The sequence below is a fragment of the Eleginops maclovinus genome, chromosome 12 (assembly GCF_036324505.1).
Source record: "Eleginops maclovinus isolate JMC-PN-2008 ecotype Puerto Natales chromosome 12, JC_Emac_rtc_rv5, whole genome shotgun sequence".
In the NCBI taxonomy this organism is placed as follows: domain Eukaryota; kingdom Metazoa; phylum Chordata; class Actinopteri; order Perciformes; family Eleginopidae; genus Eleginops; species Eleginops maclovinus.
This window is the reverse complement of record NC_086360.1, coordinates 19,455,065-19,561,770: the sequence shown is the minus strand read 5'-3', so window position 1 is coordinate 19,561,770 and position 106,706 is coordinate 19,455,065. Positions and strand designations below refer to the sequence as shown.

Below are 106,706 nucleotides of genomic sequence, written 5' to 3'. Positions count from 1 at the left end.
TTAGTAGGCTATTTGCAGTTTTCTTTATCTTTACACCTTTACTAATTTTGAGTGATATTTAATGCCATGTTTTCTTTTCATTGCACTTTTCAATGGTTCCAGTAACTCGTTATTACAGAAATTGATTGATTAACTAACAACTGCTACATAATATGCATTATTAATGACAGTATTTATTGAATTTATCATTTTTGTCCCTCTAATATTTGGTCTCCACCCGAATGCTTTCAGGATTGATTTTCCACTGCTTGATAACTGCATGAGCTGCCACATAGATGTTATAATGCAGCCAGTCATGAGGCTTCTATATTGTCATGAGGCTTCCATATTGCTCAGGTTTTACAATCTCATTCATCTTCTGCCGAGGTTTCAATTTGCATATATCATTTTTTGACACGGCAAGTAGAGATTTTTCCACTCACCAAAACACTGTTGAAATAATCCATCACTTGATTTATTTTCCAGTCTAATATACATTGCAGGGGAGCACAGCAAAAAATGAAAGGAGAAAAGCTCCCCTGGCTTTTGGTCATTGGTGCAGAAATGCCCTTTTCAAATTGCGAATCATAACTTTTTCCGGGACACACACGTCATGGGCTGAAGAAATGCCCTATCATAGTTGCTGCAAGTAATGGAGCCATTTTTAGCTCCTTTAACAGCAAACATGCACACCACTGATACACTGCAAACCCACTGTGACTGCACCAAAGTCAGTTTCTTGATAAGTCAATTAGCAGCAAAATAACTGCCTTGGCGATAAATAATTTGTTAAAGCCAAATAATACTAATTTATAATAAAAGCTAATGTATTATTTTAGGTTTTTATCTTATGCCCTAGTAAACTGAATATCTTTATGATTCAGAAACTTGGTTGGACAAAATAAATGATGATCTCCTTAGGCTTGAGGACATTCTGATGTGCATTTTTAACAATTTCTGACATGTTAGACCATATGAATAAATATTGTGAATGCAACAACCAATCACACTTCCTAAAGGTTACGCTGTTTTTTGTTTACCATCATACACAGACACATTTCTAAACACATTTGAAACCGACTTTATTTTACTAGATTGAGTGCACGCAATCTTCTTGAATTGTGATTGTTAATTGTGTGTTGTGTTAACCCAAGTTTTGTCAGTGTCTTGAAGCTCACAGCATCTGCTGAACAACACCTGCCTGGTTAATTGGACTGTGCCATTCCCCTAAAAATTGAGGGTGTTTGAGGAAGCCACTTCGCCTAAACCAGCCGTCTTTTCTCACAGCGTTTTCTTCCTCCTACAGTCAACTATGGACTGGCCAGCATTGTTATAAATTCCTGCAGTGTGGAGAGGAAAGGCAGTGGCTCTTGGGCAGAAGAGCGCTCAGCATGGCGCCTATTTCGTTGAAGTTTTGTGTTTATTAGTTTATGCTTGGACTCTAGTGTATATCTGTTTAAATTAAAAATAATTAACTTTTTTCACTTAATTGATTTTATATATATATTTTGGGCAAATAAAATCCCTATTTTTTCAACCTTTACCTGTTTTCCTAGTTTTTGTTTACCCTGGTCATTCACAAATGGTTATTAGAGAACCTTTGCAGAGAAGTCAATAATTAGGACAACTGTCAAAAACTTTTTTGCAATCATCCACAGCAACTGAAGAAATATCAGTTCAGACACTGAAGCTAATTATGAAAAAGATACAAACCCTTTCATTTGTCCTTTGTTTGAATACGTTTGGCCATTGGTCATTAGGAAATTCCTGAGAGACAAGCAAGACACAAATATTTTGTTTATTTTCTAATGGGTTTATGATTAAGAATAAGTGAATATATTCAAGTTCCTTGAAAGCTCTGCGACATTGGAAAAGTGTTGTTTTGTTGTCGTAATAGTCAAGAGACTTAGACAGAAAGAGGCTTGACAGATGAAAAAGATATGATAATAACTATCCTGGCTTTTTTCTCCACCTGTTTCAGATATTCAGATAAATAAAACTTGGGAAGATTATGCTGGCATGACCTTTTTAAACTGTTTTTAAGTCGTAAACACAGGAGAGAAAACATTATGATATGTCTTATAAAATGTGCTTTCATTTTCCCAACATTAGGTGCCAAATCTTCTAAGCACTGACTATAAAACTCAGATGCACACTTCACTTTGGAATTGCTCAACATCAATTCAAAATATTTTTTACATAATAGTTGCTGATATGGGTTTAATAATCACAGGTGCACAATATGAGTAATGAACCTTAGGGACATCAGTCAATGTCAAAGACTGAAAGCCTGTTTTTGGCTGTTGTTGGACCTTCTTGGAGGTCAAAGAGAGCCTATTGTTGCTGTTATGAAGAGAAGAGCATTCCAGTGCATTAGCAGAGGGCTGTCTCCTCTCATCAGGAAGAGGCAGTGGCCACAGCAGGCGCGCCATTGACTGGAGGAAGAAATTACAAAGAAATGAAAACAAAGTGGCCTGCATTTACAGAATTAACTGTCAATCTAGATCTCAAACAGACTTAAAAAAAAAAGCGAAACAGCAGTTACCAAGACATGAAATAGTCTATGACAGGGAGCTTTTTTGAGCCTCCCTGTTACACAAAACCTGCAACTGTAATTACTGGAGGAAACAATCCTACTGTGCCTGTAGTGGTCATTCTATGATGAGGAGAGTTAGACAGTAACAAGGGCACAATAAGCCCTAACAAAGAAGAGTGCAGTGCTGCAGGCTGCTGGGAGACGCATACTGTATGTACCTGCCATGCTGTACATCATGTTTCCCCTATGCAACATATGATCAGAGAGAAAACTGGCAGACCACAGAACAATTCAACTATTAGATTAGTTTGGGACCACACAGATCCAGTGGTGCCATTAATCTGGCCTGCACCCACCTTAAGATGTTTCCATGCCAACCTGCCTCCTTTTAATTGTTGCTGCTTTGGGGTTTTATTGTAGGAAAAGGTTTTTGTAAAAGGATTATACAAATTATTATTATTTGGGGTGGAATATGATATTTGACAGGCGAAGTGGAGCACACATTTTTTTTTTTATATTTGAGTTTATTACTTTTTGTGAGCATAGCTGGATTACAAAGAAACCTTAAAAGAAAAACACAAATTTAGACAGATCTGGGGAATAAAAGTAAATGTTTTTCTTTTAAAAGTGCAAAAGTGTATGAACATCATAAAAAGGAATAAACACAACGGTGCTTCAAATCGGACATTAGTACAACATAAAAACAACACAGTGTCACACCTCCTTTATCTTCATTAAAGAACGCTCCGTCTCTCCAGATGTTGTGTTTTCTCAACCAGGCTAACTTCCATACTTCACTTGAATCTAGACTGTGCTTGGCATTTCGAAAAGCTGACATCTTAATGAGCTGCCTTTCTATGAACAATATCTTCTTTAATTACTTTGTAAGTTGAACCAGTCAAACGTAAGGCAGAAGTTGTGAAGAGTGCATGTCAGAAAAAACATTTAGGCAATTTATAAGGGAATGGCAGCAGTGTGAAATGGAGTGTGCCCACTGTATTAAAGACACTGCCCTCCCTTTGATTCATATGTTGAATGAGAGGTTGTAAAGTGACCGCGGTGCAGCCCTGGCAGGTGCTATTTTGCTGTGGCGGCTCGCTGATTGTGAGGCGGGCAATCAATTTTCCTCTGCACCAAAAATCCTGTAAGACAACAACTTGCAGCATTGCTGTTTGATGCTGCCTGCTAACCGCCTTAGTGCGCAAGCCACTGGGTGCTACATAATTCTCCTGAGATGATAAGCAGTGGGGGGTCAATTACACTGCCACAGGATTCAGACCGATCTGTCTCAGTATATTTTGTTGTGATTATGATTCATTTTGTGAGAAATTGCAATGGCGTACCACCAAGGGATTGTGAAGAAATGCGGTTTATATTCTGTTTTTAAAATGGGATCTGCACTATTGAAACTGCATAGGAAAATACTGATGTTTATTGTTTGACCATAATGGCAATTCTCAAGACAGTTAAAGTGATGTATTTTTTCTTCATTTGGTCAAGGTCTTGGAAAAACAGAAAGCTTCCCCGCCTCACTGGGGAGTTAGAGAAAACAAACCAATGTCACTGAAATATTTAGGAATCCCCACAGTATGTGCTGCTCTACAGGAGTGTCAGTTTGTATTAATATAAAGAAGAAAACATAAAATAAGATCACCCAATTTCCAACAGGTCGTTCCACATGTGTTTCCGTCACTGCTCATTTAAAGATTGTGAATGCATGGCCGACAACTTTTAACATGTTGTAGAAACAGACAGAAGGTTGATCCTCGCTTTCTTTTTCTCACATGGCCCACACGTGGTAGGAAAATGGCATTTCCCAGTGGAACGTGTTATACAAGACGGCAAGCAGAGACTTGATAGCACCAGATAGCTCAGCTGGCCTGCTCTCCTCTCAAAGGAGAGTTGTGGTCTGCATCATTTTGCCTACTCTGCCAACATAATATGGAGCTGATGGAAAATGTCTTTACTCTGAGGTTAAATGATTCATTTACATTACGCACATCAAAGACTGATCAGTATGCATTTTTGGCACATTTCACAGAAACGCAGCCAGGATCAGTACCCTAGTAACCACCTTCCTCCCTTACACTTGCAATTAATGGGACGAATGGTGGACCAAATGTTAGTTGGGAAAAGCTCAATTGTTGCCAAGAACCTGAGTGAGTGGTTGATCATATCTGCCATGTGTCACTGTATCTGGACTAATATTGAACAAGGCCACTGTGGATCAATAGCAACTTGCTGTCTTCGCGCCGTGCAGCCTCTAAATTCAGTTTTCACCTCTTGCTATAGGGACAAGCGCTATTCTGGGGTGTGACATCCACCGTCTTATTCGCTGTGACAACGTTAGCGTAATTTCTGAATCATATTTCGACACAGAGGAACACGAAAAGAGAGGCGGTAAGAATAATTTGTCAGTGTTGCACACAGATGTGACAAGAGCTGAGTGGAATACTTATGTGGCTTTAGAAAGCAAGAAAGACATGCAGACCATTTGTATGAATTAAATTAGGAAGGTCAGCAGGTGTAATGCACACTGGATTGATTCTACCTATTGTTCTGCTAATACAATTGTGTTTTAATAATCCCCTCGTCTCCAGGCTCTTTTCCTCTATTCTCTCTTTCCTTTCTCTCCCCATCAGTTTTATCACTATACAACATGTAACTTTTTCTCCAGAACTAGTAAACTGAAGGTGTTTGACAAGCTAACATTATGTCTGTTTTAATGGTACTCTTATAAATGTTTAAAATAGTTTGAGAGCAGCTATCGCAAAACATTCTCGGACTTTATTTTAAGAGCACTTTATTACTGCAGTTGAAAAAGATGTTGGTAAGAGCGAAGGGACTCAACCAAAACAGTCAAGCTGTCTGTTAACAGTAGCAATATATAAATATTTAAAGCTATATAAAATAAACGAAATAAAGAAACACTTTATAATACACTATAACTTAAATAAAAACTTTGAATAATATATACATTAGAAAAGTGTGTTGCAGTTTTCTTTGTTTTATTTAAATACAAAGAGTTAGGATGTTTGTGCAGGGGTTAATAAAAGAGCAAAACAGAGTGAAATATGGTTAGAATAAAATACCCAAATAAGAAATGAAGAAGCTGGGAGTCAAGCTTAGTTTATTGTTATGCACAATTTAGAAATACATACATACATAACAGATAAAAACACAATAAACTGGGCAGGAAGGAGCAGATAACCCACTGGGCTTATTACTCTTTCTCTGCAGAGATAAGGGAAACAAATATCTGTGGGTTTTTCCCTCTGAAACCCTTTTTGGTGTGACTGTATATGAAGCCTGACTAGAGTATCTGTATTACTTTCGTGGCATTACCAACTGCTCCTTAAGTCCCATTTACACAGAGGAGCATCAAGGTGAGTGTCTGTGTCAGATATGATCTGCTCAACTGATGGGGGTTGTTAGTCATCCAGGAGCACCAGAGGCATCGTGGCATTTGTTCTTGGCTCGGGTTATTTAATGCCTCAGGGGATTTATAGGACTGTGTTGCAGTGATGGAGTCAAGGATCACTTCAGTTTATAATTCTGCTGCTTGTATGAGGGTTGTGAGGACGGATCAAAAGTACTATTAAAGAAACATTATATTTATTTTTGATATTTTTTTGATTTTTTGGATTAATAATTATTTCCTTCATTTTTTCTTTCTTTCTTTTGTTCTTTCTTCAATCAGAAATCTTTTATTTGTCCCACAGCGGGAAGATTTATTGCAAAGGGAAAGTGCATATGAAAAGCAAATATAAAATAAGTAGGCTAACATATTAAATAAGCACGCATATCAAAATCAAATGAGTGTACAACCATGGTAAAAAGGAGTAACAGCATAATAAAAGTAAGTGAAAACAATAATAAATAGTAAAACATGTCAGCACAACAGTGTTAATACAGTCATTATTTGTGTGTGTGTGTGTGTGTGTGTGTGTGTGTGTGTGTGTGTGTGTGTGTGTGTGTGTGTGTGTGTGTGTGTGTGTGTGTGTGTGTGTGTGTGTGTGTGTGTGTGTGTTTGTTATCATTGATACCTAACAGAATACATGCATGCAGAAATGCATGCCTCAAACATGACAAAACAAATAATAAATTATTCATATATTCACTTGTCATATATCACAACTAAATATTTAAAAATAATTGCCAACATCTCTCATTCCCATAAGGTACAAATTGACACACAGCAGCACAGCAGTAGCAACACCCACCACTATATACTGGTAATAATTGGTGCATCAATTACGTTGCTGTCTGCGTCATTCAATCCACACACATGCTTGTGTACGGATCCTTATTGCTGCATGATATAAGGATAAAAACTAATTTATGACTTGCAATATAAAATGTTGGCACAGAGAAACATTCCCATGGTGTTAATGCTGGTGGCTGTAAATCTTATCATTCTCGTCTCTTTAAACTTTAGGTCAGCTATAAACAGGAAGTATTCAATGATAGACCTTGACCTAGTTATACAGCAACAACATTTGACATTTACATTTTAATAAGGCATCCTGTGTTAATATTTACAACATTCACTATACCATGTGTATCACAATTATCCACATGTAGTGCACATCTGTTTTTCATTTAGAAAATATGAAAGAAGTAGTGATTTGCTGCATAACTTTTTGTAACATTGTCACCACTCCTTTGGCCTCATATGCCAATATTTATCAAAACTGTTTCAGTAAGACATATGTTTTTTATTAGGAACTATCAGCACTGAGCTTATATAAGTGAAACACGCTACCAACTACAACTAGGTGCAAAGAGGAGCATGTCTTTGCGAGTATTATTTATATGTTCAGCATAGGAGCCTTTATTTTTTTGCGTATTTATTTCATCCTTTTCCAGTTTGTCCTATATGTTTCCACAGTTCACAATATAACTAACATGATGATCCCATTAAAAACTTGCTGGCACTCGGTGGTTGCAGAGCTCTCATTAGTTTGTTTCTATAATAGAAAATAATAGGCGTATATTCCCCTTTATTTTGGATCTGCTTTTTAAATAGGTTTTTCCTTGGCTCATGCTACATACTCCTTCCAAGGTTCATGAAAAACACTCCAGTAGTTTGTCTGTAATCTCGCTGACAAACAAACAAACCCAAACCAAACCACAATCAAATAAGGTATTACGTTTTATTTGTCCCTTTTTTCCGAAAGTTATTAAAACATCCTGAGCCTATGACTAACATTTGTAGCCTGGGTCCACAATATACAGTAAAGTTCCGTAACTGCATATTAAAAACAACTTAAAAGGTGATTTTCTCTTTTTCTTTCTTTCTTTATTTCTCTCTTTTGTGTACCTCCTTCAAAACATGACTGAACAAACTATGAAGTTAAAGAGAGATGCCATTTATTTCTTTGTCTTGGCTGGCTGGCGTTGAAATCTATTTCACAGCCTCACTGCACAGCACAGGATATTAGGTCTTTTAAAGTGAGAGTTTTTTGCCAACACAAATAAATCACCCAAACAGCGACTAAAAATACAGAGGAGATACTACTCCCCAAACACTATTAACATGGATATGTGGATCTACAGCAGGAGAACAATTCATTCTTAATAGGGCATGGTACTGTATTGATTTACATTGGTAATGACGCATAAAGCTATTAACAATTTTCCCACAAGAGCCACTCACAAATGCTTTATGTAATAAGAGTCTCTCTGTGAATCCAAATATGGACATATTTTTGAATCAAGGGACATTATGTATTGTATAAATGGACACAGGATGGGAGTCTAAACAGTTGATAGATTATACCAAATAAAGTAAGTGATCAAAGAGCTATCAAATACTTCAGGTGACAGTGACATGATATTAAGACAAATGTTTGGAACATTTTGTCTCTTCTTGTTCGACCTTATCATGAAAAATTGATTAAAATGTATCTGCTTTCTGTTCGTTTATGTTCATATGTTCTGTGACAAAAACATTTGTTTCAGAAAGATGTTCCCATGAGAGGTATTCTTTCTTATGATCTTGCACAACCTTCTCTAGCAAAACTTGATTGTGCGAACATCAACTTGTCACCTATCAATCGGAGATAAATTGGTGGGCATACTGTCAGAAACATTCATTTCATGTAACAATAGTGCTCAATTGTCTGGACATTTAAGACTTAACCTAAGAAATGTTTTCCTCCCTCCATGTCAAACGAAAGGTAGCTGAACGAAAAATCTAAATGTGAGTGACAGCAGTTGAGATTGCACAAGGGGTGAGGTGCAACAGCCATTCAATGCCTCAATATATTGAATAGTTGCTCATTCGAGGAAAAACATCAAGTCCTGCTGCTGCTTTCTTCTGAAAAATGATTTGCATAGATTAATCTTCTTGAGACCCGTGCCTCTGTGTCAATCCAACACCCACAGAGCCGTTGTCGCTGGTGGCAAGGCATTTCAACGTTCCTCCTCTCAGACAAACAGCTATTACTGTTTTCTCATTTACAGCCTCCACTGGAAGTAGGACTGTGTGGGGACAGTGTGAAGAAGCAGTTAACAATCTGTTTCAGAAGAAAGAGAGGTGCAAAGAACCGGTTTTAAATAGTTCTAGGTGTTATCTGCGGAGGAATAAAGACGTGTTTTCTAATCGTGAGATTGTATAGTTGGTTTGAGAGTCAAAATATTATGTAAAGGTGCTTACTGCAGAGGCAGAGAACCTGTGTGGTTAGTTTTGGGTATTGACTGCATTAGATTACACATTGACATGTTTACTGATCTTTAAAAGGGGTAGAAAAGTCAGTTCATGGCTAGGATACATACACACATCAATAAACATCAATGAGCATCCATCAATACTCATCTTGAAAGTCTTGCATTAGAAAATGATTTTGGGATTTTTGTTAAACATTAATGTATGCATTGTGTTTTGGGTAACATGATGTATGTCCTCAGTATCATTGAAATGCTTTTTGTCTACTTCAGCAAACATACTAATCATAAGAGCTTTGCACCCACAGAGCCTTGCAGGGTGTAAAAACGTTAGAAAATCTGCCTACATTTCTCTGGACAGGTTGTCTCTGTTTATCCCCGACTACCTCCATATTGTACTTTATAGACTTGATTTAAAAATGTCCCTCATGTGGAAAAAATGACCCAATATTATATATGTCACAGGTATGATGCTGAATAGGCTATATACATTATATTGCAATCACTATGGGAATGCAAACCTTTTATTACTGTGACATTACAGCTAATAAAAGGGGATGAATAAAGGTATTCTGATTTTTCTTTGGTGATAAATGAAACTAGCATCAACATGGGAAGGCTTAGCATGTCTTTTTACAACAGACCTAATGAGACAGATCATGAATACACATTTCAAACAACACAATACCCCCACTGGCCCCTCTAAGGGCGCGTGCCTGAGCGCGCGTGTGCAGTTCATGCGTGCGGACGTGCGTGCGAGCCACCGAGAATTCATTATGTAACATGTTCCCAATCACATCTCCTGCCTGAGTCTGAGGCATAAGGTCGCTTTAAGAGATATCTCAGTTTTTACAGGACGCCTTCTACCTTCTGCTCGACCAAAAACTCTTGTTGTGTCTCACCTGATGCGAAGCAGCGCGGCCAGTCCGAGAAGAAACACCTCCTCGGTAAGACATTTGACGGCTAATTAAAACACGTTATTCCGTGCTACAGCACAGCATGACAACTCTTTGTGTTGAAAGGTAACATAAGAGTAAGAAATTACGTTTTTCCGTAGGGTCGTTTTTCTTTTATGACATGCTACGACAAAGCTTTAAATGATTAATATTCAAACATATGTATTTATGGGTTCTTTACGTTCTGCATAACGAGTTTTACAACCTTATCGCTGACTCGGGTATTTATAATTACATGTTTCTGTTGTTGGTGGGATTTATAGTTTTGTTCCTGGTTAATGTGGAGTGCTCACTTCATAAAAAGTGTTAGTAGAGCTGTTTAGTTGAGATTCAGGTAGAAATGAGTGACGGGTATCCCCCACGACAGGAGAGTAGGCAGCACACGGTGGTCCTCTGGAGCTCAGAGAGGGGGTCTCCTCCACCTGTCCGGTGCTGCAGACATACAGACAGCTGCAGACAGAGAGACAGACAGGGGATCCAGGACAGCTGCAGACACCGATGGTAGGGTGCATACAGTAACCATTCCCACACTTTTCATCCCTTCATGCGTTTTTCCTCCGCCGGTACACCGGTACATGATGCGTATGATCATTCCTGCACGACCTGTGTCATGTCAAAGTGCTTTAGTGAGGTGACTGAAATGTGAAGGACGGATAATAAAATAATATTTATGAACATCCACATTAGGGCTGAGGGAAATTGCCACATGTTGTATTTCATAACTCGATACAGCACGACATAACGTGTTTGCCGGTATTTTAATAAATAAATATTCTATATTATACAACCACATGGAAAACCTTTTTTTTCTTCTTTGTTTTAAATACTCCTGCTTGAGCAAAAATATTTGACAAATGAAAATTATTCATTAGTTGTATGATCAACTTAAATTAGCTAAATTATTTTTTTTGTGTTTCAATTGAAATTATATAAACATATCTCCAACTTATGTTTCATGCATGCAAACAAATACAGAGTAATACAAATAACACTATAGTTTGTTTGAATTTTAATCTGTTTCAGAGAATTCTGAGTTAATAAGTAATTCTCAATCAATTTAGACTATTTAATTGTGTATCATAATATTCATATATGAATATATATACGTTAATTGCAATAGGATTCCATGGATATACGAAGAATCATCATTTTGAATTATTGCCCAGCTGTTATGACTTTTTTTTAGATAAATTCCCATGAGCTCTTATTTATTTTTCTGGTTTTGCTTTCAAATAGTATGTTTTTTTATGCAGACTATATCTTCATGAGTTACCTGCAGATGATCTGTATAATTTATTGAAAGTGTCATGACAAATTTCAAAAATGTCCTTAGTAAATTTACTTCTAACATGCCTCGGACTGTAATTTTCCAGCAGACACAACACGTAGCAGTACATCACTTTAAGTGTCCAAGATCTGCCATAAATAATCAGCATCAAGGCTGCAGCATGATAACCCGCCACGTATCCAGAAATTCAGCCAAGTTTAATCGGGTTGACATCAAGGGCTGGGATTAATTATCCAGACGCCTAGACAGAGAAGAGTTTGAACCACTGAAGAAATTCAAGTGGTTTTACCGCACTTAGCTCCAGGTACAAGTGTTTACCTTTTTGTTCTGATTATCCTGGCTTTGTTTGAGATCCCCACACATGAAACAGCATTTTAAAATACAACATTTCAGCTCATCATAGAGACAGCCACAAGCAAAAGTCGTCCTATCTGTCCACGTCTTCATCAGGGAGTCCTCTATCAAGCGTGGTCTTTTAAATCCTGTAGATTTAATTCTCTGAGAACAAATGTGAAGCAAAACTATTAACTGAGGAATGAGCCTTGGGCCAAACCGTTTGGTTAATCAGTACTATTTTCACTGCTGTACACACACATCCAGATACATAAATATGTGCAGGTCCTCACGCACTACTTAAATGTTCTTGGTCTGGATGTAACAAAAATGTTTTTCTGTTTTGCTCTCTTTCAGGTACATTAATTCATCAAGATTGTGAGAACCAAATGTGCTTTAGTGTCTGGGAAGCTATTTTGAATGTTCAGCGACAATGAGAGGTGTATGTTCCTTTATGGACAAAAACTGAATAAATTCCCAGTGTCAAAAGAGGAGAAAACAGCGAGAGATACTCAGGGTCTCTAAAGCAGCAGTCATCATTACGTATTGTGATGGAAATTGAAATTAACATGTCATTATAGCGCATCATTTCTTCTTACGTCTTTGAGGAGATGAACATTTACCTCATGAGATCTGCATAACAACATAAATGATTTCTCTCGTAAGTCTCTGTTTTTTGTTAGGCTTTAATGAATGCACTGCCAGTGTGTGCGAAGGTGAAAATGGAACACTTAACACATCAAAAACACTTGTTGAATTACATGCAGAGGCACTGTGATTTAAAACCCCGTCTTGTATCTGTTTCTGGCACATGGTATAATTTAAAAGAAGGAACGGTCTCTGATGAAATGAGCTTTTCCAGCAGGGGTCAATCTCTTTTCACGCTGCAGTTTTTACAGCAGCTTCATTTCAATTTGAGTTATAAACCAACCTCTTAATATCTCAAGAGTTTATAACTTTATAAAAAAAATTCTCTCATGATTTGACATTTCTTTAAGGTTATTCATTTCATTTTCTTTCTGTTTTTCAGGCAGCAAATGAAGGCTGGTGAATACACTGGGGAGAATTAAGGATGGGGGCAAAGCTGTAAAAGAATGCAAATGATATTCATGAAGTAATTACAGCAGGTGTGACACAATATATTAGTTCGATTAGTCCACAACCTTGAGCCCAGGAAAACCACCATGGAGCTGCAGCACAACACCAACCACAACCAAGCCTTGTGGAAAGAGATACCGTGGGATTTCACAGAGGACTGCTCCCTCTCAGTGAGTGGCACCACCTTCCTCATCATCGCTTACAGCACAGTGATGGCGGTGGGTCTCATTGGGAACTCTTGCCTGGTGTTTGTAATCACACGGCACAAGGAGATGAGAAACGTCACCAACGTCTTCATCGCCAACCTGTCCTGTTCTGACATCCTCATGTGCATTGTATGCCTGCCGGTCACCATTATCTACACACTGATGGACCACTGGATCTTAGGGGACATCCTCTGTAAGCTCACGCCCTTCATCCAGTGTATATCCGTCACCGTGTCCGTCTTCTCCCTCGTCCTCATCGCCATGGAGCGCTACCAGCTCATTGTCCACCCGACCGGATGGAAGCCCATGGTGGGCCAGTCTTACCTGGCGGTGGCTGTCACCTGGGCCGTGGCTTGCCTAATCTCTGTGCCTTTCCTCTCGTACAGCGTCCTCATGGCGCCTTTCCAGAACCTGAGCATGCCTTTCCCAGTCAGCGACCAACTTGTCTGCATGGAGCGGTGGCCATCCGTTCAAGAGCGGCGAGCTTACACCACCTCCCTGCTCATCTTCCAGTACTTCCTCCCTCTCACCCTGGTCATGCTCTGCTACATGCACGTCTACCTGCGCCTCAGGAGAAGGAAGGACATGGTGGAGCGTGGCAGGAACACCACCCAAAAAAAAAACAAAGGGGCCACGAGGATCAACGCCATGCTTATCGCCATAGTGGTGGCGTTCGCCCTCTCCTGGCTCCCGCTCAATATCTTCAACACAGTGTTCGACTGGAACCACGAGGCCATCCCTTCCTGTGGCCATGATGTCATTTTCTCTTTCTGCCACCTCACGGCCATGGCCTCCACCTGCGTCAACCCCATCATCTACGGTTTCCTCAATAGCAATTTTCAGAAACAGCTCAAGTCCACCCTGCTGCGCTGTCGCTGCTGGGGGGTGACCGAGAGGTACGAGAGCGTGCCCCTCTCCACTGTCAGCACAGAGGTCACCAAGGGGTCAATTCTGAGCAATGGATCTATCAGCATCAATACTTAAACCCTAGCCTTTTCAGTGAAGGACAAAGAAACTTCTGGGGGCCTCTTCAGCCCTCATTGTCTCATCCTTTGGAGCTTTTCTTGCTTTGTTGTGTCCAGAATTGAGGTTGACATTAACAAGGTTATAAATCTCACAACAGCAGCCCAGAGATTCAACCGAAGACAGTTAACCTGTATGGCCCGATGCCATCGATTCACATGTAAGAGGAAGTAGATAACAAATTGATGGTGCAAAGGTTGGACAAGTATTGTAGGGCATCTGAAGGCACTTCACATGAGCACTTTTTCAGTCTGTATAGTCCGTTCCCCATGTGCTGTGGGCTCATACAAAGGAATAGACAGCTTAAATCTGGTATTCATCTGTCATGTTTTCTCTCTAAAGCACTGGGATCTATTCAGATTGTCACGTTTTTAATAAACATCAGCTGTTTAGGGGTTGCCTTTACCACTTTCTCTGCTTACAATGTGGGCGATGGAACCACTCGAGAGATGTAAAAGGACAAAAGGGGTTTAGAAACTGCAAATGTTCTTCTCAGTGTTGCTGTTTTATATTACTATTATTGACGACATGTTAAGAGATTGTAAAATGTGATGTGTTAATGATTATCGACAGAGTAGTTTATTAGAGTACACAACTGAAGGAGGGAACATTAGTGCATTAAATGTGCCTCCAAGCGTTCATTGAGACGATTTACTCCCATCATCTTAATGCATTTCTTATTACCTAAAATCACCACAAACGATGTAATGGTCTTTCACAGAGAAACCTTTCCAAGAGATGTATACACTCCACACTGTCCGCCAAGGTCGGCAGTGTATTGTGCGTGTGGGAGGTTTTTACTCATAAAATGTGCAACAACCGTATATCAAGTGCCATAAAATAAAATAAAAAAGGCAGTAGAGGGCGATGTCAGAGCACGGTTCGTCTGCTGTATATAACTAAGTACTCGTATGGCCTGTAAAAGATGCAACACAGTTATAGTTGATGGTGTGGTGGGGAATAAAGAGCACTGTGTAGCATAGCAGATATCTCAAACCTGTTGTACGTCACTTTTCTTTGTGGTATTGAATTAAAACTTTTATTATGGCTTATCTTTAATGATCTATGTTGTAATCTTTTATTTAGATGGGTCACATTTTTGCCGGTTCGATTTTCTTGTACTGCTTTTTAGTTTGTTTGCCAAACTTCACGTCCGCCTCGCTCTCTGAGTGTGTGTTGAACACAGAGTAGATTTTAAGCTGCCATCTTGGCTGTCAGTTCATCCACATCCATCGCAGCTTCACCAGATAATTGATTTGTCCTAACGATGTGTTCCGGAAAACTAGGGAGGTTGATATTTCTCGGTTGAATTTTCCAACTTCCGATTTCCAAGTGTCATTGCTTGTGACAAATTGATGTTTCTTTGGCAAGTGTTCAGCAAATTAAACTCTCAGCAGTGCAGTGTCTTTTTTTCTGTTTTTGTTACATATTCCCATAAATCTTGAGCAGAAAAGGAGAAAGCTGTGCAGGATTGTTTGCCGTAACAATCTTCCCAGTTAGATTGTGACATATTTTGACAACAATTTACATGCAAAACAGGTTTTACTTCACAATATTATCTCTAATTTGAATAAAATGCAGGCAAATAAAAAAATACTGCCTTTTATTTGATGATGTGCCACACAATGTGTTCTTCCATTGTTACGTGACGGCTTATCGCTGAAGTCGGTGTAGATGGATATGCTCCAAAATCGACTTCAAGTGGAAATCCATTGTACTTTTTCTAGTAGGAGGTGTCACATTTTCAAGTTACAAGTTGTGTGTGAAAAAAAAGCATAAAATGTTACACTTTACTAAAACCAGACTGCATCGTTTCCACTTCAGGAAACAGTGTGTGGAGAGTGGGATTAAAATGTTGATGTGCTCACAAACAAAACATGTCTTTGCAGTGGTATGTTGTGATCAGTAAAACAATCTTACATACAGTTTTATTTATAAAAAAAGAAGCCATTGTCTCTTTTTAAAGGTTCAAATTCAGTGTGCTTCCTCTCTGTGCATTATTCAGGAGGGTGTCTGAGATCACAACACATTTTAGATGTGCTTGTAATGTTGAATAAATCAGTGTTGTGCTGGGTGCCTTGTGGGAAAAACTGTATGACACATCAATGGGAATTGTGCTAAATATTCATGCTTTGGGAATGCATGTTAACAGTTATACTCTCATCCGTCTCAAAGAAGTATATCAACTAAGAGGGTTAGGTTTTGCAGCTTTATAGCTGAGGTGATGCCAGAAGGTTAAGTGTTGCATGTTTTTACAAAAAGTCAAATCTGCTTTTGAACTAACAGCGAGTCACTCAACCTACCAAACTGTTTTCCATGGGCAATTTAGCCCATAAGAGAGCTCTCAGAGGTCCTTTTGAAAATAATTGACAGGGTTTTTTTTGCCTGAGCTGACCTTTAAAGACTGACATTCCCCTCTCATCTCCTGAATTCCCCTCCCCTCACCTGTCTTTCCTTTGTGAAAACCACTGAACGAAGCAGCAGGTGTTCTTTTCGTGTGGAAGAAAGGACCCAAGATACCGTTGGTGCTGACGTACTCCATCGACACTTGACAATAAGTGGAACTTAAATTGTGTGATTTTGCATTGTTACCAAAGTAACAACGAAGGGGCTAATATGAGCACATTACTGCGCTATGAAAGGAAGCTCAGCTGAAGCAAACATTTAATGAGTCCACAGGGCCACACTCTCCTTGTCAGTGGAGCCGTTCCAGAAACATTAGCAACATCTTGGCTCTCCACATTTTTCATTAAGAAAGATTCGCATAAGCAGTCTCTGCCGATCACAGGAACAACATGAACTACATCGCTGGCGAGAGATTTCCTCAAGCTGTTGTTTTCTGCATTTAAATTCACTGTTTTTTTTTGTGCCTTCCTAAGAAGAGGACATCATTCGCTCTGTTTTGCCTTTTTAATTAATTATAGTAAAAGCTTTTTGTGTTGCCTTATTAAAATATAAGTGTTTTTTTATGTGTAAATCCTTCTCCACATCAGAAGATCGACATGTTAAAAGACAGCCATCACAGGATGTACAGTGAATCTCCAGAGACCCCAGTAAGCCTTATGATTTGAGATATAAGTTATATAAGCTATCACGTGCTACAAACCATTTTTCATTTATATGCACTGATGTCAGACAAAGTCATTGGCCTCATGTACCTTTCATCCCCCTGGGTATAAGGAACTAATGTTTTTGTTCTGGCAGATGAAAAGGTCAGAGGGAGTTGGACTGTTGCCTCTGGAATCCTAATGTTGGTGTTATACATGCTAACATATCTAGGGCGCATTGAAAGTGACAGGTAGCTCATCGAGGGGTCAAACACATAGATCAACTTGATAGTTCCTTCTTCCCGTACTATCAAATTGCCCTAATGTTTCACCTTGGATCCGAAGTTTCCTCAGTCATAAATTATGCGAGGAAGGGTTTAAGTCATCATTTCCTGTGTTTTACCTTTTTGGAAATCACAACGTCATGCAGGTTTTGTCAGCCCGCTCATGAGTCAGACCCGGGGTTTCACACATCTAATCCTCAAAATAAAATTCTAGTCAAAACAGTCATGCCTCCCCTTGTGAATAAATGTAGAAATAGCCATCATGCAGTGCAGATATTTACTGAAATTATTCTGTGTCTTCTGTAATATTAATAACACACACACACACACACACACACACACACACACACACACACACACACACACACACACACACACACACACACACACACACACACACACACACACACACACACACACACACACACACACACAGGGAGTGTTGTCTTGCGTAACACAAGCACACTTGACAGCCAGGAATAGAAACCCCCTAATTGGCCGGCCAGTTTGTCCTGGGGATTGGTTTTGCGCTTGCATGCATGTGCAGATCTCACATGAAGAAAATTAGATCAGAAGAGAGGCTTATAGATAAATGGATGGACGGATGGTCGGATGGTCGGATGGATGGACAGATGGACGGATGGATGGATGGATGGATGAACAGATGGACGGATGGATGGATGGATGGACAGATGGACGGATGGACTATTGATCCCTAAATGGAAAATAATTGTGTTACAGCTTTGGAAGGTTAGAAAAGACAAGTGAAGTTGTATGAATATAGATGGATAGATGGATAGATAGATAAATCATTAGCTTATTTTAAGTATTTCATCTTCATAATCTTGCCCTGACAATTTACGATGTGGCCTATGCGTCTGACCCCCATTTCTCTTTCATCAGAAAATAAGAGGTTGACCAGCTCGCTTTAGTTGCCTGGTTACAGCTTCCTCGGGGGTTTCAATGAGTTTCCTTCAAGCTGACACGGGGCACCAAGCTATTAAAGGCACTTTATTAAAGACGGTTAGAGGGACTACGGCAGCCTGAAGCAGTCCTAGTGATCAGGCTCGGTCAGGTGGTTATTTCGCCTGAAAGGAAATATGTCAACGAAAGTGGGACATCACATTTATTTGTTGCTTGGGATGGCACAAACTGTACCTTTCCTTTTGATTTAATTGGGTTTCAAGGTTGAAGAACACTAAGGTGTAGAATTGTTGTACAAACACTGTTATTACAGTAATTACACCTGTGTTTTGTCCAAATGCCTGCAGTGAAAAGGGCCTGTAAAGTTTTTCATACGGCAGACAGTTAGATGTGCCAGTGAAAGCACAGGTATAATTAATACCCTTAATGATGTCTGCATTCAATTAAGGTGCTCCAGCTACAGCCATTTTCCTCTGCATGATGATTCACCTGTATTTCTTACAAGAAAGGCATTATTAGAGAAATAATGCTTATTTGACAGTAAATATGTAACTAGAGCAAGGAGATGGCTATCTAAGCATAAACACAGGAAACAGTGGGAAACAGCAATCTGAAGGTTAAAAAACTCAGTATCAGCAGTTCCGATGCTCACTAATTAACTCACACAGAACTGTACAGCATGTCTCATTTGTTAAAGCAAAAGAAAAAAGGTTTGTATGAAAGCGACAGCTTGTGTTTTTACAGGGAGCTTCTACCGGATTATGTTTTGGCTGGGAGCATAGAGGCAACCAATGCAGGCTCCAATCACTGGTCTCAGCCAAGACCTTATCGTATATAACCCCAAAGGAAAATGTGCCTTTTCATATTTTGTATGGATTAAACAATGATATATAACATATTAGGTAAAGAGCAAGTAGTTGGGTTTAATATTAAGACAAAGCCATTTTGATTGTCTTTAGCTTCATATTTATCATGCAGGAAAGGGAGTGATATCAAAATAGAAGAGACTGATTGATAGAAGATTGATTTCATTCTAGCGTCTGTACACCAAATAAAGCTACAGCTAGTAGCCAGTTAGCTTATTAAACCATAAGACTGGAAACTGAGCAGAAAAAGAGCCTGGCTGTGTCTATGTTTTTGAAGCCAAGGAGGAACAATTAAAAGCCAGCTATCAGCTACAGCCGGTAATGTTAAAAACCACAGACAAGCACAGAAATTTGTGAGCAGCCATGGATCTAACCGCAATTCAGCAGTCACATTAAGATAATTACACAGCACTGTATGTTTTATTGGTATTGCTCTTTTTGAGCTTGTTTTATTTTGATATTGTTTTGGCTCTTCAAAGTTAAAGTTGTATTTAAATTTCCTTTTATCGTGTGTTTCTTTGGGCTTAATGGTTTCAATGGGTTTTTTTTAAGCACTTTGAATTTCTTTAGTGGTTGAATTGTGATAAACCTGCCTTATTTTGACACTTCTGTTATCAATAACCAAAGTTAGGGCTGCTTGGATGTTTCCACATGTACCCTAAGTTGTTATCTGTATTGGTATTGATTTGGGGTAAATATGTCATGTGCTGCTCTGCTTTACCTTTCATGTGTAATTCCCTTATCAAATCACTTTCAATAGAGGAAAATACTCCTATGCTGTCGGGTGTATGTTCAACAAAAGTAGCAGAAATCTACAGAAGGGGGGTTTTTTGTGTTGTGTGTGTTTGCTGAGTAACAGCAGAGTGACAGAAGGATTGGACTTGAAAAACACACTTTCCATTTGAGATAAGAGTGTGAGCTCCCCATACTCTCGCCAGCAGGATATTACAGGCTGTTGTATCACTGTCAAATCTCTGTGATGAATGAACTTCGATTCCTTATTCAGTTTGTTTAAATTCAATACGCCATAGGCAAACACGCACACCTGGGTTACCTGGTAAAATCATTTTCCTGTAGCTCATCCAACCGGGAATAAGCCCTTTTATAATCCAAGAGATTGTGGAGTGTGCATGAAGCAAGCCGAGCAAGCGAAATTGGCTTCAGACACATGTCATTCATGGTGAACAAACACAATAAAGGGCAGTCAATTATTAAGTATTAACAGGATCTGATCCAGTTTTATGGAAAATACCGCACATAAAATATCAGCGTCAGTTGGAGAGATAGATGGTTAGGATTTATGGTACATTACTCTATGAATCAGACATTCAAACACAACAGTGATGAAGTATAAAGTTCAGGGAGGCAGTTTTATGTTGTTTCCTAGTGCCATCTGGTGGCTGAGAGGGAATAATAAACCTTGATGTGTTTTTCTGGGTCAAACTCACCTGGTTTAATTACATGCTAAAAGATAAAGACATTGCTGTAGTTCTGATATCTTCCCCTGGCCCTGACCCATGAAGTTTAGCTTTGGAATAGCTTGAAAGAGTGTTTGCACAGCAGACTTTTTGACATGTCATGGCCTCTGATATTCAGTAATATGAGAAGTACTTTCATTGCAGGAAAAGCCCAGGTGTAGTCAAATAAATGTAACCGACCCCTCGTTACAAAATGTGTTTCGCCTGTAATGTTCCAGCTGGAAGTCCAATGTCTGCTGTGATAAAGGTTTATTTTTAAATCATTGTCATGTCTCCAAACTCTCTAAGGAAACTGCACATTTGTTGGTTCGCGTTGCATATGTCTAGTAGGAGTGAAAAAGTATGACTGTAGTGAATGTACCAGCACATTGAGGTAAAAATAATCCTTCCAAGTTAAAGTAATGTATAAGAAATGGTAAGTATTATGTTAAGTTACAGTTCTATCAGCAAAGTGTACTTTGAAGTATCAACTCAATTCTGTGGAAAAATTGCCCCTGTGAATGCAATGTATTTTAATACACAATGACAATAATGTCACAGGAAAGTGATTATAATACTGCATTAAATAAGATTTTGTCAAATCACTGAGATTTACTTTTAAAACAGTATCCTGTATGTAGCCTAACATTAAATATGTGCCAAATCATGATAACAAAGGCTGGAATAAAAACAACGTCATATAGATTTGTATAGTCAGTAACACAGAAACACTGTTACAACACTTGTCACTGTTTATTTGAAATGTATACTGAACTTATAAAAATGTAATAGAAATGAAATCAGAGATCAGAGTTTCCTATTGACTTGCCTTCATGTTTTGAGAAAACCAGAGCACTTGGAGTAAACCAACACAGACACGAGAACGTGCAAATAAAAGAAAGGCACTGATTAGGGAAGACGGCAGCGCCTTTTTCCTGTGAGGCCAGTGTGCTGCCCATGAAGCTGAGAGAGAAAAATAGAGAAATATGAAGGAGAAGTAAAGAAAGGACGGCAGGGATAGAAAGACAGAGGGGCTTTGAAGAGAAAGGAATTAGACAAAGAGCCAGAAGAAGGGATACAAGAAATGAAAATAAATAATGATGTACATAATAACACAAAAGGTAAAAGAAGTGTGGAAGGGGGAGAGGAGAAGGAGTAAAATAGTAGAACAATAAAAGATACAGATGATAAGAGGAAGGATGCAAAATAGACCCAAAACATTTTTTTTTTAAAGGAGGGAGGATGGAGAAAAAACATATAGAGGGCGAGGAGGATAAATGAAGGATAGAACAAATGGATATTAGAAGAAGAGGAATGAAGGAGAGCCGTAAAACAGAATTGATAGGACGATACGAGGTGAGGGAGGGTGAAGGATAAGATAAAAAGCCTTGCCTCTCGCATCCATTTTAAAAAGGTGGAGTGCAGGTTCAACAATACAGTGAGGGACAAAGAGAGGAGAGGTAAGAGAGAGTAAAAGATGGGAGGAACTCCAAAGGCTGGAAAGAGAAGAGAGTTCAACGGCAGGTAAAGTGATAAAGAAGACATGAGGAAGATGATGAGAAAAGGAAATCAGGAAAAGAAAAGGTTGAGAAGGAAGGAGAACATTAGAGATAAGAGCTAAATGATGAAAGAGGAGGAACCGGTTGGATGGAAGAGGAGGGAGACAAAAGAGTGAAAGGGTAGAGTGACAAAGTTAGGAAGAAACACAAGATGAAGAACAATAGGGGAAAACACCCCCTCACATACGGCGAAGAGGTGCAGAAAAGATGATGAAGGAGACAAAGGTATGATCGGGAAGGTAGGAAGAGTAATCGAACAAATGAGGAAACACTAACGAGGTCGGAAAAAAAGGAGATATAGGCTGGATAAGGATGGTTTGAGGGATTGAGGAAGGAAATTGAAAGAGATAAAATATGGATGGAAGAAGAAAGAAGAAAATTGTCTTCCATTCATGAAGGTAAGGGACGGTGGGAGTAAAAGAAAGGAGAAGAAGGGTGGACAAGGAAGAAAAAGGAAAAGAAATACTGTTGATGTGAGAGGGAGGAAGAGGAAAGACCAGAGAAGAAGGGCGGGAGAGAGCCATACCTCCCACCCATGAAGGAGAGGTAAAGCGAAGATATTGAAAAACACAAACGAATGATTGAGGATGGAGAAATGAGAGGAAGAATCATGAAGTCAAAGGGAAAAAGAGAAAGATGGAGATAAGGGATGCAGGAGAGGTAGAGGAAAAGGATGGGGGACAGGGAGAAAAAATGAGGGCAGATGAAAAGGAATAAATGGAAGTGTGGACGGGGGAGGGAGGGAAGAGAGAGATAAGATGAAGAGCCGTCCCACTCCATCCATTTAAAAAGGTAGAGTACAAGACAGGTAGTGAATGGGGAGGGTGTCGAGATAAATGCGGAGAAACTGAAGAACTCTTCTGACGTTAATAAAAGTGGATGTAACCTTCAAACGCTGAACTAATGGTTCTACAGTACAGAAATTAAATGACTCTTCCTGAATTATATTTACATGAACATGATGTATTTAATGCAGCAGTTAAAGACTTATTTATCTGCATGACTGTATTTTTTTAAATATTTTAAATTCCTTCTTGAAGTTTGAAATTGCAAGGTCATAAATCCAAATCATTTTCCGTAATATGAATCTGTAATTCATGTTGTTTCATATAAAAGCACAGAGATATTTTGAGGAAGAGCAGTAAAATAAAGGGAACGAGTGTGTAGCTTGTATTTGTGATTTGCATAAATCATGTTGAACAATAACCACAACAAGGGTGTCATGCTGATATGATATTTTATTGTGGAATCAAAAGTCATTATTTGTTGTATGTTCTGTGTCCATTGTCCCTGTCAGTGACACTGCCCTGAAAGAGAATGAGAAATTAAACCTTGTGTGAATACATTTAAACTGTATCAGAACCAGCAGGTGATTAAGAACTGGACACAGAATACAAAATGAGCAAAACTTACAAGAAATCCTTTGGTTCTGTACATTTTGGCAAAGGGTGATACCTCTGCACAAACCAAAACACTGCAGTGTGTGTCCACCTGTGGGAACGCCTCCACCAGCTGCTGGAGGAAGATCATCGAAACAAATATGTGCAAAAAGAGATTAGATTAGATGCTATATTCATTTGGAATTTAAAAAAAAGAAGAAACCTGAATGTGTACCAAAAATAAACACAAAGCTTTCAATAAACAACATACACAAGTGTTTCATATCTGAAAAGAAGTGGCAGGAAGTAAATACTTTCAAAACCATTTAAAACATATACATTTTGTCAATAAAGTCACACATTATTTATCTACACATGAATATTCCAACTTTCCACCTCAGTTCAAATAAAGCAAATAAAACCAAATAACTTTCATATTTCATTGTGTGTAATGTAGCTGATGCTTCCATCCAAAGTGACCTACATACACTTCAATATGTAGACATGATGATGGGAGCAATTTGGGGTTAAGTATCTGGCCCAAAGACACTTGGACATGTTACTGCTACTAAGGATTGACCGACTGACCATTTGATTGATACACACCCCCGATACAGCATATAAACTCTAAATGTAATGGGCATGTGACAAAAATGGAGTAACCAATGCTGAGGAAAAACGTGAGCAGCCATGATGAGAATAATAAATGCTCACATTGTCCTGCGTGTCTGAGAGGCTGTCCAGGTCCCTCTTCCCTCCGGGGCTCAGGCCATACGACCAGTGCTGACAGCCGCCCAGAGGCAACGCTGCAGCCACGAGCAGCAGACACAGTACCAATGTCTTTGGAGCCATTCTGAGGGGAAAAATATACATTATAGTTTATATTTAAAATTAAATACGGTTTTCAGCCCTACTGAACCCCCCTCAGATGTACAATTATTAGCAGAATCTCTTACCTTCGGTTCTTTGATTTGCCTCGTCTGCTGTCCTTTGTGAATCCTGCTGCAGGCTATTGTCCAAGGTTTATATAAGCCTATGGCACAACAGGGGGTCAAAAGTGGGATTATACAAACACTTCCTTACCTCCTGTATTTATTACGAGATGCCACTTGGTGTTTGTTTTTTTCCACTCAACAAAAAGAGCCCAACATGGGGTATGGTAGTTCTGGCTCTTTCATGATGCACTTTGAACGTACAAAACACTCAAAACTGACACAGTAAAGGATTAAAAAAACAGGACAAAATGTTTCTTCTTCTTCATTGCAGTTTATTTATAACAGTCATTCATGGAAATATATTTCCATGGTCAAGTGCAATAATCTTAAACAGGGAGACCTACACCGCTCCCCGTCTAAAACGCAAACCAACCTTCGCCTCATGTTGCATTCAGTGAGATGTAATAAAAATAAATAATCATAGCTCTTTCTTGGATTTTTCGAGCTGAAAATACACAATTTTATGATTGCCTTCATCGTTCATTCTCACAGGCTGGGTACCTACAATGAGACTGAGTGAATAGTATTGCATCAGAGCAGCTTTGAGCTACAGATAGAGAAACTTCACCAGTCATGGACGAGTAGAGCTCTTCAGACATGCAAACAAAAAGAACTGAGGTTGACAACAACTCACAAAACCTGCTAAACATACTTTAACTATTTCAGAAGTGTTGGAAACACTGGATTTGATTTACATAACATAACCAGCACCAAACATTTTTGGTGTAAAGGTATACAAGTTAACATATACTTGTGCAAATAAGTTTGAAGCATGATTAAGTGATATACATCGATACATGGAGCACGTTTGCAGGTGAACCCACTTTGACAACATGTGAAAATGGCTTTCTCTTTTAAAGCACACCATTTTTTTCCCCTAATGGGGACTGAATGAATGTCATACATGCACATTACAATAAGCAGTGCCACAGTTGAGTGCATGCAATTGTGGATCACTTGCTCACCAGATTAAAAAAAGAGGTAGATTCACAAACAAGGGAAAGCTTTTTTTAAGAACACAATATTTAAAAGTAAGAAAGGCTAAACCTCACAGCTGTAACATCATGTATTGCATAACCAAGCTGGGTTTTAAACTAGCCTGTCACATAGTTTCACGGTGCATTAACAGCACTTTTAGCCTTTTGGACTGTGCTATCGTTATGGCTTTGGCTTGCATTGCTTCCTTTATTTATGTTGAATCTAGCAAAATTAGGTTAAGAGGATTATATAACGCCAGTTATTGGTAAGTGCTACTTTTATTTTTCTGCTACAGCAGCAAAGTGAAGCTCAGCGCTCTGAACTTCACTGCTCACAAATGATCTGACTTTAACTCCCGTTAACACGTAACACAAGTAAGATGAAGTGAATATAAATTATGTAGAACATTAAATGAGTATAGTTCATTGGATTGTATCCAGACACATCTACATACACGAGGAACATTATTTTGTTTGGGTGATATATGAAGCTGAACATTTAAAAACATCCTACCATACACACATACAGACAACCCTGAATAGTTCTAGTGCAAGATATTTAAAGCTAACTCAATAAAGGTGGAATGCCAGGGATGTGCATACAACTACCTGCTTTGCAGACAGGTAAAGAGAGATTGGACGTAGAGTAATATACTGGAGGAAAGAGTAATAAGGAAGTCAGCTGCGACCCCACACTGACACCGGTGTGTGCAGAACTATCTGACACTCTGTGACATGTGCAGAGGGGTCAGCATCTCCTCGAAAATGGCACCTTTCACATTGGAACCTCTCAGGTTGGCTTCTTGGAGATCGCAGCCGGACAAGTCACAGTTCTGCAAAAAAAGGAGAAGTGATTTAACTGTAAAGCGGGCGGGTTAAATGCATTCATAACATTTCTTTTAGAGCATAACATACATAGTTGTGCATAGTACATATGTAATCTTATCCATCAATAAATGAAATTGTAACTTTTTTTGGCTTATTATGTTAGAACCTGTGTTGCCAGCTGTGGATGTCTGTTTGCTAAAGTGTTTTGTTTTTGTGAAGTTTATGTCTTTTAATTTCACTGATCAGAAGTAGCTCTTCTAACTTTGCTAAATTCTCAACAATAACAACGAGATTTATTTTTATCCAAATGAGTCCAGTGAAAACCCCAATAGATTCCCTTGGCCGTCATAGAAAGGTAAGACAACAACAGATATTCACCTTTAAATTGTTATTTTTTCTTTAAAATGTGTAAGCTTCTAAAGGCTGACCCTCACCATTCATGGTCAAAAGGTAATGCTATATAACAGAGAAACCTCCTGACTTTATATATAAATGAATAATAACATCAGAACTACATGTTGAAAAAGCTAGTCCTCTACTTTGAGCACAAGGCAAAGTCCACTCAAAAACGTGCTTATGTTACAGTCTGGCTAAATCTAATTCAATCTCAGTTTTATCTATTTGTGAAACCAGGGTCAAACATAAACAACCAAATGCAGGAACACTATTATATTGCAATAACGATAAAGAAGATTGAATTGATTGAATTCATCATACTCCGTTTTCTCTATTTGGCCCTGGAAAGTCACTTGCCAGCTGAGTCAACATGTTTCAGAGATAATCCCGTCTGATGGCCCTGACTCACCTCCAGATCGGTCCCTGCTAAAGTGGCTCCCCGCAGGTTGCAGTTCTTCAGCTTTGCATTTTTCAGAGTGGCCACACGCAGGTTGATGCCGGTCATTTGGCTTCCTTCCATGTCAACTCCTTTAAGGTTAGCACCTGGTTACAAAAACATTGGGTTAAAACACGACTATAAAAACTGCCTCTACGTAACCAAGAGCTGTGATGGATTACCTTCCAGGTTGGCCTTCAGTCCCGATGGATCTTCAAAGTTGCATCCTTTGAGAGACGCTCCCTCTGCGTTGGAACAGAGCATCTTCACCCCTTGTAAGTTGGCACCCTTCAAAAGACAAAGATCAGAAGCATTCATAATGTTCCATTAAAGCTCACATTGAGAAATAATCTACAAGAAATGTATGTAAATTTACTGGAGCTGCAACCATCAGTCGACTAATTTACTGAAAATTATTGAAAGCTATTTAAATAATTGGTTAAGTCCTTTTGTCATCTTTTCAAATACGAAGATTTTCTGCTTTCTTCTGTTTGATATCATAATAAACTGAGTGTCTTTAGGTTTTGGACTAATAGATCAAGAGTTTTAAAGACATCATTTAGGAAATAATCCGTAGATAAATCAGTTTGTGGCTATGTGCAACCCTTTAAGTTAACAGACTGAGTATTGTTCTTTTAATGGGCTGAATGTGAGTAGGTGTGTGCCATTGCCATAAGAACAGAAGGGCCCTTCCTTCACACGATTGAGGGGGCAGCAGGTGTAAAATGGACACAATTAAAACAGTCCATTGTTCACCAGCCAACATATAAAAATATCACAAGAATGAAACGCAACCTTCAAAGTAACATTCACTTCCCCACAGTGAGATTTGTGAGAGGTTTATACTGCATGTGGATCATTTATTGTATTAAAAACAAAGAAAGAAGTTCAGGCTTACATCCAGGTTGGCTCCAGACAGATCGGCCCGCTCCAGATTTGAGCAGCACAGGTTGGCATGTGTCAGATTGCAGCGGCTCAGATTGGCCATCTTGAAGTTGATGTAGCGTAAATCAAGCCGGGACAGATCCGCTCCACTGAAGTTAAGACCCTTTAAAACAGGTAAAGGTGTCAAATAATATCATCTGGATATGGTTAACTCATGGGGCTTATTAGGGTTTGACGACATGATCGTATATTAAACGTAACGATAACATTTTAACCATCAAGATTGTGCAATAATGTTTCAATCAGATATAGAAGAACTCTGGTTATGGTTACCATATGGTTTTCAAAGTGTTTCATCTTCTTTTTGGAAGAACTATGAACAAAAACTGCAGAGTCGTTTTGCTTTAGTTTTCTCTAAAATACAAATGTGTTTGTTTCTTATATTGTGCCGAATGAATTATTAGTAGTAGTAGTTAGTATTTTTTGCACATATTAACCTTTAAACCTGTAGTCATTATAATTATGTTTCTTAGGAATCCTAAAGCTTCTATTTTCCAAATATTAAAATTGTACAGTTTTTTTGGGGTTTTTCTGAAAAAGAAAAGGGGAAATTAATCCAATGTGATGAAGTATGGTTTGGTTATTCATAGACCATTAATTAATTGGATTAACAGAACAAATCCAGATTAAACTACCACAAGATGTTGGCATAGCTCTTTTTAATTTAGCTATACCTGACAGCGGAGCTCTGACTTGGTGGGTGTTGCCAGAAGAAAACGAACAAACTCCTTGCGGTAAATGGGAGAGTGGTCCTCAGCTGGCTTTGTGTTCTGGTTTGAAAGTAGGCGAGAAGTCACGATTTGTTCAAGGTAGAAGTATCACATCAAAAGAATTCCCGCTTCATATTACCTTGATTGCTGCTTCCAGCTGTTCAGCAAGCTGCTCAATTCCAAAGAACCGAGCCTCCTCGAGGACACCTGGAATATAAGTATTATGGGAAGGTGTTATTTTAAGCTCATCCTCAGAGGGTTTCAGATAACAGACTTATTTAGTGTTTATCTGAAAAGCTTGCCTCGTATATTTATGCCTTCATTGATAATGAGCTGGCCATGCCTCAAGTAATTGAGAATTGGCTCAAAGTATTCAGGGCTGCGGTCAATTAGGTAAGCTCCATGCTCATCCTGCTTGTTCCCCCACACATCTGGAGCAAACACAGGGGTTAAGAAAACATATTCAAAGAGAATGCTACTATAAAACTAAATTAAATGTTTAAAAGCTTGTCAGCTCACCTTTCTCTCGAAACATGTGAGCTAGCATACTCTCTGGCTCCTTGCTGACCAAGGTGCTCCTGAACACAAAGCAGAGGCACATTTAGGAAATGAGGACAATGAATGCAAATGTAGCTGGAACAGGTTTAGATAACTACTGAAAACATCTCTAATAACTCAGATACCTGGTGGTGGTGAAGGGACGACCACCAATATTAAGGGTCAGCCAATCAGTGTGTGCTCCATGCTGATCAGATGTAACCTTGGCTTCATTTTGAGGGTCTGTGACACAAAAAAGGAGAAGAAGAAGAAATGTCTGACACCATATTCACTCTTAAACAGACAGTAGATCAGTATTCAGCCATCGAGGGATTAGTGATAAATGAATTGGGCAAAGTGTCATAAAAAGTGTATAAAAAGGAGGGAAACAAACACAAAGAGGCACAAAATGTCTACAAAGAGACACTTAAAACTACAAAGACATTCAGACTGACTATAAAGAGACACTACTTTACTGCAAATGAGCCCAAAAAAACTACAATAGATAATTAAAATGACTACAACATAGAGATTAGTTCAAATAGTATCTCTTTAGTCGATAGGACATGTTTTAATATTTTTTTCATGCAAAATTACATATTTTAGAGAAACTTTCTACATTTGATAAGCACCATACTCAAAGTGATGCCTGACTAAATCATTGAATCTATCAACAAAATTGTTTTGGCACCGTTATTTAAAACTAAATCTCGGTGTAAGAACAGCTCTACTACAGAGATACCAAATGACCACAAAGACACACAAAACAGCTAAGGAGTCCAGCTCCTATGTAGGGGAATTGGTGGGGGACTTTTACATGACTTGCCCAGGGGCCCATTATCTAATAATCTGCCCATGCCTGCAGCAGACATTTCACAACACTCACCAATAAATGGATCTCCTTCTGACACATATAACACGTCGTCATCTCTGTTTGAAACACAGAAAAGGCACAGATTGAGTTTGCATGCTCATAATGCGCTCAGTTACATGTGTTTTATCATTATGGTGTTGGCTTACCTTATAAGGGCAATGTCATCTATGAGACCACCCTTTCCATTGTATAAAGAGGCAGCTTTGATTCCTAATTTATTGCTTGCTACGGATAGTAAATCCGACAAGGTCCCGTATACTGCTACAACCTGAAACAACAGCAGTGTTTGGGATTAGAGTCTGAAATGGGTCACTCATACTTAATGCAAGATTTATCAGTCATATTTAGGTTTAGATCACATGTATTTAAGTGTTGCATAATTACTTAACGTTAACATTGACTCTATATGGACATGTGAATACATAGGTACAGATACAATACAACTATATTTAACGTACACTAAATATAATTAAACACGTATGTTCAGTGGGAAAAAGCCAGTCATTCTGCGGCCCATATCCTACACTAAACAGCCCCAGAGTTGTTTTTACAAACCTTGCCATTTTTAGATGTCCCGTTAACAAATAAGGTAACTCTTCTCATGCTTTAGGCGCTTTGGTATTTAGAGCTTTGTTATAATTTAAATGATAATGTGGCGTTTGCCAGCTAACACTCGGTTGGTTCAAGCTTACTGGCTAGCTAGCTGCATCAGACAACAACACGAGACGAGAGATGCCTTCATGAGCTACCGGAAAACATCGTTACGTACATTACTACCAACTTCAGGTAGGCAGTATCTCAAACTCATTCCTTACACCAGTGGTGGGAAGTAAGTAAACTTTATACTTCCCTTCCACTACATTTTGGTAGCACATTTTGAATTTTTTACTCCACTATATTTATTTGACATTTATTTACTGGTTATTTTATGAATCAATAAAAAATCACTTGAAAAACAAAAGATTATTCGCTATACATTAAACGATCCAACAGAGTGACTAAAACCATTATTGGTAAAACATTATTGGTTGGTAACAGAAAAGTAATTGGATGCATGGAAGAAGTTTTTGTTAAAACATATTTCACGATTCTTTAATTTGAAGATTTAGCTTAAAAAACATTTAGAAATATTTAAATATTGTTATAGTGTTTTCTGCAATGAGTACCTTTACCCCTAATAATTTAGGTACATTTTCCTAATATTTCTAAAATACTTTTAACAAAGCACCATTCTCGATGCTGTACTTTTACTTGAAATTGAGTATTTTTGCAGTGTGGTTATTAGCACTTCTATCAAGTAATGAATCTGACATTTTTTCAATCACTGCCTTAGACATGATGTTGAAGTTGCAATACATTGTGTCATTACTGTTTTTGAGTGAAAAATAACATATTAATAACGAAAATGAAAAAATATAATTTAAGAAAATAGCTGGCTGTTAGGTTATAATTGCTTTACATAATAATAATATTAACAAATAATTACATTGAAATATGTATTTATGAATTTATATATAGAGTATGGTTGTATTTGGTGAGCCACAACACAAAGCAATGAGTTGCAGCTTGTCTTCCACACCTGGAACACAAAAGGACGTGTCATATTGTATTGTATTTTGCTACGGTGACAAAAAATGTTCCCAATTTGGGATAAAGTATTTCTGATTCTGGTTCTGAATCAGAGAGCACCTGAAGTGGTCTTTCTTAATGCAGCCCTGTGATTGGTCGGAGTCTTTACACGTAGGCGCGCTTGTTTTATATATCTGGTGTGGTGCTGCGAACGAGTTGCCATCCTGCAGTTTTGTATAGTAATGAAAATTTCGTTGGAGTAGTTTCGACCTGTCTTTTAATTTTAATGCAACGTATTTGTTTTGAATACGGTTAAACAGTAATTTACTTTTTAGGCTTGTGTGCTTTGAAGTTAAGCCTGTTGGTGGTGGTAATGTACCACAAAGTTGTCGACCAACGAACATAGAAGAAGAAAACACGGAAGTGTCAAACAGCAACATGTAGATGCATGCTCGTATCTCCAAAACAAGTCTTTGGCTTTTGGTTTGGAAGTTTATGTAATTATTTTGTTATGCCGTCTGCGCAAAATAACACAATGGCGTCTGACAGACCACAATGTTCGTGTTGCTCCAACCCAGTCACCTCTCCCAGTGTTTACCAGACCCTGAGTGAAATGGATTTTGAACGAGGTTTGCATTAACCTGTCATAAACAATAGTCTAATAGCGTTATGAAGATATATAACATGTATTAAATAAACAGTTTTCACCTTGTACCAGTTTTTTGGAAACAGCGCTGTGTGTTGTGTGTCATCCTTCTATGCAGGTATCTGGTCTGCTGCAATGGATGGGGACTTGGAGAGGGTCAAGTCTTTAATCCAGAAGGGCACAGACCCTAATTTGAGAGACTCTGCTGGATACACAGCTCTGGTGAGTTTTCAGGTAATATGTTTTATGTAGCATCAATTGTTTTAATGCATCTAAAATTTAATCTTGCATCATTTGTTGTGTGTTTTATCTCAGCACTATGCAAGTCGCAGTGGCCATCGCACTGTCTGCAAGTGTCTTCTTGAGAATGGTGCTTGTGCATCTCCCCAGACACCAGGCGGTGCCACGCCACTCCATCGATCAGCCTACTGCGGTCATCTGGATGTGGTCAGACTCCTGCTGCAGCACAGATCAGATCCAATGCTCTGTGATGACGACGGGTCTTCTCCTCTACATAAGGTAAACAACTGCCAACAACAAAATGAACTGTCACCAAATAAACATCTGCTCAAAGACTGTATATCAACACAAGAAGCTCCACGACTCTACCACAATAACATATTTTTCAGGCTTGTCAACAACATCTTCTCTGACCCCAACCACATCCTCAACAGCAAATATAACTTCTTACCATCAAATCAGAGATAAAGCTTACCACAATGTATTGGGGTTAGACTGAAACTCTGTGCTTTGCACCAGTCAACCTTTAAACTAAATTAATCCCAAATTGAATGCATGTTAAAGTGGCTTGAAAATATTGTCTTTAGGGGCTATAATGTTTTGTTAAATGTCTGTTACCTTGTTTCTAGTCTTAACTATTTGTCCTTGTTAACGTTTAAAATGGAGCTACCGTAATGCAAGAGAACATGTATGCTTGATTTCACAATGAGGTATTATCATATTGTATAACTTAATAAAAGCATTTCAGAGAGACAGTTTAATGATCTTTTAACCTGGTGCTTATATTTGTTAAACGCTTGAGCAGGCTGCAGAACGAGGTCATGAAGAGGTGTGTCGGCTGCTGCTAGAGAACTGTGCAGCGCTCTGCAGCAAGGTGAACAACAGACTCCAGCTTCCCTTCCAGCTGGCACCCCAGGGGGACCTGCAGGAGCTCCTAAAAGCACATCGGTGACGACAGACACAATGCATCGCTTACATGCAATTGACTTAAGCTCAAAACATACTAGGTTAGGTCAGGATCACACTCATCTTCACCTGGAAACACCTTCTTTGTTTTCTAAGGCTGCAACAATTCATGATAAGTTGTCAATCTTTTCTAAAAGCCAACTATTTTCATCATCAAATAATAAGTTTGGGTAAAAAAAGATAATATTCTCTGATTCAGCATTTTAAATATGATTGTTTTCTGGTTTTATTGACGTATTTTAGAGTTGTGGACAAGACAAGACATTTAAGGGCATTATCTTATCTGAACGACCACCATTTTTTCCTCACCATTTCGGTCATCATTTTTCTTTTATTGAAGATACTATTTTGACCTTTTTACATTAATTAGTAAGAAGGAAAGATGGACAAGAAAAGGAAAGAGAACTGGGACAACATGCAGCAAATTAAAAATGATTCATCAATGAATAATAATCTTTAGTTTCAGCCCTTTTTTTCCTCCCTTGAACATCAGCAAAGAGCCACTGAAAAAAACTGTGAGGATACAACCTTATATTGCTAGCTTCATACGATAAACATCCTGTTTTGGATTTCTAGTTTACATTTTTGCAGTAACTTCGCCTCCTCAGCCATATAAACATGTACAAAAAAACACCACCACTGTCCTGCATCTGTTACTGCTCGACTCCTATCAGGCCGTCGTCAAATTGATAATAATTCTGTATAAGACAGCAACGTTTGCTCTTACTGTAACTTTAATGATTGTTTTCTTTGAACATGTGGCAAGTTTATGTTGTATTAAAACTGGAGGCCAACATCTGGGTTATGTTGTTTAACTTTGTCGGACATTTATTATGTGTGGCAACAGGGGGAGCTATTGCCTTTAAAACCGCATGTGTTATTTTCCAGCCCACCATGTGAATTAGCTGGCAGCTCACTCATAGTGACCTCATTCGATCCTCACAGCACACTGTTGGAAAACTAAACTAGGGGACTGTAAGATAGAGAGAAGAAGTTAGTAGATAGTAAGACTTCATACACGGACAGCCCTGTTCTGTCAGGGTATGTTTGTGACACAGTATTCTGGTATCTATTCTCTATTAATGAAGTTTCCAGGTGAACACAACAGCAGACTTTCTTTTTGAACTGCCAATAAAGCCAGGTTCTTCACACATCAGTGATATCATTAGTTTTTAGTCATAAGTTAGTCATACAAGGATCATTGTACAACACAACACTCTGCCACTTAATGCACTTATAGTCATATTTAGCTAAAGAAGAAAAAACACAAAAGGCATGAAACACATTTTTGTGGCATCTTTTCTAATTTGTTATGGACTGTAGAAGAGTCATGCTCTGTCTACATATTTTTTTCTCCTGACTTGTTGCTATAGCAAAATGTCAGCTGCTTTTACGGTACTAGTTTAAAGTCTCAAATTATTTTAGTAAACATTTTAAACCATTGCTACTTGTGTAAATGTTTTTGCACTTTTAATCGCTGAGAGCAGATGCTGATGGTTGATAGTTTGGTGAACCTCCTTACCTGGAAAGCTGCTAATGTGTTATTCCTTACATTATCTATATCTTTGTATGACTTTGTATAAGGTAAAGCAACCCTAAATAATAACTTTACCATCACAGTGTTCATCTGTAATAAAAAAATGTTTAACTCGCTGCGATGGAATATATTTTTTCTAACTTTTTTAAGGGATTAGCAGTTATTGTCTTTTGTATTTCCATTCTCACTGAGACGACTGAGTCCTTTCTTTAGTTATCAAAGGCAGCACACATCACTGGGACCTTTTTTTTAAAACCAGTATTTATATGCAAAGGGAACAAAGGATGGAAGCCTGGGGGTGAATAAAGGAAGTTGATATTTCCATATCTACTGAAACAGATGGAAATACTTTCAACTATTGTCTCGTATACTTACTTATTCAAAGCATGTTCAATAAGTAACACATGCACATACAAGAGGGAGAACCCCTTGGTCTTTTACAGATGTTTGTACCGCGTGCTGCACTTCTTCTGCACTCCTGCAGTCTGCACAAACACGACCCCGCGACAGAAAACCTCTCTCTGCAGTCTGAGGAACTTTCATTGGGTCCGCTGGTGGGTGGTGTTTCCAAACTACCTTCAAACCACATCCAGTGCCGTGACTGGAGGGGTGCCAGGCCACATCTGGAGCTCATTGCAGCTGACGCCACACAGCACAAGGAGATGGGGTGTCGAGGGGGGTTAGACAGGTTGGGATGGGGGTATTTTAGCTCGCAGAACTAAGCCAAAAAAGCTGTGTACGCTCAGTGACGGGTTCCTCCTTCCTCACAGCTGAGGAGCTTTATAGAAGATCACCCGTTTTCAGTGCCACATGTCAGTAATAGCAGGGGTTTACTCAGCCTATTTTTCTCTACTTACCGAGAATATACCCCTGCTTGTTTTCTCAATGGAAGAGGGAACAAAGCACATTATGCTATTTGAATCAAACCAGTAATTTTGACTGGCACACACACTATCACACCCGCCCCCAGCACCTCCTGATTGTTCCCTTGCCAGGTTCTATGTAACATAATCAAAGTTGATGTCTAAGATTTGCTAGCAGTGAGCGAGGTAATGAAAACCCTCTGTGTCACTCAGTTAAAGCCCAGGAATATTAAAGGAAAGGGCCTCATTCTTTTTTGATAATTTTTCACGAGCTGGTTTGAATTTGAGAGCTGCTTTACCCCCTTATAATGAAATAATCAGAGACTGGCCTGTGGTGGGTGAAAATAAGCAGCCTTTTTGGGGGGGAAACACTTCTTTCAAGGTTTCTTTTTCAATCAACAACGCTACGTACCTCATCTTTTTCAGTACACATATTACTACAAGTGATAAACATGTATATTGTGTGACTTTTAAACTTAGCTTTTAAACACTTTCCTGTAATAGGAGGACTCCACAAGATGAGGAATTTGTATTACAGCTCTAGTGAGATTTATTTGGAAAGCAATGAAACTTCCTGGCCCTGGAACCCACTTCCACCATAATGAGCCCAAGCTAAACCAGGACTGGATGTTATTTTCCTCAGAAATAGAAGGCGGTCTGTGTGCCATGCTTGTGTGGAGGATTTGAAGTCAGTGCTTTGGACTTTATTTAAACAGCGCTTTAACCTGAGAGCGAATAATGAGAACATTTTGTCCTCTGTGAAATTTTCTTCAGTTAATGGTGTTTAAGGCGCACCATTAATAGTCTGTGTGGCAGTCCAACACTACAAATATATAATTAAACATTCTTTTCCATTTGGATGTCAATTATTATTTGGTGATCTGTGGATGTTTGTTTTTACAGATAAAAGGGTCATCTGGTCCTTATCTCTCCTGTGTCCACCTTTACTAAAGTAAAAGCCTGTCTCTTGCCTCCCAGCTGCCCTGGCAGAGCCCAAGCTGTCTGAAATATCCCAGAGTAATCAGGTAAATGGCTGGCAGATGGGCACACATTAAGAAGTGGAGTACCAGACTCTGGCACGGAGCGCTGCCCTGCTTCGTCTAATCTGAACCGGGAAAATCGGGAGGTGTTGGGTGAGGGGGCGTGTGTAATCAAATCTACAGGAGCTGCTCCTCAGAGATGCTGCTTAATCCAATTTAGGCCCACTCCCACTTCAAAGCAGCATGTTTTCTGCTGGTTGAAGTGATGTTGCAGATCTTACGCTCCCGTTTTCCGGGTCAGTGGGTGATGGGAGCCATGAGTCCAGAGGCCGCACGCAGCTCTGCTCTTCCAGACGATCAGCACTGTGACTGAGGGAAGCGTCCTATCAGGTGATCCAGCCAGGGGTGGGAGAGGTAAAAAAATCTCAGTTACAAGTAAAAGACCTGTTCAAAACGCATTAAAATCAACTTAAAGTACCAAAAGGAGAAGTTACCATAATGCAGAAGGCCCTATTTAAGAATTTAAAATGACTGTGTTAGAAATATTGATGCAGTAATGTGTTCATTGGGTAAAGGTGGGGTTAATATGAACCACTTTATATACTTACATAATTGATTTTTATTATAATCTAAATATGCAAAGTAGCTAGAAAATAAAGCTGTATAATAAAAGAAGTGGAGTAAAAAGAGCAATAATTGCCTCTTAAATGTTGGAGAGTGAAAATGGCTTTGTAAGTGTTTGAATTTACTCGGGTACAAATACACGTAACTCAACTCAAAAGTAAATGTACCTAGTTACATTCCACCACTGGATCTGGCCTAACACAAATTGGGACCATATGATCTAGTTTTTCTTACACATAATGAAACTCATTAGCATTTATTTTCCTCTGAAAACGTTCTTTTCAACCACATTATAGATCATCCAGTCATTTTTATATTCAATAGAAAAGCTATGTGAGCAGAATTTGGGTTCCCGCAGCCACGCTTGGACTTAAACTCATCCAACACATCTGGACAATTTCACAACGTCTCCACCGGCATCCATATTCATGGGAAGTTTCCCCAGGAAATTGTGCTTGGTGATCATGCTGGGATTTCTCTGTTATTGTGGGTATATTTGAGGAGGAAAAGTTCATTTTCCCAGATGGTTTTTTTTTCTGACTTTGCAGTGGATGGTTTTGTTTTATTGATTATGGAGATGTAATCTTCTCAAAAGCCGGCCCAGACAAACAGCCCATAAGCTGTACCATATGAGTCAGAGGACAATTAATGACGCTTTTGGGATCATATATCTAGGTCGCATCATACCAGACTGATGTAAGAAATCAGATTATTATGCATCACCTGCCAAATTTGCAGAGGACCTCTTTATAGTGTAGGGCCTTAGCTCATTATTTTGTTTAAGCTTGACGATAATATGCACAGGTTTACTCATCTTCCATCCTATGGAGTTGCTGTTGATATATACGTATCAGACAACAATTGTTAGGAAGGTTGGTTTTACATTTGATGATTTAAAGATGTGAAGCCTTTGAAGGACCTGAGATAACAAACCACAGAGAACTATCACCCAGGCTCTCAGCCCTATGTTACTTCATTGGTACTTTTAGCATTTTATATTCATTATTTAAATGCAGAACTCATACTGTATAGTACAAATTTCTACTTAAAAATAGTTTTTCAAATAATAATACATCTTAAGACAAAGACAATGGTGAACCAGATAACAGGTTTAGCTAAAAACATCTTTAATATACGCCACTTATATTCATCAAGAAAACTTCATGCAAAGTAAAGATCCTTGATTTTTATTGGTCCTATTTCTGAACAGAAGGGCAGAACTAAATAGCTGATTTGATAGGGATTATTCACTCTTAAAACAATGCAGTTTACACCACATTCGTCAGCAGCTCTCCCACAACACCAAACAACCAAATATTCACAACTGCGGTGACAATACTCCCATTCAGTGTGAATGACCAGGGAACGCAACACTGTGCTGCACGTGTAATTGAACAAGATGGTTACGCTGATGAACTAAGACTCATAGAGGCACGCCGTCCCTCTGTCAGCAGGTGCCCGGCACACACTGGCCCATTCATATGCGCATTCCTGTCTCTCCACTCGCAGCCCAGCAGGTTCCTCCCGGCCACTCAGGACAGGGGCTGACGCACACAAAGGGTCTTCAATCTGCCTCAGACAACAGGCAGCATAAAGGCCCGGAAAGCCACAACAGCGCTGTGTCAAAGAGCAGGCTGGGGGTGGTGAGCAGAGTTTGGGGGGCCCTGTGTAGAACAGGGGCTCCGCTGATGGATGGATGAGGGCTGGGCTCAAACAACGTATAGTGGAAGGCCTGTCTGAGGTTTTTCAGCATAAAGGAGGATATTTGTACTTGCCCAGTAACAATGGAATGCAAACACGAGAAGCGAGGACAATAAAACGCCACTTTGGGGCGATGAAGAAGCTGCTAGGGAAATCATCATGCAAAGCATCCCTGCAGGCAGATATTGTTCACTCTGAGGATTGCATGACTCTCTGTTTGTTCCCATGCTGTTGCTTGGCTTAGCCTCCTTCAGTTTGCTTTTGCATAAAGTATTCCTGGCTTTAACAGTGTCCGGCATATTTCCTTACACTGAAAGGAAGTGAGGAGTGATCAGAAATGCCCCACCTCATCTTAATACAGACCAGTGTTTGGGCTAGACGCATCCAAGCAAAAGTTTAACTGACTTTAAAGCATGTGTTCCTGGTCCTGATCTCTAATAATGTCGATGATTTCATACTTTGAGCACATGTTTAGCATTTTCTTACAAATAAAAACGTACTGCAATGTGTAATTATTCATAAAAATCATAAACTCCATTGTATAGCCTTTCCTGTCAGTGGGTCGCTTATATGTTTCTGGAGCTACCCTGGCATGAACACATCACAGCGACGAGTTAATGATTAATGATTGGAGCTTTTTCAAATTAGCGCCACATAATACAAGTTCTGCTTTCATTCGCGTATTTCTACCAGTAAACCAGTATGACAATATGGACAGAATGTCTCCCCCTTTGCTGCTATAAACAAACAAAGACTATGTTTCATTGGTCTAAATTGTTGGGGGGTTTTTTCCCTCTCTCTCATCTGTTTTGCACAAATTTGACCACCCAAAGCTTTTACTGTGCAGACTCTAGTGAAGTGTTTCAGATATATCAGGCCCGTCTTATCATCAGAAGAAAACAATAAGCGAACAAAAGAATAAACAATCCCCATATGTTATGACTTCTGCCAAGGCTTTCTGGTCCTCTGTGGAACTTTTCTAAATCATTAACAGCTTGTTGCACATCCCAGGGGAACTGTTTATCAGTGACACAAAGAGAAGTGTCTATAAAATATCTGGTTTCTGTTGCATCAAAGCTCGTCTCAACCGTGTTTTGATGCTCTGAACTCGTAAGATGTGGCTGATGGCAGCATATGCACATTTTACTCTCACTATTAGTTACCCTAATAAACATGCTTGTTTTTTTCTCTGGTATGTGTGCAGTTGTCAGATCCACACTCCATCTGCTACAGTCAGCAACTCACTTTGAAGCTGCAACTAAGTTTGAGCTCAGAGTACATTTTACAAAAAAAAGGCTATAGTTTTCTTGCCGAATAGTTTGATGACCACATTTAAAGGCCAACCACTTGTATCTCTGTAAGTGAAAAGAATCATCAACTGGCTGCAGAGGGTTAGCTCAGCTGAGAGGGGCCCTATGATGCTCTTTTTCATATTTGTATTTTCTGCCTCGACTGTGACATGTATACTGCCTGTGCTGCAGAACCTCTTTTCACCCTCTGTCTGAAACCAAAACCCAGTCTGCTCTGATTGGTAAGCTGGCTGGCTCTGTTGGGATTGGACAACCGCCTAGAAATGTCCCGCCTAACCACATACACATACAATGTGATGGAACGCTAGCCAATAGAAGCACACGTATTATGTAGTGACATCATCATGTCATGGAAGTAAACAAAGGAGTCCAATGGAAGTGTTTCAGGAAGAGGGGAAGTGTGTGAGAGAGAAACTCCGTCCGGTATGGACTTTGGGATTTTAGACTTTGCAGACCATCTACCTGAATAAAAATCTAACACACTAGAGGAACATAAAGTTTGGCAACAGAAAATTGACTTGCTTAGCTTCATCAAAATCTGCTCACCAGCACCTCTGAAGATGCTGATTAAAAGAGCAGTGTATGATTTTGTGGCCACTAAAATTGAGGTTGCAGTTCACAACCAGCGGAATACCCCTACTTTTCCTAGTGTATTGGAGACAAAATGGCCTTCAGTTGACATAAAAAGTAAGTGGTGCCCTCGGGGGCCGCTTATGCAGAAGTGCCAAAAACTGCAGTTGATGGAATGGCCATATATTCCACATGTAAAAAATGTCAGACTTTACAGCACAAATGTATATGTTTAAAACCTGATAAAAATAATGGTTTTGATCTATAGCTGATTGTGGTTTCATGGCAATGTAATCTAGTCATGTCAGTCAAATGAGCCATCCTGTAACACAATTTGAAGATACTCCTTGAGTCCGGGAGTTTTGCGCATTAAGAAAGTGTTTGCTTTCTTAATAAAGTACAAGTAGCATAAGAGCATGAACACTTTCAGAGCAGAAATATCTTTATCTTAGGCAAAGTTATTTTGTTAATGTGCGACTTAGTACTGGTATTAAAAATACTTAATGTAGCTCTCAAAAGGTGAATCTAAAGTCACGTCATTTTGAAAAGGTCTGTAACATCTCGCACATTGCATGGAAGATGAAAGGCTAACACATGTTGAAACACAAATCTGTTTCTTTGTCATCCCCTTCTTTTAATCTAACTACCTCATATGTTTCTGCAGCTTCAGTCGTCAATCATTTGTCAAGTGTGACATGAAATCAAAGACCATATGATCTCCTCGGATATGAACTATGTGTTTGATCAGGCCGTACAAACGTGTTTGTGCTGAGCTGGCAGATACATTTAAAATTCTGATGCTGTTTGAAATGCTGCCAAAACATATGATCTTCAGGCCAGTACAATAAAGCTATTTTATAGTTGCTTTAAACAGGAAGTTGATGAAAGTGCTTACTTTATGTCAGTTAATTAATATTAATTTGTGTTGTCTGGATCCCTGCAAATAGCACATCTTTCTCCTTAGATACATTCTCATATTATAGCCTGCACACTTTCAGTCAGCAAAAATCTTTTTACACTTTTTGTCTTTACACGTCTCAGCTTGTGCTGTTTTGGTGTAATGGCAACTTTTGTTGTGTGTTGTTTCACTAAGAGCTCAACTTCTTTCCAAACTTAGATTCTTGAATTCCTTGAAAAATGTCAATTTGAGGAAGGTCTTAAACACTTCTTTTAAAGAAGGGATATTTAGGTATTTTGATATTTTCCCTGTGAGCCTTTGGATTTGGACCACGTTCTTTTTAAATAGCAATAAATATGTTTTGTTCTTTTGTATGGGATTTTTCTCAATGATCCAAACGTGTCTTTTTAAAGTAAAAGTGGTGTTTCATAAGCATGAGCTCTTCTGTGACCCTTAAAGTGGGTCTTTCTGTTCCAATGATCTTCTAGTGACCTTATTTAAATGTAGTTTGTCATTTGTATTCTCGTATGTACAATTGTGTATAAGTAACTATGTTGAAATCAGGACTTACTGTGTAGTTTGAAATGAATGTATGTAGTTAATGTCCACTATGGTGGTTGAACCAGGAGCACTATCATTATTTATAGTCTCCATTATTAGCCTGTATATGGTGATCCCTCAATGCAAAATGCACGGTGTGGGGTGTTTGTGGAGCTCTGGTGCTTTGAATGGCAGGGGGAGCCAGGTTTCTACTGGGCAAAACCTGCGTCAAGCCTGAAAATAAAAGCATGTATAATGTCGGAATTGACTTTCAGAATAAAAGCCACTTTTTGGTCGTAAAGGGTGGTGGAAAATAAGCATGTGTGTGGAACAAAACAACCAAAATCTTACCACACAAAGCATTGAATATCGAGTGAATAACTGGTGCAGAAATAATAATAATATTGCAATACAGTGCACAATATGTCCTGGTGAATTGCTATTCTAAGGACGCGGAGAGGCTGAATTAAGAAACAATAACCATGGAAATATACAAATATTTTATACAATGTAATATGCTGCTATAGAATATTGTACACTAAAATGGAACATGTATCCTCCATGTGATAATTGCGTTGAGCTTTCTAAATAAAGTTGAAATAAACATATTAAAAAACTTGTGAAACAGCCCATAGAACAATTTTGAATAACAAATAGATTCTTAACTCAAGTATTATTTATTATGATGATTTGATGATTGGGTTTTAATGTACTTTTTTGTGAGTTTTTCATGGGTGTATGCTTTTATGCTTTTTTGGTGAGCCCCTGACTTGGGACAATTATTATGCAATTCATTAATTAAAACCTTTAGGTAAAAGGTGAATAAAAACGTTTGTGGCAACAGTTTGTCTAAAACAACTAACCAGGTAAAGACATTGCATTCCTTTTGATGTAATGCCCCTTTTTCCTGTTTTAACAACTGCTCCTTTAATCTTAACAAATGTATACGTTTTAAACTGTAGACGCCTCACAATTAACTTTATTAGTGTTGTGAATAGGAGCCAAAGATAACCTGAGCATTTCTCAAACGAAGAAGTGCAAATTAGTCAGTCAACAGCAATCTATTTATCCAAAAAGTCCAGTCATCCATCCAAGTGCTGCTTCTTGTTGTCATTTATTTTGTAGTTAGAGACGGGAAGTTGCCCGTGTTACTGCCTCTGTGCTGACAGCGGTCCGGAGGATACGCATATTCTCAGATTTAAGGGGGGAGGTTTGGAGCACCCAGGACTCTCGTTGTTCAACATCATTTCTCCGCCAGGAATCGTGAAAATACTTTTTAGAGATTCATTTAAGTACCAGTTTTTTGTAGAAAGTAACTACAGCTGACTTTTTGTCTTCGTTTTTTTTGTTACAGTGATTTAAACAACTTTACGGGGGTGAGGCGACCTCATTTCATCGCGTAAGAAACATTTTGGGATAAAGGGACTATACCGAACCGCACGGGCTTCACTCAGCGTATTTGTCTCAGTTTAAAGGTGTGCGTTAGAAGAAAAAAGTTAATCGAGGAAACGCAGACACATTTTCGTAACATTGTTTCGGAATTTTTTTCCGCTCTGTTGATTATTTGCGTTTTCAGAGTTTGGGACGCACATATTCTCTGTTTTCCTTCGCACAAAAATATGCGCGAATGTTTTAACAACACATCGATATCTTGGAGGTAGAGAGTCTCGGTAACGCTCCACGCATTAAAGTCTGGATATACTGTTTTTTGGGAAGTTTTTCTGCATCAAATCTCAGCTCCGGAGTCTTCCTTGTCTGCCCAACACTGGCTGTTTCACAGCCCCCCGCCAGTAAGGTGAGTTGGTGTCTTATTATCCCTCCAAGCTTTGATTTTACTTCACTACTCTGGATGTTAACAGCTACATGTTTGCTGCTGTTCCACTTTGTGCTCATTGTATTTTCTTGAGGAACTGCTTGTCTAAAAAGTGCGGGTCTCACATTGACAAGCAGTGACTTTATAGGCCTAAAACCACGTTTTATATATACAAATATAGTTGAGTGCGGGAAAATAGAAACTCTGTCTGTGTTTGTATGTTTTTTGGCTTTTTTGAGAGATGTTTAAGACCCAGTTTCATGCACACCTCATTCACATCCACGCTTAAAATATACAGGGGACAAACAGTAAAGCCCAAACGTTGCCTGCAGTCTTGCTAGTTTTCTATCTAAAGACCCAGTAGGCGCCTTTAATCAGACGGGATAGTTTACACGAATAACCCACTCTAAGGGTAAAACCTAGAAAGCCATTTTTCAAAATGCTCAAACAACAGTTTGGCTTCATTCAGAACTTTTCTTTCTTTTTATTTCTGCACACTTACTTGTGGTCCTTGCCACATTATTCATACTTATTCAAGCCTTTAGCCCTGTCCTATTCATCTTAAAGGCTTGTCAACATGACCAAACATAACAAGAAAAGTTCAATTAACGTCTTGCTCTTTCTCTCCTTTCAAATCATTGGACAGCTTACTTATTGCAAAATGCAGTTAAGTAACTAACATCTTTAAACTCTCAGAGGACGGCTATCATTACTACATCTGTCATGAAGTGTGGGTCTGTAGCGGCCGGCCTGATGTTATGTAAAGCTCTAAATGTTATGATATGAAGGGAGAAGGAGAAGATGGATGGTTTAGAAAAGCAGCATGTGCACAGGGAGTTCACCATGAGGAAAAAAGGTTTTCTCCTGAACCATATAATGGGAAGTGAGGAATCGTCCTGCCCTTTAATTTACTAGGCTGCTCGCCTGAGTTATTTGGACTCCAACTTTAGGATTGTGTTAATTACAACAAAATCCATGAAGAAATGTTTCCTTACGGCTTCTGTAGAGCGTACATTTACTATTACTACTACTAGAAAGTAACCATTACTGAGTCATCCCTTTGGGTAGACGTTTTAAGATGTTTTCAAGATGGTGGAGGCACATTTAATTCTGTGCTTTCAGTTTTTGGGAGCTTTTATGCAGATTGTATTCCAGATAAAGCGTGTGCATGTCCGTAACAGCTCCAGTGTTAGAGTTGTGTTTCCAGATTTACCTCTCTTGGGAAAACATACACATTCATGCATACTGAGAGACTTTGGCTGCAACCAAATGGCAGCGTGTCGGATGGCCTGATGTTGATAGTCTTTGCATTTGAGTATAATCTCATGACACCTGATCTCCCCCAATGGCACACTGGTGGAAAACCACTGATTCAGATTGTGAGGCTGTAGAGAAAACCCCCAGAAGTGTCTTGTTTTTGTGAAAACAGTAGCCTGGGGGAGATGGTCTGATGCTCTTGCGTCCACTGAGCTGCAGACTGGTTGTTTGGCTGGGAGTGCAGGGGGCTCCAGAATCTGGGAGCTGAGGAATTTTATGCATGGATGGCGGTGAACAGTAATTATGGTGCGGGCCATGTTATGGGTTAGGCCTGTAACCTTTGTCTTTGTATAATGAGAGAAGCTAAATGTGTCTTGCATGTTCTAATCTGATTAGTTGAACCGCCTTTTATTTGCCAGCTTTTCACTGAAGTGTTACCATCTCTGAAGAGCTCACAAAAACAAGTGTGATTTTTCTCAAACATGTGATTTTGTACACCATTCGTTATGCAGTGAATAGTCCTAATCCTTCAATAGGCAGGATTTTTTTCTGAGCAGTCACTGTTCATTAGCTACACATCATTCTCAGTTGTATGCACTTTTTGAATCCTTTTGTTTTATACATTTAAAAGCAAAACATTTTTCAGCATACTGAAATATCTTAGGCACAACACTCAAAATCTATTTTTCATTCTATCCCAAAACTACACTAAACAAAAATGAAAAGGCTTAAAAAATTGGAAAACAAAATGACTGTGCATCTTTAAAAAGAGCAGTCAAACACTGAATCCATGCATATATTCTAGCGCTATATGAATGTTATGTATTAATGATTAGGCTTGGTGTATTTCGGTTTATGTCTACAGTCCCTTATGGGTTTTCTGTTTTTGTCTGAAAACAAGTGTGGTTTTACTGAAGACTGTTTAATCCATCAAAACCAGTTGATTTGTTTACTGGTTTGATTACCAGGCAAAAGTAATTATTGCCAGACAGATTATTTAAGGCCAATATTAATATTTGCGAACAGCACTCTTTCACATGTTTGATTTGAACAGGATTTTACAGTTGAAACTATGTGACAATTACACAGTTTCCTAATGGCCTTAAAGCTAATTTGGGATTCCTGTGCTGCACTTATCGTCCGACCAATCCGCTATGTCTGCAATTAGCTCAAATCGGGCCTGGGTAATACATCAGTCAAGCTCTTTTTTTTATCTGAATAAAGACTACACTAAAACATAGAAATTCAGCACATTCATTTTGCTGATATTAATATCTATAGTTAGTCAAAATCAGTCTGTTTACTCAACTACTGCCAAGTTCAAGATGAGCGTGCCCCGTGTGTGGATAGTAAAGACACACTGTTGTTTAACTCTTGGTCCCATGGGAAAAGAAGATGACAAAGTGTGGTGTCATGGTTTGAAGAAGCTATTTCCTCCACTCTCAATTATTGACGGTGTTCGTGGTGACGAGGGCCAAGGGGAGCGCGGTGCGGTTCCTTCTGTCTGCCGTCAGAAGCACTTGTTTTTTTTTTGGAGCTTTCCCAAAACACTGACTCACTGCTTACAGAGCCGCAATGACCAAGCTTCTTTATCCCCCTCGGACCCCCCTGACCCAGCTCAGCTGCTGGAACACTAGACCATTCTTGGAAAGTGAAATTGAATTGGTTTTGAGGAGAACACAATGTCTGTTTCAGTGATGAACACTCACACAAGCGATTACCTCTTAAAGGAAACCACAGCTGCATCTGAACATGAGTTTGTGTGAAATCCTCCACCGAGTTGGGATTTCTCTCACCCAGATGTTGCTATGATATTTCAGTTATGACTCCATTGACTTGGAGCTGGGCAATAGAAAGACATTATACAACAGGGTACCAATGTTGAAGGGTTGACAATTGATGCCCTCACAATATATGGACACAGTGGGATAGTTGATAAATAATATGAATATAATGATAATGCGGGTTAAAGGCAAATCATATAACGATTACACCAGTCTGGTAAACCCAGAAAAAAGACTTTTGATGGTACTGTATCAGAAATCTAAGACAATATCTAGTCTCGCATCACGATATCAATATAATATCGATGTGGTTCCCAGCCCTATGTTGGTTTGTACGTTCTTCATTGATGAGCATGAGTTTTGGCTTGACTTGGGTAAAAAACTGCATTAGTTTTACCTTACAAGTCATGGTAGCAAATGGTTGAATGGGAGGCGGGGGTCACTTGGAGCTTGGGGACCTAAACCAACTGTTAGGTGATAGATCTCTCAGCGTGGAAATGATGGCCCAGCACGGTTTCTCTCTACAAGGGTGTCACATAACAGGCTGTAGTTTTTTCGGTCTTTAAACAAATTCCTCAAGGGGGGGGTTATGGGGGTCCGGGCCAAGTGTTAATCTCTTTGGCCAGATGCTATAGAGGTGATGATGCAAGCAGATGTGTGGCGCACATCAGCCCTGTTTTAGAGTGTACTGTACGTCTTCTCAAGCCCAACAATGGTCTAGTAGCAGAAACAAAAACGTTTTACGTCGTGGTGGTAGGACAGTCTTTATGAGATCATACTATAGTGACTTTGTAGTCTTAAAAAAAGAGTTCTTAAAGTTGGGTGTGTTCTAAATTATACTTACATTTTGGGAATAGTAACATCATAATGTTAGAAAGTGTCTTCTCCTGGCTCTTTCCAGACTGTTCTAACGTCACCCACCTAGTCATGATTTCCCCATTACTAATGATTCTTTATTAAGAATCTCATTTAAATACTTTGTCCAAGCACCAATAATCAACCCCACAATATCTTAGGAATATATTTATAAAATTCCTCCTTATTGCCTAGCCTTAATACCAACATTATCTGTTTTTTCTTTGGCATAATCACTCAAAAACTTTAATATGTGAAATAATAAAATATATCCTGGTGGCCCACTTAAAAACGTTGTTAGGACCTAAATCATTTAAGAAAAAAGCATGGAATAAGTTGCCATGAGCACTTAACTTTTTGGTACTTTTACTTTGCCTTGAAAAGTTATACCAGTCCTGTGAAAACAACATGCTGAAATCCTCTGAACTGAGCTAGATGCATCCAGTTTTGTTTGTTGGAGCTATCAGAGCGAGGCTGGTGCTCTGCAGCTTCTTATCAGTGTTCTTGTACATGCAAGCCTTAATGCCCACCTCAAACCTTGGAAAGAAACAGAATATCCCCTTCTTCTTGATAACGGAGGAATTTCCATGTCAACAACAATATAGATGTCCATTCATTTGTAAAAATATACATTATTTATTATAAGAGTCACAGATTTTCCATTCGTGCATAGCAAAGTTTATTTTCTTCAAGCAAATATAAGCAAATTTGTCTGAAAAGGTGTGGCCCAAACCTATTTTCAGCAATTGTTTGCTTTTAACCCATGAGGCTGCTTTCTCTCGTGGTCACGCATTAATTTTGTTTTTATTACTTTTTTTTTAGCGTAGCACTGTGAATGACCCGCTGCTGATGCCCCAACGGTCTGAATGGAGTTCCAGTTGCAGAAAAGCCAACAGTTGTAGCTCCCTCAGCAGGATGCTGATGAGACCGAGTATACTTCTGAGTCTGGTTTTACTCTCCCAAGTTTTACGGACCCAGTGCCGGCCTGCCAACACTGATGAAGGTAAGATGTCTTATTTGTACATTGCCTTTTTCTGCTTCTGCTTGTAGTATTACTTAGAAAACATGCAACTGTTTTAACTTTAAGTCTGACTTATCTCGACTCCCGCCTTGAGAAACAGTCCGCTGATAATCTAAGCTTTGTTCTTTGTACAGGAATGTAACCCTAACACACTCCAGGCTTTGCTGAAATCTGTCCTTTGTAGCGTCAGTGTTTCCTTCACCACCCCCAGTCGGATATTTGAGTGCCTTTTAACTGCGTCAGATTTTTGTACAACCATGTTTCAAACTATGAGGAACACCCTTTTCTATTTTTCCTGCATTACTAAACCAGAGCATCAAATAAATGGGTTTATCTTTAAGACTGAACTCTTGGTCTAATGATTTTATTTTTTCATGATCTGGACAGTACAACTTTAAGATGTCCTATAAAGAATTTAGCCCGGTCTCTCTGTTACACAAGTTCTGAAAAGGGGAAAGAGTCACTGAAATCGAATCCTTAAAAATGTGACTCTTGGATTCAGTCCAGCAGTGTAATAGCTGCCTGGACTTGTGGGTAGATGGGTTTGTGTGTTTACTCGTTGCAGTCGGAAGTGGGGAGCTGCAAAAGAATATGATAAAACCCCGCATTATAATTAGAGTAATTAAGCAAGAGGGTCTCTCTTGGGCTGTAAGGCCTAAAATAAACTTGGCGCGGCTGTGTTTAAGCCAACAGTGGGACAGGGAGGAGTAAATGACTCCCATCTGTAGCCTGAGGGCAGCCCCGCTACCTTCCCTGCTCCTCTCCTCCTTTGTAATGAAAAGGTATTTGTTGTCACTGAGAGAGCAGTTAACTGCCAGGGAAACCATAAATTATCCAGTTTTTGAAAAAAGGAAAGAAGATGCTACTTTGAGCCCTCCCTTATCCTGAAGGATAGGGTTTCTGAGGGGAATGTTTGTCTTCTAAGGTGAGCCATAAATCGTCTTCAGGGTGGGGGAAGTCTGATGCATTTACACTCCACCCAGTTCTTAATCACCAAATGGCCAGGTACTATCTATGCGCCTCTGTGCTTTTTCACTCCTGCTCCCCCACCGACCACCCCCCCCCCCCGCTGTGTGACGGATGGCTTCAGCTGTCGACAAACAATCACAGCAGAAGCATTTGGTTGCATTCCTTTTGTCTTGGTTTGGGGAAACAAAACAGTTGTATGGAGATGGTCATGTATTATGCGTGCTTCTTTGTTTGTATTGGGGTCTTTTTTGTTTTTTACTGTTCACATAAGAAAAGAATATTCCCTGAACAAATTCATTTCATTACATTTCTTCAGCGGCCACATGGACAGCCATTCAAATGATTACAACATTTTAAAAGCTATTCTCAGTGAGATCATTCAGAGTGCTTTTGTCTTCAGTATATCTTTGGTTTAAAGTAAAATGTGAGACTTTCTTTTTGGCGTCCCAGAGGATTTCTTCATTGCTGTCAGTGTAGATGAGCTACTGGCCCTTTAGTGGCTCGGCTCTTAAAATCTGAAGCTGCCACAGTCCTGAGAAAGACTTTTCAGACAGAGATGGGGGGGCCCAAAGGAGTTTAAACTCTGCTGAATCTCAGAGAGAAGATGAAAACAAGTGGACTGACTTTAAAGTTGACACCAGATTAATTCACTTTTCCCCTGAAGGCATTAATTTCCACTCAAGGATAACACACTGCTCGTTATCTGTCAGGGAGAATTATATCGTAATAGTGGCATAAATCAAATTCAATGCCCTATCGTTTCTGTGAAATGTGTAACATTTGTGAACTCAAAATTCAAAAAAGGTGTAAATGTGATAAATGGGGGAAAGCAAGAACATGTGGAGACCATGTTTCACAAAAAACTGTTTAATGGATAACGGTTGAGCAGTGAACATGAACGTTGAAGCTTGTAAAGAATGAGCAGATTCTGTAAATAAATAGAAATGTTAAGAGGAACTTCTTGAAAAAGCTTAGACAATGCCATTGTTTATCAGTTTTCCTAATAATTACACTAGAAACCATCTGGTTAGGAAAGAAGTTCATTTGTTGCAAGAGTGTAATGATTATTTTGGTCTAAATTGTTTTCTCCAAACCATTTTTATTGGTGTTTTTTTTAAATGTCTGTGCCTGTGTGGTTTCTTAGATAAACCTGCAGCAGAGCAGACCACACTAATGGTAGTTATAAAACTGGATCTACATGAAGTTTAATTATTTTAAAAGATCCTCCCTTTCCTGTGTTTGTCCATTAGGGCCACAATGTGAGGCTTAATGTAGCAGAACTCTTTTGAATGACACTGGAACAACTTTGCACTGCACAGTAATCCTTGTAGCTCCCAAGTGTTAATCCATGCTGATTGTCAGCGGCTCATTTAGGAGTGAAAAGGTCCTCCACTGGAGTGCTTTCAGGAGGGACTCGCTCAGTGCTTTTTTTTGGGAGCTTGCTAATAAGCATTGTCCTATTCTTTTACTTCCTGCCAGTCCTGCCTTTTGTCTCTTATCAATCCCCGCTGCACGTCACCCACCCCTTCACTTTGCTGTGGTCAAGTCAGCAGAGGGAACTTGCTGTGGCCATTTTCCTCTGTGTGCCACAGCAGAGCCTCAACCAGACTTTACTGCATTCAACCATCACTGCAGAGAGCAGGAAATCCCAGAAGTCATTCACGCGGCATATTGCTTCCTATCTCGTAGCCAGAGAAGGTTCCATAGACTGGCGCCAACTCTTTAGTTGGTCTTGAATTGACAGACTAGTGAGCCTTTTCCCCCCTTTAGTTTAAAAAAAAAACCCAAACCCTCTTCTTCACTAAATTCCTTTCATGATTTATGTCATTAGGCTGATTTTAAATGATGTCAATCAATTTCCCCCCACCCCCAAATGGTTGTAAGAACACTTTCCAGTTGGGTTGCTTTCAGAAAATATGGTGCTTAATCCATTTTAATCCAATCATAGCGGCAGGAGGATTAAGTGAGATGAAACATCCTTAAAGTCAAAGGAAATGCTGGAAACTTGGCACCTACCTCTGCGCGAGGAGTTGAAAATGAATTTACTGTGAGTGTGTTGCTATTTGTTAGTAGGGTTGTCAGAAAGCAATATATATTTTGTGATTTATTGTATTGATTTTCAAAGACGCCTTTGATTTTAAGTTCAAATGCTACGATAAGTGATGAACAATGGTTAGTTTGTGTTTTGGTTTAAACTTAATTGAGATGTTCATTATACTGTGGAAGTTTTCCTCAAAAAAAATGGCTAAATATTACTTTCTTTACATCGTACAGGGAATCGTATTCCATGTTATATGATGCCTATTAAGTCCGCCTCTTGGAAATACTCACCCCCATCTGTTAGTATAATATTTATACACTGAGTTAATCATAAACATAGTAGCTGTGTCTTTTCTTTTTAACGGTAGTAGGGTTAATTTGACAACATGTGTTATGTCTTACTTCAGTTTTAAAAGTATGTTGTCACAGAAGCACAAATGCTCCTGACCGTGGCCTACAATGAAGCAACAGGCACATTTCACAGCTTTTATGGGCGTTTTATGATGTCTGCGGCCAGATTAACAGCTGGGATGTTGACACAGTCTTATCAGTGGCATCTCCATGTAGAGCAGGCTGGGACAGAAACATTCCCCCCCCTTCCATCACACACACACACAGACACACACACACACACACACACACACACACACACACACACACACACGCATACAATCCCGTAAAGAAGGGTTGTGTTTAAAGCTGTGTCCTGGTTAGACAGAGCATCACTAAATGCCTCTTCTGCTTTCCCCCCTTTGGTTTTGTTTTTGAGGAGAAAGTTGATCCTACCCCCTGGCCCCTTTTCCTGCTGGGATTAAGGGCCTGTCAGACATATGTGATCCAGGAAATACCTTTACTAGGCCCAAGTGGGGTCACCATAGCAACTGGCACTAGAACCTGCCGCTGCAGGCCCTCACTCGCTTGCTTGCTCGCTCGCTCCCGTGCACATGCTCACTGCTCACTCTCCCCGCTCCCTCTTCCCCTGTATTGTTCGGAGGCCTTTGTTGTGATGGTAGGAGGGATTAGGCAGGTTTACTGATGTTGTTCTTAGGTTATGCTACATAGATGCACTTCCTGTTGTACGGAAGTGCGTGTACAAACACTGTGTACTTTGAGAACCATTCAGAATGATCACGTTATGCTTTGACATTGGGTTATCTAGTTCCAATTTTTCTTGCTCTAATGCCGGGGGGTCTATGTAGGTAATGGGAAAAGAGGACAAGTAAAAGGATTTCACATTATAGTTCTGCCACAGGGGATTACTTTGTGGTGATAAAACAACAAGTAGAGCTAAAACGATTAGTTGACAAGCAAATAATCGACCACTATTTTGATAACCGATATCATTTAAGGCGCTAAACTTTATACATTATTTGGATCAAGCTTTTTTTCTATGGAGGTTTTGCTTTTTTTCTTCCGTTTTCCTCATTACTTTTGCAAAAGGCAAACAAATGTTGGTATTTGCATCATAAAACAATCAAGAGAACACAATTTGAAGGTAAATGCCTCCAAATTTTAAACTATGCAGGAATATTGCCTGTGAAAAAATGTGTTTCATACCCAATTTTGTTTTAGCGCATTAAGGGCATTTTTAGAACAACTAGGGAATTTGTAAATTCTGTGACTTTATTTAATCTTTTTAGTTTCGAATACTTTCCTTAAAATGATAGTTTGTTGCAGCCTTACATTTGTTTTTTTGCCATGGATGTATGAACCTAGAGCAAGAATGTGAAGCAAGTTGTCCAGTGACAATCTTTACCTTTTGCATCTAGACAAACAACACTATTGTGATGGACAACGCGTCAGCCTAATTGGATTACCCCCCTCGCGGACTATGTAGTCATTTAGCACAGGGGGGCTCAGGTGTCTCGCTCCGTGACGCGTCCCCTCTCTTCAATCCTCATAATTGAATTTCACCTTCCTTTCCCAAGTAGCTCCTTGTCTGCCTGACGATAGGGCCGTAACTAATTTTGGATATGATTTAATTTAAGGGAGAGGTAAGAGGCGTGGTTTGCTGGGAGGAAATCATGGAAGGACTTTTCTGCTGTCCCCGTTTTGTGATTGAAGTACTTTTTGAAGCATCTACAGTACAGCCCCATTTTGTGCACCCTCTAGTTACTAGATATTGCTGGTTATACTATTTTGAAATTAAAACTGCTTTATGTACTCATGGAGCCCTGATTGTGTTTCTAATGACATGACATTACTGAGATTTTAATAACTAACTAAGCCACATCCTGCTTTTCCCCCTTCAGTCTCTGTGGAAACGCAAACGAAGCTGTTCACGCTCTACCTCGGGGATCGTCTGGATATGAGTTGCTCTGCCAAAGACTCCCTGCATGCAGTCAACTGGACCAAGGACCATGTGGCTGTGTTGGACGGAGAACACACACGCATCCGCAACGGCCAGCTGGAAATCGAGACTGTGGAGCTGACGGACTCTGGTCTGTATGCCTGCATCACCTTCGGCAACCACAGCGTCTACTTCAACGTCACAGGTAAATCTCAGATACTGAATTGCAGCAGATTTGGTCTATTTTAATCACTGAAAGCTAAGTACATCTCCACAGTGTAAGAGTACGGAATTAAAAATGAAAGGAGGCAGTGAAATACTTGGTGATGTACATCTTTATAGATTCATCCCTCAGAAAATACTGGCGATAAAACTGTATGAATAAAATAAAAACAGTGACATTTTTTCAATGTGTGTATATATATGTATCCTTGCTTAAACGGAAAAAAACCGACTGAAATGTTGTATTTGTTGTTTTACGGCGGTATTGTATTACTGTCTGTATAAATGGAATTGTACATTTTATGTTTCACTAGTTGATACCCTGGCCTCACCTGAGGATGACGATGAAGATGAAGAGTCTTCCTCTGAGGAAGCCAAACTGTTGGGCAGTCAAAAGCTTCTGCGTAAGTGTGCTCATCTCTTCAGCTTACTAATGCCTCTGCAACAAAGGCTGGCCCTGACTCACAGGGTTGTGAGTAATTGTCATGAATGGTCAGTGATTTGAAAGCTTTATGATTCAATTATGGGTCTGCCATGTGTGTGTGGGTCACACTCGAGTGAATGATTTTTCAGTGAATCACAGGGTTTTCACCACCTCGGTGACAGCTTTTACATGAGGGATGTCCCTGCGGTGACTAACCGTGGTTAACCTTAGATGACTTCCAATTTGTTCTTAGAGTAATTAAGACACTTGGGCTTCATCATCTGGCCCCTGCTGCCCACTCTGCCCACAGAGAGTCCAGCAGCTGCCAAGCATGGCTAGCATGCCAACCTTTACTTTTACACTCTGACTCCCAGAGCTTTATCTCCCCCTTAAACATACACAAAATCACTTTACTCAGCCAAGCCACACACTTTCAAGAAAGTTTTTCTTTGTTCATGTTTATTTTTAATTAGGGAAAGGAATCTTGCTCACTGTGACTATAATTTAAGAACATGCATTATGTAATACATGCTTCCAGTTGCTCTCGCTAAACCAAGTCTGGTTTGTGGTGGGAGTAGGCCAAAAAAGATGGTCCAGACATTCCTCATTGCTTTTTATCCTCTTTTCAGGGTTAGCCCAGCTACTGATGCACCGGTCTACCTTGAGGTTGCCCTCAGTTTGGTTAAGCTTACTAGGATATATTGCAGTTTGGAGCGAGTAAAACTTACCGAAACATGTGCAACATTCACTTCACTGTTTCACTTTCTCTGAAATGCAAAGAGGCGTTATTGGCATGACCATGGAGTATTGACAAAAGCACATTGTATGGTGTAAGGTGGTACAGTTTTTAAAATTCAAAACGTTAAGTTCACGAATATCTCTCTCTATCAATTAATCTAAGACAGACAGACAGACAGACAGACAGACAGGCAACCCTGGGACCAATTTGCCTTTGGAGATCCGTCAATAAAGCTATTACCGCCCGATGAAACGGAGCTTGAGGTTTAGGGTACTTACAATGAGTTTTCAAATTTAGTTTAGTATTTCTTTAAATGCACACTTAACACATGCTTGTATTTATAACTTGGGTATTTTTCTATTTTTAGCAATGGCTCCACAATGGGCTCATCCAGAGAAAATGGAGAAAAAGCTTCACGCTGTCCCAGCAAGTAAGACGGTGAAGTTTCGGTGCCAGGCCAGCGGTAACCCAAATCCCACCCTGAAATGGTACAAGAATGGCAAGGAGTTCAAGAGAGACCATCGCATTGGAGGCTTCAAGGTAAACGAGTACACAGATATTTTTAGAAGCATTTTCTTAACAGCTTATTCTTAGCAACACTACATCCTCCTTAGCATTTCTTATTGAATCACTCCAAGCTTGTTCACTACCAGTGGAGATGTGTCAGTGATCTCACCCCCACATTAGATCACTACCGCCCCTCCCCTGGAATAAGAAGCACTTCCTGCAAGTGAAAAGCAGAGGCAAGTGTCACATTTGACCTGAGAAACAATGCAAGATGAAACCTAATGCCACAAAAAGGGATGTCAAGGCAGAGGTATAATACCTCCAGGTGGGCAATCCTAGCCATTCGTGTGGTGGAACATAACATTGGCTGTCCTCATTGTGGGAATCGGGACGTTTCTGTAATTTCACCGATGCAGCAGTAAATCTACTAATATGAGGGCTGGGTTTTGTTCTGGTCCCTGTGTCCAAACCTTGACTTTAAAACTAATCCCTGAACCATACCCTTTTTTGACACCAATTCTATGAATCCATACCACTTACTGTAAATATCGCGTATACTATCATAACTCAACTAACTGCCATTTCCTGGCAAGCTGTATTCAAACGCGTCACCATCTGCTGATACAGTAAAGTTATAATAGTTGATAAGACAGTTTACTGTTGTCTCTGGATTTACTTAGCAGAGGTGTGGCAGGTGATGGATCCGGATCTGTTTTACACCCCCATTTACTGGCTATGGCATGCTGAGGCTCCAGAGACTTTAAATAATATATCTGTTTTTAAAGGATTTTGGAGGCTTGAATGCCATGTATCATTTCCTGTTTGGCACAAGGAGGTTAGTCAGTGATATAATTCACAATTTTATCAAATAACATTTCACAGTTTTATTATTCGCTCTGTGCAGAATAGTTCATGCAGTTGAAACACATCTAAAGAGATGCATCCACATTACATTACCCTACTTTTATTTTATCCTAAGCAACTAACAATGGGTGCAATCAATTATAAAGACACAAATCAAGAACTGCAGAAATAATTATCATCTTAAAATATGGCAAACTAATATTATGATATGTACTTATATTAACAAGTCTATCAAGCAAAAATTTAATAAAACTGATTATTTATTGAAACATATCACATAATTCAAAACTGAGGACTTTTTTTGTTCAATGATTTTTATTTTGAGCTTTATTTAAAAACCCCAGGAGGGGCCCCGGCCGTGGCGCAACTGGCTGGGGCACCTGCACCGTACGCCGGCGACCCGGGTTCGATTCCCGACCCGTGGTCTTTTCCGGATTCCACCCCGACTCTCTCTCCCACCCCCCTGTCACTCTCCACTGTCCCATCCGATTAAAGGCAAAAAGCGCCCAAAAAATAACGTTAAAAACAAAATAAAAATAAATAAAAAACCCCAGGAGGAACTTTTTGATAAAAAAAAGGGTATTTGGTAAAACCTTAGTCATGATGTCATAGGATGCTGTAAAAATTGTGTTTAATGTACCTTTTTTATATCGGCTTCTCTACGATTAGCTGCGTTCAGTTGCCCACAGGTGTGGGATGTATGTGCATGTTTTGTACAAAAACACCCCCCTCCTTCCCTGCATCTGCTCTTCCCATCAAGGTGTACACTAGTCCAGCCCTGTCTGGTGCTTCCAGCCCATCTCCCTCCCCAGCTGGGACACATTTAGGAGTTTCCTCCCAGCTGCCTGCTCCCCTTGTCCCCACCCAGCCAGGCAGCACACTTAACCATCTGGCTGCTGTTTTTTTTAGCCAAGGTGCAAAGGTCTGCATCAGCGGCCGGGGACGTCTCTCATCCCTCCCACACTCTTGCTTTTATGGCCCGGGCTTCTATTGTTCATATCGTCTGCGTAGAGACGTGCAAGAGGGAGGGAATAATGTCGACCACATGTATATGTAGCCAAGCACAACACATCTGGCAGCAGGCAGCTGGACTCCCTCATCACGTTTTTATCTAAATGAGGGAAACTGTATGGCTCGGTCTTGTGTATATGCATGTTTGATGTTGCCATTGCCTCAGAGGTTCGTTGGCTAATCACACACTGCCGGTCTTGGCAGATTTATGGAAGAAAAACTATAACATGTCTTGGAAAAAAGAGCCAGACATCAGGCGCTAATAAGACAAGTTGGGGCAGATGTATATAAAACATGTACCCATTTTCCTCTGCTCTTTGTAAGGTAGGACAAAGATCTGCTGTTTGTAACATAGGCCGGTGTCACAGGAAGAGGGAGTAGTGTGTTATCTTGTTATCATCACATCACACATCATTGACCTTGTTAGCCGCTGCTTTGAACCAAACTAAATTTGATTTACGACAATTCATATTGGGTGAAAGCAGATGCTGGGAACACGAGTTCTTTTAAGTTTTTAATGTAAAACGCAGAATTGCAGTATAGTTTCATCTCTTTGGGCTTGCTGCTGACCTCATTTACGTTATTTCAATTTAAGTTGACCTTAAGTACTGATTGTACAATACTCTGTGTAAATAGCTGGGATATCCCCTGTTCTGTTTAATACCATAAACTGTATGTTTGGATACTGAGTCACTTTGAGCAGCAGTCCTATCTGTACTGTTTTGGTTGTCAAAGTGCTGTTTATACACCAGTCACTATAACCTCTGCTTTTTCCAAACGTTTAGGTCCGAGATCATGTGTGGACCATCATCATGGAGTCTGTAGTTCCCTCTGACAAGGGAAACTACACCTGTGTGGTGGAAAACCAGTACGGCAGCATCAATCACACCTACCAGCTTGACGTAGTCGGTAAGTGTGAACTGTAATCAGGTTGTCTGTATTTTAAAACCCTGATCAATAAATCTTTAACATGGCTTAGTCACCTGTTGAATATTAATGAGAGTCCAGAGTGGGGGAGTAAATCCTTCAGTAGCTTCCGATTTGATTACATTTTGATTGATTTGGTTTATTGGGGTCACGCTTTGATTGAAATCCCCTGTCCACTGTGTAAAGATGTTGTCCAAAAATATGGTATAGGAGCAGAGGAAAGTGTGTTAAGGATGTTTTTTAATTGTTATATGATTGCATATTAATATTTCTTCATGCTAAACTAAACATATTTTGCTTAAAAGTCTTTAGAATTTCTAAATTCTCACTTACTTTGAGAATAAGAAATTCAAGTCACACTAAAAATAAAACTGCTGCCTGATACATACAGGAACATGGTGGGCTTAGGCTTGTTTATAAGGAATAATAAAAGGAGTTAGCCTATTTCACAAATAGACGACAGAACACTTTCACCATACGTTTTTTAAGATGTATTATTTAAAAAGAAAAAGGCTTAGTGTCGCCCCAATTCCAACATGAATCCAGTTTTCCCCAAACCCTTTCTTTAAGTAATGTTGGATAATACCTCCAATATCTCAAGAATACCTTATTAACCGACCAGTTGTGATCCTCATCCCCAAAGAGGGTTGGGTTTGACTGTATCCCTCTCAGCCCTTTAATAAATAAAGCCTGTGCACCAGTGATGGATCTGTGTAGAGTAAAGAAGTGATTACTCCCCTAAGACCAGCCCTGTGACTCACACTCACACCACTGGTTCTATAAATCTCGGCCTCACTTCCTCCGTCACCGCTGTCCCTGGGCTCGACCTCAGTCCATGTTTAGACCCTTATGAGCAGAGATCGCGCGTCAGTGAGAGGAGGGTTTTTTCATAAGTGCTTGCTAAGTACCCATGAATGTCTTGATGAGAAAAGCCTGCACAGTTGACATCCTGCCAGATTCTTGGCTAGTGAGTTTACTTTGGAGAGTTATCAGTCATCAAAATGGAGCCGCAGGAACTTTAAGTTTTTCAGTAACAGCTCCAGATCAGATACTCAACTTCCATGTATTGTGGCCAACTCCTAATAATTACCCCGGCAGCGAATAGCGGAGTTAATAGCTGCTTTTATTCTCCATGTATGAAATGATTGTCTGTAATTTACATAGTATCAGTTTAAATTATACAGACCACGTTGTTTGCCGTCTGCCCCGGCCCTTTCCCGTAACAAACCATTGCTTTTATTCGGCCTGTGTTTGATGATCAGTCAGCTGTGTGTACTTTTTCAGTGATTGCCCGTGTTTGTCTTTAATATTGCTCGGTTGCTCGCCAAGCTTCTTCTGGACTAACGTTCGTGTATGTTTGTGTTGCAGAGCGCTCTCCCCACAGGCCCATCCTGCAGGCCGGCCTGCCCGCTAACCGCACCGCCGTGGTGGGCAGCGACGTTGAGTTTGAGTGCAAAGTGTTCAGCGACCCTCAGCCTCACATCCAGTGGCTGAAGCACATCGAGCTCAACGGGAGCAGAGTCGGTTCTGATGGATTACCGTATGTCCGTGTGCTCAAGGTAGGAACTTCCCCTTATCACTCTTGCAGCAACAAGCCACTATAAACTACTCTTTCGAATGCTTCTTTATATATTGACCTTTATTGCTATGCCACTTTTTCTTAGCTACTACTTCCTGTAAAAGAGGTTCAATGTGAATCATATGGAATATACAGGACTCCTGCAGATCATTATACAAGTCTTAAAAGGCATTCAATGTGTTTAAAAAATAGCCCTTAATTATGGGAAAATAAGTCTAAAGAGCAACCTTTCAAAGCTCTTAAAAACAGTGTGAAAGGCAGTGGAGCTAAATCTTTTTTTTCCCTGATATACACATTTAAAATCTATAAATTATAGGTAACATCCATTTTTTTTTTCTTGTATAATTCACTACATGCTCAAGAATTGGCTTCACGCAGATCAGGATAGCAAAAACCAGCAATACTAATGTTTCATTTATTATTTTAGTGTTGTTTACTGTGATGCCCTACATTTGGGTGTTCAAATTCTATGACATATTTGAAAGAAAATGATTGCTTTTCTATCTTTGAAAGCTGGTATTACATCTTATTGAGAGTGGCTTAAATCAGTAGGAACTGAATTATGAACTGTATCTTGCTATTGAATCTCTGCACATAACTCACACGACTTTTCCTGATTTCTTTACAGTCATTTGATTTTCTGTGATGCACATGACATGTTTTTATTTCCAGCATTCTGGGGTCAATAGCTCGGACGCTCAGGTGCTGACCCTCTACAATGTGACTGAGGAGGAGAGCGGAGAGTATATTTGTAAAGTGTCCAATTATATAGGAGAGGCCAATCAGTCGGCCTGGCTGACTGTCACCAGATATGAGCCCACAGGTAACCACCGCGCAGCCGCAGCACAGGGACGACACAGTGGACCACCTGGATAAACTAGGGCCGTATAACTCGAGACAACCTCAGCTGTTTCTCTCCTCCCTCCCTCCCTCCGTCTCTCCCTCCCTCTCTCCTGCCCCAGTGCTCCTGACTGTAAATGACGCTATGGAAAATTCCCAGCAGAACAGTTGAAAGTGTTTAGTCTTGGGTTTATGTTGGAACGGTTTCCATTCCTGCCCCATGCCTGTGCCGTGCCCTCCTAATAAGGGCCTCTCTTGCCATCTTCTTCTATTACTCTCGCTCCCTTGCCCTTCAAAGTCCACTGTGCACAGCTCACAGGCTCTCTCTCGCTCTCTCTCTCTCTCTATCCTTTTTGTTTTTTTCCAGCTGTCCTCCTTCTGCTTACCTATGTTCCCCAGACCTCCTGTTTTATCTGATGCTTACATAGTTTGTAGAGTTGTGAGTGTGCCCTGTTCTGCTGCGGAGTTTTCCATGTTGCCCATCTCTTGCATGTAGAGATGAGACTGAGGTATTTGATGTGGTGATGGGGTGGCCCAGTTCAGGAGTCAACCTAACCCTCTCCTCCACTAACAGAAACGGGAGTCCTCTGCAGGGGCTCCCTGTGGTACTTTGTGGGCAGATGGTGTTGGATCGAGGAGGAGAACACTCCTCCATCCCCTTTCTCTTTCAGAATCCTTTACTCATGGTTACCTTTCCCCTCTTGGGCCTCTTGTTGGGTCTGCTTCCTTTGTTATTTTCTAGACCGCTGGCCTTAACACCACGGACAAGGAAATGGAAATCCTCCAACTGAGAAATGTGTCTTTTGATGACGCTGGGGAGTACACCTGCTTGGCGGGCAATTCTATCGGGTTCTCTCATCACTCTGCATGGTTGACCGTTTTTGAAGGTATCAGTGGTTCTGTCTCTCTCCTATATTATTCCGTTACTTCCCTTTTCCAACTCCAGCCTGGCTTTCCACCTTTACATTGGCCAGAAAAGAGCCTCTGACTCTATTTCTGTAGAAAAATGTAAGAGGAAGCCAGGGCGAGTTACAAATACTAAAACCTTCTCTGTCCTCAGCATGGCCCCTGCTCCATCTAAACTCTCTAGATGGGAGAGTATGGGCCATGCTTTACTGTTTCTTTAATCAAATCAGCAAATGCCAAACAACCCCAAAAGCTGTCTTCTACCTGGTCTACCATGAAAAAAGGCCAGTGGTATCTTAAAGTATAATTAATGGTCTCAGCCAGGTAGAATTTCACTTTTATGGAGCGGTTGTTTGGCAGCTCTGATCAGATTTCACTTTGAACTGTCTCTACCGTTCTGCTCTTTAACTGGTGATTGCGCTCAATTTGTTGTAAAGGTGATTTTCTTTGACAAGTGCTACAAATGACATGTATTGCTTATGTCATTTCCTGCTGTGAGCACAGCGGCTGGCTTTGATAATTGGCCCGCAGTAGTGGATGTGTGTCTCATTCCTGAGGGTTGGAATGGGCATTTGTCCAATTATCAAGCTGCTTGTCAGTCAGCCTCTTCACACAAGTGCAGCTCACTTGCTGGTGTTGGTTGGGGGTGTAACGGTGTACTTCAGTCGGTACGGCACCCTTGGTTTGGGATTCTTTGTTCAACATGCACAAATTAGTCGTATTTGATCATCTTTAAATAAAGATAAAGTTTAATACTTTTAAGTGGTAATTCTTTCTGCAATTGGGGGGTTATTATTAATCCAAACGTTTCATTATTATTTTTCATACACAGCCCTGCATTTTTGCCAAGTTCTGGGCATTTTAAACTAAACACGTAAAGCTATCCAATAAATACAATATGATAATAAGGCATATTGTATTTATGTATTTGTTTGTTCAGTAAATGATATATATGTTTCTAAAAAGTATTAAGCAATATGCCAGACTGTAGTGGGCAGTCGTTAACTTTAAAATACATTGATTTTAAATTAAACACGAATAAAGAAAATGCATTATATTTAGTCATTATTCATCTCAACAGGATTTAACACCGTCAGTAGAACAAAATCAGACTCGATACATTTTGATATCTAGCTTTTGATCGGAAAACAACCATCCTAAGCCAAGGTGACCACCAAACTATTTCACTTTTTTACTGAAATCTGAAATCCTTTACACCCCTAAAAATTGGTATGATAAACGTTGGTGTTTTCACTGAACGGGAGGAAAAAAACAAGATCTGATTTGGACAGTTTCTTTATAAGTAGAAGCATTTATTTGTTGCATTTGCACACTTAAATGTTGTTTTCTTTAAAAAAAAATGAAAATGAAAAACACAGTTTTTTATTACCAGCACCAACACACAACCTGTTATAATGGCATTACAAGTCAAGTCAGTATTGTACATTTTAATTTAGCTAGTTTAGTTAGATAAACACTTAAATGCTGTATTAAGCGTATGCTTTTTTGATATTCTGCTTTTAGACCTACAGGTAGACAGGTCTTGAGAAGTAGGCTATGTTTATGAAGTAGAAATAATGTTTTAAATCATTGTGTTTGAAGTCTTGATACCCTGTATAAAAGTCAGATCCTTTGCGCACTGTTTTTGTGACCATCTAAATAAAATGCTTTGTTAATTTTGGTCATCTGGGTTTGTCCCAAGTGTTTCCAATTGATCTCAATGATCTTTAAAGTGAAATGTGAAGCCTCATGCTTCAACGAAATGATCATTTTTGCTCCAATGACTCATTTTTGTCTTAAGAGTCTGTGTCAAAGGCTCTGATTTTTAGACAGTGTATGCGCTGTGTGTTTTTTTGTGTGTGTGTTTGTTTGGGTGTGCAGTTTGATTTATTTGCGTTGCAGTGTGCTTGAAGCATGGGTATGTTTGGTGTGATTGGTTTTATAAAGTTAGACACTTTCTGTAGGGTTGGGCAATATGTAGGAAATCAAATATTACCATGTTTCTGATAAATTACACCAATCGATATTGTAGGGTTGACTTTTATTGCTTTAAAAAAATAAATACACAATTTAAATTGTTCATGTATAATCAATGTTAATGTGGATTTAATGGCCAATGATAAAACAGAAACACCATTTTGGAAAATTCGGAAAACTATACTAATTTACTTTAATGCAGCCATTAAACCATGAAAAAGGCACTTATCAGAAATCTTAAACGTTATCTAATCTCATATAATATTATTGATATATTACCCAGCCCTACTTCTGTGGTAGTTTGATTTTATGGATGGAAGCTGACCCCCTCCCTGCTCCTGTCACCCTGCGCTCCCCCCTTCTAGCTGTCCCGCACTATCCTCCAGCAAGTCACACCTACCTGGAGGTGGTCATCTACTGCGTGGGCTTCTTCTTTATCGCTGTCATGATTGCCATCGCGATCATCGTCAAGATCCGCACCTCCTCAAAGAAGAGCGACTTCAACAGTCAGCTGGCCGTCCACAAGCTGGCCAAAAGCATCCCGCTGCGCAGACAGGTAACAGAAAGTAGATAGGGGGTTTGGAATATTTACAACTTTTCTTCTTCTCTTTCTCACTACATGCCAGTTAATCCATTTTTTGGGAGATTAAAAGCATTAAAATGTATTTAAGCTCTTCTGCACATTTACAGAGTTTCTGTTTATACTAACAAAAAACTGAAAGCATGCATTTAAAGAGCTTTCAGGTTCATTGTAGCTCTTCGAGTTCTCAGGTAAGTCATCGTGGAGTATTTCTCTCCGTTGGTGTAGTACACTTGAGTGGTTTGTGTTGTTGTTGTAATATGGTCCTACATACAAATTATAGGAATTACTCTCTAGAAAGGACAGGATGATGTAGGATCCCTCACTGGACTTACTTTCTAAATCTCAGTTATGGTTTGAGAAGCCTTGTTTTGCAGTGCATTTCAGGATTAAGCTTGTAAGAAAGAATAAACATTACGTTGCTATTATGATTTATATTATTGTGCTTTATTTATGCAGGGGGACATTATGATTCATTACCCCCTTATTAAAGTTGTTTCCAGTACAGGTCAAATGTCATTTTAAGAGTATTAAACATATTTCAAGGGTAATAATGATAATATAAATATCATTGAAAAATATAATGTTTAGATTGTCCCATGCCTACTATGCATGTTATTTTTCTTTACTGCTGCTTTATTTTTGCCCTAGTGTGAACTATATAAGATCTTGCCACTGGTGTCTGTTTCACTACGAGAGGAGTAATTTTAGTCTTTTTTCATCAGGTGTCTGTAGACTCGAGCTCCTCCATCCACTCTGGAGTGATGCTGGTTCGTCCCTCCCGCCTCTCCTCCAGCGGATCCCCAATGCTGCCCGGGGTGTCAGAGTACGAACTGCCACAGGATCCTCGCTGGGAGCTTCTGCGGGATAGGTATGTCCTACAAAAAAAAATAATCCTGTGAAACTAGTAAATAGACTTTCAGAAAGCACAGTAACACACACTAAAGATTCATAGTTATACTCCGTTGACTATCCCTGTCTCTTTTCCCCCTTCTCAGACTTGTTCTTGGGAAGCCTCTGGGGGAAGGCTGCTTCGGTCAGGTGGTGATGGGAGAGGCGCTCGGTCTGGACAAAGAAAAGCCAAACCGTCAGACCAAGGTTGCGGTCAAAATGTTGAAATGTAAGTTTGGTGTTGTTCAAATCAGTAGGCTTGGATATACAGTTACTAAAACGAATAAGATCAGCCGCAATAAGATGTTTAGAAAGGAAAGATCTTTGGTTTATAGTAATAGAACTTGGCAGAAGCCTAAAGCCCAAGCTCCAGGGAAAAGAAAACACCCAAACTGTGATGAAGAGATACTGGGAGACATCTGCACTGGATTGAAGCCACTGTGCAAATGAGCAGAGGAGAGTAAACATTTATGAGAGCCCTTGACATCCCATATAAAACAGTGTTCATTAAACTGCACAGAGGAGTGACGATGTAGGGAAAGTAGCATTTATTGTCTCCTACTCTTAAGTGCCTTTCCTCAGGGAGCATTCTCCAAGACAGTTAGCCAAACTCTGCAAGAAATGCAATGTGGTTGTATTTCATTTGCACTGATTATGATGAGGCTTTTTGGAGCCTTTTCACCAACAGCACGCAGACTAATATGATTAACTTCTCTTCCCCTCCAGCTGACGCCACAGAGAAAGACCTGTCAGACCTGATTTCAGAGATGGAGATGATGAAGATCATTGGGAAGCACAAGAATATCATTAATCTGCTGGGAGCCTGCACACAGGATGGTAGGACCAGACAGTCAGGGGTCTGCATCTGACCTACCCTACACACACTCGCACAGCTCTTTCCCGTAGACAATCATGACCCTTACTCTGAGAGAGGAGTAGACCAGCATGAGTAAACTCTCCTGACACCAGCTTCCGAGCTCGCAGTTTGACTCGACTGATGCTGCTGCCATTTCCCTCCAATCATACCTGACGAAAAACCAAAGGAAACTTACTTTTAATGACCCCGCAGTGCACACCGCTCTGGTGCTTTCAAACTGAAACACCAAGCTCTTTACCAAGCAACTCTTTTTAACCTCATCTCTTTTTTCAAAACTGCCAAAAAAACACAGACTATGTTGATTTACTATAACTATAAATTCAGATTTAAGTATTTGTTGTGCAACATTTCTTTCTGTAAATACTCTTAGACCCACCAAAAGCATTATTTTGGTTCCCTTATGATATTTTTTGTTGTGCTGCAATAATCTCTACTTTCACAATAAACACAAATATTTGACTTAATGTTTTATGCATCCGCTCTGTGAGTCGGATCCACTAGAAAATGTCGTATGGCAAACCAACACAAATATAAATTGGCCTCTATTAATAATAATTACATTTCCTCAATTGTTTGTAGGTCCTCTCTACGTGATAGTAGAGTATGCATCCAAGGGCAACTTGAGGGAGTACTTGCGAGCTCGGCGCCCGCCTGGCATGGAGTACTGCTACAACCCGGACCAGGTTCCTGTGGAGAACATGTCTATCAAAGACCTGGTGTCCTGTGCTTACCAAGTGGCCCGAGGAATGGAGTATTTGTCCTCTAAAAAGGTAACTACATAGAACAGCCTACTATTCTGAACTGTTTTATATTAGATTTAAAGATTTAGGTAGAAAAATGTGCATGACTCTCAATAACAAACATTCTTGACATATAATCAAGCTCTGTATTTGAGTGATGTATTCCCAGGACATTGCATCAGTTTTAGTAACATCTATTGTTGTTTGTACAGTGTATCCACAGAGATCTTGCAGCTCGTAATGTTTTGGTAACAGAGGATAGCGTGATGAAAATAGCTGACTTCGGCCTGGCAAGAGATATCCACCACATTGATTACTATAAGAAGACGACCAATGTGAGTATTCCTATGATGAGCTTGAACACATGAAAAAATAAAAAAATCTGTAGACAGCCATAACATGCATATCATTCCACAGGGTCGTTTACCTGTCAAGTGGATGGCTCCTGAGGCTCTGTTTGACCGAATATACACACACCAGAGTGATGTGTGAGTATCACTGATCTATATCGAATCAAGTCATCATAAAATGTGAGGAAAACATTTAGCCGAGCAGAAAGTGTAAACACTCCTGTCTGTTTCTGTTCTGCAGCTGGTCGTTTGGGGTGCTGCTTTGGGAGATCTTCACCCTGGGGGGCTCTCCATATCCCGGGGTCCCAGTGGAGGAGCTGTTCAAGCTGCTGAAGGAAGGCCACCGTATGGACAAGCCCACAACATGCACTCATGAAATGTAAGGAAACACTGCAACCCAAAAATCCAATTGTTCCTCAAACTCTTTTTTCCAGATCAAAAAACACTTTATTTTCTGCCATGACCAGGTCTCGTCTGTGTATTCACCAGACTCACTCTGAACCAGATGTTATCTTTATCAATAGTATAGTTATTTCTCATAGTTGTGCTTTGATTGACAGAAAGTTAACCAATCAACGCCACGAGTTCGAGTCAAGCATATTGCTTTTTTGTCACTTGAAAAACAAAAATGCGAGTGTTTAAAGCCCGGTCACTGCTCTGTCTCATGCTCAGTTGGCATCAACATGTTCATTAGCTGTTTATAGAAACATTCCAGGAGCTTAGCAATGTTATAATGATCCTGCCATTGTTTGTGTGACAACCAATAAAATAAACACTCGCAGGTTGAGTGAGCACCAAATGGAGCATATTGTTTTTAAAACTGTCCTGCTACAGTTCTGTGTCAGATTTATTAACACTACTTGCAAGAATTAAACATTGTTCAACATACAATTTGTATTTATATTTAAAATGTTAAAATGGATATCTTCAACAATTCAAATGAATAAATAGCATTTTAGTTAAGAGGAAAAACATGTATTTTTGGATTTGGCTGTGAACGGTACCCTTAAGGGTATTATAATCTTGACTACTCAATATTGAATCTCTTTATGTCTGCAGGTATATGATGATGAGGGACTGCTGGAATGCTGTGCCCTCTCACAGACCCACATTTAAACAGCTGGTGGAGGACCTGGATCGCTGCTTGGCAATGACAGCCAACCAGGTCAGTTCTCATCTCCTCATCATACATGGATGAAGAAGAAATGTTTTGAAAGTGAAATATTGAATATTCCTCTCTTTGTTGTCTACAGGAGTATCTGGAGCTGTCAGTGCCTCTGGACCAATATTCCCCCAGCTACCCGGACACCCGCAGCTCCACTTGCTCCTCGGGCGAGGACTCCGTCTTCTCCCACGATGCCGGTGCTGAGGAGCCCTGTCTGCCAAAGTTCCCTCCCCACCCGAACGGGGCAGCCATTAAGAAACGCTGATACCTCAACCTCCATTCAGACAAACATTAACATTTCCTCCGCTCCCTGCCTCATGGGGTTGGACTCTTCCCCACATTTCCCAGAGAGGAAGCTAAAAAAAAACTCACTGCTCTGTGAGAAAGGAGCTCGGAGAGAGACACCTCGTAGAACTTGTTGGATCACACGGACTGAGTGAAGTGCAGCCGTTTCCCGGTTCTTGGTGGTGACGATGTTTATGGGGCACTTCGTATTAACGGGACCAGCAGTTTGTCACAGTGCCAGAAAAAAAAAGATAAGACTCACACTCTTCTCTCCACTTTGGGCATTCGACGGGTCAGGAGAATTGAAAGGACTGATTGTCAGGGTTTGTTCGTTTTGTTGTTTTTTTTCTCCCCTCCATGTTTCATCAGTAGTAAAGGACAATATTTTGCTTTTCAGACAAAATCCAGAGAATATACTACCAAGGGACATGCAGCACCGTGGTCCTCTGCATCATTCATTATCTTGTAAATACAGTTACAAAATTATAAATATGAGTATATATTTACATTTTACTTTTATTACCATAATTGATTTATTTCTTTTGTACAAGGTTTGATCCATTTTTTTATATAGTCTGTAGGGGAAGTTGTTACAGGAGAATATCTTTAAATTGCTGAGGATTAAATGGGCAGTTTTGCAGCTTCGATTCCCCTAAATTAACTGCATAATCATCAATGGAGAAAATATATATTGGGTTTTCTATTTTTTAACTGCAAGTGCTTTTCATAACACAAACCTGCAATACAGTGTAACTCAGTGTTTGGGGTTTCTCTCCATCAGAAGAGATAGATTTATAATATCTGTTGTGTGTGTGTGTGTGTGTGTGTGTGTGTGTGTGTGTGTATGTGTGTGTATGCTGGATGTGTGTGGAAAATTGTATCTTGTCTCATTCAAAATTGTTCATTTTACTTCGAGGATGGTCTCAACTGTAAATATTCCTGGTTGTACACCATGCTTGTTAAAATCCAGAGAAATTAGCTTCAGTCAACATCATGCACTTCCACTGTGCATGCCTTCCATGTGATGAACTTGTTTTCTACTGTAAATGCTTTACCAGGAGTTACATTTGCTGCCATATAACTTCTGACGAAGGGTTGCAGAACACGTATGTCATCGTAAAAGGATTACATTAAATAAAAATGCTATCGAAAAACAAACAGCCAAAGCTTTCAGAGTTTGAACTCTACTTCATAAAGAGGTCTATAAATATTGAGATATTCGTGTTTGCGATGTAAATCATGTTTACAGAGATGGAACGATGGTCACTTCAAACCCCCACCCATTTAACACGGGTTGCTGGGGGCTGATTAGATATGATAATGTGCTGCTGACATCAGAAGAAATGTTGGCGAGCGCAGGGAGCCACAGCCGGCAGTAAACATGTAATTTATGGCCGTGGGAATGGCTTGGCAAGTGCTGGTGCTACACTTCCATCGATCAGCCACACCAACCTTGATGCCCGTGTCTGCCTCTGGCTTCCTGCCATTGGTTGATGCATCACCTGGATTGCAGTCTCCACGCAACAGGCTGAAATCAGCCAGACAGCGCGACTGGCTTTCAACCTTTTTAAAAAGCCAGCTCTTACAGCTTGGGTCAATGCAGTTAGCCTTCTGTATTACAGCAGTGGTGGGGGCCCGTTTTATTTAATGGAGTTCTTGTTACTTTCAACAGTTATGTGAATACAAGCTGCAGGGATTTTTAAGTTGATACCGATATACTGTACGCTCAATAATACATCTCAAGGCTTTCAAGGATTCAAACAGACCTTATTGTTTTTGGGAGAAATATCATCTCCTCCTGGAAACGGATGTTGAAGGGGGGTTATAAACAGTATCATCTGTGCCGTGGTTGAGGTGATGATGGAGAGCTCTATTTAAGAATAGAAAGCACAGGAGACGCCCAGGTTTATAACCTGCTAATGGTGCAGAGCGGAGGAGCACAGATGCTACTTGGTGTTATCACTTCTGACAGATGGTACAGGAAGAGTTTAGTAAAGCAAAATTCAACCAGCTATCATCCAGTATAGTGCTCTGCAGATAGCTGTAGCTTTGACTCAACTCAATGTGTCTTTATTTTTGCTGCGTAGAGGACACAGAGGAGGGTGTTCTTTGTCAACAGTTGCACTATGTAATTATATGGTGTTTAATCACAGAGATGGAAGAAGCTACTGCTACGTCCTGTTATTGTTCTCCTAAAGAAATGAATATCTGATGACTGATTGGGGACTAGTAATTGATTTGGGATTACAGGAATTTTAGCCATCCAAGTCTTGGTATGTTAAGCCCCAGCAACACTGAGCAGCAATGTTGCTCAGCCTAATGTAATGTGTCTAATTGTAACAGCTTATTTTTAGGACAATGTGCCCTTAACTGAAGGAGGCAACCCTTCTTTCCAACATTGGTTGAAAACACTGAGGAACAAAGGCTTTCCCCTGAAATGAGGGGGGTTGTGGGGAGAAAGAAGGAAAATGCAACACATCCTTTCCGTTCACCCCAGGCCCAGGTCTTGTTCCCTTGTTTCTAGGAAATACTGATAGGCTACAGACTATGGAGTAAACTGAAGAAGAATTAGCAGTTAGCTTCAACAAAAAAAGCTCCTATGGCCGAGACATTTGATTATCCTAAATATAAGCATGTTAGCATTTAGCTCAACTACAAAGAGCAGCTAGCATGTAACATTACTGCTACGGTTACATTTAAAAAGCCAACCAGAGTAAGCTGTATTTCTAACAAGATACAACCAAAAAACAGTCCAATTATGACTACATCTTTCCCAATGAATGTACTGTAGCTAGCACCACTAGCTCCAAAAGTCTCTAGCAGGAAAGATAACAATTTTCACAGCCCTCACAGCGTGTCCATACAGGCCTCCTCAAAGCTACTCCCCCAAATGAATCATGAAACATTGATTTTTGGCTGGCCAAACTTATTAGTCACAGACTGGGGATAGTTTCCTTTTTTGGGCATAATTTGTTTTATTGATTGCTCTTGGGACGCTAATGTAACAAAACATCAATTTTTTAAATACATCACCCAGCTTAGTTTTAAGTTATACTTGTATTTATCAAAGTTGGTCATTTAAAAATCTCAGTTAATTATAGTTACAAAAAATGGTTGCCCCCTCTCCTTGGCCATGAACGCATTATGCCATCTTCATGATATAAATTATTTCAAATCATCATCATTTGCAAACTAGAAGTCAGTAATATGAGCAAGATGACACACCACGTTTCCTCGGGGGCCTGTTAGACGACTTTCTGTGTGTTCTTGTTTACCAGAGATCGTTTGATTTATTCCAGTTTGGGATTATCATCACCAGGTCTGGAGAGAAGCCTGAGCCTGACCATTAATCTCCACCCTGTGCATTTCCTGTCAGCGGTGACAGATGACCTTCCCTTCAACTCTCTGCCACCCTGTATAGGAGACAGGTCGTCAATCAGAGTATCTTTCTCGGCCGCAGTTAGAAAAGAGGGTCCTCGATTGGGATGACGCCAGTGGTGATGATGATGTTACTGTGTGTGTGTGTGTGTGTGTGTTCTGCTTATTTCAGCCTAAAGGAAACGAGAAGCGGTGACATCAGCAAGTTGTTGTGCACCTCTGTCTCCTCACAAATGAACGGATTATTTATGGGTGAGATGTCAGTGCCCATGAAGGGATGGAGAGGAGGGCTACAGCAGTGCAATACAGGAACTCATGAATATCATTCTGGCCAGTGTCCATGTGCAAGGTGAAGGAGACATGTCCTTGCATTCCTCCTTATGACGAGCACATAAAAACGAGACCTCAGACATTAAGTGTGTGTGTGTGTGGGTAACCGCAGCAGACAGGATTAGCTCTGGTGCACCATAGATTGCTGATTTCAAAAGAGAGGAGGAATTTTAATTTTCTGTTTGCTGCTCACTGTGACAGATTCCCCTCCCTCGTTAACAGCAGTTAAGATGACGAGCAGCTATTTTGTGTCTCAATGTGGCCAGTGTGGATTTGGTTGTTGTTCACTCTTCAGGAAATGTTTTTTAGCAAAAGAAAATGTGTAATAGTTTTAATATTTATAAACATTTTGTCCAGTGGTGGAATGTTACAAAGTAAATTAACTCAAGCAATGTGCTTACGTACAATGATGAGGGACTTCGCGTTTTTTCTGCCACTTTATACTTCAACTCCACAACAACTCATATTGTACTGTTAACTTTGCATCTATTTCACAGGATTAGTTAGATCACAAATTAAGATGTTGCATTAAAAAACAGTAATGTTTATAAAGCATAATATTAGAGTTAGAGTAAACTATTTGGCATCTATAAACTTCTTTTAACTTTAAATGTTTGTGTACTGGATATTTTAATGTTTAGTACTTACAGGACTTTTTCTTTAGCAAACCATTTTTTACAGAGCGGTATTAGTAATTTAACTTAAGTAGAAGATTGAAATACTCCTTCCACCCCTGGTTTTGCCTCTGGATGTCAAAGTGTCTGTGCTGAACCTTCTGTTGCCCTCGTGAAGAAATTGACAGACGAAGGCAGTGGGTGTCATCTCCTCGTCCCTGCTCTTTGATTGTTGATGTTTCTGTCCCCGCAGAGGCTCCGGGCCCCTGTTTGTGAGATGTCTGTCTGTGTGACAGGTCCCCAGCGCCCCGGCTGCTCTGTGGGACAGACATAACAGAAGGGGTGAGCCTGGGGCAAGGCCTGTCACTCACTGTGTGTCTTACCATTCGCTGCCCTTTTTCTTCTTTTCTCCACAACACAAAAACCATAGGCAAATATGTTTGTGGGGAGATATTTCTAAATCTATAAATATATTGTTGAACTAGCTATACACTGCAATCTGCGATATACAGTGTAATTATTAAGAAATTACTTTGTAAAATACATTAAATAATGATGTACTTATTACCCTTATTACAAGCTTTGTTTAACTTTAACTTGTTGCACATTTGTACTCACTTAAAAACTGAATCATGTGTGAGGAATTCTAGCAGAGGTAATGGACGTTACTTTTTTAATTTGAGTACACAACAATCAGGCAAAGTATTGTGATGAGACATTGTTTGTTTGTTTTGTCTAGTCACAGTGTTTTGGTTTGTTATACAAATACATAAAGCAACTTTAACATACCACATTCCAAACATTTGATGAAAATCTACAACAATAGAACAGTTAAAATATTAAATTACAGTTAGAGAGTATGTAGAATAAAGCAGTCTCTTGTACCTACTAATATTCTTAAAGTTAGTGTTATTATTCCAAAGTTCCCCATTAAAATACTACCCTATTCCCTGTATGTTTCCCTTGTAACTACAGATATAGAGTTTCTAAGTACATTTATTCACATTGTAATTTATGAAGGTCAATTACAAACAATAGTCTGCAAACATGAAAATATGACATTTTGAGGCTAATGTTTCTTGTTGTAAAATCTATCTCTGACATGATTTGTGGAAGGAGTGTTTATGGCGTCTGGAGGCACAGGTGTGGTCAGGTAAATGAGATGGGTGAGGGTGTTTGTTTGGAGTAGAACAAGCGGGAGGGGCGGGGGGGGGGGGGGAGTGGACAAGGGAGCAGTGGTAGTGTTGTCTGCCCTGACAAGGTGTGTGTTGGCGTCCATACAAAAACTGACGCCTACAGGCATGGCCCCGCCTCTTTCCCACCAGATCGACTTTCTTCAGCGCAGGAATGAGACACAGACACCTCCTCCAGGCTGAGACATATAATCTGGGCCTGTCAGGGCCTTTATCAAACAGGATCAACTGGTGCGCTGGGCCTTTCTCTACAGTCCCCACAGGCAGCAGGATACCTGCACACGCATTCCTTCGACACATCCCTGTCCCGGGAGACGTATCACCTGTCTTTTATGGCAGCTTGGCTTGAAGATGAGCATGGGGGGAGGACATGGGGTACAGTTGCTCCTGTGCATTGTCCTGATTGAAGATAGCAGCCTTTGGTTTTGGTCATTTTCTTGAACCCCTAAGTCTCAAAAGGATAATCTCCCTTAGATTTAATGATTGTGTGTCTGTTTTGTCACTGCAGCATGTTTTCATTGCAAAGATAATGACCTTTTGATTGATGGAGATCACATCAGGAGGCTTTTTTTTCGCCCCTTGAGGATCCTGCAGCTCTCTTGAGGGAGCCCTACTTGGCTCAGTTGTTTCAGCCCGCCACTATGTGACTAGATAAGAGGGTATGAATCAAAGCAGCAGCGTCGTTGAGCAAAGAACTCTAATCATATCACGCGCCCCTGAGCCATATGTCTTTGTACTCTCTTTAATTGAATTGAGCCGGGGATGAGATTGGCTGACATACCTTCCAGTGACTGAGCCGCACTTACAGAGCAAGGCAAGGAATAAGAGCAATTTGGGGGAGGTTGTTTTCTTGGCACAGTTTTGTATAAAATCCTAAAGGTACCCCAAAGGTAGCATTTCATATCACAGGTTTCACTGCTGTTAATAGACTTGCCCCAGGCACTAACCTTTATCACCTTATATGAAATTATTATGAATTTTATTAGCGTGTTTGCAGCCCGGCAATTGATTATTAAAGACAGATTCATCAAACATGACAGATTTGTGATCAGCAAGGCAAGTAGTGACAAACACTTACCTTATTGAATTTCAGAGTCACGTGTGAATGCATTTTTTGCTCCTGACTCATTGAGGAGGACGTCAACTTGTCCTTAGACTTGGCCAACTTAATTACTAGCATCTATCAGCTAGTACCCTAATGAAGACACATGAAGATTAAGTTAAAGATTTATTGCCTGAGAATCACTTGTTTATTTCTGCCCTTCTCCACCTCTGTTAATCACTTGGTGTAAAGAACTGTTCAGGGGGTGCAGCCATGTATCTACAGTATAGAAACACCTAAACGTGTGTGTACATGTCTGACTGAAGTCTCAACACCTTTGTGGCTCCGGTATGATCCACATTGCCTGAAGCAGCTGGGATTTTCCCTGAAAAGAAGTGAGGTGAAACGCTTTTCTTCCCATTTTGTTATTCCTACTTCCTGTGCAGCCAGGAGGCTAAACGGTGAAAGCCAAACAGAATGGAAAAAGACAGACACTGAGGTCTTTTCAGGCTTCTTGGCCCATAGTCAGAGTGGGATGTGGGTCTGAAACTGAAGTGAACGATCTCAGTGTTAAACATGGTTCTGACGCAGAGTTAGAGTTATCCAAACAGGGTTGAAGCACTGATTTGAGAAAGCATGTGTGCCAGAAAAGAGAGGATATGATGAGATGGTGAGAATCTGGCACAGGAGACAGAAACACTTTTCATGACACATTTTTGCCAAACTCAGCACTGCCAAGTGTAACTGCTAACACTGAACCCTCAGAGTGGGTGGTAGCTTGGCTGAACTTCGTTATTACTGGAATAGTTGATAATTGTGAAGCAAGGCGGATCAAGAGAGCTACAGAGTTTATGAGTTAGAGATTTATTGTCTAAACTTAAAAAATGTCAGATACTGAAAAAGTCCACCCCAGTTTCTCAAGGTCTAAGGTTATGTACTAAAATGCTCTATTTGTTTGTCCAAAACCCAAAGGAATTCACCTAAATATGATATAAAACAGAGAAAAAGCAAGAAATATCCACATTTTCTTGAATATTGCATGAAAAATGCTTTAAAAAAAAAAAATAATAATAAATGTAGAAAATATAATGTGCTCACAGTAAAATGTGAGTGCTGAAAGGTACTTTCGTGAGTGAGACTAATCTAAATAAGCTTCAGAAATAAACACTGAAGAAAAGAGGCAACATTGTTTAATGTGCTAACTGATTTATTTCCACAGCAAATTTTCCAAAACAGTGTTTTAGACTGAAACCTGTAATTAAGTTAAGTCTACTTGTATAGAGAGAATTCTGCGGATTAATTTTAGCGGCATTTGAGATTCCTCTGCTGCTTACAGGGCATGTTTGGGTTTCCAGCTGCTGTTTCATGCTCCATGCTCTATGCCATGCAATTATGCTAGTTCCCACCGGAGGTTTGGATTGGGTGGAGCTCAGCAAGGAGTAAGCTCAGGCATTAACTGCTCTTCACAGAGCGTTACTTGCATGAATCCACCAATACAGTAAGAACAAAAAAAAAGCTTAGACACACGCAAACACACTGCACCAAAGCACAAAAGAAAATAAAGCATAACAAAAAGCTGGTGTACAGGAAATGGCATTCCATAACTGGATAAGGCACAAAGAGACGCCACCCATAATTTAGTAACATGTGAAATCACTCTTTGTTAAATTGTAACACAGCCTACAGAGAGGTTCCTCAGACAAGAGGAATAGACAGATTTATGTACCAATAACTAGATAACCTTTCACTGATACACATCAAACAGTCCCAGTGCAATACAGACATCCAACAGATTTGAAATGAATCCCCTGAAGATATTGTGAGCCTTTTCCCTTTCATCAACATAATGCTTTTATTTCATTTCATAGCTTACTGTTGGCGTACATCAGAGATCATGAGACTGACTGAAAGAAATGAACAATGTAAAAGGACACACAATAATTGAAGTTTCATACTGTATGAATAGTAATACTCTGCTCTGAAACTACTGCTTTGGATCAGATGTTTAATGTGGTGTCCCTGCTGCTGTTGGGAACAGTGTGGCGAGACATGGACAGACAGTGTGTTGCAGGGTTTCTTTGCTCGGGACAACAGAGTCGTTGTGAAGGAAGGCTGGTAATGCCTGGCACTGAGGCTGCAGACCTGCCATTCAGACACTCTGCACAGCCTGCTGTCCTGAAACCACTTTATTGTGTAGGCGGTAGCACCCTCTGGTGGCATGAGCCTGAGCTATAAGGCGGACATGTTTTTACCTAACGGCATGTCTTGTACGTGTTCTTTATTTGCTGTTTGGGCTTGAAATCATTCAAAGCAAGTATAACAATTGAATTCTTATATATAGTGTCTCTGATGGCATTACAACAAATAACAAAAAAACAAAACACTTTTTAAACCTAAAATGATATTAAAGAGCGACAACAATTTAACACAAAAGTGTTTTAGTACATGTCCTGAAGAGTCAGAGAGTGTATGTCTTCTGATAAACTCTATGGTAATTTTATAATGAATATGATACGGAAAATATTCACAACATGTGTTGTAATTGATCTAAGTCTTGAAATATGTTTGGACATACTTAAGAAAAACACATAGTTTATTAATCCCCTAGGGGAAATTCAGTTTTTTAGGCAAGTATCTACGGTGGTGTATTGCTATCACACTAAAAAAAAAAAATAAGGCTCAGTATCAAGTAATTACGTGAAAGTTTCTTGTTATAACAAGATCTTTTTCACGTTTAAACAAGATAAGTATCATGTTATTACATGAAATTATCACGTTATTTCATGATAATTATATTTTCACGTTATAACGTGAAAAGTATCTAACAGTGCTCATTCTAAATTATCAACTGTCTGAGTAAGGAAATTGCAAACATTATGTTCATTAAATGTATTCCATAATAATGAACTGATCTTACACTGCACACATGTACGTATCTTCCTGGACCTGGACTACTGTTTTTTCCTAAAATGAAATAAAACATATATAAAAAATGTTGTGCCCAAAGACTGAACCTTAATACAGCATAAAAAGAAAATTCAATTTCAGCCAAATTGTTTGACTGAATTTGAAAAATGTCCTCAGATGCCAACTTTTTTTTCAAAAACAAGATAGTGATTACCAAATGTCACTTGCAGGCCTGTTACAAACTGGTGGCATACATTTGAAACATGGGTCAGGCACAGAAGGTCAAGATACTTTTGTGTTGCCAATGGAGTTTTATCCATACTACAGACAAAGAATCAGGAGATCTCAGGTCCTGCAGCTTTGATTTAGACCGTTCCATTTTAATATGTCTCTCTCAAGTGCCACAACCTAATGGAAGTGCAGCACCCAATCACTGGAGCACCTGTTTATGGCTGCTGTTCATCTTCTCTATCGTCCGAGAAGCAGTATCTTTAAAATAAAAAATAAATGACCAGATTTAGCCATTTTTCCTGGTACAGCTCTCGTGTATATTGTCTTGTCAAGAGAGAGGTATATTTTGGCTCTATAGATAATGTGTCTCAGTCCGTACCTGCATGCTTTGAGAAGGTGTGAGTACTGGTTGCTTTTCAAGGCTGCCAAAATACAGACTCCCTCCCACTCACACACACACAGCCACTTGGAAACACATGGATGCTTGCACACACATTTCCCTGCATCCTTGCTGCCTGCTTGTCTGCAGCAGCATGACACGACTTCACACATGATACGAGCTTTCACACACTGAACATGGCAGTAAAATCTTCCATTAGCAAGGACCCAACCTCCTCACCGCTCCCCGCTTCCCTGCTGCTGTTGTTCTGAGGTTTTCTGCGCGTGCGATAGTAAATAATTCATTGTCAGCTACACTCGCCTACAGGTCTTTGTGCAGAGAAAGCAGCACTGCTCGTCATTCCTGCAGTGTGCACTCTGGCAGCTGCTCCTGAGAGAGAGATTGCACAGATCCAAGGAAGCTGCAGAGCACCCACACCCAGCGAGGATACACAGGACTACACTTACTCCCCCTCCTCCCTCCCTCCCTTTCTCCACTCTGCGCTCAGCATTATCAAACTGCTGGGGTTGTAGGTAGGCTCACCATCTTCCCTTAACAAGCCACTTGCCGGTGAGGAGAAACTTTAAGAAGCTCATCCACTTTCCTCCTGCCCAAGGATGCCTGAGCTCAGACAGACATGGATGAGGCTGATCTGCTTCTCGCTGCTGTGCCTGTGTCTCAGCCTGCTGAGGGAATCGGACGCCAGGAGAGCCCCCAAGATACCTCGCTGTCCTTCGACCTGCTCCTGCACCAAAGACAGTGCCTTCTGCGTGGACACCAAGGCTATCCCCAAGAGTTTCCCCCCTGGAATCATCTCTCTGTGAGTCCAACATCCATAAAACCATTTACCAAAAGCATTGTTTTCATAAATGTGAGCAATATGCAGTCTGGTACTTCCTCACTGATGTCACCCTCCATTATGTAATGAAATCTTACATGTCTTTAAATTACCTTAAAGTGAATACCAGTATGTTGCCAACTAATTTTCTCTTGATGCAAAATGTCTTTTCAGAGATGTATTGCAGATAGCATCACATAAAGCGATAAAAATGTATCTTTCCTGTACCATATGCTGAACTTTGTTTGGAGCACAGCAGTAAAATCCTGTCGAGCTCCAGGGAGGAGGACTAACAATAGATCCCATATCTGACTGCAGGAGACCTGCTTCTCCTCTGAGATCTGATCTTGGAGAGAGATAAATGGAGCACATGCAATGAAAGGGAAAGACTAACACATGATGACGGAAGGTTATGTTATGCTGAGAAGATTACAAGGTGGCCCCTTTTATGTGACATTGACCCCAAATGCTTGTGGATTGAACATTAAGTCAAGGGGAATCCAGAGCACAGGCTGCTGGAGGTGGCCTCATTTTGCAATACAGTAAAAGTGAAGAATGAACTTATGTGTCCTAGTTTTGGAAAGATTTAGTCCTACTTGATATTTACACGGCAAGGATGGCCTGATGAGAGAAGTAAGGAAATACACAGTCATGTTGTGAATACGACATCTTTCATCATAAAATCAAATGAAGTCTCTAAACTTTGGCACTACCTCTGTAAAATATATTCTCATATCTAAAAGACACATCTGATGATAACTGATGTTGTTTGTTTGAACAGGACGATGGTGAACGCCGCCTTTACTACGATCCCAGAGGGAGCTTTCTCGCACCTTCACCTGCTGCAGTTCCTGTAAGTGTCCTGAACAACAACAGAGGACTTTCACAACTTTAAAACATCCTAAAACTATGTTTTACACAGTTGATATGGTGTACGCACGCAGAGAGCTTTTGTTTTGCAGTGACAATGAAAGTGACTTCAGCTACTAGAAATGAATGGTTATTGAAAACACTGGTGACATAGCGGTAATAAGAGTAAAGTGGCTCTGTATCAGCGTCGTTGGCAATCACTGACTCCCTTCAGCTCGGCCAGACAAAGGGCCGTTTATCCTCTCAGATGCAATCATGAGTGTGTGGTTACGTCTGTGTGTGTATGAATTCCAAATACGTATTTGCATTACATTGTGTTTATATTGAAAGATTTATTTGATAAGAGACTAAATCTTTTGGATTTAAGAATAACATTTTTTCGCTTCTTTAAAAAATATCTCCAAATTAGACCAGCGAAAATGAATAAATGTGATTTTAAAAGATATTTAATGGCAGTCTAGCCCTTCATTTGTAATGTACTACATGATCTTTTTGACTTGATCACTATTACTTCCTTTTTCCAGGCTCTTGAACTCAAACACATTCACCATGATTTCTGATGATGCCTTTGCTGGTCTGTCTCACCTGCAGTACCTGTAAGTGTCTCACGTCGTTGTGTGTATGTTATAATTATTTTTTAACTTAATAGGATTAGCCTGTGATATTTGAAAATATTGATAAAATGTTCTTCATACTAAGGAAAATGTACTGACAAAAAAAAAACTGTTTTAAAATCATGCCAATAAAAAAAGTCAAGTTTTCTCTCTTACAAATATAACATGAATTTCATAAAACCCACCCTCGATCAGTTCAATACTGTAAGGGGGTTGGGTTGCCTAGGCCTTAATTATTGACCTTTTTATGACTAATAGGTAATGGTTGCTTATGGTAGCTCATTTTAGCATACTTTAAAAACTTCAACATTATCTGTATTGCATTTGCCACAGTGCTGGAACTGATAAGCAAAGCAGACATAAGGTTGCTTTTAGGAAAGGTTTTGCCTTTTTAATTAATTGCAGTCATTCCATGTTGGTTTATTTCAATACAAAGTTAAGAAATCGTACCTCAATGCTGCACTGCATTTCAGGGTTGGTCTCTGCAGTATGGCAAAAATAATGCCAAAATTAAGACTTCAAATAAATCCTCCTACGACAGCGAGCACTCCGCCGCTAAAGTGTAATAAAGCTGAATATGCCATTCTGTAAATTGATAGGCTTTATAAAGTAGTTAGCTGATGGCTCTCTGTGGTAGCCAAGCTTCAGGATGCTTGCTGTGTGGCTTTGGCTGCAGCCCAGACACAAGGCCTCTCTGCATCACGGCCACTACTGCCGATACCCGCTGTGAATGCTAATAAAGCCACACTTTAATATCCAGCCACCTCCAAAGAGTTTGCATATGCTGTATGTCCTTGACTATCAATAGACATATCTTATACAGGAAGGGATCAAATGATGCTGACACGCAGACTTTTTTTTTCTTGCTGCACAGTGTCTTATTTTTATCACATTATTCAAAACCATGAAATTAGCTTTCACCATTGAGTTATTGATTTTCTGTTTTACTATTTTTCCTTTGCATAAAAATCACTGATTGCATTGGCCAATAGAAGCCATCAAAACCCACAAGAAATATGAATATGTATTGCCCCATTTTAATTTGTTTAAAAGCTGTTGCCTTTGATTTTAAATACACCAGATGTGGAGTGCTATATGTTAAAATAATTGCTTCCTTCTGTCACTCCTATTGTGCCCTGTACCGACAACACAAACTCCTTTCTAACAAGCATGAAAAACAATAACAGTGACTGAACTTCAGAGGTTGTCATCACTTTGAAACAAGTGGTTTGTCTCTTTTCAGGTTCATTGAGAACAACGACATCCAGGCTCTCTCAAAGTACACCCTCAGAGGACTTAAATCCCTGACTCATCTGTAAGTATTTTCCTTGAGCTAACAAGGTGGGAAAACCCTTTACTTGTCCCTTTGCACATGATGATGCTAAAACATGTTTCAAAACCAAAACATTTTGGCTAACCATGGATTTACAACTTTAGGATCCAGTACGTGATGCCTCGAGGCCCAACATCCTTTTTATGTACAGTACAGTATAGACTTACATTAGTAAACATACATTTTTATTTTAGCTTATATGTTTTTGGAGTAAAAAAACATACGAAGGCAGACTACAATAGTCTAACATTTGAATGACATTCATCTGTTAATGTGAATCAGCCCATGCGGCAGGGGGGCTGAGTTAAAGAAAATGCTATTGTGCTTGCTCTGTGGGCCCAGAGATCCAGAAAATCCACGAGAGATCTGGGTACTTTTTTGGCTACATGCACCTCTGGGCAACTTTCATAGGAACAAACAGGGTTCTGCCACCATCGCTGTATGCAGTTCTCTTCATACAGCAATGGCACACACATAAACAGACTTGTGCCTGTTCCTTATGTCTAGTAGAGATCATTACATAATATGTAACCATAGGACATGATAACCATGTCTTCTCTTTTCAGATCTCTCTCAAACAACAACCTGCAGCAGCTGCCAAGAGATCTCTTCAAACATCTAGACATCCTCACAGATTTGTAAGTGTCCCTACACTGCAATTAAAACTGTCTCAACCCGAGAACTTTAACCCTACAATCTGTCTCCATGAAACATTGTTGGTGTTTTGTAGTTTGCTGAAGTTCCCTGAGGGTTTAGTGGACTTCAACTCATCTGCAAAACTGTCTCGAGGGTGGTTTGTCTCTGAGTCAAACCACACTGGTGCTCAAAACACTTTTTGTCTCAGTTGTTTTGATTCTCTTAGGTTTATGACATTTGTGTTTGAGCATTTTTAGATTAAAGTCACATATTTTCTCTGCTCTATCTGTTTCTCAGAGACCTGCGAGGGAACTCTTTCCGCTGCGACTGTAAAATCAAATGGCTGGTAGACTGGATGGAGAAGACCAACACTTCTGTCCCTGCTATCTACTGCGCCAGCCCCTTTGAGTTTCAGGGACGCAGAATCCACGACCTCACACCACGAGACTTCAACTGCATCAGCGCAGGTTTCGCCCTTCTCTCTTTAAGACATTTTTGGTGATCTCACGCAGAACTTCTTATTTCATAACCTGCTCTATGTTTTCCCCGTAGATTTTGCTGTCTATGAAACCTTCCCTTTCCACTCAGTGTCGGTGGAGTCCTATGAGTTCAATGACGATCAGTTTGTGGTCTTTGCTCAGCCTGATTCAGGGTTTTGCACCTTGTTTGTATGGGATCATGTGGAGATGGTGTTCAGGATGTTTCATAACATTACCTGTAAGTTGCCAGATATGAAAGCATAGCTATTGTACTGTTTTATGTTTCATTTTGATTTTGATTGACTATTCTGCTTCTGTGTATCCCTCTTGCAGCTCGCTCTGCTGTGTACTGCAAACCAGTGGTGATTAGCAACAATCTTTACATGGTTGTTGCTCAACTTTTTGGTGGATCTCATATCTACAAGTAAGGCCTGCAATATAATTTGATAAACAGCAAGTGCTTTGAAATAGCTTGACATTCTGGAGAAAGGCTTATTTAGCTTAGTTAGATGAGAATATTGATACCACTTTGACATATCAATCTTTTAATTTCACTTCTAGTGTAATTTAACGATGAAACTATAGGAATTAAAATATTTGCCTAATTACAGGTGGGAAGAGGACCCGCACCGCTTTGTAAAGATCCAAGACATTGACACCACTCGTGTGAGGAAGCCTAACTTCGTAGACACCTTCCAGCTGGATGATGAGTGGTACTTTGTGGTAGCAGACAGCTCCAAGGCAGGCTCCACCAGCATTTATCGCTGGAACAGCAACGGTTTCTACACCCACCAGTCCCTCCATCCCTGGCATCGGGACACCCATGTGGAGTTTCTTGATGTCGGGGGAAAGCCTCACCTCATTCTCTCCAGCGCCTCTCAGCCGCCGGTGGTTTACCAGTGGAACCGCGGCCAGAAGCAGTTTGCTTTCTTCTCCCAAATCACAGAGCTAGCAGATGTGCAGATGGTTAAGCACTTCTGGGTGAGAAAAGTTCTTTACCTTTGCCTCACACGTTTCATTGGTGACTCCAAGATCCTCCGATGGGAAGGGCAGCGCTTCACTGAGATCCAGACTCTTCCCTCTCGAGGCTCAATGGCAGTGTATCCGTTCACAGTGGGCCTCCGCCAGTACCTCATTCTTGGAAGTGATTTCTCCTTCTCCAGAGTTTACCTGTGGGATGACCTCACTCAGCGCTTTCAGCCTTTCCAGGAGCTGAACATGAGAGCCCCACGAGCGTTCAACTTGGTATCTGTCGACAACAAGGACATCCTGCTGGCTGCCAGCTTCAAAGGCAACACCCTGGCCTACCAGCACCTGGTGGTGGATCTCAGTGCCAAGTAGACTGAGAGCGACAGGAGGTGTTTCTGAGCATTTATCAACACGTGCCAAATAAATGAAAGACTGTAAAATGTTAAAGCCATGTTACTAAAGGTCTGCTGTTTTACCTGATGATGAGGCAACTAAATGAATTATTCAACTATTTTTATGCACTATACCTTAACATGTGAATGAAATAATGTGATAATTGAAAGCATCAGTAACATGCCTACACAAGTGTCATGTCCCTGCCATATTACTGCTTTGGTTCTGCCAACCATATATCCAGGCAAATTATTTTCCAAAAGTATGATATTGTATACTGCACTTTACTAATGTGAACATGATGTGCATGTGCATCCAATTAATTATTCACTGAATGAAACGGTATATTGTTGCCATGAAAGATTTGTGAGTTACACAGCGTAGTTTATCTGTGGCATTTTGCATGGCACGGTACAAATGATATAACTATGTAAAACAAGCAATACTAACCATTTTAATACCTAAAAATCATAAATTATGTATGCGTTTGTAAATGAGATACCTTACTTTTTTAAATGTGAAGTTCAATTCTGCAATAATAACAAGGGATCAGAGCTGGCCTGAAGCATGAGCAAATTTATCAAGGGACCCAGAAATGTACTGAAAAAGTGAGCCTACTTTAGCCCTTTAGTATTTAAGTTTTAGAAATATATTATACTTTTTTTGTAATTGTTATAAATTCCCAAAATGGTTGCCAATCTTTGAGGGGACATGGCAAATTAAAGGATATTTAGGTGCGCTATAGCATAGTTTAGCATTATAATTCATAACTCATTTGAGAGGCAACATACACAATTTGTGGAGCTATAACAAGATCAGCCATGAAGATCAGAGCATTTTAAGTTATAAAACCCTTTATATCAGTTCCTATGCTTTTGTAATGTACTTTCACAAACTGTAATTGTTGCTGTGTAAATGTGTTTGCAAATGAAAGGGTGGGTGGGAATGAGGGTATGATTAAATTCAGTTTATGGCCTCTACAAATTTCTGTCTTGTCTTTTCTGGTTAGAATTGCTTTTTGCTAACCATGATAACTCCAAAACACGCTAAAGAATTGGCACATATCAGACTGTTTTGCTCTAAAATCTTGAAGATTTGAGTTGTAGAATCTAGCCAATAACAGAAGCAATAAAATAACACCACATGTAAGGCAGTTTGTACTCACTGACATCGTTTGAAAAAAATGTTGGAAACTCAAAAAAAAAACACACACGCATTTACAAGTAGAACAGCTGTGGAGGGATGAGCATAAAGGCACAAAAATAAACCTTCCTGAGCACAGTTATAGATGCGCTTGCTGTGCTGTTCTGGGTGTCCGCGTGGGTGGAGTTAAACCATTTGCTCTTCAGGCACAGACACATCACCGCCTTTTTGCGCAGTGCCGATTTCTAAAACGAACACTACCATGTGTTGCTGTTGATATGTGAAACCTTAGCTAATGTTAGCCACATCTTAATGCATCATGGTGAAGTAAGGGGTTTGCTTTGATAACTGGCAGCGACTTGTGAGCCACTGCTTTACATGTTCACTTCACAAACAATATACAGCGTACATGTTACTTGACGTTACGTGGTTATATTGGTTTCTGTTAGAAGTGAGGGCAGTTGGTGGGTGTTGCTAGCAAACCTAACGTCACTAACTTTAGCGAGCTAACGTTAGCTTAGCGAGCTGTCTGTTTTCACTCTCACGAGTGAGTTTAGACTCTGATGTTGCACATGTCTAACGCCACGGAAATGATCTTGCCACCCGAATGGGACGACGAAGAGAGGATGAATTTTATGTTCTCGGACTTCAATGAGAACCGAGATGTCAACACGACAGACTGGGACAGTAAGATGGACTTCTGGACGGCTCTGATTGTTAAAGCCTGCCGGGACCGAGGCACCGTTTATGTCAGCCTGAAGGACCTGAACAAAACATTCAGGAGGAAAGAGAGATCCCCGCTGGGCTTGGCGACTGTCATCCAGTCTATGGCCAGGTAAGTGGGTCAGTCACAGCTGTCTGTTACTGTCTGTCTCTCTAGATCAATGTGGGTAAAACCTCTGTGTTTTGCCCTTTTCCAGATGTGGGAAGATCCAGAGGGAGTCTGAGTTTGCTGCCAACATGGACTGTGGCTGGTTGTCCTGGGGTGTAGGCCTGCTGCTGGTGAAGCCTCTGAAATGGACCTTCTCCACCCTGCTGGGAAGTAGCCAGGTGTCTCTAGACGAGTCCTTTGTAGTGATTGAACTAGTGAAGGTTTGTTAAACTTCCAGATTTATAAACACAAAAGTAGAATTGTATCCTAATCCGTGCAGCACTATGATTGATATGCATGTCTATGTTATGGTAGTAGTACTAGGCTGTGTGTTACACTTAAGCAGAATGTTTTATATTATTCTTCCTTGGTTATTGGTGCACATTAACAATTGAAACTAAACAAAGCATGCATCTGGATTCAAACTTAAACTTGTATGGGCCCTTTAACCACAGGTCAACTTAATGCCACTCTGAATGCTTTATCTTTCCCTATCAAGGGTATTACAGCCAGACTATAAAAGTTATTATGGCAGCTGCTATGTCTAAAGATAGTGGATATTTGTCTATTCTTATGGCCTTTAGACTGCAAAAAATGGTGAAAATAGTCAAGAAAAGGGTCAAAAAGCTGTTGGCTGATAAAGGGGACCTTCCCCTAAAATCTACCCTTTTGAAGAAAGTGTTTACAAAATGATTGACAACATCAAGCATACAAAATGAGAAGTAAAAAACACTAAAAAGTAAAGAAGCATTTGAAGACACCATGGGAGACTGAGGGGGAATTATAACTTATTTGGTTTGAAAAACAGAAGATGATTAACCAGTGAAGCGTGATATGAATCCATTTGGAAATTAATTTTGAGGAAACTGAACAAAATGATGATGGAAGAAAAAGAAGCAAGAACATATATTTATAAATGAACACACATATCTGATGAACATCTTCAGTACAGTGGAGAGGCTTTATAAAGAACGTTTCCAATCGTACTCTTGGTTTTCCAGGAGAAAGCAGCAGAATTACTCAAGGTGTACCGAAGCAGTGAGTTTGCAAGCTGCTCCATCATTTCATTTCAAGAGCTCTGTACTCTCTCCTCTGATGTCTGTGCGGATGAGAGCACCCTGTGCATGGCTCTCCTGCAGCTGCAGAGGGACAAGCAAGTGATGGTTTCATTGCACGAAGGAGAGAAGGTAAACAAACTGCTCAAGAGAGACATTTAGCTGGTTATCTTCAAAGAGAAAGCCTGTTAAGAGATCCTGTGTTTGTTGCTTTCATGTTTTAAGTGTCAACTGTCTTCATGTGCCTTCTTTACAGATTGTCAAGTTTTGTCAGACTGGGCAAGATTACATTTCTTCTGTCAGCGATGTGGATATGGGCATCTACAAGCTGCAGCGCAGTCAGAAGCTTCTGGAAGAGCGGGTGGAGAAACTGGGCCTTGAAGCTGACAAGTACATCAAATCAAATAAGAACCTAAATTAGGAATAGATTAAAATTAGATTGATTCATTAATGACAAAAAAATGATACTATTATTTTACACAATTACATTCAGGGTTTGTCGTTTAGGGAAAACGCACTCTAGTTATTCCACTATTATGTGTGCAACTTCATGCTTTAGCCATCTTTTTTTCCAGCTATTGAGCTCCACAGAAGGACTGCATTGCCTTTAAAATGGTGAATACTTCTAAAGCTTTGCCTGATCTGTGTGCAGGTGCAAAGAGGAAGCAAGGGTACTGCTGAGAGAAGGAAAGAAATCCCAGGTACTTATAACATTTGAGTGAAAAAATAATAATCTGTTAAAAAATGTGTAATGACCTGGGTTCAGTGGTAATATTAGCTGTCTATCCCACAGGCACTGAGGTGTATAAGAGGCCGGAAAAGGGTAGAAAAGAGAGCCGAGAGCTTGTTTGCCAAACTGGAGTCCATCAGAGGAATCCTGGACAGAATAGCCCAGTCAGAGACTGATAAGATGGTAAGAGGGAGCATTCACGTCAACCCTTTCTGTGTAGTTATCTGTAAGTTTGTTATTGGTGCGTCTGCACCTTTAACATTTAACACTGAGCAGGCGCAGTCTGTACACCATTTAAAAGGTGTCAGCAAATTCACCCTGCTCAATTCATGTGGCGAATGCTGCTTGTACACTTGCCTGGTCAACATGAAAACTGCATGCCATTACAAGTGAATCTTTGAATATCATATAATATAGGCCATCTTCACACAAATCAGAGCCACTAGCGAGTGATTGCTGGCAGGCCTTATTCTATTTTTAATAATAATGATAAAACAATGAAAAAGCATGCAGACTGATCCATGCTTTGTTAAATTGGTGATGCATCCTCCTGCTCATTGTAGAGATATATTCCGTCTTCGCTGCTCCTCATAACTTCTGGCCAGATTGTCCCCCGGCTATAGGAAATGGAGTGCAGCTAGCTTTGTGTTTAAACTATGCTGAACATGTTTGTAGGTTATTCAAGCGTATCAGGCCGGAGTGTCGGCCCTGAGACTCTCTCTGAAGGATGTGACTGTGGAGCGGGCTGAGAGCCTTGTGGATCAAATCCAGGAGGTACAGTAGCTGTTTATTTAAAGACAATTCATGATTTGTATTTTATACTTCATCAACTATAAATGCATCTTTTCTATGATTCAACCAGTTATGTGACACTCAAGATGAGGTGAACCAAACGTTATCCAGTGGAGTGACCAGCGCAGGTATGCCATATTGTTTGTGCCTTATCTTTAATACATTGTTTATATGATTGTCAAGGAGATCTAAGTTTGTTTGCCTTTTTTTTTGTAGATGTAGACATAGATGAGCTGGAGGAGGAACTAAAATCTTTGATGGATGAGTCAAAGCCGGATAGTGTCTCAAGGTTCCCTGAGGTTCCAACAAACGAACAGGGACCCTCCGGAGGGCAGAGCCTCCCGGGTTCAGACCTGCTCAGTTCTCTGCCTGCGGTGCCTTACAGCCCCCTGGATATTACAGATGAGCAGCTGGAGGAAGAATTAAATAAGTTAAACCTAACTGATTCAGGTATGCACTTTCAGATTTCTTAGTTTCTCTTTTTTTTGACCTTCATATGAATGTTTTGAATTAACGTATGATCACCTCTCTGTCCAGGCTTTCAACAGGAGAAGAAGACATCGCCAGCCAGGAGATTAGAGCCTGCACAGTGACGGCACAGACAAAATATGGCGAGTTTAAATCTCTGCGTCAACATATCAAACTCTATCTCTGAAGACGTTTCTGTGTGCCAGGGTTCATAGAATGAAATAAATTCATGAAAAACTACATAAGCAATTGCTAAATCTTAACTGTAAGAACTGTTAAATCAATATATCAGGATGAAAACAAGGCACTTTCCTTCAGTTAGTGAACATAGAAATGCCTTTTCTTTGGAGGCATGCCAAAAAGGAATACCTTTTAAATCTGCCATCAGGATCTGAAGAATCTCAAGTCAAACATTATCATTTTAACAGTTTAACATATTATTTTTGGTATGCCGCCACTAGGAATGCTTTTAACTTTGTGGTATTTTTGACTGAGTGTGAATAAGTATATTTGTTGTGTGTTTATTGATGTGTTTAATTGTCCCTCATTGGCATTCTTGTAAAGTCTATTAAGTGGCCTTTGAATTGTACATGTTTAACTGAAAGGAAAGAGAATATTATGCCAAATGATTGAAGTAATAAGTATGTTTAGTCTCACTGCCACATACTTGTGAGGACTGAGAGGCCTACCTTAAGTGAGTTTAACCAAATACGTTTCTCAAAAATAAAATGTATTTTAATCACTTCTTTGTTTGTGGTATTTATTTGTTACTAAGCCAAAAGTCGTTTTTTTTTTTTTACAACTAATCTAATGGGATTACATGGCATACAACCTACCTAGTATTAGAGTGTTTTCAATTTAAGGTCAGTGGTTTAAACTTACTTTTGATAGCTAGTCACTATCCAAAGTTGAAATAAAATGATGTTTGGTAGATAAATAAAATATAAACCGTGCACGGTTTGTACAGGCCTTTAGCCACCAGGGGTCACTGTTGTACCTACAGATATTTTTGACTCAACAAGATAACTATAAACTGCATGCTGTCAAATAGAGTCAAAGTAGCTTTACTGATTTCAAGCACAACTTCTATATAGCTTAAACTTAAAGTAAGATATAAGCATTTAGCTTTTAAAGTCTGGTTCCACATGTGATCCATCAAATAGGCTAGAATAAACAGCTCTGGTATTATTATTCTATTTCACTATTTCATATTTGCAAAGCTGCTCTTATTGTTGATACATTTAGTTTATATTTAGTTATACTTAGTTTATACTTAGTTATTTTAGTTTATATTTAGTAACATTTGATGTATATTTAGTGTATATTTAGTATTTTAGTTATATTGAGTGTATATTTCTCCTTCCTTCTTTGTATTGAACTGTTGCACCTCAATTTCCCTCGGGATAAATAAAGCTTCTTGAATCCTGAATCTTGAATGGTACCACATTGTGACAATTTTTATACAAAATATCTTTGAATTAAGTCTGAATTAGACCAAAATGAATACACAAAATACATTATTGTAGTCGTGGCAGTGCAGAGGATTACATTGGTACTTTGTTGTTGTTAAATAAAATATAGGATTGTTTAGAGGCAGAGGACATGTCATCTGATACAGATAACTGAATTTATGAAGTGGTTGGAATATTGAAGGTAAACATTTAGAATTGAATTGATGCATTACAAATCCATACCAGATATATTATTATAAGATGTGTTTTAATCAAATGTCTACCTTTTAAATCAGATGATAGTGTATTTAGCAATCATTATATGTTTTAGGTTTTTAAAGGCAGTATTTCAGTATTTTCATCAATCCTTTTATGCCCACGTTGCAATGCATTTGTGTGACAAATGTGACCCTTAATTTGAAGAGCTTGTCAAGGAGACCAAACATGTCCTTAACTTCTAGTCTTTTTAATTGAGAAAAAGAAATCAAAAGCTTCAATAATGTAGCAACCTGAAGGGTATTAGTGTTAATATGGTATCTTGTGTTTTCCATTATCTCCTTCCCTCTCAGCACAGCTTTTCTGTGATTCAAGGATGACTCCTAGTGGCCGAGTCAAAGAACACAAACACACACACACACACACACACACACACACACACACACACACACACACACACACACACACACACACACACACACACACACGTAGATTATGACATTGGTTGTCAATGTCAGTAAGATCAGAATCTTCAAGTCAAAGTGACATTAAGTTGTTGCTGTGACACAATATGTAATATTATTGATATTAAATGGTTGTTGTAATAGACGATTCATCACTTTTCCCCTCCGTGATTATCGGCTCTGGAATAAACTTTAGTGAAACACTTCACATTGGGCCGGTCCGGTGGTGGCAAAATCCGTGGGGACCTTGCTTGAGAACCAGAAGGTCACCTTTTCAAATCCCCAAAAGACCAAGTGCTACCAAGGTGTCCCTGAGCAAGGCACCGTTCACTACACTGCTCCACTGTTAATTAAGGGTTCTTTCTTCTTGATTTCAATATGACATGTGCTAATATAACAATCATATGCAATGAAGTGTTTCTTAAGGTTCAACACATTACCAAGTCAATAAACTCCTATCCTTAAAAGTGTCAACATCTGTAAAAAAAAAGGAGCCAAGTGACCATTTAAAAAAAAAGCATTGCTTTATTGTATTGATTCATATGTTTACTTCAAGGACAGGTGATATTAATGTGAAAAGCTGCTTATTAATTGATTATAATTACCATCATGTTGGTGGTGCAGGATCTACTGTCAATATCTGAGGGTGCTTTTCTGTTCTCTATTAAACAATAAATTAAAAAAAGAATTCATTACAAATGTACAGCCTTTATAAAGTACAGGTAATCATATCACAAAATCCTATTACAGCAGTGTTTTCAAAAATGCCCTTGTATCACAAATTACACCAGTGGATATTGTTTAAGCCAAACCTGAATTCTCTCAGCAGCCTTCAATGTCTCTCTCTTAGACGCACACTCACTCTTCTCTCACACACACACACACACACACACACACACACACACACACACACACACACACACACACACACACACACACACACACACACACACACACACACACACACACACACACACACACACACACACACACACACACACACACACACACACACACACACACACGCCTGTCACCACTTTGTACTGCATGTACACATGTGCATCAGTGCTGTTTTTGCAGGCCAACAAAAAAGGCGAAATTTCAGTTCTTTCATCAGCAAATCTCCATTGCACATTTTTTCAGCTCGGTACCTACAGCAACGCTAATATACTGATATCACAAGAAGATGAAAGACATTCGGAGTATAAGTTTAATCATTTCAGTTCTATCCTATGCAGCTGCAGACATCTTGGTATATAGTGTGTTGATATGTCCAGACTGTTACGGAGGAGACAGAGATATGTGAAGTAAGTTTGAGCCATGACTTCACTGCACAGCTTGTGTATGGTTGAGCAGGCACTGATGCAGATATTTGGCTGAGAATTTGTTGCACCGCATAAGACAGAATGAAGCGAAAGTCTAAGGAAATCAAGATTTGTATAGTTCAATATCTCATTGTATTGTAAATAAGAAACATTTGGCATGCTTTATAGTAGTCACTTTCTAATGTATAATAAGAAAGAAACGTCTTTATGGAATACCATGAAAAAAATGAAGTCGTTTTTTCATATTGCAGTGTAAAAAGCAGGCTACACAGTGGGTCAGGCTCCGTCCTGCTGCTGCAGTGTTATACAGTAGGTGTGTGTTGATGTGCATGTTAGCTTTGCAGTGTTAAACTGTCCTGTCAGTTCCCGAGCGCTTCCGCACGACCTTCTCGTCTTTGACCTGGTCCACTGCCAGAGTCTCCAGCTCTGCCTGCGGGGGGGCCAGGGGAGAGGTTCCATGGGAGATGCGGTGTGCCACCCCAACATGAGCCCTGTACTGCCGGTCCCGGGCGGGGCTGTGATGAGGGCTGGCCGCAGCACCCAGGGGAGTGATGGGGGAGCGCTCGGAGGAAATCGGAGGGATAACGGCAGGTCGTTCCCGCACCTGTGGTTCGGGAGAGTCTCTCCCAGCCTGCAGGAAGGGTGTGGGGTCGGGCATGGCATCTACTGTCTCCCGCATGACCATCCGCCTACCGTCTGAGCTGAGCCGATACACCTCTGTCAGCTCTGGGTGAAGAGGCTGTGAGAGGCTCTTCTTCATGCGGCGCCGTGGGGTTTCAGGCTGCCTGTCTTTGGCCGGTGGAGGCGTGGGCTTGTACGATGTAACTGGACTAACATTGGGGCTGGCCTCAGATGAACTGCCGGCTAACAGCTTCTTCTTGGTGGCGTGAAGCTGCGAGGTGAGGTAAGCTATAGTGCTCGCTCTCTGTTCCAGCTCCCCGGACAAAACAGCCAACTTGTGGCTCTTCATCTTGAGCTCCTCCAGGTACTTCTTCTCCCTCTCCTTTATGGTGTTTTCCAGACGGAGATCATAGCGTTTTTCTGCTCAAGGTCCCTGAGCAGCTCTGTGTTCTCCTCCTCCTTCTTCTTCAGCTGGGCCTCCAGCTCCTCACACCTTCTTTGCAGCTCCTTGCAGCGGACCTCACTGCTGTCTGGACACACATAACCCAAAAACTGTTAAAACAGGTGTTTGCATGTGGTAAACAGAGGGATTAAGTACATATAAATTAGTGCACACAAGAAAAGAATAGAGACACAGACACTCATATCCACTTGGCTGGAGCAATCAGTACATTAAGCTCAGACACTGACTATGCACAGTCTGCCAGATGACAGAGACAGTGTGCTCCTATGGAGTCTCATCGGCAGCGGGCAGAAAGCTCCAGTCTCACGTTACAGATCTGGTAGACAGAAAGGGCGCTGCTCTCCTCTGACCTTCATCACTGGGCCCATCCTGCCCTGCCACACCCAGTTAGAGCCCATATAGCTATGTTTGTACATGCGCAAACAACTTGGGATACAAAGATAATATAAATGTGTGTATATCTCAATGTCTTGTTTACATTAACAGTCCCTAAATTCAGTTTTCTATAACTACTGAGGGCAGTAGTTATAGGTTTCCCTTATTGTTTTAAATGGGTGGGGCTGGTACATTTTCACCCCAGCTGAGCCTTGCTGCACTAAGCAGGTTGCAGGCTGTGCATCAGCGCTGTGACAGATAATCTCATTTCCTGCACTCCAATCTCTGAGATGTCCCACGCTAACATGATAGTGCCTCTAGCTGGAGGCCCTGACAATATTGCTCAGATCTAGGCCAGCCATGTTTAGAAGCCTCCGACACATAGAGATCCTGCTGAGGCGCAGCATGCTTCATGCTCAGTTACTCTCACCAAGGGGGGGGGGGGTCATCAGCAGCATGTAAATAAATTAAAGTGTATGCGGCCTGCCAGGGGCCTCCCAGACTGTACTGTGCTGTACTTTAAGTCGGTATATAAAGACAGTGGAGCTGGGGCTGAATCAGACAAGTGTTGTGACTCCATGACATGACCATGGTAACGTAGGGGGGGAGGGGCAGTGAGCAATGAGCAGCAGGGTGTCTGACATTGCAATGCTTCCTGGGTTTGACTTTGTTACCAGGATACAGAGAGAGCCCTCTGCTCTCAGGCCTGTCAACTGACACAGACCCTATTTCAGCGAAAAACCCAGATATATATCCTTGACTGCTGTAGAGTCTTGTCTATGGCTGTGGTACACTTTCACAGTTTGAATCAGTTGTTTAAAAATTAAATGTTACTCTAAAATACACTAGAGTTAATATCATTATCAACCCAGGAGAAAAGACCTGTCACAAGAACGCGGTTTCCTTTCTTAGTAAATCTAATTCACACAGGGCAAGACTAAATGAACAGTTTTGGAGACTATTAGGTATCTGGACATTAACTAACGTGTGTGTTTGTTTGTGTACTTTACAGTAAGATGCTTACCTGAGGGATCAGAGCTTCTCACAGTGAGCTCGTATGTCAGATCTGTGAAAAAAGGAAAGGGATAACATGTCTGTGTCACATGAGGTTGCAAAAAAGCAGCTATCAAACAGCATGCTGCTCACAAAGAATGTTTAGCATGTAAGGGAAAGCAATGCCAGTGTTTTCCATATGGTGATGTAAGTATTCATTTAACAAGATTAGTGAGACTACCTCTGCAGCTTTAGGAACAGGTAAGCCAAAGATACTTTATCAGGGATAAAAAGTACAGTGTCCTGATGTGACCATCTTTAAATCCTCGTTTTGTGAAAGAATACATCTATTACTGATGTGATGCTCGATACAGGTTTTGCTTCTCTTCAGTGCAGTGTACTCCCTCAGGCTTGAGTGCATTTCCCCTAAGTCATCATATTATCTCTAAAAGCTTTAATAGTGGCACCACAGCGTCTTGTTGACTTTCGGTCTCACATATCCATTCAGGTTATATCTCTGTCCCAGGTATGGATTCAAGGAAGCTTTTTTAGGTGTTTCATCCTCTTTCTTTAAAGGAATGGTATGGAGGAATTGCCAAAAAAACATTGATCATTCATTAGTAATGTAATCATTACAAATGCATGTGTGAAGGTACAACTGTCCCTATTCAAGACAGAAAAGGATAAGTGAATTGAATCTGTAGCCGTGCTAAACTGTTATATTATTTGCCATAACCACTGGTTTGGCAACATGAGGAGAAGAGAGGTGGCTACTTGTGCTCACCTGTGCATTGCTGTTGCAATCTGCGGATCTCTGCGTGTAGCCCCTTCAACGTGCTGGCATGGTCCTGCTGCAGGAAGAGCAGGTTTTTCTGGGTACTGTGCAGCTGATTTTCCAGTGTTACATTTGATGATGCCATGGCTGATTATGTTCGGACACAGGTTAGAGAAAACACGGAGAGAGAGGAAAGAGAAGAAAATAATGAAATGTCAATCCATCTAGCAAATAGGCTTTTAATTCACACCATTTCAATTATAACTATATGGGATTTGGGATGTGCTCCAATTTAGTTTTGTTTGGGAACTGGCCAAGACAATCTGCTTTGGATGACAGTACGAACAAATCACTTTAGGATAATAACATCAAACCCATTCGCAATTGAGGACATTTGGCACTTCGACTAACCAACAAATTGTCATTTCAACCCTGTTCACTGATCAAACAGAGCAACAAAGACATGATGAGGAAAGTGAGGAGGCATATTTATTAAAATGCTGCGCGGTGTGTAGGCAATCATCATTAATGGCTAGGTCAAGGCTACGGTGAGTCTGTAGCAGAGAAACCATAAATAAGCACCCAGGTTTTTGCTTGCTGTATTTATCAACCAATTACTGACATGAAGCTATTGATTGAGAGCCTGAGAGCAAGCAGCCGTTACAGTAATCTAATCTATGCTGTAAATTGTAATTTTATTAGGAAAAACGATGGAAACATTGTTTCATCGGCACAGATGATAAGATAATAAAGTTAAATTCTTACACTGGCTCCTCTTCACTTAGTGCGTAAATACAACACATGTGCACAAATAATATATTTTTCAGTTTTAAAATACTCGCTTTCAGTGTCCATTCAAATCGTGGTAAAGAAAATCACAGCTGAACACAATGGCAGCGACACAATTACACTGGGTGTGGCATGAAGGCTATCAGTCTCAAGCAGGCCTCTCAATTCTCTGTTGTGCCCCACCTACCACCTCCCACCCTTCACTAAATGTCCTTGTCTCTGGAGCCAAGTGAGAGGAAGAGAAACAATCACTCAATCCCAACATCTCCACCCACTGCCAGACAACTGTACTTGGCTGAGAGCTGAGAGCACATTGATCCCCTTCTGAGTGCGGAGAAAGCCTCTCCCTGCATATATAAGTGTGCTTCAATAAAACATCCCAGAGCTTCTCACTCTTACATCATCAGCTCACTAACATGAATTATAAATCCCATAACACAACACTGGACCAATTTTCCAGTTTTAACAATCTTCTGTGGGATTCCTTCCTCCCACATGACTTACAGATAAAAAGAAAAGCATGTGATTATCAAAACACATGCTTCGTTATCACAAATCCAGTCAGTGATGTTCCAGAAAGGCTGAAGACATGATTTATTATTGATGAGTAATGTGGAGTCCTTCCGATAAACCCTGCTCTGCAAGCACATCAATCGTCCAAGCTCTATCCTAGAATAGCTTGGATAGCTTTCAATTTGCAAAGGCATGACCTCACCTCAAAACATGGCTCATCCCATAGCGTGGCAGAGGAGAGTAGGGCTTCAGTGAATTAGACAAAGACAATAAAGTATATATCTCTTTGTTCAGGGGGTTCATGCAAGTAACTGCCTGCTTTAAAGACAGAGATTAATGTCAAACCAGCAGGAGATGTCTGTCTTTCTTCCAAATACACAAACCAGCATTTCCCCATACAGAGAACATAAATAATCAATGAACTGCAGCAGCATAAAACATTAGCTAGTAGCTGCCAACGTTAGCCTAAACAAGAGCTTAGAAGTCTGTTTTTTAGCATACAAATGTCCATACTTATATTTACATTTTAGACAAACACTAAGTGCCATTACTTAATGAAATCATCAACCTGGTGTAAAGCGTTAACATAGACTTGCTGACTATGCTGCTATGAATCAACACTATCACGTTACCTTGTACGTTTTGTCTTAAGATGTTCTTGTATATTACTTTTTTTCATTCTGTTCTTATTTTAGTTTTTGTCTGTGTGTTTATATATCTATATATATATTACTACTGTTGACTATTTAGTACTGTTACAACATCTTTCCTCTAATTAATGTCTTCTCTTTTATAGTTACTAGTAGTTTAGAGCAAATATTGTATAATGAACCTACTCCTAGCACACGCATATCTACAAGGAAACATTTAATCATCGGCCACGTTTGCACTGTTGCGTGTAAATAGAAAACGTATAAACAACTCAACAGGATAACCCTTAAAAACAATGCAAACACGACACTAGCTACGTGTTACACGGCACAGATGCTCCCCACAGCCCTTTTAATTTCAGCACCTGCATTGCGGACAGCACCACAAACCCACATTTCACAGCAAACTGCTGCTTGTCCTGGCAATAACGTCACCTACCAGAGGATCATTGATTCACACAAACGTTATCGTGAAACTTTAATCAGAGATATCCTTCAGGAAATGCCCTTCTTTGTCAATATCAACCGCAGTAGTCTCAAACCCGGGGCTAGCCAGCGGCGCCTCTGAACGGTTTCACAACGCGTCACTTTTCCTTGTTGTTTTATGACCTGACGGACTGTAGGATGCCATCACTGCATCTCCTTCGGTCATCACAAAGGCAGCTAATGTTATCTAGTGCAGCTATTTAGGGAGGAGCTGTCCAGTTTTAAGAACAGAAAACAAGCTAGTCCCACTATGAGCTCCACCGAAAGGGAAAACACGTCAAACCAAATTCCCTTTGCAATCTGTCAAACAAATAATAGCCGGCTACACACAGCAGGAAATACACCCATTTAACAATATATAAATAGTTTTTGGAGTATTGGGGAGGGGTCCTGGTAAATTCGGCATACGTTGAATCCACCTAACGAGAGTTGATTTGAATAAAAGCCAGGGGTTTTGCATCATTGGGTAGATTTAAGCAGCTTCCACAACGATTTAAGATGTTTCAGAATCAACAGACATACCATAACGGGGTTGAAATGTCACTGAATGAAACCTGCTTGGATGCTGATTTGAAATATTTCCGCTTAGATACGCAAATAAAATATAATAATATAATACACACATTTTAATGAAACATTTCCCCACACAGAGGAAGCTTTAATTATGCTAGCCTAGCTGAACAGCTAACGAGGCTACAACAGCACATTATCTCATTGATAGCTTACCTTGTGGCTAAATAAACGCAGTCGTCGAATATGTTGTAAAAGGTTGTAGATTGTCGTTGAAAGAAAGACTAGCCCCACCGGCTAAAAGCTTCCTGCCTTGCGGGGCATGTCGGGGATGCTGACAGGGCTTTGCCTCTCGGTCGGCTGAGAGGGGAGGGTGGCTGTGTCACTGTCATCTCCCTGAGCTACGAGACACAATAAAGCGATGCATCATGGGAAACCAGAGAAAATCATAACGTTGGCCTAAAAGAAATCCAACAGTCAAGTATTATAATCATGTAATTCAACATACTATTGTACTTCATTATTTATTTCATACAACACCTGCAATAAAGGTGTAAAAACCCAACAGGACATAAAATGTTGAAAGTAGTATAGAGTTTAGTCACCAGCGTCATCACCATAGCAACAGAATATGTCACTTGTTCAATCGTGATGCTTATACGCCCCCTAGTGCTAGCACAGGAGTATACCATTACAGCAATAAAGTCAGATATCTGGTCATACTTTAAGGCTTACTGCACTATAAAGTGTCAGATTGAATGTTTACTTTGTGCCAAACTGCCAGAAAGAAGTAAATTAATGAAAGTGTATGAAAGCTGTTGGCTAGAGTACAGCTGGTTGACAGCAGAGGGGAGTATTGCCCTTTAGTGGCAGAGTAGGAATACTACAACAGCATTACTCTTTCTCATGCTATTTTCTAATCGTTTTTCTAGTAAATCTGTCAGTAATTGGTCTTATTTCAATAATTGCTTTAATTTCAATTAATTTATGCATGTTACAAATGAATCTATGAATATTTTACTTTTATGGTCTATTATGGTCTCTATGGTGTTTTCATTAGAGGAGGAATGTCAAACATTGTGCTCATTTTAACATTAATATTTTCTATATAATTAAACAATTAGACACTGATCAACTAATGTTGCTAGATGTCTCTGCTATGTAATAGCCAAAGATACAATGTGCAGTGTGCCGTTAAAGCCCTTTTGCCTACAAATGTGTTGGACTTCGTCTACATTCTTGTGCATGCATGCTGCAGTGTGGGGTTAGGTAACTAATGCACACCCAATGCAACTATTCAACCATATATGCATCTGTTCAGATTTACAACGACTTTGAAAGAATTTAGACTGCAAACAAGTGATTGTGTGGGCTTAGAAGCTGTCAAAGGACACAAAATATCTGCATTTTTTCTTTCTGAGAAATTATTTAGCTTTGTTTGTTTTTAGAACTTGTTTGGGAAGTTGGTCAGTGAGAAACAGAAGTGGAGGAAGTCAATGAATAAGCTACATAGTAATATGAGGAACTTCTTTTTAAAGAAATCACATGGACACCTATGTTGTTCAGCACAGCATGAAAGTGCATTTTGGCTAATTCATCAAATCCATTCATTTTCACACAGTATGTTTTCACACTACTCCAGCAGGTGTACAGTTTTATATAACTATTAATATTTCCAGCATCCATTATTTGTTAGGTATGTTCTTTTTGAGTGTATATATCATATGGGTCAAACACTGAGTGGCAAATAAATACAGTTAACGTTTATTGTATTCCAATACATTTAAATGGTAAGTTATGTTTGTTTATTACAGTACATGCATTTCATTTGATTTGTTGGAATTTATTCATAATAAATTGGACCATTTAGTGTTCCCTGTGCACTTTCATAGAGGGATAATTATACGTAATCTCATCTCGCGGCGCAGGGTTTGTCTTCGTGATATCAGCACCTTCAGTTTCCTAGTCTTAGGAATGAAAACTTGGAAAACAGTAGCCTTTTCATACCAACGAATATATCCCCTTAAATTATTTCTGACCAGAGAAATTCCTCAGTGGCAGGGCTACTGCGTAAATTGATACAAACCAAAAACAAAAGCATCAGTTTTCATTCCCAACATATGAAAGAGTCTCACGTGTAAAAAGAAAATATCTCATGGAATAAATGGAATTATTGTCCACCTCCAGAAATGTTATTTTTCGGAAGAAGCCTTTAATTTCTCCCCAGTTTTGGCAGGTTTGTGATAGGGATTAAATTCTTCTCATTTCTTTATTTTTAGTGTTTCTGGCACACTTCCCAGCTAAGTGCAGAAAGCAACTGGTTGAGGAGAAGGTAAGTTATCCTCACCCCAGGAACTGTGAGGTGAAAAATAATTCCCCAACAGAGACCCCTACCTTCGTGGTGATTTGTATTACTTACAAACTGCTAGAAAGCTCTATATATTATAATGTAGCTCATTTAGAGAAACCAACCAAATAAAACAAGCAGGATTGACTTTGCACTCCAGCTGTGACTTTAACCAGTTTTTAGTTGTTGTTTTTTGGCCTTTGCCTGCAGGTGATCTGGTGCTGGGAAGGATCCAGCTGAGAAATGTCCTTCACACAAACTGGCCAAAGCCTCTCTCCCATCTGAGGTGTCCATTTCCATCTAGGTTATATTTGTTTTATTGCTGTTATACAATACAGGATTGTTGAAATATTTTAAATTAAAATACAATAAAACTATAAATTATAACAAAATACTGCACACTCAGTATATAAAAGTATAAAAGCACTAAAGTTATAACCAAGGAATATATAAATATACACATATACACACACATACATACAGTATTTATACATATGCATATTCAAACTTGTGGCAGTAGTTGGAACGAGGGTAGTGAAAACGTATAGGAATAGTAATGTACATAAGAAAACCAGCAAAACACCAGACCAACCATTTGGCAGGCCTCATAAATGTGTGTGATTTACAGCCCAGTGCAAATATAATTTCTGGCTCTCTTCATGAAAAACAGAATATCAATCTACAGCCGAGTCTGTAGATGGATATCCTGTTTTTCATAAAGAAAGCCATGAAATACATTCTTTCGAGCACAGCCTTGCACTCAAAATTGTTCCAAGTGATGCCATACCGAGGGTTGTGAGGGTGCTGGATGCAGGCCCAAAACGTTATACTGCTGGAAAAGTAATAAGAGTGAACTGTTACGCTTTTGTTACAACTTCTGGGCATCAGTTACGCATCAACGAGTGTCAAAAAAGTAATTTATATCATTCCTGAATGTGTCTCATTGGTATAGTTGCTGGATTGTGAACAGATTCAGATGCAAATACATGGATTTAGGAATGAAATCCAAGCACATGGCAGCCAGTCTCAAATGGCACTGTTTTACTGCCCCTGCTCTGACAAGCTGCCAATACCAACACTTCTCAGGTTGTAATAGTTTTACAGTTATTATATTGAGGTTGGCAAAGCAAAATGCCTCTAAAGCTCTGAAAACCTAATTTAATTTTCCAAGACCTTTTTTATTTGTCCGTCCAAAGAAAGTCATAATCACTCGACTGTTGAACTGACTGTGTCTTTTATTTGAGAACTTCAAAGTAAGCCACTGAAAGTCCGATGGCATTAACTTCTTTCAACTTTATGATTGTGCATGTAATACTGGATATACCGTATCTAAATGTGAAATGCAATACGCAGACATTTTTAACCTTATCTGAACTTCTTTTTATACATAAATTGCCAACATTAGAGTATTTATAATCTCTTCACAGTGTATGCGTTCGGTGTACATGCATGCACATGTTCACAATAATAACACCCGCATACTGACAGAACGATATGGCCTTTTTTATAAGGCTGTTTATCATATTTGAGACAGATGTTGAGTCTATATAAGACATTTAAATCTTCTCTCTGTCAAATGGTAAATGGACCCAGAGACTATATTATTTTGATTTGCTCTGTGCTTGTGTGGTATGGAAAGTATCTGTCTTTCAGGCTCTTACACAGTATCTGCAGTATGAATGCCAGTAGCATCTGGACTTTATACGAGGCCATTTAAAAATGAAGGGGCCAGAATATGTGAAATGAGCACTTAAAGTAAAGGTTATTTCAACAGCAATCAGCTTCTCTGACACAGTTTTGTACCTTCCAATTAATTCATGACAAATTTACGATCTGACAAAACATAGGTGAACACAGAGAGGAAATTGTAGCCAACATGTTACATAGGGCCCACATAGAAAGCCCTGCTATGGAATCATTACAACAGCACTGCCAAAATATCTCTGCCTTTAGTCTGGTAATGAGGGTGGACTGCAGGAAACCAAGTTTTCTTTGCAACATTTTTTTTTTACAGTCCAGGGAGCAGTGCACTCCATGCCATTATAAAATGACATTTTAATTACTATTGGTTAATGGACCATTAACACCAGACTTTGAAGTGGCTGTAACTCAATGTGCCCGCACAGCCAGCCCTCGGTAGGAATATTGTGTGCCATGGCATAACCCTTCCACACACACCGGTATAAGACATGCTGTGATAAGACAAATCACTGAGTTGAGATGAGCTATTGAAATAATAAAAAGGAAGGATGAAGAAAATTAAAACAATCTTGGTAATGAACTCGAAATATTCTCTCTGTAAGCGTATTTTGCCATCTGTTGCATGATCGTTTTCTCAGCTTTGTTCAAAGCACCCGCTCTAAATGTTATCAGCTCATTAAATGTTGGTTATCAGTTTTCCATGGCATTTTTGTTTTAAGGTGGAATGGCTTTTATACTCCACCTCCTCATTGACCCAGTAGGCAGTTAAAATGAATAGTCCTTACATTTCGAATTCCCTGACACTGTTGTGGGTGATCATTTATCCACATAATATGGGGACTTAAAGTGATCCTTGAGGTACACCAACAAGTGCATCATCTTTAACACACAAAACACTGTTTGATACATTTTAAAACATCATTTCTTGAATGTTAAATTACTTTTATACAGTTTAGAATTGTGTGCTTGACTGAGTGCATCAGATACGTTTTTGCAATTGTAAAAATATAGCACAAATTGCTCCCCATTTATGAAGTCTATATTTTATTTGTCTTGGTTTAAAGTTTCAGGTGCATTTAAAACAAAAGGACATGACCCTTTGTATAGCCTAAAGTACAGCGCTATTCTGAACATAGTAATGTTTCAGCCTAACTTGGGTGGTAAGGTACTGTGTGAAGCCTTTTTAAGGGTTTGTGGTGGACACTCTCCTCTTGTATTATCGCAGTTTGGTCGACAACCACAAGAGAAGCAAAAGCAGACGTGCCTTTCTTGGATCCACAGCAGTCATAAAATCCTCCAGGCTCCCATTTCGACCACCTCAGTCATCTACTGTGCACCATCATAATCACTGTTCAGCTCAAAGAATATGTTTTCCCAAAGAAATAAGAAACTGGGTGTAGTTTTTCAGTTTAATCCTGATGTCTAGTCACGAGTAGGTGGAGAATTCTGCTGATGATCCCCATTGCATGTGTTCACATTTACTCAATCTTTGAACCACAGACTAGGTATTTAAGAAATGAACACGGGATGTTCATAACATAAAGATGAGCATGTCCCTGAAATATGATTCATACAATTTAAGTTACAAGCATTGCCAAAAATGTAAGAAAAGCCTTCTTACTTTAATGTTAATGTGCTCAACACTTTCTAGTGCTTTGTCCTTTACTTTAAATGTCCTTATGCCTGCTTGTGCCCTTGCAAAGATGAATCTATACATATACATGAGTTCTGTGCAATATGACTGTGACTCCTGTTAAAAAATGTCTTGAATCCTGGTGTGTGAGTATGCTGCATAAGTGTGTGTTTAAAAGTGTACTGAGAGTACTGGAATTTGTTTGCGTTTTTTTTCTGGGGGTCTGAGAAGTTTAATCATTTGAATGATTGAATACTCTAAACCTGATACAACCCAACACCCGCCGTTAAACTCTACAAATGCTCAACAGGGACCTACTACACACATCTCGAAAAACTCAAGAGAAATTTAAAATTTTGAAAAATCAATCAATTTTTGATTCCATTGCCAAGAGTAGATAACCCTCTGAAATCCACCCTGTAATCTTAAGCCTACAAATAGCAGAGGATTATTTTAAGGCTTAGTTTAGC

General features: G+C 39.8%; 8 protein-coding genes across 13 annotated transcripts; 5 read left to right on the top strand and 3 right to left on the bottom strand.

The window, feature by feature from the left end:
* The first annotated feature begins 9,976 nt into the window (after positions 1-9,976).
* On the top strand, positions 9,977-17,608 carry npy8br (neuropeptide Y receptor Y8b). 2 transcript variants are annotated; one of them, XM_063896524.1, is made up of 3 exons: positions 10,026-10,131; positions 10,508-10,641; positions 12,792-17,608. In XM_063896524.1, the coding sequence occupies exon 3, from the start codon at positions 12,946-12,948 to the stop codon at positions 14,047-14,049; it is 1,104 nt and encodes a 367-aa protein (XP_063752594.1). In that variant the 5' UTR covers positions 10,026-10,131; positions 10,508-10,641; positions 12,792-12,945; the 3' UTR covers positions 14,050-17,608. The 2 variants fall into 2 exon arrangements, with proteins under 2 accessions (XP_063752593.1, XP_063752594.1); XM_063896523.1 differs by lacking the exon at positions 10,508-10,641 and having other exon boundaries at positions 9,977-10,131.
* A 5,842-nt stretch (positions 17,609-23,450) lies between these two features.
* Positions 23,451-24,613, bottom strand: LOC134873893 (progonadoliberin-1-like). Of its 2 annotated transcripts, none has more exons than XM_063897796.1 (4): positions 24,561-24,613; positions 24,319-24,457; positions 23,639-23,737; positions 23,451-23,532 (listed from the first exon to the last, which is right to left on the bottom strand). In XM_063897796.1, the coding sequence occupies exons 2-4, from the start codon at positions 24,454-24,456 to the stop codon at positions 23,485-23,487; spliced, it is 285 nt and encodes a 94-aa protein (XP_063753866.1). In that variant the 5' UTR covers position 24,457; positions 24,561-24,613; the 3' UTR covers positions 23,451-23,484. The 2 variants fall into 2 exon arrangements, with proteins under 2 accessions (XP_063753866.1, XP_063753865.1); XM_063897795.1 differs by having other exon boundaries at positions 23,639-23,740; positions 24,561-24,609.
* Positions 24,614-24,850: 237 nt separating this feature from the next.
* On the bottom strand, positions 24,851-31,092 carry kctd9a (potassium channel tetramerization domain containing 9a). Its single transcript, XM_063898356.1, has 12 exons — positions 30,858-31,092; positions 30,449-30,570; positions 30,315-30,358; positions 29,575-29,671; positions 29,411-29,469; positions 29,194-29,322; positions 29,031-29,098; positions 28,856-28,951; positions 28,135-28,284; positions 27,419-27,524; positions 27,210-27,343; positions 24,851-26,409 (listed from the first exon to the last, which is right to left on the bottom strand). The coding sequence occupies exons 1-12, from the start codon at positions 30,903-30,905 to the stop codon at positions 26,293-26,295; spliced, it is 1,170 nt and encodes a 389-aa protein (XP_063754426.1). The 5' UTR covers positions 30,906-31,092; the 3' UTR covers positions 24,851-26,292.
* Positions 31,093-32,065: 973 nt separating this feature from the next.
* On the top strand, positions 32,066-34,542 carry ankrd39 (ankyrin repeat domain 39). The gene is made up of 4 exons (XM_063896341.1): positions 32,066-32,500; positions 32,636-32,739; positions 32,833-33,036; positions 33,563-34,542. The coding sequence occupies exons 1-4, from the start codon at positions 32,320-32,322 to the stop codon at positions 33,707-33,709; spliced, it is 636 nt and encodes a 211-aa protein (XP_063752411.1). The 5' UTR covers positions 32,066-32,319; the 3' UTR covers positions 33,710-34,542.
* Positions 34,543-43,956: 9,414 nt separating this feature from the next.
* Positions 43,957-70,825, top strand: fgfr1a (fibroblast growth factor receptor 1a). Of its 4 annotated transcripts, none has more exons than XM_063897176.1 (18): positions 43,957-44,541; positions 49,278-49,458; positions 54,738-54,980; positions 55,312-55,401; positions 56,528-56,700; positions 59,328-59,451; positions 60,838-61,028; positions 62,631-62,775; positions 65,137-65,327; positions 66,077-66,222; positions 66,350-66,471; positions 66,969-67,079; positions 67,699-67,889; positions 68,072-68,194; positions 68,277-68,347; positions 68,451-68,588; positions 69,269-69,374; positions 69,463-70,825. In XM_063897176.1, the coding sequence occupies exons 2-18, from the start codon at positions 49,305-49,307 to the stop codon at positions 69,637-69,639; spliced, it is 2,496 nt and encodes an 831-aa protein (XP_063753246.1). In that variant the 5' UTR covers positions 43,957-44,541; positions 49,278-49,304; the 3' UTR covers positions 69,640-70,825. The 4 variants fall into 4 exon arrangements, with proteins under 4 accessions (XP_063753246.1, XP_063753244.1, XP_063753245.1 ...); XM_063897174.1 differs by having other exon boundaries at positions 65,137-65,334; positions 66,078-66,222; XM_063897175.1 differs by lacking the exon at positions 62,631-62,775 and adding an exon at positions 61,721-61,871.
* Positions 70,826-80,065: 9,240 nt separating this feature from the next.
* lgi3 (leucine-rich repeat LGI family, member 3) lies at positions 80,066-86,799 on the top strand. The gene is made up of 9 exons (XM_063896537.1): positions 80,066-80,553; positions 81,353-81,424; positions 81,966-82,037; positions 83,299-83,370; positions 83,955-84,026; positions 84,322-84,491; positions 84,577-84,741; positions 84,837-84,927; positions 85,115-86,799. Exons 1-9 carry the CDS (start codon positions 80,351-80,353, stop codon positions 85,842-85,844), a joined length of 1,647 nt encoding a protein of 548 aa, XP_063752607.1. The 5' UTR covers positions 80,066-80,350; the 3' UTR covers positions 85,845-86,799.
* A 455-nt stretch (positions 86,800-87,254) lies between these two features.
* On the top strand, positions 87,255-91,666 carry chmp7 (charged multivesicular body protein 7). Its single transcript, XM_063898306.1, has 10 exons — positions 87,255-87,843; positions 87,929-88,100; positions 88,881-89,066; positions 89,191-89,324; positions 89,587-89,635; positions 89,728-89,847; positions 90,340-90,438; positions 90,527-90,584; positions 90,673-90,906; positions 90,994-91,666. Exons 1-10 carry the CDS (start codon positions 87,572-87,574, stop codon positions 91,047-91,049), a joined length of 1,380 nt encoding a protein of 459 aa, XP_063754376.1. The 5' UTR covers positions 87,255-87,571; the 3' UTR covers positions 91,050-91,666.
* Positions 91,667-93,567: 1,901 nt separating this feature from the next.
* Positions 93,568-100,952, bottom strand: ccdc92 (coiled-coil domain containing 92). The gene is given in 5 exon segments (XM_063897754.1): positions 93,568-95,403; positions 95,406-95,531; positions 96,864-96,905; positions 97,617-97,754; positions 100,772-100,952. Coding segments are annotated over 4 exon segments (981 nt in total). The 5' UTR covers positions 97,753-97,754; positions 100,772-100,952; the 3' UTR covers positions 93,568-94,726.
* Between the last annotated feature and the right edge of the window lie 5,754 nt (positions 100,953-106,706).

Excerpts from the sequence above, each read along its gene's own strand:
- lgi3 (XM_063896537.1), top strand. The coding sequence starts at position 80,351 with ATGCCTGAGCTCAGACAGACATGGATGAGGCTGATCTGCTTCTCGCTG. Across the intron at positions 84,027-84,321 it reads CTAGACATCCTCACAGATTT|AGACCTGCGAGGGAACTCTT; the intron begins GTAAGTGTCCCT and ends TCTGTTTCTCAG. Across the intron at positions 84,492-84,576 it reads CTTCAACTGCATCAGCGCAG|ATTTTGCTGTCTATGAAACC; the intron begins GTTTCGCCCTTC and ends TTTTCCCCGTAG.
- npy8br (XM_063896523.1), top strand. The coding sequence starts at position 12,946 with ATGGAGCTGCAGCACAACACCAACCACAACCAAGCCTTGTGGAAAGAG.
- kctd9a (XM_063898356.1), bottom strand. The coding sequence starts at position 30,905 with ATGAGAAGAGTTACCTTATTTGTTAACGGGACATCTAAAAATGGCAAG. Across the intron at positions 29,672-30,314 it reads AGAAGGAGATCCATTTATTG|ACCCTCAAAATGAAGCCAAG; the intron begins GTGAGTGTTGTG and ends TTTGTGTCACAG. Across the intron at positions 28,952-29,030 it reads AGCTGGAAGCAGCAATCAAG|AACACAAAGCCAGCTGAGGA; the intron begins GTAATATGAAGC and ends CTTTCAAACCAG.
- ankrd39 (XM_063896341.1), top strand. The coding sequence starts at position 32,320 with ATGCTCGTATCTCCAAAACAAGTCTTTGGCTTTTGGTTTGGAAGTTTA. Across the intron at positions 32,501-32,635 it reads TGAAATGGATTTTGAACGAG|GTATCTGGTCTGCTGCAATG; the intron begins GTTTGCATTAAC and ends CCTTCTATGCAG. Across the intron at positions 33,037-33,562 it reads GGTCTTCTCCTCTACATAAG|GCTGCAGAACGAGGTCATGA; the intron begins GTAAACAACTGC and ends ACGCTTGAGCAG.
- LOC134873893 (XM_063897795.1), bottom strand. The coding sequence starts at position 24,456 with ATGGCTCCAAAGACATTGGTACTGTGTCTGCTGCTCGTGGCTGCAGCG. Across the intron at positions 23,741-24,318 it reads TCTCAGACACGCAGGACAAT|CAGCTGGTGGAGGCGTTCCC; the intron begins GTGAGCATTTAT and ends ATCTTCCTCCAG. Across the intron at positions 23,533-23,638 it reads ACAGAACCAAAGGATTTCTT|GGCAGTGTCACTGACAGGGA; the intron begins GTAAGTTTTGCT and ends ATTCTCTTTCAG.
- fgfr1a (XM_063897173.1), top strand. The coding sequence starts at position 49,305 with ATGCCCCAACGGTCTGAATGGAGTTCCAGTTGCAGAAAAGCCAACAGT. Across the intron at positions 61,872-65,136 it reads CACCAGATATGAGCCCACAG|CTGTCCCGCACTATCCTCCA; the intron begins GTAACCACCGCG and ends CCCCCCTTCTAG. Across the intron at positions 65,335-66,077 it reads GCTGCGCAGACAGGTAACAG|TGTCTGTAGACTCGAGCTCC; the intron begins AAAGTAGATAGG and ends TTTTTCATCAGG.
- chmp7 (XM_063898306.1), top strand. The coding sequence starts at position 87,572 with ATGTTGCACATGTCTAACGCCACGGAAATGATCTTGCCACCCGAATGG. Across the intron at positions 87,844-87,928 it reads GTCATCCAGTCTATGGCCAG|ATGTGGGAAGATCCAGAGGG; the intron begins GTAAGTGGGTCA and ends GCCCTTTTCCAG. Across the intron at positions 90,439-90,526 it reads TTGTGGATCAAATCCAGGAG|TTATGTGACACTCAAGATGA; the intron begins GTACAGTAGCTG and ends TGATTCAACCAG.